At 55.6% G+C, this 135,781-nt stretch overlaps 8 protein-coding genes, 1 non-coding gene and 1 pseudogene across 41 annotated transcripts in view; 2 read left to right on the plus strand and 8 right to left on the minus strand.

The window, feature by feature from the left end:
• The first annotated feature begins 4,075 nt into the window (after nt 1-4,075).
• Selenoo (selenoprotein O) lies at nt 4,076-17,680 on the plus strand. Its single transcript, XM_076855520.2, has 9 exons — nt 4,076-4,656; nt 8,312-8,515; nt 9,896-10,082; nt 12,006-12,136; nt 12,613-12,893; nt 15,972-16,122; nt 16,676-16,861; nt 16,995-17,151; nt 17,229-17,680. Exons 1-9 carry the CDS (start codon nt 4,103-4,105, stop codon nt 17,382-17,384), a joined length of 2,007 nt encoding a protein of 668 aa, XP_076711635.2. The 5' UTR covers nt 4,076-4,102; the 3' UTR covers nt 17,385-17,680.
• On the minus strand, nt 16,497-40,136 carry Tubgcp6 (tubulin gamma complex component 6). Of its 3 annotated transcripts, none has more exons than XM_077109342.1 (25): nt 39,266-40,136; nt 37,813-37,976; nt 30,489-30,699; nt 28,129-28,302; nt 26,880-27,001; nt 25,897-25,975; nt 25,649-25,758; nt 25,324-25,415; nt 25,090-25,229; nt 24,517-24,666; nt 23,634-23,715; nt 23,461-23,549; nt 23,237-23,352; nt 21,851-21,989; nt 21,472-21,546; nt 20,122-21,361; nt 19,848-19,906; nt 19,594-19,732; nt 19,338-19,506; nt 19,113-19,254; nt 18,674-18,868; nt 18,465-18,597; nt 18,180-18,393; nt 17,909-18,108; nt 16,497-17,826 (listed from the first exon to the last, which is right to left on the minus strand). In XM_077109342.1, the coding sequence occupies exons 1-25, from the start codon at nt 40,004-40,006 to the stop codon at nt 17,735-17,737; spliced, it is 5,067 nt and encodes a 1,688-aa protein (XP_076965457.1). In that variant the 5' UTR covers nt 40,007-40,136; the 3' UTR covers nt 16,497-17,734. The 3 variants fall into 3 exon arrangements, with proteins under 3 accessions (XP_076965457.1, XP_076711636.2, XP_076965458.1); XM_076855521.2 differs by having other exon boundaries at nt 20,122-21,379; XM_077109343.1 differs by lacking the exons at nt 16,497-17,826; nt 17,909-18,108; nt 18,180-18,393 and having other exon boundaries at nt 18,471-18,597; nt 18,681-18,868; nt 20,122-21,379.
• Nucleotides 40,137-40,322: 186 nt separating this feature from the next.
• Nucleotides 40,323-45,974, minus strand: Hdac10 (histone deacetylase 10). Of its 3 annotated transcripts, none has more exons than XM_076853398.2 (19): nt 45,693-45,974; nt 45,489-45,623; nt 45,194-45,290; nt 44,900-44,997; nt 44,714-44,818; nt 44,511-44,579; nt 44,115-44,241; nt 43,868-43,933; nt 43,583-43,642; nt 43,452-43,505; nt 43,171-43,277; nt 43,035-43,102; nt 42,710-42,962; nt 42,528-42,612; nt 41,925-42,016; nt 41,757-41,813; nt 41,164-41,242; nt 40,810-40,992; nt 40,323-40,728 (listed from the first exon to the last, which is right to left on the minus strand). In XM_076853398.2, exons 1-19 carry the CDS (start codon nt 45,749-45,751, stop codon nt 40,465-40,467), a joined length of 2,058 nt encoding a protein of 685 aa, XP_076709513.2. In that variant the 5' UTR covers nt 45,752-45,974; the 3' UTR covers nt 40,323-40,464. The 3 variants fall into 3 exon arrangements, with proteins under 3 accessions (XP_076709513.2, XP_076709512.2, XP_076709514.2); XM_076853397.2 differs by having other exon boundaries at nt 43,416-43,505; XM_076853399.2 differs by lacking the exon at nt 45,489-45,623 and having other exon boundaries at nt 43,416-43,505.
• Nucleotides 45,975-47,667: 1,693 nt separating this feature from the next.
• Mapk12 (mitogen-activated protein kinase 12) lies at nt 47,668-56,059 on the minus strand. 10 transcript variants are annotated; one of them, XM_077109345.1, is made up of 13 exons: nt 55,750-56,059; nt 55,549-55,678; nt 53,174-53,232; nt 51,610-51,721; nt 51,490-51,520; nt 51,129-51,208; nt 50,630-50,744; nt 50,306-50,377; nt 50,132-50,211; nt 49,982-50,060; nt 49,732-49,905; nt 49,610-49,654; nt 47,668-48,369 (listed from the first exon to the last, which is right to left on the minus strand). In XM_077109345.1, the coding sequence occupies exons 1-13, from the start codon at nt 55,872-55,874 to the stop codon at nt 48,290-48,292; spliced, it is 1,182 nt and encodes a 393-aa protein (XP_076965460.1). In that variant the 5' UTR covers nt 55,875-56,059; the 3' UTR covers nt 47,668-48,289. The 10 variants fall into 10 exon arrangements, with proteins under 10 accessions (XP_076965460.1, XP_076711644.2, XP_076965462.1 ...); XM_077109344.1 differs by lacking the exon at nt 47,668-48,369 and adding an exon at nt 48,402-48,586; XM_076855524.2 differs by lacking the exon at nt 47,668-48,369 and adding an exon at nt 48,404-48,586 and having other exon boundaries at nt 51,129-51,176; nt 51,491-51,520.
• A 1,890-nt stretch (nt 56,060-57,949) lies between these two features.
• Nucleotides 57,950-64,167, minus strand: Mapk11 (mitogen-activated protein kinase 11). Its single transcript, XM_077109348.1, is given in 12 exon segments — nt 57,950-59,171; nt 59,525-59,698; nt 59,784-59,862; nt 60,220-60,299; nt 60,494-60,565; nt 60,875-60,989; nt 61,060-61,107; nt 61,177-61,208; nt 61,297-61,406; nt 61,493-61,551; nt 61,748-61,877; nt 64,015-64,167. Coding segments are annotated over 12 exon segments (1,095 nt in total). The 5' UTR covers nt 64,131-64,167; the 3' UTR covers nt 57,950-59,091.
• A 4,437-nt stretch (nt 64,168-68,604) lies between these two features.
• Nucleotides 68,605-95,170, minus strand: Plxnb2 (plexin B2). Of its 6 annotated transcripts, XM_077109349.1 has the most exons (39): nt 95,083-95,150; nt 88,685-88,900; nt 85,022-85,070; nt 84,680-84,732; nt 81,081-82,169; nt 80,644-80,826; nt 80,432-80,560; nt 79,766-79,866; nt 79,519-79,645; nt 79,148-79,301; nt 78,315-78,429; nt 78,083-78,191; nt 77,903-78,004; nt 77,554-77,646; nt 77,114-77,195; nt 76,881-77,041; nt 76,644-76,792; nt 76,401-76,509; nt 76,088-76,224; nt 75,756-75,926; nt 75,245-75,374; nt 74,907-75,134; nt 74,643-74,819; nt 74,405-74,544; nt 74,205-74,305; nt 73,888-74,117; nt 73,615-73,796; nt 73,288-73,354; nt 73,035-73,181; nt 72,449-72,605; nt 72,229-72,329; nt 72,056-72,140; nt 71,788-71,942; nt 71,547-71,707; nt 71,299-71,446; nt 70,229-70,293; nt 70,040-70,115; nt 69,521-69,595; nt 68,605-69,432 (listed from the first exon to the last, which is right to left on the minus strand). In XM_077109349.1, the coding sequence occupies exons 5-39, from the start codon at nt 82,155-82,157 to the stop codon at nt 69,328-69,330; spliced, it is 5,529 nt and encodes a 1,842-aa protein (XP_076965464.1). In that variant the 5' UTR covers nt 82,158-82,169; nt 84,680-84,732; nt 85,022-85,070; nt 88,685-88,900; nt 95,083-95,150; the 3' UTR covers nt 68,605-69,327. The 6 variants fall into 6 exon arrangements, with proteins under 6 accessions (XP_076965464.1, XP_076711651.1, XP_076965466.1 ...); XM_076855536.2 differs by lacking the exon at nt 88,685-88,900 and having other exon boundaries at nt 95,083-95,162; XM_077109351.1 differs by lacking the exon at nt 88,685-88,900 and having other exon boundaries at nt 85,010-85,070; nt 95,083-95,162.
• A 3,447-nt stretch (nt 95,171-98,617) lies between these two features.
• Nucleotides 98,618-107,322, minus strand: Dennd6b (DENN domain containing 6B). Of its 3 annotated transcripts, XM_076855538.2 has the most exons (20): nt 107,087-107,322; nt 104,338-104,376; nt 104,220-104,262; nt 103,553-103,665; nt 102,974-103,054; nt 102,323-102,428; nt 102,124-102,203; nt 101,981-102,043; nt 101,694-101,749; nt 100,947-101,069; nt 100,771-100,866; nt 100,574-100,668; nt 100,362-100,427; nt 100,070-100,134; nt 99,877-99,966; nt 99,754-99,807; nt 99,336-99,445; nt 99,147-99,249; nt 98,984-99,058; nt 98,618-98,900 (listed from the first exon to the last, which is right to left on the minus strand). In XM_076855538.2, exons 1-20 carry the CDS (start codon nt 107,261-107,263, stop codon nt 98,778-98,780), a joined length of 1,758 nt encoding a protein of 585 aa, XP_076711653.2. In that variant the 5' UTR covers nt 107,264-107,322; the 3' UTR covers nt 98,618-98,777. The 3 variants fall into 3 exon arrangements, with proteins under 3 accessions (XP_076711653.2, XP_076711652.2, XP_076711654.2); XM_076855537.2 differs by having other exon boundaries at nt 99,754-99,966; XM_076855539.2 differs by lacking the exon at nt 98,618-98,900 and having other exon boundaries at nt 98,981-99,058; nt 99,155-99,249; nt 99,754-99,966.
• A 3,132-nt stretch (nt 107,323-110,454) lies between these two features.
• LOC143398732 (U11 spliceosomal RNA) lies at nt 110,455-110,625 on the minus strand. Its single transcript, XR_013091330.1, has one exon. It is a non-coding gene; the product is annotated as a U11 spliceosomal RNA (small nuclear RNA).
• Nucleotides 110,626-113,572: 2,947 nt separating this feature from the next.
• Ppp6r2 (protein phosphatase 6 regulatory subunit 2) overlaps nt 113,573-135,781 on the plus strand; it is a 94,442-nt gene continuing 72,233 nt past the window's right edge. For 5 of the 13 annotated variants that reach the window (XM_077109354.1, XM_077109359.1, XM_077109362.1 and 2 more), the window contains exons 1-2: nt 113,573-113,774; nt 129,544-129,638. The gene's annotated coding sequence lies outside the window, so the exon portion shown is untranslated. Of the gene's footprint in view, nt 113,775-129,543; nt 129,639-132,635; nt 132,752-135,781 lie in introns of all 13 variants that reach the window. The other 8 variants (XM_077109361.1, XM_076855548.2, XM_076855549.2 and 5 more) reach the window with 4 other exon arrangements.
• On the minus strand, nt 120,382-132,770 carry LOC143398594 (small ribosomal subunit protein eS27 pseudogene; annotated as a pseudogene).

Consider the following 135,781-nt stretch of genomic DNA (forward strand, 5'->3'; position numbering starts at 1 on the left):
GGTCTTTCTAGCCTGCATGCACCCACTCAACCAGGTGGCTTCTGACCCATCACCCACACTCAGTGTCGAGACTGCTTCCTGCTTCCAGGACCTGCCTGGTTCCTGCCCAAGAATACTGGGGACAGGTCAGGACATCCACACAACAGGCTGCTTTAGGCTCAGGCAGGGGGGTCTGGTGTGCCAGGGTACTCCTGGACCACTGCCAGGCCAGGGCAAGGTAAACCCCCACAGGCAGCCGGTAGGGCTCATGTTGGGTGTCAGAGACAGGTGTCAATGCACAGTGGGAGGATTACAGGACTGAAGCCCTGGCCAGCTGCTTCAGACAGAGGAGGCAGCTATGGCCTCCAGTGGGAATGGTGGCTGACTGGTTGCTGGGACAAGGGTGAGGAAGTTTCTGCTGAGCCAGCTCAGCCCCATCCTGGGAGGAACTTCCCTCAGATCTGGGTGGATAACCCCAGGGCCTACAGTGGCAGGCACACCATCCAGCCCAAGAGGACCAGTGCCCCTTCCAGGTGAGCAGCCACCCACACACTGTACTACAGCCTGGGTAGGGACCCACCAGTGCTTTGAGCCCAAGGGTGAGATGCTAATACACATGGGTGGAAAGAGGCAGGGAAGGTGGGCTGTGCTTTACCAGTGGGGCTCCAGCCCACCCCCTGAAGGCACAGAGGTGTTCACTGAGTGCTGTTCACTCCATAGGTGCTGGGCAGAATGTAGGCTTGGCTTCTGAGTCCCTGGGTGGTAGAGACTCGGGTGCAACCTCAGAGCGCCATCAGTATACTGGGTAGCAGCTGCATCTGACAGACTGGATCTTCACCCTAATTTTTTAAATTGTTATTATTTTAGTCGTAGATAGACACGATACCTTTATTAATTTTACGTGGTGCCGAGAATGGAACCCAGGGCCTCACACATGCTGGGCAAGCAAGCGCTCCACCACTGAGCCATGACTGCAGCCCTCTTCATCCTGTTTTTGAAAATCCAGATTTCTATTACAATATGTGTTTATACTACATTGATAAGTGGGAAAACAACGGGGTATATGTTTTTCAGATAAATACCTGTGAATCCTAGTGACTTGGGCCAAGGCACGATTGAAAGTTCCAGGCCAGCATTCACAACTTAGTGAGATCCTGTCTCAAAACACAAAAAGGACTGGGGATGTGCTCACTGATGAAGTACCCCTGGGTTCAATCTCCAGTACCTAAATAAATACTGAGGGGAATGTGGCTGTCAGAGAGGGATAGGCTGCATGGGGCTGCTAAGGCTCCTGCCAGTGTCTCTGCAACACACGAGGGGGTGTCTAGATGGTGATTCAGAGTTGAGACCGGGGCAGAAAGAATCCCTGGACTCTGAAAGTTCCTGGCAGGAGTACAAACAGAGCTTCAGAGGGCAGGAGGATTGTACTGGCCATGGGCAAGGGCCTGAGTCTTGTCCAGGGACTGCAACTTGGATCTCCACAGGAACACAGGGAAGGGACGGGGGCGGGGGGGGCGGGGAGAGTGGAGTGGGCCTCTAGATTAGGTCAAGCAGAAACAAGATGTGGCTGGGAGCTGCCGACCTGAACCTTGGCACCCACTCCTCAGACCATCACTAGCTGGGGCTGAAGCATGTCTGAGCCCTGACCTCCAGCTGGGTTTGCAGGACATGGACAACCTCATACCTGGGCCCAGCCTACTATAACAGCTTCCATGCTGGCAAGGAGGGTCAGCTCCCCCAGCTAACCTTGGCCAGCACTCAAAGAACATTGCTGAGCACCTGGGACAGCAGGGGGCTCTCCAGTCCACCTCCCCTGCTCCCAGGAGGACTCTCCTGCTTTGCTGAGAAGCTCCTACAGGTTAGGAATGGGGGTTGGGGGGAGGGAGGTCCCCAGCCCAGAGGTCCCAGATTTCCCAGTACCTCTGCCCTGAGGACTTTGCCCTGGGGGTCCCATATAGTGAAGCAGCTCTGGGTACCTTGGGACTGGGAAGACCATGGAAACACACAGAGAGGGGCTGCTGAGCCCACTGCCCATACCATCCAGGGGATATGGTTCCAGGGCTGAGGACAGGCTGACAGCCAGGTGGGCAGCACCTTCAGCATACCAGATCAAGACCCTTCCAGAACAAAACTGGAGACTTCGCTAGCTACCGCCAAGATTAACCAGGCACAGGCCGGTAATAAAGCAAATGAGGCCAGGCAGGCCTCAACAGGCCATGGCCAGGGTCTCACCAGGCTGCCTCCAGCCTGTGCTGGACAGCAGGCAGTGACGGGGTGTAGGAGAGACGGGGTGGGCCCTGCACCCCAATCTGTTGTGTGCTTGCACAGTCCTATGAGATATCAGTGCCCCACTGGGCCTAGGCAGGTGGAGACTCATGCATTAAGTTCAAGCCCCTCTCTGCTGTGTCTTCTGTGCTGGTATGGGGTGAGGGGCAGCCAGCTCCTATCCTGCCCAGCCCCTTGGCCCCTGGACTGCTTGCACACACTCAGGAGGGCTTCTTGAAGAAGGCCATGCAGTTCAACGGTGTAGCCAGAGGCAAAGCCACCAAGGCTGAGAAGGGCCACAGCTCTTCTGGGCTGACCTGTTGAAACCCTTAGTACCTACCAGGTGTCCCTTTAGCAGGTCACACAGCCTAATATTTATGAACTCCCCAAGCCCAGTCCCAGCTGAATGTGGATGAGACAGGGAGCCAGGGCAGGATGGTTCAGTAGCACCCAGGGCCTGGGAAGAGGAAGGGGTGACACTAAGCTATGGCCCTGTCTCCTAGGGCAGTGACAAAGGATACTGGAAACTGGAGACAGTGGCTCCAATGGCAGGCCTGGTGGGAAGACTCCAGATAGGCCCTGCTGGGGTACTCAAAGATCAGGGCTACTGTCCAGTGCTGGAGAGGATGCCCATTCAGCACAAACTAACTACTTTGTCTCCTCATCCACATAACTCTCCACTCCATGCAGAAAGTAAGCGGGTCACTCATGGTCACCCAATCCCACAGGGGCAAGCTGGGGTCACATGGGGTCTCAGAAGCCCATGCTGTGGCTCCAAGAGAAACTTCCAGTTCCTTGAAGTGTAGAATGGGGTGGGGGACAGAAATGGAACAAAGACTGGTTGCAGCCAGGAGGGACCATGTACCTTTGTCTAGTGTCCCTGAACCCAGCTCAAGGTCTCAGATTTTCTTTGGGACCAGGTCAGGTAGGAGCTGAGAAAGGGGGACACCACAAGCTTGTCTGAACCTTCTGTCATCCTTTAGCACCTGCTCAGACTCCTCACCTGGAGAGCTATGCTTGACAGGAGGATCTGGACCTGTGGGTGTCACAGGTGGCTCCTCTGGGGCCCCAGCCCCATTCTGGGGGACCTGGCACCCCACCATCAGGATGCCTTCCCTCTCAGACGGCATGTGACGGAGGCACACATACAGACAGGGAGAGAAAGGGTGAGGCAAGGTGCACTGCGGGGAAGAGGGGCCAGCACACATGTACGTATGCGGACCCAGGCTCCCAGTGGGCCCAGTACCGGCGTGGCCCCTGGCCCTGGCCTTTGACGCTTCACTTTGGCCTTGCTCTCGCTGGCCCAGAATTGTTCCCATGCGAAGGTACAGGTGGCCTGCTCCCACCTGGGGCCCACGGAACACTTCCAGATGCGGCCTCAATGTCCAGCCATTCCTGCCACTTGAACCCCTGAAAAACGAGGGTCTCTGTCTCCTCTGTCTCTGTCACCTGTAGGTGAGCCCCGCAGCCCAGCGTGAGGCTGGGCTGATTTTGGCTTCGCCCCAACTTGGAAGTGCCCCTGTGGTCTTGGGGACGACACTCAGCATGTCAGCGCACTCGGAGCAGTCTGTTTTGTCATATGTCACCGGGTCGCAACTTCAGGGACCCACAAGTCGTGTACTTAGGGAGCCAGCCGCGGCCACTGCAGACTAGAGCTCGGCCCCGGCCCTCTAGGGCGATTGGCGACTGGCACCCCGCGGTGGCAGAAAGATGGACGAGCCAGCCAATCAGAGCCAATCCTAGGGTGCGGCCTGCGCAGGCGCGCCTGCGGACACCGCCCCCCAGTGAAAGGGCGTCACGCGGGGCGGGACTTCCTGCCGGGACAGTGGGGCTTCCGGCGGGCGGCGCGGCTCGGCGGATGGCCTCGCTCCGGGCTGCGCGTCTACCCTCGCTCGCAGTCGCCGGTGTCTGGTCGCTGCCTCTGGGCCGCCCGCCGCCCGCGCCCTGCTCTGCCTGGGCCGCCGCCATGGAGCCCGCGCCGCGCTGGCTGGCGGGGCTGCGCTTCGACAACCGTGCTCTGCGCCTGCTGCCGGTGGAGACGCCGCCGCCGGGCCCCGAGGGTGCCCCGTCTGCGCCGCGGCTCGTGCCCGGGGCCTGCTTCAGCCGCGCGCGCCCCGCTCCGCTGCAGCAGCCGCGCGTCGTGGCGCTGTCGAGGTCGGCGCTGGCGCTGCTGGGGCTGGAGGCCGCCGGGCGCGAGGCGGAGGCGGAGGCCGAGGCCGCGCTCTTCTTCAGCGGCAACGCGCTGCTGCCTGGCGCCGAGCCGGCCGCGCACTGCTACTGCGGGCACCAGTTCGGGCAGTTCGCGGGGCAGCTGGGCGACGGCGCCGCCATGTACCTGGGCGAGGTGTGCACGGCGGCCGGCGAGCGCTGGGAGCTGCAGCTCAAGGGCGCCGGCCCCACGCCCTTCTCCAGGTGCGCGGGGCCTCGGGGAGGCGGGTGACCCTCGGCCGCGCCCGCGCCCTTCAGTGAGGCGGCTGGGACGTGCTCTTGCCCAGTAGCGCTTTCCTCCTGAGTTGGGCCAGCCTTGATCTTGGAAGGGTGTCGTGGTGGGTAGCGTGTCCTGGCGAAGGGACCAGGGACAAACCGCCCCAGGCTCTGCCTGGGCTCCTGCTGACTGGCGGTGCGGGGCGGTCCCGCTGCCCCTTCTGTCGGATGAAGCATCTTTCCGTTAAGAACACAGCACTGATGGCCATCCACGCTGTCCTCATGACACGCAGAGGACTTTAGAGCTAGTTCCACGAATCACTGCCATGAGGCTCCTGTTTACCCGGGCTTCCCAGGCCCGGGCTCCTTCCTCCAGTGCCACCTGGGCGCCCTCCCTCCCCGCAGCATCTCAGCTGGTGTTCCTTCACAGAGGCCTGTGGGCTCACCCTACCCTCTGGGGGACAGAAGCTCTTCAGACCCACCTTCCCGGTGTGCATTCTCCTGGGCCAGCCCTTTCTGGTCACCCTGTGGAGGCACACAGGTGGTCGGAACCAGCCTATCCCAGTAGAGCTTGTCCCATGGCAGGCCTGCCTCCTAGACACCCACAGCACCTGTTCTGCTGTGCTGCTTTTCACTGCTTGTGAACCAGGGATTGAACCCAAGGGGCCTTGTTACTGAGCCACATCCTCAGCCATTTTTTATATTTTGTTTAGAGACCAGATTTCACTGAGTTGCCAAGGCTGGTCCTGAACTCTAAATCCTCCTGCCTCAGCCTCCTGAGCCACAGATTAGAGGTGTGTGCCACTGTGCCAGGCTGCCGTTCACATATTTGCTCATGCTCTGTGCTTGTTCAGTGACTTAAAAATAGATGTAACCTGCATTTTATGTTCAATGGTCAGATATTCCAAATCTGAGGCTTTCATCCCTTCTCTTTCTAGCCACTGACATGTCCACCAGCTCAAACCACCCTCCCTCTTCATCTCCCAGGCCAGACCCTCTGAATGACTGGCTCTTCCTCATCTCCCAGGTTGCAACCTTTTAGCTCTGTCTGACAAGTCCACTGAGCTGTGCGTGGTCCCCAGCAACCTGCTTACAGGCATCTTCTGGACAGTGTTCAGAGACCGTTTTCTGAGCATCTTTAAAGTTCATGCTTTCATCCTGATGATGCTTCATCTTTATCAGTTATAAAGACCAGCTTGTGAAATAAATCAGTTTTCTATTGGAGGATGCTTTTTCTTTTCTTTATTAGTGCTGCAGGTGAGATGTTCTCCCACCCTGCCTCAGAAAATGCTTTAAAATAGATAAATAGATAGATGTATCTTTATTTTTTATTTATTTATATGTGGTGCTGAGGATTGAACCTAGTGCCTCACACATGCTAGGCAAGTGCCCACCACTGAGCCCCAGCCCCAGAAAACGCTTTTTATGTTTAGAGACTTGGGGGGTTTTATTCAGTGTTTTAAAACCTGAGGTATGGTGAAATACTTTGGCTAAGTTGCCCAGGCTGGCCCCAAATTTGCCGTTGTCCTGCCTTGGCCTCCAAGTAACAGGGACCTGGGTGTGCGCTACCATAGCTTCTAAAACATTTCCCTTTAAGAGGAAGGGGGTCTTTGGACCCTTGCTCAAGCTCGGCCTACACTTCTGTGGCCTCAGCAGTTCTAGATGAGACTGAGGTGGTTGTGAGCCTCTAAGTGTGACTTTGAGGGGCAGGTGGGTTGTTCTCACCCTTGCCTACTGTGGCTGTTGGGGTTCCAGGACAGGCCTCTACCGGCCAGCTCAGGAAAGTCAATACCTGGGCTTCCGTCCCAAAGCAAGGCAGTGTGCCTACTTGCCCGGGACTAGGTTCACAAAGCAAAAGTCAGAACCACAGTATGAATATCCAACACAAGACTCACAGCAGCCCAAGCCACAGGGCTCACGGGACACCTGGCTGGTTTTATCAGATTCCAGGTGAGCTGGACTGTGCTGGCTTCTGGGCAACCTGGAGGCGTCTTGCTGGGCTAAGGAGCAACTCCCATAGCTAGGAGGGGTGGCGTGCCCTGGGAGATATAGGCCCTGGCATAGTTCCTCTGAGCCCAGGAGATGGCAAGTAAGGGGCAGATGAGACTGAGGCACCCGAGGTGGGCACCGTCACCCCTCAACCTGGTTCACTGCCTGGCCCCACTAGGTCTCCAGAAGTGTTAGTTGAGCCTCGATTGAGCCCTCCTCTGCCGCACGAGTCCAGGTCTGCCCAGCTGCCGGTTTTCTGTTCTCGCGACTAAAAGGCTCAGGGGTCACTCCAGTTGAACTGGCCTAACTGGGCTCACGAAATAACCACACAAGAGACACAAATACCTTTTTCTTTGGGGTCGCTGTGACGGCTCCTCTGACCTTAAGGGTCCGCAGAAAGAGAGAGCACGCGCTGACCCCTTTTATTGAGGAGAAGCTATTCAAATGAGGCCAGGGGTCAGGTTTCAGGGGGCTGAGTCTGTCTTCATGATGTCCACTGTCAGCAGGTTGACTGACACCTGGGTAGGCCACACCCAAGGGCAGGGTAAGAGAAGGGACACACACAAGGCACTCCCATGCAGGATTCTATCCTAAACAGCCCAAGGGGTTATATTACAAAGGAACAGGTGAGCCTAGCTTCACCCGTGGGGCTGTAGCAAGACACACCCATTTCTGTGACTGAGCGCCTCAGCACCCAGCTGGGGAGTGTAACTCAGTCACCCGTAAGGTTGGCTTCCCACACCCAGCACCTAAGGCCCTTGGCCCCTAGAACCAACCAGTCTAGGGCTGAGCCCAGCATCCAGTCTCATGCCTGTGGACAGCAGTCCCCCCTGTGGTACCCTCTCCCTCAGTATCCAGCTGAGGTGGAAGCCACACTCCTCACCTTCCCGGGTGGGCTTGCTCTTTGACATCTGCCTTTGCTGTGTTTCCAACTACACCCCACAGCCCTTCCCTGGGCATACTGTGGGTTTGAATGGGTTCTGGACAGGGCCCTTGGAGCTCAGCATGACCTAGACATGGCCCGTCCAAAAGAAACAGGCGCGGTGCAGAAGTTCAGGCCGTGCAAGGCGGACCAGAGCAGAGTGCAGTTCTGCTGCTGTGGCCTGTTCTCGGGCTGCTGGCTGATGGGCAGCACCTCCCTGGGCCTGTCACCGGGAGCAGATGCAGCCACCGTGTGCCCATGTGCTATTCTGCCCACTGGGTGCTTGGGGCCTGGCCTCCCTGCTGGTGGTGCTGGGGGCGGAGCTGTTGGGGTGCCCATCTCTGGCAGCTCACCCCACCCTGATGAGCAGGAGCCTCCAAGCTCACCTTCTCATGGGCTGATTCAGTTTTCTCTGTACTGCAAATAGTGCTGGTGTGTATCTGTGCATTGTAATAAGAACATTTCTGTGGATAAATCAATATATTTCTGTGAGTAAAGCCTGCAGGCTCGAGGGTGTGCTTGGGGCTAGTGGGGTCTTCTCTGTCCTCCACGGGGCTGGATTGTGTGGCTCTTATACCTGGGCACACAATGTCTGGAGTCGTCTGAGGTGGCCTTTGTTCACAGTGCTGTTGGAGCTGCACAAGAACCATTTGGCTGAGAGGGTTGTTTGGGTGTGTCTTTGCTCAAGTGGACACCTGTCTGACAGGCACTGGCCTCTGTGTTTGATTTCAGACAGGCCGATGGCCGCAAAGTCCTGCGGTCGAGCATCCGGGAATTTCTCTGCAGTGAGGCCATGTTCCACCTGGGGGTTCCCACCACACGGGCTGGGGCCTGCGTCACATCTGAGTCCACGGTGGTGCGTGACGTGTTCTATGATGGTAATCCAAAACACGAAAAGTGCACAGTTGTGTTGCGAATGGCTCCCACCTTCATCAGGTAATGCTGGTCCTCCGGGCCTGCCTGCACGCCTGCTTGTAGAGTCCTAGACTGCGCTTGTGCAGCCGGAAGGTCACGCAGAACAGAGGAGCCAGCAGACTGGTATTCCATGCCCCAGGAGAGACTCAGTGCAGGAGGTTGGTTGTCCCATCCTGGTAGACGGTGGGGCTGGCTGGGCAGAGGGACCCCTACAGGACCATGCCTGGGAGGAGGGGCTGTCCAAAAGGAGATTCCTAGGAGTGTAAGATAAGGAACTACCTAAAATTGACCAAGGAAGTGGGCTCAGTGTCATAAACAAACAGGCTGATAAAAAGCAGGTGTGCTGTAGTCCTTGTGGTCATCCTTACCTGTCCAGATGCAGTCCAGCTGCCCAGTGACCAGAGTCCTTTCTGGTGCTTTCCTACCCCAGGCCCTGGGCCACACATTCCTCAAGAAGCCACAGCACCAGGTGTGCTCACAGCTCTCAGGCCATCTCAGGACAGCTGGGAACAGCATGTAAACATCTTATTTATTGAAAACAATAATGAGTTCACCACAATCTCTCAAGTGCTGTGGAAGGTTGTTTTGCTTGGTACTGAGGATTGATTGAACCCAAAGGCACTCAACCACGGAGCCACATCCCAGCCCCTTTTTATATTTTATTTAGAAACAGGGTCTCATTAAGTTGCTTAGGGCCTTGTTCCTGCCTCAGTCTTGCAAGCCACTGGGGTTACAGCCATGGGCCAGCGCATCTGGCTGGTTTTCCCATATTTGTAAAGCTGTTTCTGACCATGAGAAACCTCAGCATTATCCTCATCTTATCTCTGCCATCACCTCACTGCCTGACTTCTAGCACCTTCAGAACTGATTCCCTGGACCAAGAGCTGGGCTCACCTTGTGGTTCTCCCATTTTGCCAGGTCCCCGACAGCCACCAGCTGCTCATGCCTGAGATAGACTGTGAGGGTGTCTGGCCTTTCTGACCAGAGGGGGAGTAGGAGGAACCAGGGCCCAGGTCTGCCTTGTGGTGGCTCTGATGATGCTTGCTGGAGGCTGTTTTGTCTCTGCAATACCCGCAGCCTCTCGGCCTCGGCCCACTAGTTGCCAGAAGCAATCCCAGTATGACAACAGACCGCCTGCAGCCCAGAGCCCACCCTGTCCTCCCTGCCAGGATGCTGGAGTAGGGCTGGAGAAGCTGTGGCCATCTCTGGGCCCCAGGCTGCCAGAATAGGAACTGTCTGCCTGAAAATGAGCCAGGATCCAGGTGCACCTGGGCCTTCAGAGCTGGTGGCCTGCTGCCTGACCAGGGTGCTTTCCTGCAGGGCCTCAGCTGGCTTCTTTTTTATTTTTCTAACAAGGTGCTGGGGGCTCTGAATTGTCAAACACCTGGGTCTTCCCTCCAGGTTTGGATCCTTTGAGATTTTCAAGCCTGCTGATGAGCATACGGGGCGTACTGGTCCCAGCGTGGGACGGAATGACATCAGAGTCCAGATGCTTGACTATGTGATTGGCTCTTTCTACCCTGAAATCCAGGCTGCCCACGCCCACTGCAGCGACCATGTGCAGAGGAACGTGGCCTTCTTCCGAGAGGTAGGTGGAGGCCAAGCACCCATGGGCCCCTATGCCCAGGAACTTGAGGCCTGTTTCAGTCAGTTTTTTTGCTGTTGTGACCAAAAGACCTGATTTTAGAGAAGGAAAAGTCTATTTGGGAGCTCATGATTTCAGAGGTCTCAGTCTAAGTCAGCTGGCTCCACTCCTCAGGGCCCCAGGTGAGGCAGGACATCATGGCAGAAAGGTGTGACGAGGGAGGAGCTCAGGACATGGCATCAGGAAGCAGAGAGCGAGAGAGCTCTGTTCACCAGGCACAAGATATACACCCCAAAGTCATACCCCAGTGGCCCCTCCTCCAGCCACACCCTGTGCCTTCAGTTACCACCAGCTAGTTCCCACAGGCCATCAATGCACTGATTGGGCCAGGGCTCTCCCAACCCAGTGACTTCACAGTAAGCCTTCCTGCAATGTCTGCACATAAACTTTTGGAGGACACTCCCATCTGAACCATAGCAGGGCCCAACCCACTGCTGAACACAGTCATTTCAGCCATGGACAAAGCTTGTACCCAGGAGCCATCCTCTCTCCTGCAGCCCTCTGGCTTGGGCAGCTGGCAAGCACACTAGTCAGGCTTTGAGCATTGCTGGGGCCTGGGGCACTATGGTACTTGAGCTTCCTTGAGGGTTCTGTGTGCTGGGTATATCTGCAGGAGCCAGCAAGGCCCTGGCCTGGGGAGCGCATTGGAGGGGAGGACTGGCCTGTTGTCATCTGGGGGAGACATGGATTGCCCAAGTTGGGTCTGGGCCCCTGCCCCTGCCACAGACAGCACACTCGTCTGCTCAGTCAGGTTACCACCTGGTCTGGCCCACAGCCTGCAGCCTCAGTGGGCAGAGGGAAAGAGGCAGGTCCAGGCCAGGTAAGGTACACAGGGGTCGTCTCCAAGGGCCAGACCACCATGGAGCCACTGCAGCCAGGGCAGGTTCAGGCCATCTGCCCAGTGGCAGTGCTGGGGCACCACAGGTCAGCAGCAGTGGCACTAAGCAGGTGTCGGTCCCTCCTCTGGCCAGCTCAGCCACATGGCACAGGTGGGGGTAGGTGGTCTGGTCAGCTTGCTCCATCCCTCTGAGCCTTGGTCTGACAGTGAAGCCGAAAGGACAGTGCTGCCCAGTTCTCAGGAGCACCTGTGCTCTGACACGAAGCAAGACACATGCAGGACCCTGCTGGGCCAGGGCATGGTAGCAGTGAGGGCCCTGGAGGCCGTCCTGCATCCTGAGACTCCTGTTCTCCAGCAGCACTAGTTGGGGGGCACCATGTGGTAGGAGTGCTGGGTGAGCAGCAGGGCTGGTGGGCACACCCCATCTTGTGGCACCCAGTGTGGATAGGCAGCAGCTTGCAGGGCACCTCAGCCTGGACCCAGCACATTGTGCCAGGTGGCATGTTCCTTACTGGTACCCATGGGGCCTTTATTTATTTATATATTTATTTTTGAGAGAGAACTTTTTAATATTTATTTTTTAGTTTTCGGTGGACACAACATCTTTATTTTTCATTTTTATGTGGTGCTGAGGATCGAACCCAGTGCCCCGCTCATGCCAGGCGAGCGTGTTACCGCTTGAGCCACATCCGCAGCCCCCCATGGGGCCTTTATAACGGGCCCAAGTCTGCCCAACCAAATCGGTTGCCTGATTTTTCTGGTTTGGTTAAAAACCAAAATGGTGAGCATATGAGGAACGGAAGGTGATGTAAGTGGCAGCTGAGGCTCCACGTGCCAGCTCACCCAGACACACCTCTCCTGCAACACTGAGCAGGGACTACAGGGGGCCTGGGTAGAGACCCCCAGACATTGTTGGAGAGCAGGAATCACTCAGAAACACTGCTGGCTTCGTGGGGTGGGTGGACAGTGAGTGTGGGTGGGGTGGGGCAGGACCAGGGAGGGAGCTGTCAGCACCTGTCCTTCCCCAGGTGATACGTCGCACAGCCCGCATGGTGGCCGAGTGGCAGTGTGTAGGCTTCTGCCATGGCGTGCTCAACACTGACAACATGAGCATCGTGGGGCTTACCATTGACTATGGGCCCTTTGGCTTCCTGGACAGGTGAGCCGTCCCTTGGGCTGTAAGTGGTGAGCTATAGGCAGCCTGCTGCCCACCTAGGAACTAACCCCTGAGGTGCAGACCCCAGCCGCAGTCACAGGGTGAGGGAAGGCAGGGAGCATCTGACCTGGGGCGAGGGGATTGTGTGCACCAGTCTTTTTTCAGTGTTTAATTCTTAACAACGCCTGACTGGCCATTCCTGGAAGCAGGAATCTCCCGGAGGGTCTTGAGCAAAAGCAGTGTGAGCTGTCTGTGCGTTTTAGAAAGGTTCCCTCCCCTGTGGGGTTGGGCACAGGTGCTGAGCAGGAAGTCAGGGCTGTCTGGCCCCTGGCGGGCTGAGGAGAGCCCAGCTCTCCTGCACTTGAGGTGTAGGCAGAAGAACCAGGGCCATCCAGGTCAGGGCAGGACGGGTGGTGGCCACACAGGGCCCGCCCTCTGGGTGTGTCCTTCACAGCACTGCAGTCTGGCCTGTGTGGCAGGTACGACCCTGACCACGTGTGCAATGCTTCGGACGACGCCGGGCGCTACTCGTACAGCAGGCAGCCCGAGGTGTGCAAGTGGAACCTACGGAAGCTGGCAGAGGCACTGGCGCCCGAGCTGCCCTGCGAACTTGCTGAAGCCGCCCTAGAGGAGGAGTTTGACTCCGAGTTCCAAAGGCACTACCTGCAGAAGATGCGCAGTAAGCTCGGCCTCATACGGGTGGCACAGGACGGGGATGGAGCACTGGTGGCCAGGCTCCTGGAGACCATGCACCAGACTGGTGAGTGGGCACACGTTGCAGCCAGTTCTGGGGGCAAATTCGCAATTTTCCCTTTTCACCTTTTTTTTTTGTGGGGGGGCAGGTACTGGGGTCGAACCCAGTGGTGCTTTACCACTGAGCTGCACCCTGAGTCCTTTTAGAGACAACGTCTTGTTAAGTCGCGGAGGCCTTGGACTTACGATCCTTCTGCCTCAGCAGCTGGGCCACCAGGCCTGACCCCTATTGACCATTTTAGAGATACATACTCAGTGACTTTGAGCACGTCTGAATGCCATGCAGCCACCACCACCATCCTGAACCCAAACTTGGCCTCCTTGAAACTCCAACCCTTAGAGCCCTCACAGCCCTGACACCCACCATTCCACTTTCCAAGTGTGACCATGACTGGCTCTTGTAGCATATGTCCAGATCTTATTATCATTATTATTATTTTTGGTACTGGGGATTGAACTTGGGGGCACTCGACCACTGAGCCCCATCCTCAGCCCTATTTTGTATTTTATTTAGAGACAGGGTCTCAATGAGTTGTTTAGTGCCTTGCTTTTGCTGAGGCTGGCTTTGCGATCCTCCCGAGCTGCTGGGATTACAGGTCACCTGGCCAGACCTGTTAAGGCCCAGTAACATCCCGTCCTGTGAGGGATGTTTGGCTTCACACAGGATGCTGATGCAGGCGAGGGTTACGTCCACTGTTGGCTATCGTGTGCACAGTGCTGCTTTGTAAATGAGCGTGCAGACACCAGTCTGGTCCCTGCTTCCATTTCTTTTGTAGGTAGTTGGCAGGATTGCCTGACTGTGTTTAATTTACCGAAGCTTCTGGCTCCATGTTGAACAGAAATGGTGACAGTGGGGCAGCCTCACTTTGTTCCTGGTCTTGGGGAAAACCTGCCCTTGTCCATCAAGCATGCCATCAGCTGTGGGCCTTTTGCATGTAGCTTTTGTCAATGAGCTCTTCTATTCCTGATTCACTGTTCTCACCAGGAAAGGCTGTTGGAGTTGTCCATCAAGATGATCATGTGGCTGTACTCCTCCAACCATATTTCCTTGCTGAATCCTGCTTGGTCGTGAAGTGCAGTCCTGTTAATACTCAGTACAGTTCCTGTATTTGGTGTGCTAATCTCTTGTTGAGGATTTTTGTCCCTGTGTTCCTGAGGGATATTGGCCTGTGGTCTCCTTGTAGTGCCTGGCATGGACATCCAGGCAGAAGCTGGCCTTTGAATTACAGGCTGCTTCCTTTCCCCCCACTGAAGTTTCAGAGGCATTGTTAGTCTTTTTGGTTTGGTTTGGGTTCTGTTGTTGGTTTTTGACACTGAGGATTGAACATAGTGGTGCAGTACCATTGAGCTCATTCCCGGCTCTTTTCCTCTGTGAGACAAGGTTCCAGTAAGCTGTTCAGATGGCGTTACAGGTGTGGCCACTGTGCCTGGCAGAACCTCCTGTCTGAAGGGGAGCTCCACCTCAGCCCCTGCAGGCCCCATTCCACAATGGGCACTTCACAAATGAGAGTGGGCAGTGTCCTCCATGAATTCCCCCTTCACTCATTTGCACATTTGATGCATCCCCTCCTCTTGTCTGATTTTTTTTTTTTTCCCGGAGGGGGTACTGGGGATTAAACTCAGACACTCGCCCACTGAGCCACATCCCAGCCCTGTTTTGTATTTTATTTAGAGACAGGGTCTCACTGAGTTGCTTAGTGCCTCACCATTGCTGAGCTGCTCAGATTACAAACGTGCGCCCAGCCAATTTTGTTGATCTTTTACTACAAGAACCAACTCCTACTTTCATTGTCTTTTTTACTTTTCCCACTGTTCATTTCCCCTCTGATCCTTATAAACAGATTTCTTTCGCTTTTGCTAATTTTGGTCTTTTATTTTACTCTTCTTTTTGGTTTTGTTTTGCTTTTATATAGTTGATTTTAGATTGTTTAAAATGTACATATTTACTGTTGTACACATCCCTCTGAGCACAGCTCTTGCTGCATGTTGCTCTAAGTACTTTATAATTTTGCTTGTGATCTCTTTTTTAACCTGTGGTAGATGAAGAGTATGGTGTCTAAGCTGAATGTGGCAGTGTACATCTGAAATCTCAGCCACTGGGAGGCTGAGGCAGGACGGATGGCAAGTTCCAGGTCAGACTGGGCACCTTAGCAAGACAATCTCAGAATTAAAAATAATCTTAAAAAGGTCTGTGGATGTAGCTTAACGGTAGAGCACCCCTGGGTTCAATCTCTGGTACCACCAAAAACTATAATTCACACTTTTCCTTCCTGTTAATGAAACTAACAGGACACAGAGCACTGAAGTGGTATCTCGCTTCATCCCATTGTGGCCTAGACAATGCCCGCGCCAGAAGCCCCTGTGCACTTCAGAGCTAGGGTATTCCCTGCTCCTGCCCAGATGGTCTGCGCATTACTGAGAGTGCCATATTCTTAGAAGCCAGCACCTGCTGTGGAGCCGCTGTTTCTCCTCCAGCTTCGTTAACTGTATGCTTGGTCACTTCCACATCTTCCCGATGGGGGGGGCTGTGCTGTCTCTATAATGGTTTGGGCCTAGCCTGTTTTGTCTGACTTCAGAGTGGCCTCAGCCCCTTGGGTCACATGGCTTAGGAGTCTCATCTTGTCTCAGGTGAGCCCCTAGCATGTTGTCACCTGTCTCTGGATCCATGAGTGCAGACAGTCACCAAGGGAAGCCCCTGGACTGTTCTGCTCTATGTTCTGTGTCTTGGAACTCTGTCCCTCGTTTCTCCATGACTGCTCTTGTTGATGACCTCCCTGCCCACCCCCGCCCGAGCATGCTGCTTTGGTCCCTTGTTTTCTTTAGTTTCCTTCTTAGGGGATGCCATGGTTCCTGTGCCCAGCCTTGACACAAGGCTGAGGGTGGCAATGGCTCCCATTGCAGGCAGGGACAGCTGTGTCTGTTGTTATCTGTTTCGGGGACAACCTGCAGAGTCACAGGAAACGGTAGCGATGGGTGGTAGCTGAGGAGTCAGGGCCCAGCACACACTGCAGAGGGGACGTGGGTTGGCCTCGAGGGAGTGTGGGGCTGGCGTCTACCAGCCTCCACCTGAGCAGCTTGTGTACAGGTGCTGACTTCACAAACACCTTCTCCTTGCTGAGCTCCTTCCCGCTCGAGCCACAGTCACCTGGCTTGGCTGAATTCCTGACCACCCTGACCTCGCAGTGCGCCTCCCTGGAGGAGCTGAGGCTTGCCTTCCGGCCCCAGATGGATCCCCGGTGGGTACTCGGGTCTTTCTACCATGGGGTTTGCTTTCAGAAGGGGAGGGGCATTCAGAAACAAAGATCTTGGGGATAGTCCTAAGGGACCCACACAAGCCTCCTCCTGGGAATGGGGGCAGTTAGGTCCCAACTGTGACTTGGGCCTGTTGGTCAGAGGAAAACCCAGGGATACGGATGTGGGTGGGGCACAGGTTGGATAGGGATAGTGGGCCTCCAGGACAGCTGTGGTATACCTGGCAAGAGCCTGCCGCACTCAGACCCCAGGCAGACCACACCTCCTGCCGTTTCCCAACAGAATGGGCATGCCGTGTGCAAAATGATGTTCGGACTCAGGACGAGGTGGTAGCTTCTGAATAAGAACCACAGGCTGGTCACACAGAAAGGAGTTTAGTGGGGAGTGACAGGCATTGTGCTCTGGGGCTGGTGATTATCCAGGAGGACACGCTTTGTTAGCATGTGGGCTGACACCCCAAGCAGCAGACCTGTAGCTGGTGCCCACCTGGGGCAAAGGATAGCGGCCCTGGCTGCAGGCTCATGCCTCCTCCCCCAGGCAGCTCTCCATGATGCTCATGCTGGCACAGTCGAACCCACAGCTCTTCGCACTCATTGGCACCCAGGCAAACCTGGCAAGGGAGCTGGACCGCGTGGAGCAGCAGTCACGGCTGGAGCAGCTGAGCCCCGAGGAGCTGCAGAGCAGGAACAGGGGCCGCTGGGCTGACTGGCTGCAGGAATACCGGTGAGCCCCGAACACAGGGTTGCAGGGTGCCTGCTGCTCTGTGCCGCGGCCACGGCTCAGGTGGTTGCAGATGATCCTGCATGGGCGCCCTGTGGCTGCTCCTGCTGAAAGAGCAGCTGGACTGTGATTCCAGGGTCCGTCTGGTGAGGGACATGGAGGGTGCCGGCGATGTGGCTGCCTGGCAGGCAGAGCGAGTGCGCGTGATGAAGGCCACCAACCCCAAGTACGTCCTGAGGAACTACATCGCACAGAGCGCCATCGAGGCCGCCGAGAAGGGGGACTTCTCAGAGGTAAGCATGCCCCTGTCCCCACTCTGTCCGTGGGAAGGTGGGCTGGCCAGCATCCCTCACCTGGACTCTCCTTCCAGGTACGGCGGGTGCTGAAGCTGCTGGAATCTCCTTACCACAGCGATGGGGAAGCGGCTGGAGGCTCTGAGGCTGCGGAGGCAGCCCCTGGGGGACAGTCCTACAGCAGCAAGCCCCCACTCTGGGCAGCAGAGCTGTGTGTGACATGATCCTCGTAGTGCCTGGGCCTCTGCCGAGGCGCTCAGTGCTGCTGAGCTGCTGAGATGTGCCAGCTGCCCCTGAGCTTCTCTCCATGACGGCAGAGACCTCCAGTCAGACCCTGACCAGTCTCTGTTGGAAGCCAGCTCAGCAGCACTGCCCGAGCCCAGCTCTCCGAGTGTGGGGACAAGGGCTCCACCTCCTTGCAGGAGATGCAGAGGGCGCCAGGCCTTGGGGTGGCAGTGGCAGCCCCCTGTCCACCTCATCCTCAAAGAAAGTCTGGGCCAGGTCCCTAAATAAAAACCAGCTTCCTCAGGCCTGTGGTGGCTCTGCCTCCTTCCTGGCCCAGCCCCTGCCCAGGAGAGGCTCCTCAGGTGTCCTGGTAGTAGCTGTTGAAGTTGATGCGCAGCAAGAAGTCCTCGAGGTGGGGCTGGTAGCCACGGTTCACCAATTTGGTCACCACTGTGGAGGCAGCGGGCTGCTCAGGCTTCTGCCCTGCCTGTGCCTGGCTGCCCCCACCCTGCCTGGCCAGGGGAAGGCTCACCTTTGAAGAGGAAGTGGGAGTAGTACTTGAATGTACTGTAGGACTGCTGCATGAGAGCAAAGTTGGGGTGCTCGGCACCCCGGGGGCCACTGGCTGGGCCCCAGGCCTGGGAGATGAGCTGGCTGCGGAACTTCAGCACCAGGCTGAAAATGCTATGGATGATGTTCATGACCGGTGCTGCCTTCTCCGTGAGCAGGCCCCTAGGGAAGGGCAGGGCTTCTGGTAGGCTGCTGGCCTTGCAGTGTCCCTCCCGTGGGTGTCTGGGCCTCACCTGAAGACAGCCTTGTGCAGGTACTCTGCATGGGCGCGCTGGATCTCCTCAAGGTTACCCACTGTGGCCAACCGGGCCCTGAACTCACACCAGCTGACGTGCAGGATCTGGTTGGCGATGTAGCCCTGGGTGACCTTCACAAAGTGCTGCATCTCGTGTTTGAACAGCTGCAGCTGGCGGAACTGCACCGAGCCAGCTGCGTGGCTCACCAGGGCTGGCAGAGGACAGAGGGTGAGCACAGCCTGGAGCCCCCACACAGGGTAGGTGGCTCCAGAAAGACCTCACCTGTACGCTTGAGGTGGAAACAGATGTCCTTGAGCGTCCACATCATGAGCTTCAGCTGCAGCAGGAAGGAGAAGATGCCGCTGTACTTGCTCAGGCAGTTCTCGGTGATGACGATGTTGAGGGGCCAGTCGACCTGCTCGGGAAGCCCTGGTCAGTGCTGGCCCCACAGGACAGGCCTCCCTGTGACGCCTGCCCACGGTGCTGCTGACCTTGTACCTGAGCTCCAGGCAGCTCAGCACATCCGGGGCATTGGGAGCAAACACTTCAGGCAGGTACTTGAGGGCGAAGGAGAGGTTGTCGGCATGTGGGGTGTCCCCGTGGAGGCTGTACTGGAGGGCCTTGCTCAGGATGCAGTTGAGGACCAGTGGGTTGAGCAGTTCCCCAGGTGTCTGCCCAGCCCCGAGCTGAGGCAGGAAAGGGACAGAGTCCCCAGGAGTGCCAAGTACAAGCCAGGCCACCTAGCTAGGCCTGGTGCCTGCCTGGTCACCAATCCCCAGGCTGTCCCACAGTCAGGCAGCCAAGCTCCAAGCTGCCAGGGGCTGTGGTGTCTGGAGGGCAACCAGGGTGGGCCCTGGGCCAGCACCAAACTCCCACTATTGTGGGGCTCCCCTCTGGCACAACTCCCCCCAACTCCACATCCAGGGTCACCTTCTCAAAGAGCAGGTCACTCAGGGACTGGGCAAACTCCCCATCCTCCATCAGCAGGAAGTGCCGCAAAGCCTCAAAGTGCGCCTCCAGATGCAGCTCCGCAAAGAAGTAGTCAACCGCAGCTTTGTTCACCAGGGAGACGCTGGGGCGGGGCGAGGGGGCGGGGTCATGGCGGGGCGAGGGGGCGGGCAATGGCGGGCAGGGCGAGGAGGGGCGCGCACTCACTGGGCAGCCAGCGGGGCAGTAAGGGAACGCTGCATGAGCACCGGCAGTGTCAGCAGCTCGGTCAGCTGCACAGTGGTCTCGTCCACAGCCGACTGCACCCGGGGGTCCACGGGGAAGGCGAAGGCCCGGGGAAGCACGTGGCGTACCAGGTGGGCAGCGGGGGCCTCTGCTGCAGAGAACAAGGCAGCTGTCATTGCAGCATGGAGGCGCACTGGCCTGGGGCTCCTGCCTTACCAGCGGGTGGACAGTGACTCACACATGGACTCGTAGCTGTCCGGGTACTGCTCCAGGCGGTACCGACTGGCCAGGCCTGCCACATAGGCCTGCTCCTTGCCCCAGCGCTGCGCCTCCACCTCAGCTGCTGCCTCGGGGCTGCTCGGGGCAGCTGTGCCTTCCTGAGAATCCAAACTCAAGGTGGGCACCCCACCCAGCAGCTGCTCCCAGGCCCCCTTGGGTTTGTGTTGGAAACTCAAACTGCATGCTCCCCTCCCCAGGCTGCGTCCTCCCAACCTGAGTGTTTGGAGGCCAGCTTGGAGAGAGGTCATCATTGTCACCATTCTTCCCTGCACCTGAGTGGACACAAATGAGTGGAAGGGACATCAGAGCTGAGCATCTGCCCAGGGTACACAGCATGGGTGGCCCAGGAGTCCCCAAACATGCCCACAATGCATTTGGTCCTGGTTAATAGACTTGGCACCTGGGGGCAACTTTCCACACTCCTATGCCCTCCCCAGTGTGTGGGCCCCAACGCCCCCAGCCTGACCACCAACTGTTCCACCCTGACCTGGCTCCTCAGAGACACTGTCTCCCACAGTGCTGGACTTGGACGCAGCAGAGGGCAAGGTCTGCAGGCTGCCCACATTGGGACAGCAGATGGAAGGCTCCGTGTCTGCAGGTAGCTGTGGCCCATGTTCCAGGGCAGGGTTCTGTACTTCCAGGCTTGAGCCTACCTGAGACACGTGGCTAGGGGGGCTCTGGTGGGGCCAGGGTGGGTTGGGCTCAGCTTCTGGTCTGTTCTCTCCCACCCTGATGCTGGCATCCGACACGTGCCCGTGGACGTTCCACCGTGGCCGGGAGGGAGCCACGTCTGGCATGTTCTCCCCCACCCTGATGCTGGCATCTGACACGTGCCCGTGGACGTTCCACCGTGGCCGGGAGGGAGCCACATCTGGCATGTTCTCCCCCACCCTGATGCTGGCATCTGACACGTGCCCGTGGACGTTCCACCGTGGCCGGGAGGGAGCCACGTCTGGCATGTTCTCCCCCACCCTGATGCTGGCATCTGACACGTGCCCGTGGACGTTCCACCGTGGCCGGGAGGGAGCCACGTCTGGCATGTTCTCCCCCACCCTGATGCTGGCATCCGACACGTGCCCGTGGACGTTCCACCGTGGCCGGGAGGGAGCCACGTCTGGCATGTTCTCCCCCACCCTGATGCTGGCATCTGACACGTGCCTATGGAGCTGCCCTGTGGGCCGGCTGCTTCCCTCCTCAGAGGTGACATGCCTGAGTGGGGGGGACAGAGCCATCTGTGTGCCCTCATGTGTGGCCTCCCATGGCACATGCTCCTCAGGGTCCAAGCTGCTCTCAACAGCCTGGAGGGGACCTGAGGAAGGTGAGGTGGCCGCGGCTGGCCTCAGGACGGTGCTGAAGTCGTACTCCTGTGGCTGGGCAGGCTGTGTACTAGCTGTGGCATGGGCCTCCCCAGGGGAAACAGCAGGCAGGTCTGAGCTGATGGTCTGCAGTGCCTCCTCCAGGGGAAGGGCCCTGTTGGTCTCAACAGGCTGCTCAGCGCTGGGACCCAAGGGCAGGAAGTCTGTGATGCTGAGGCCAGCAGAGAACGGCTCAGCCCCCTCTGCCAGCCTGGTCCCCGAGCCACCAGCCCCAACTGCTGGAGACTCAATGGTCTGCGTAGTGGGCACACTCGGCCTGCCTGGACAATCCCAGGCAGCCAAGTGCAGCTCTGTGGGTGCTGAATTACAGGTAGGACCTCTGTCTGGGTGCTCGGGGCCTGGAGACGTGACCTGCAACAGGGCATTGACCTAGCCTGGTCTCAGGTCTCCCAGAGCCATCTAACCCCACTCCCCACATTCAGCTCTCCCACTGGGGCCCTCAGTCCTGCTCTAGTCCTTACCTGGGAGCAGGTACCTGGGAGGTGACCCAGCAGCTCCTGGGGCTGGCAAGCCTCAGCCACGTTGTTCAGCATCTCCTGAAATTAAGCCAGTGGGACACAGGGAGCAGCATCTGTGCACCGACCAGCAGAGCTGGCACCTAGCCCAGCACTCTCCACAGGGCCTCCCTGGCCCATGGAAGCCACAGCCCTGCTGCCCACACACGCTGGTGATGGTGCTTATGCTGGATCAGCACATGCCTGGTCACCCCCTGCATCTGGCACGCAGAGACAGCACAGCGCCTGTGACAGGCTGAGGAGGGGTACAAGCCCTGTGCCATTTCAGAAGCTCAGACACACATGGCACCCTTCAAAGAGCTGCTACTTAATGTCACGACAATACCTGGACACGCTTTTCATCTTCTAGGAAAAAACGAAGCCGTGCACTCTCCAGTCGGTGCCTCTGGATTCTCCACAGTGCCCTCTGCTCCCGACGAGCTGCCTCTGCAGACAACTTGCTATAGTGGTCCACCAGTGCCTGCCTGAAGCCATACCCAGAGTGGACACAGTCACCAGTCACTGCACTGTCTGTGGGCACCCCCAGGCAAGGAGGAATGTTCCCATGGGCATGTTCCTGGGGCCCCTATCCTCCATCTTCCCCCAAGAACCCCTGGGGCTCCCTGGGTGGGCCAGTCTCGTAGGGGCCCCTAGCCGGCAGATGGCCAGTCAGGGCTAGACAAACGTCTCTGAACAATACCCAGAGAACCTACACGGCCTGAGGTAAGGAACTAAGCACAGAGCTGAGGCCCAGCCTGACGGGAGATGCAGCCGCACTCAGATGCAGTGAGCACTCTCCTGCTCTACAAGTTCAGACCCCACAGAACTGAAGACGGACACACAACAGCACCCAGAGCAAACCCACACAAACCCAGTGATTCTGAGCCTCCCACAAGCAGGCAGCTGGACCCAAACCTGGACTGGCTCGCCCTAGTTTGACCACCACAGGGTGGGGAAGGGGCCTCTGCCTGGTTCCCTGTGTGGGTAAGCAGAAGGCTACTCACATGGAGAGCCACACAGCCCAAGCCCAGCACACACAGGAGGCACACCCTCACCAGGTCCATGACAGTGTCAGAAGCAGGCACAGCAAGCGTCCTGTGACACCGCAGGGAAGTGGCCACCCCTCACAAAGGGATGAAAGTCTTCCACTGGAAGACTCAACTCCCAGTTCATGGGACAAACTAATGTACTGCAGGAGACAGACTTTCAGGAGCTACACCAGATGTGGGCTGTCCCTTTGGGCCAGTGACAGGGTTAAGATAAATAGGAGCTGTTTAAAAGTAAGACAGTGGGGTACAGCTCAGTGGTAGAGCACTTGCCTAGCATTCGTGAGACCCTGGGTTCATTCCCAGAACAATGGGAAAAGTTTATAAAGGTAAAACTAAGCTTTCTTTTTTCTTTTTTTGGTGGTACTGTGGATTGAACCCAGAGCCTTTGCATGCGAGGCAAGAACTCTACCAACTGAGCTATGTCCCAGCCCCAAAATAAATAATTTTAAGGTAAACAAATAGATAAAGAGCCTAGACACCAATCATGCCATGTGACATGCCAACCAGCAAAGGGCACTCTAGATAGCCGAGGGCACCCAGCTTGTCAGCGGCCCCAGCATGGAGCAGGGGCGTGGCTCAACGCACCAGCCTCTGCACCACACTGCATGGCTGCACTCCTTGAGATTAAACAGCCATCACTGACATTTAAGCCTGCACTGCGCCTGTGCCTGCGGCTGCCCCACCTGGCCTTCCTGTCCAGCTCTTCCTCCAGGGCTGTCAGCCGCTTCTCTCGGTCCCGGACCTCACGAGCATAGCTGAAGTCATCTTCTAGTTCTTCCTGTCGGGCCGCCAGGCGTCGCTACCCAACAAACAGCCCTGTTTGCTAAATGGGGCTTCAGCAGCCAGAACCCAGGGGGCTAGGCCCACCCACCTTCCGGTCCAGGACCTGCAGGCTGGGCCCACCCACCTCCTGGTCCTTCACAAACTGCTCCTTTAGACGCTGAAATTGCTCTCGTTTCCGGGCATCCAAGGCCATCTGCTCGGACATCTGCCGGTCTGTGTTGGAAGGCAAGAGGAAGTCATGAGGAGCCCCCACAGAGGACCCAGGCCACAGAGGGGAGGCTTTGGAGCCAAACTTACCGCTCAGCTCACTCAGGACCCTGGAGGCTGCTTCCCGGGCATGGACGATTAATTCTTGTTTTGCAATTTCCATACGTAGTTCCTAAAAAAGACAATAAACAAAGCACTCTCAGTTTTGGTCCCTTTCCTGAGATGGCCTAGGAGAGGGGCTGGCCATCAGAAATACCCGGCTTTTGCTGTTATCCACAGCCTCCCCTGCACCTGCATAGATCTGGGGCCAGCAGGCATGAGACTCCACCTGAGGCCAGAAGGCCACCCAGCAAGGTCAAGAACCTCTGATTTAGATCAATAACAAGGTATTCCAAGCTTTTGAGTGAGTTGACACACTCTCAGAGACACCTGGGCTCAACACCCAGGCTGTATGTCCCCTTAGAGGGGACCACGCAACTCAGAGGGGCTTCCCTGCTCAGCCTGCTGGGTTGGCCCTGCATGGGTCTCCCTGCTGCCCACCATGCTATGGGCCAGGAGGGTTTCTGGGAAATGGCATTGGCCACCATCAGCCCCTCCCAGGGAACACTGGGAACGTGGCCCTGCCAGACACATTAGTCCCCCAGCAAGAGGGGCTGCAGAGGCCCGTGTGTAGACACGTCCCTGCCGCCTGGAGCTCGCCCAGGACATCTACCCACAACGCAGGGAAGCCCCGCTGCTGCTGCCTGTGTCAGCAAAGCCCAGTGAAGGCTGGGCTACCCAGACCCAGGAAGAGGGAGGGCCCCTGCCTGGACACCGACTCCAGGACACGTATTCCACTATCGCACCCCAGACAGCACCAGGACAGAGAACACCAAAGGGGCTGCCCCATTGTGCATGTCTAGCCCCCAGCCCCTAGCCCCTCAGCCACCCTGGATAAGGGGCAAAGGAAGCCCCTGAGGCCCAAGGGAAGCACCTTCTCCTCCCTGCTGATGGCGCTGTGGCGGGCAACCCTCTCCATCCGCCCAACGTAGACAGCACAGTCCTTCTCTATCTCCTTCAACTCCTCCAGGGAGAAAATCACGGAAATGCGAGGCACAGGGACATCCGACCAACAGAGGTAGTGCTGCCAGAAGGGGGCTGCAGTGAGCACTGGCCCGCAGTGGGACAGGGCACCAGGACCCAGCTTTGCCTCTGGGTTTCCAGGGATGTGTGCGGACAACCAAATGCTCTTTCTCAGAAATGATTCTCTCCTATGTCCAGACAGCAGCCCTCAATGGCAACACACAGCCGGTCTTCTCAGACGTGAGGGTACCTCCCAGATGGACCCTCCCTCAGTCCCGGCTGCACAGGGGCTCCATCCAGAGCAACGCCACGTGTAGGGCCATGGGTGCCTACAGAAGTAACGGCAGGGTCCCACAGACACCCCTTCAAAGGAAGCTGAGAGAACCCTGACACCTACCACGTGTGGAGATGCGTCACTGAACACGACACCCGTGGACAGACTGGGCCCCACAGCTCCTCCCCCAGGTGCCCCGTCCCCGCTCACCCGGGGACAGCAGAGCTTCAGCAGGTTGATGGTCTTCCCACAGACGTACACGTCGTGGGCAATGTGCTTCAGGAACACAGGCACACAGTCCTCCACCTCTTTGGAGATGAGCACATAGCCATGGGTCCAGTAAAACTTGTCTAAACACGGAACAGAACACGGAGTGGCCTGCAGTCAGTGCTGTCCCTGTCCCACAGGTGTGGAGGCCCAACCCAAGAGCCTGTGGCCACCTACCTCTGAAGCCAAGGTACTCGTGGTTCACCTGGATCATGAACTCCCCGTACACGTCTCTGAAGACCCCGCTGTACACCCAGTCATGAATGAACCTGCCACAGCATCGGGTGCCAGGGGTGAGTGGACATGGCATAACATGGACAGGCCATGCCAGCGGTGGGCAGCTGTGGGGCGAGTGTGGCCTCCTCCCTAGTGCACCCACCACTTGAGTCACCCTCCTGCCTCACGTGTGGCCAAGAAAGCTCCCAAACACCACTTGATCTGAACACAGCCCTGCCCCACCTGCCCCAGAAGCCCAGGTCCACCTCCCACGCAGCACACCCACCGTGTATAGGGCTCACAGCTTGTCTTCAGCAGGGACAGCAGCACAGGGTAGTGCTCATTGCTGCAGTTGTCCAGGGCTTCCTGGTAGAGGTAGGACAGCAGCTTCACCCCCTGCACAAAGGAGCAGAGGCAGGCTCAGCAGCAGTGCCTGGAGCCCTGCCTAGGTGGGCAGCAGCACCAGGAGCCACTAGCCAGCCCCCACCCCCGGAACTGACCAGGCCCCCACAATCAGCAAGGGTGCAAACTCACGGTAGGGAATGCATCCCCGGGCGCTCCTCCGCTGGACCCAGGGAGCACAGTGCCAACACCACAAAGCTCAGCCAGGTACCTAGGCCCAGAGGCTAGATCAGACCAGGTGATAGGGCTTTGGTTCCCAGGCTAGGCTTAGACCAGGTGACAGTCTCAGGATCCCCAAGGCTAATACCAGAGCAGATGACAGGGCTGAGGTCCCTGAGGCCAGGGTCAGACTAGGTGAGTGAAATCCCTGCCCAACTTAGGCTCCCCTAAATGACTGGCCTGCCTAGGCTTTAAAAACCACTCATACCCCATCTACCTACAGCTGAGCTTCCCGCCAGACCAGTCCAGGAACCTATGCCTATGTGTCCACCCGCATCACTGCACACCCGTGCCTGGATGCAGCCACCTCCCCACTCCAACCCAAGCCCACGATTCCCTCAGTTCATGTCTATGATTGCCAAGACCCCCTCCTGCCTTCTCCCAGCCTGGCCCAGGTCACCACCCCCTGGGGCCTAATGACTGCTGAGACCCCCACAGGCCCTTCGCCCCCTCTGCCCAACTGCTGCTCTGCTCCACCTGACGTCCCCCAGGACCAGGCCCTGCCCTCCCCGCACACCCCCACTCCCTGCTGTCGGGAGGGTGCCTTTCTCCGTGAGGCCTCCACCCCTCTTCTTCAGATAGCACTAGCCACAGACACTTGACTGGTTTTTTACTAACAGGCTTGTGAGTCCCAGAGGCCATGTCCATGGACCCGTGTACTATTTAGGTGGGAACCCCCAAACCTAGGCAGGGTGGACGTGGGTGTGGTGGGTGGACGGCAGCACCCAGTGACACCTAGCACCAGTGGGCCAGGGACACTCGGTTACCTCCTGCGATTGCTCTTCTGGACCTTGCTGGGGGGAGCTCACTGTGCTCCCTAGCACAGATAGACAGCTAGCTCCCCGCAGCAAGTCCCATGCTACCCCCCAAGTCCCCAGCCATGTGCAGAGCTTCACCTGAGCTGCCGGCCCAACTTCTTAAAGAGAAAGCCAATGGTGAGGAGGCTGAGTGTGGGCGGGGTGGCGAGGACGCAGGCCCGGTAGTACTGCAGGTACCGCCTCAAGCCGCTGGTGAAGGCCTGCAGGGGAGGCTAGGAGGAAGGTCTGCACGCAGACTGAGCCACCACCCGGTTTGGAGAGCACACGGCTCTGCTTCCAGACCCATCCTGTGCCCACCTCCCAGGCAGTGCCACCTGTCAGCTCAACCCAGCTACAAGTAGGGACAATGCACAGGATGGCCCATCACATGCCTGGCCTCAGCCAGGCGCCACCACAGTCGCCAGCTCTGAGGCCCCAGCAGTGTGGCCCTGAGTCACCCAGACAGGACAACCTAGAACCACCACCCCAGGAGCCACCTGTCTTGTCCACACATGCCAGATGGTCAGGAGCCATAGCCACCCCCTCCTGCCCCTCAGAGGCCTGGGTGTCCACCATAACCCATTCTCTACACCCTGAAGCCCTGCATCCCCTCAAGTCCCATGCTCACTCCCTCCTACCTGGATGGACTTTCCCATGCAGCTCCCGTGCACTGCCTCCCAGCCTACAGTCGGAAAGCTGGCCTCAGTGTATCATCTGTCCCTCATCAGAGCTTGAAGGGGCCACGTGGCCCAGTCCTCCCAGGCTGGGCCCTGCCCCACCTCTTCCTGACACCTGCCCCTCATCTCTCCTAGTATCCAGCTCTTGTGTGCACCTGTGCTCACCCAGCTCAGGCCACACCTGTGGTCCGGTGGGATTCTACCAGGACCTGAGCTGGATGCAAGTCCTTCAGCAAAACAGCAACTCCCAGAAACAGACTTGGCTCAGGACCCAAGCACCTCGAATGTCAACTTCTCAAAACAGGAGAAGTGCCGCTGGTGCTGTACAACTGGGAACAGGTGACTCAGGCCCACTTAGTTGCTGCTGGTACCTGTCTGGCTTGCCCCACAGCACCTGGTGTTGCCCCCAGCCCCCAAACATTGGCCACACCTACCTCCGGCTAGCCTTTGGCCCGAACGCATCTGCCCCAGGGTTCCAGTGGAAGAATGGATAAGTGATACCTCACCCCAGTCACCCATTCCTGGGAAGGTCTGGACTCAGTGATCCTGGAGTAGGACCTGAGATTCTTTCCAGAATGCAGCTGGAGGATGCCTAGCATGATGAGGCCCTGGGTTCCATCCCCAACATGAAAACAGGACCCAGAATACAATGGTTCTCTTCAAGCCAATACCTGAAACACAAGGCCCCTGCTGCAGGAGGCGCCCAGCACGGGCTGCAGGGAGAAGTGGCTCAGGCGTGTGTAGCAGGTTCCATACTCAGCCACCTCTGACAGGATACTGCTGATGCTCTCGGGAGAAGCCCCTGACACGTGGACACCCCGCTCCACAACAAAGGCCTGAGAGAGCTACAGGATGAGAGGTGGAGTCAAACCAGGCATCTAGACCCCTAGCGTGGGCACCCAGCCACATACCACCCAGAGCCCCCCAGGACCAAGACACACAAGCAGAAGTTCCAAAAGTGAAAGGAAAATGGCCCAAATACACCCACTTGTGTGTATTTATTATAACCATAACAGCATATGGTCTTTCACTGACCACACTTAAAATTACATGTTCAAGGGGTTGGGGTTGTGGCTCAGCGGTAGAACGCTTGCCTAGCATGTGTGAGGCTCTGGGTTCGATCCTCAGCACCACATAAAATAAATAAATAAAATAAAGGTATTGTGTCCAACTACAACTAAAAAAAAAATGTTAAAAAAATACATGTTCGGTTTGGGGTTGTGGCTCAGTGGTCAAGTGCTCAACTGGCACGTGTGAGGCACTGGGTTCGATCCTCAGCAACACATAGATTTAAATAAATGAAATAAAGGTGTCGTGTCCATCTACAACTAAAAAAATAAAAATTAAATTAAAATAAAATTTATAAAACGTTCAAGGGCTGAGGCTGTGGCTCAGTGGTAGAGCACTTGTCTAGCATGTGTGGGGCACTGGGTTCAATTCTCAGCATTGCATATAAATAAAATGAATAAAATAAAGGTCATCAACAACCTAATACATTAAAAAAAAACCATCTTCACAGTTCCAGCTGCGGAAAGGGCGCAAACAGCCCCTCCACACAGTCCAGAAGCACACACAAGCCAAGGACGGCGGCGAGAGACCCTGCGCAGCGCTGGGAGGAGCGAGAGCCGCAGAGAGCCGCAGAGGCCCAGTCAGCCCAGGCCAGCCGGTGGCCACGAGGCACACCTAGGGAGGCTAGGCAGCAGGTGAGCAGAACCAGCAGGAGCAGAGACGACAAAGACAAAGGCAGAGATGAAACGGAGAAGAGAGCCAACCAAACCAAACGCTGGCTCTCTGAAGAGATCAACAAGCTGAGGAACCTTCACCTAGAGTGAGTGAGGGAAAAAGATGTTGGGGGGCTGGGTGCCGTGGCCACACCTATGATCCCAGAGACTCGGGAAGCTGAGACAGAAGGACTGCAAGTTCAAGGCCAGCTTCAGCAACTTAGCAAGGCCCTGTCTCAAAATAAAGATTAATAAATGAAATGAAATGAAAATAAAAAAAAGGACTGAGAATGTAACTCAATGGTGAATCACGCTTCAGTTCAACCCCAGTATAAAAGAAAAGGACAGCCTGGGCAACTTAGCAAGACCCTGGCTCAAAAATTACGAAGGGCTGGGCATGCAGCGCAGTGGTAGGGCTCCTACTGTTAGGATACGTGAGGCCCTGGGTTCAATCCCCAACACTGCAAACACATAAAAAAAATCAAAATAAAACAAAAGTTAACTCATTGTAGATGTGCAGAAACCTCAAGAATCCACAAAGAAGCATCCAAGGGAAAAAAACTCATAAACCGCAAACTCCAAACATTACTAAAACAAACTAAGAGCATAAATGGAAAGATATCCCAGGTGTTGCAGAAAGAGAAAAACCTATACAAAAATTCATCTGCAATCTTAAAGGACCCCAAATAGCCAAAATGGTCTTGAAAAATAACAAGCTGGGGGGCTGGGGATGCAGCTCCATAGTGGAGCACTTGAGAGGCCCTGGTTTCCATCCCCAGAACCACAGATGCACAAAACGCAAGCTGCCGGACTCACTTCCCAGTTCAAAAGCTCCAGTCAAGCTCAGCCCTTGACACAGCAGACACACTGCACTCCACCCTGCACACCACCCACACACACTGCACTCACCCTCACACCACCCACACACACTGCACTCACCCTCACACCACCCACACACACTGCACTCAGACATGGCGTGAAGATGGGCGTGTAAAATGGAGTTCGGAAAGCAAAGTTTGACTGACAAGGAGGTGCCAAGACCATTCAACAGGGATGAGACAGGCTTTTTGACAAGAAGATGCTGGACAACTGGATGTCCAAGGCAAAGAATGAAGCTGGCCTCCTGTCATGGGAATGGAGGAAAGGGGGTGAAGCATTTCTTCTGTCTCACTGAGAGTCTGCAGAGCTAACCTTCCCTGCCACCCACTGCACTGACCTACCCCACCCCTGGACATGCTCTAAGTGTGCCTGGTAGAGGGCAGGCTGCCAGCAAGCACCAACCTGGCCCCGTGACTGCTAGGCCTTCTTACCTGGCAGAGGGAGAACGTGGCGGACACCACCCCAAGCAGGACGTTCAGCGAGTCCTTTACCAGCTCTTGCTCCTTCACCAGCATGGGCCTTGGGGCCTGCAGGAGGCCCCCACTGAGCGCCTGAAGCTCACCTTGGCGGAGCCTGCAGAACCTGTCAAAGGCGTCCCTTCCCGCCTCAGTGAGGTAGGGCTCCTCTCTGTGGCCAGGGGGGCTGCAAGGGAAATAGAGGAAAAGATGCTGAACAAAAGGGCAGCAGGCATCTTAGTACCCTCCCACCAAGGAGCAGGTTCATCTGTCAAAGGGCCAGTGCGAAGGCCATCAACTACCAGCCTCCCCTCAGCCTCCACTTAGCTCTGAAGCTAAGATCCAGAGCGTCTCCCCAGCCTGTCCTGGGACAACAGCCAGGGCCACCAGAGCACCATGGTCCTCAGATGGCAACTCACTATGATGCGTTTTTTAAACCAATCACAAGGCTTATGCATCCATGTTGACTCCCAAAGCATCATCCACGACAGCCAAAGGCAGAAGCCACTTCTGCATTCAACCAAGACAGGGGAGAAACAAAGCCCAGCAAAGCACACAACGGAGCGTCCCTCACCCTGGCACGTCCCTCACCCAGAGCACACGGGGTGGAAGACACTGCTGAGGCAGCACAGGTCCCAGAGTCAAGTCCAGGAATCCCACTGACAAACCCCCACAGCAGTCAAGGCCTAGAGCCAGGGCAGTGGGAGTGGCCAGGCCTGGGAGCAGGAGTCAACGGGAGGAGTGTTTGCGTGTGCAAGATGGAAGTTGTGCTCACTGCACAATGGTGTATATACCTAGTACCACAGAACTGGACACTTAAAAAAGGTGAAGACACTTCTATGACCTGTTTTACCCTCTCTCCAAACACGCCACATGGGATGGAAACAGCAACAATCCCTCTAGTTGCTGAAACAGAAAAGGTAGGTGGAAATAGTGGGAGGAAGTGCACGGGAACAGCCGTTCTCAGTGGCACAGGGCAGCAAGATCCTGAGTTCAAAGCCAGCCTCAGCATTTTAGCCAGGCCCTAAGCAACTCAGTAGGACCCTGTCTTTAAATAAATTATACAAACGGGCTGAGATGAGGCTCAGTGGTTGAGCGCCACTGGTTCAATCCCCAGTACCAAACAACAAAACAAATGTGAGAAGGTAACTGCTGCCAGTTAAAAATAGGGTGCACACTGTCCTGTAAACCCTCACCTAATCCTCACCCTCTGAGAACACCAAGCACACACACACCTGCACTCCACCCTCACACACTGCCCTCCACCCTCACACACTGCACTCCACCCTCACACACTGCACTCCACCCTCACACCACACATACACACTGCACTCCACCCTCACACACTGCACTCCACCCTCACACACTGCCCTCCACCCTCACACACTGCACTCCACCCTCACACACACATATACAGTACACTCCACCCTCACACACTGCCCTCCACCCTCACACACTGCACTCCACCCTCACACACTGCACTCCACCCTCACACCACACATACACACTGCACTCCACCCTCACACACTGCCCTCCACCCTCACACACTGCACTCCACCCTCACACCACACATACACACTGCACTCCACCCTGCACTCCACCCTCACACACTGCCCTCCACCCTCACACACTGCACTCCACCCTCACACACTGCCCTCCACCCTCACACCACACATACACACTGCACTCCACCCTGCACACCACCCTCACACACTGCACTCCACCCTCACACCACACATACACACTGCAATCCACCCTCACACACTGCACTCCACCCTCACACCACACATACACACTGCACTCCACCCTGCACACCACCCTCACACACTGCACTCCACCCTCACACCACACATACACACTGCACTCCACCCTGCACTCCACCCTCACACACTGCCCTCCACCCTCACACACTGCACTCCACCCTCACACACTGCCCTCCACCCTCACACCACACATACACACTGCACTCCACCCTGCACACCACCCTCACACACTGCACTCCACCCTCACACCACACATACACACTGCAATCCACCCTCACACACTGCCCTCCACCCTCACACCACACATACACACTGCACTCCACCCTGCACTCTACCCTCACACACTGCCCTCCACCCTCACACACTGCACTCCACCCTCACACACTGCCCTCCACCCTCACACCACACATACACACTGCACTCCACCCTGCACACCACCCTCACACACTGCACTCCACCCTCACACCACACATACACACTGCAATCCACCCTCACACACTGCACTCCACCCTCACACCACACATACACACTGCACTCCACCCTGCACACCACCCTCACACACTGCCCTCCACCCTCACACACTGCACTCCACCCTCACACACTGCCCTCCACCCTCACACACTACACTCCACCCTCACACACTGCCCTCCACCCTCACACCACACATACACACTGCCCTCCACCCTCACACACTGCACTCCACCCTCACACCACACATACACACTGCACTCCACCCTGCACACCACCCTCACACACTGCACTCCACCCTCACACCACACATACACACTGCAATCCACCCTCACACACTGCACTCCACCCTCACACCACACATACACACTGCACTCCACCCTGCACACCACCCTCACACACTGCCCTCCACCCTCACACACTGCCCTCCACCCTCACACACTACACTCCACCCTCACACACTGCCCTCCACCCTCACACACTGCACTCCACCCTCACACCACACATACACACTGCACTCCACCCTGCACACCACCCTCACACACTGCACTCCACCCTCACACCACACATACACACTGCAATCCACCCTCACACACTGCACTCCACCCTCACACCACACATACACACTGCACTCCACCCTGCACACCACCCTCACACACTGCCCTCCACCCTCACACACTGCACTCCACCCTCACACACTGCCCTCCACCCTCACACACTACACTCCACCCTCACACACTGCACTCCACCCTCACACACTGCACTCCACCCTCACACACTACACTCCACCCTCACACACTGCCCTCCACCCTCACACACTACACTCCACCCTCACACCACACATATACACTGCACTCCACCCTCACACACTGCCCTCCACCCTCACACACTGCACTCCACCCTCACACACTACACTCCACCCTCACACACTGCCCTCCACCCTCACACACTACACTCCACCCTCACACCACACATATACACTGCACTCCACCCTCACACAATGCACTCCACCCTCACACACTGCACTCCACCCTCACACACTACACTCCACCCTCACACACTGCCCTCCACCCTCACACACTACACTCCACCCTCACACCACACATATACACTGCACTCCACCCTCACACACTGCCCTCCACCCTCACACACTGCCCTCCACCCTCACACACTGCCCTCCACCCTCACACACTGCCCTCCACCCTCACACCACACATACACACTGCCCTCCACCCTCACACACTGCCCTCCACCCTCACACCACACATACACACTACACTCCACCCTCACACACACATACACACTGCCCTCCACCCTCACACACTACACTCCACCCTCACACACTGCCCTCCACCCTCACACCACACATACACACTGCCCTCCACCCTCACACACTGCCCTCCACCCTCACACCACACATACACACTACACTCCACCCTCACACACACATACACACTGCCCTCCACCCTCACACACTGCCCTCCACCCTCACACCACACATACACACTGCCCTCCACCCTCACACACTGCCCTCCACCCTCACACACTGCCCTCCACCCTCACACACTGCCCTCCACCCTCACACTACACCCACACACTGCACTCCACCCTCACACACATACACACTGCACTCCACCCTGCACACCACCCTCACACACTGCCCTCCACCCTCACACACTGCCCTCCACCCTGCACACCACACATACACACTGCACTCCACCCTCACACTACACCCACACACTACACTCCACCCTGCACAACACACATACACACTGCACTCCACCCTGCACACCACACACCCACACCCTGCACTCCCTCCCTGCACACCACACCCACACTGCACTCTCCCTGCACACCACACCCACACACTGCACTCTCCCTGCACACCACACCCACACACTGCACTCCACTCTGCACACCACACCCACACACTGCACTCCCTCCCTGCACACCACACCCACACACTGCACTCCCTCCCTGCACACCACACCCACACACTGCACTCCACCCTGCACACCACACACCCACACTGAGCATCCTCCCTGCGTACCATACATATACCCTTACAATTAAAAGTGATCAAGGACACAGTTCGAGGATTGGGGAGGTGTTCAATGTAAAGCACTGCCAGGCACGCATGGAGCCTGGTTCCAGCCCAGCCGTGTGTGTGTGTGTGTGTGTTGTTTTCCTGTGGTGCTGGAATGGAACTTCCCAGGTATGTGATAAACACAGAGAAATTGGCTGTCCCAGACCCTGAGAAACCTCAGCCTCAGGGCCAGTCCTGTGGCCCAGCAGCAGGCCCCAGGCTGTAGACCAGTGCTGGCTTTCAGGGCAATCAGAAGGGGGAGCAGCCCTTTGTGGGGTCTCTCTGGGGCTTGAGCCCAGGGCCCTTTACCACTGAGCCATATCCCCAGTCCTTTTTATTTTTCATTTTGAGACAGAGTCTCACCAAATGGCTAAAGCTGGCCTCAAATTTGCAATCCTGCCTTAGCCTCCTGAATTGCTGGGATTACAGATGTGTGCCATTGTGCCTGGCTCTAGTGGTCTCAAGGCAAGGGCAGAGTGTTTTTGGGTGCTGGTGGAAGAGATCTCTCTCTGGCTCAGCAGCAGCTCCTTCAACCACCTGCTCAGAGCTCACAATAGGAATTTAAAACCAAACAAGAGGGGCTGGGGAGGTTGCTCAGTGGTAAAGCTCCATCTCGTCTCCTAGCAGTGAGAGGGCCCTGGTCCACCCCCAGCACCACAAAAAATAAATAAATAAATCTAAACAAGACAGATTTGCCACAAAGTTGAATCACAGACTGATTCATGGTCCCAACAGAGGCCATGCCAGTGGCTGTGCACTGGGACAACAGTGCCTTCGCCTCCCTGGGATCCCTTCAGAAGCTGCCCAGGCTACGTCAGCACTCTGTTAAGTACACCAACACTTCGGACAGTGAGCCTGCACAAGTCTACACTGCCTCAGCGTCCATGGGAATGCACCTTGGACGTCTTCACACCAGAAGCAGGGCTCAGCCCCTGACAGGTCCCTGTTCTGCACCTCCTCCCAGCTCTCCTGCGGCCCACCTAGATCTCTGCCTCATATGGCTGTCCCTGATGACCACCTCCCCATGGGTCAGCTAGATGAGGCCTGCTTGGGCTGCCCACACCTCACCCTCACACCTGCAAGGACTGTGTAGACCTGCTGCAGTGACCACCTCTCGCCTGCACGTGACTTCCTGGAACTCTGTGCTTGATCTGGACGCCCAGTTAAAACTGCCTGTGGGAAATCTGTTTGGATAACACTCTGGGCCCGATAGAGGCATGGGCCCACGCCCCCCCAAGTCCTGGACCTCCATGCTTGGCCGCCAGGTAGGCTGTGTACCTGGGGGCCTGTGTGTGATGAAATCTTTATTCCATCTCGTGTCTCCTAAGCACTGAGGTGGGCCTCTCCCATCGTCAGACCCTACATTAAAACAACTTAGAAACAGGTGACAGTGTGTCTGTCATCCAAGCTACTTGGGAAGCTGAGGGGGAGAATTGTGGGAGCCCAGGAGTTCTAGGCCAGCTGGGATAACAAAGCAAACCGTGTTTTACACACTACCACTAACCCTAATCACCTGAGGAACATCAGTTCTCCTCACTGGAAAGACCACCAGGGAGCCCCTCAGCACTGGAGCGCTGCAGGCACACAGACAGGACCAAGGGCATTCCTAACAGGGTGACGCACAAATCAGGACATGATCGTGCTTCCTAGACAGCAACCAGAACATTCCAGACAAAGTGCCACCATTCGCAGAAGGAGGCAATAACCATAGAACCAATTTTTAAACATGCAAGGGGCTGTCAGAGAGTGGGACCATCCGACTTGCTTTTTTTTTACTTTTTATTTATTTTTTTTAAAGAGAGAGTGGAGAGAGGGAGAGAGAGAGAGAGAGAGAGAGAGAGAGGGGGAGGGAGTTTTTTAATATTTATTTTTTTAATTTTTCGGCAGGCACAACATCTCTGTTTGTATGTGGTGCTGAGAATCGAACCCGGGCCGCACACATGCCAGGCGAGCGCGCTACCGCTTGAGCCACATCCCCAGCCCATCCGACTTGTTTTGCACATTCGAGGAGACAGGACTGGAAGCCTAGAGAGAAGTGACAGGACCTAGAAGCCCCTGAACAGCACTGTGCTGGGAAGCAAGGAGGACTCCTCCTGGCGCAGATGACCACGCTGGGAAAGTTCTCCCTTGGAGGCAGTGTCCTGGCACAGGGGCACTGAATGACGGCCCCCAGTGACATGCTCTGCTCCAGGAGAGCCTGCAGGGGCCCAGACTCTGTATCAGACAGCTCACATCTCCTCCAGCCCAGACTCTTCTGTTCAGTGCTCCCCAACTGGTCTCCCAGACTGACCCACAGACAGGGTGTGAAGAGGGATCGGCAACACACATTTGGGGAAAGCACACCCTCGACACCACCCTGGGGGTTTTCACAAGGTGCCATCAAGAACCGTGAGAGGACCTCACTGCAGAGGCTCTGGGCCCTGAGAAGCCCAGGGCGCAAGCTGCCAGCACCAGTCAGAACATCCAGCAGCACAGAGTACCCCTCCCAAGGCTTCCAAATGTGGATGAGGTTCCTTGTCTGTACCCCCTGCTCAGGGAGCATCTCCTCCCAGCACTTACCACACAGCCTGCCAGGTGGCCCCAGACCCCTGACGAGCAGCCCTGGTGGTAAGGAGGTGCTGCTGATCTGACTGGAAGGCGTGGTCTGCAGAGGTCACTGGCACAGTAGGAACCTCCCTTTCCCTCTGTCTCTCTCTCAGACACGTGTACATCAGTATTATAGAGACTTCCCACCTCCTAATCTCAGCCCTCTGGGGTCATTAGACCACAGCACACCCTGAGGCCAGGCTGATGTGGGGTGGGTAGGTCACGCATTTTTTAAAAAGAATATTTTTAGTTGTAGATGGACAGTTTTGTTTATTTCCTTTTATGTGGTGCTGGGGATCGAACCCAGGGCCTCACAGGTGATAGGCAAGTGCTCTAACACTGAGCTACAACCCCAGTCCTGGGTCATGCATTTAAAGGCAAAGAAAGCCTCACTTACCATCCCACTCGCTCCCAGCACCTCCGCTTGCTGGGCTCATACATGAGGGCAGCTTCCCACAGGTCCACATCTGGGGTCATGCTTGGTTCAGACTGAGAATCAGGAGTCAAATTGGATGCTGACTGGAACCCTTCATCTTCCCACTGATCCACACTTTGAGGGACCTGGAGATCACAGGACAAAGTCAACCATCCCTATTACTTTTTGTTGCATTCTCCAACTATGACAGAATTCTTGAAACTTTACCTACGTCTATTCACTCACTAGAAGGACAGACCTTGCAAAAGGTCTCTTGTATTTTTCTTTAGCATATTTTTATTACACAACACCCCCCACCCCATGAATTACCTAAAGAATTAAACAAAATCTGTTAAACTACCAATGTTGCTGGGCACAATGGAGCATGTCTGTAATCCCAGTGGTTTGGGAGGCTGAGGCAGGAGGATTACAAATTAAAAGCCAGCCTCAAGCAATTTAGCAAGGCCCTGAGCAACTTAGTGAGACTCTTGTCTCAAAAAAAAAAAAAAAAAAAAAAAAAAAAAAAAAACACCCAGGCTGAGGATGTGGTTCAATGGTTAAGTGCCCCTGGGTTCAATTCTTGATACAAAAAAAAAAAAAAAAAAAAAAAGCTACCAATTTCCATTTTCACATAGCACATAGTCTCAATATAATTTTCTGACCTGGAGATTCCATTTTGGAGAAGCCAGTAAAGAAAACCACAGTAGATGAAGTTACATACATCAAGATGTTTGCTGCAGCATTATTTATGTTTGGCAATAACCTCAACAATTTGCAGTAAGGGAATGATTGAAGAGTAACAGTGTATCCTTTACCAACACTTATCATAATACAATAAAAGCAAATGGCAATTTACTCAGTAATTGGAAAAAAAGTCCCCATGTTATAACACAGAAAGTATATCAAATAGCATGAATACCATAAACAAATATCTTTGCCACATGTAGCTGAATTCTTGAAATATGGTTTGTGAAACTCAACAGAAATTCTCCTACTTCATTTTCATTAATTTGAATTTAAACAGCAGGTCTTAAGGGCAGAAGAAACAACATACCCTGTTAGGTAAAAGAAGAACAGAAGGTTGCCCAGGAGGGTTGGTACCAGCAAGCCCTCTCCAGTAGTTCTGTCTCCCGACAGCTCAGCCAACCCATAACCTAGATTTGAGCTATCCCACCTTCACATGACGAAAGAGGTTAGAAACATTTTCTGTCTTTTTCTTTTTTGGCACAGGGGATTGACCCCAGGGGCACTTTACCATGAAGCCACATCCCCAGTCCTTTTTATCTTTTTATTTTGAGAGAGGGTCTGGCTAAAATGCTAAGGCTGGCCTTCCAACTTGCCATCCTCCTGCCTCAGCCTCCCCAGCTGACAGCAGCAACCAGCACAAAGGCAATTTCCAAGCCCTTGTAGAGGTTTAGGAGAAAAAACACACTACCTTAATGGCCAGTCCAGAGAGGTCGGCACTATCTGGCACAGGGGGCAGGTCTAGTCGCACATCCATGTCATAAGTGCGACTGTGCACAAGAGCACCGAAGATCGAGATGCGGGTTTCTCTCTCAAACCTGTCACCACAAGGGTCACCGAAGGAGAAGAGCCCTACGGTGGGCAGGCCAGTGCCTGGAGCAGCCTCCATCACTTGAAGCGTTTCCTGGACCATGCTGTGACAAGAGTACTCCTCGCTGGCGATCAGGGCCTGGACGTCCATCTCCAACAGCCGCAGGTCGCAGCAGTCGTAGCCGCCGTAGGGGACGTTGCGGCCCGCGTGCCTGTTGTGGCAGAAGTAGTCCCGTTTTCTCCGCAGGGTGCGTGGCGGGCCGCTCCCTGCCAGCTGAACCAGGAGGTCCAACGCAGACCCCAGCTCCACGAGTGGACAGCACGGGTCTGCCTCCAGCCCCTCCACCAGCTCCTCCAGTCGGTCAGCCTCGGGGCCCAGGCCGCCCACTCTCAGGTCGAAGGACAACATGAGGACCTTGTTTCTCACGGGGAGCTTCGGGAGGTCGGGCTGCGGCTGCTGAGTCTCCTCTTGGAACAGGCTCGTGAAAAGGGCATTGTAGGCCACCCGCTTGAGGGTCTGCTTCGCCCTGCTCCGGGTCACGCCGCGCTGGCCCGGGCGAGCCGGGGCCGCTGGCAGGAGGGCCTCGCACAGGTCATCGAACAGCTGGGTGATGCCGGCCATGTCCGCCCTGCCCAGCTCGGGCCCCGCGAACGAAAACGTCGCCAGCCGCGGGCGTCCCCTTCGCGGTCTGCACCGGAGCGGCCGCCCGGCCCGGCCCGGCCCGGCCCGCAGCGACTCGACTCCGCTCGCGCGCCCGCCGCTGCGACGTCACAGCCACGCGCCCGCCGCTGCGACGTCACAGCCACGCGCCGGCCGAGAGCGCGGGCGCGCCGGCTTGCGTCACGGGCGGCCCCCAGCCCCCCAGCCCGAGCCCGGTGTGCGGCCGTGTCGCGGGACAGACAGCGCCCGGGGATTCGATAAAGGAGCGGAGCCGGACTTCCTTTAACCGTTTACTAAGGGAGAGGGAGCGCGGGCGGCCGCACGAGACCTCAGGCCGGCCGTGGGGAACGCCAGCTTCCGGCTCTCGGGGCCGGCGCGCGCCGTGCTTCCCGGGTGACAGTGGCCCGCCTCGGCCGATTTCAAGCTACCCCGAAGGGCGGCCCAGATGGGGCGGCTGGGAAGGGGCGCGCCGTCGGCTGGCTCTGCGCAGCTGGTTCAGAGCCACCGCTGCCCAGGGCCTCACCGGCCACCTGCAGCATCTTCCACCGGGGCTCCAGCTGCGCTCTCAGGTGCAGCAGGGCCTGGATATCCTCTGGAGAGGCCATCAAGAAAGGGCCTAGGTTGGGAGGTGCCTCTCCGTGCAGCACGCGGGCCAGCGTGCTTGCCAGCTGGGGTGTGGATTCCTGGACCGGGCCAGATATGGGGCTGTGAGCCACTGCCTCCAGGCACCTTCTACCTCAGCGTTTCCACCAAGCCCAGCTTACCTCCCCAATGAGGGCCAGGACTCGGCCCCCTGCTGGCCCACGAAGCATTGCAGCCAGGAGAGCAGCATGGGCGTTCTGCAGGCCATGGGCACGCCCCAGTGCCACCAGCACCAGGTCAGGCTGAAAGCCATAGGCCAAGGGCAGCACCAGACCCAAGACGCAGCTCAGGAACCCTCCAGTTGTCTGTGGGGAAAGCAGCAAAACCCCAACCCCCATTCTAGGGGTCACTCCTGCTGGCTTCTGCCATCCCACCTCACAAACTCAGAGTCCCCAGAGTGTGAGTATGAAGCCAAGAAGGGCCAGGGGCCTGTTGGCTCTCCTGACAGGGCTGCCCACCACCACAGAACCACTTACCCTTGGCAGTGGTGTCGAGATGTGAAACATGGATGAGGCAACTGCCTCCTTGCCCCCAATGTTCAGCCACAGAATCCTCCTTCCAGAAAGAGCACCATGGACAGGTGCATATGTGTGAGACCCTGCTCAGCTCTCCTAAGCCCAGACAGCAGAGGGGAGCTCTGGGAGGAGTGGAGCAGGGGCACTGTAACTGCCAACTCTCCTGGCCTAGCATTGCCCCACAGACTTCCTTCCCAGACTAGCTGTGGAAGGCTCCATTCTTTCTGGGTTTTTGTTGTTGTTGTTGTTTGTTTGTTTTATAAGAAGGATTGAACTCAGGGGCACTCAACCACTGAGACACATCCCCAGTCCTACTTTGTATTTTATTTAGAGACAGGGTCTCACTGAGTTGCTTAGGGCCTCACTGAGTTGCTGAGGCTGGCTTTGAACTGCCTCCACCTCCCTAGCTGCTGGGATTGCAGGAATATGTACACTACCATACCTGGCTGGAAGGCCCCATTCTATACTGCATGGTACCCTGCCCACCAGTCACCCCAGGGGACCTAGTTGCATGCCTGCCACTTGACCATCCATATGTGCCATCTGGACCATACCCGTCATCAGCAAGGTCTGGAGGCCAATCCAGCTGTCCCAGGGCCACACAGAACAACCTGAGGAAAAATCCACCCAGCACAGGCTGTGCATATTGCCCAGTCTACTCCCAGAGCCCTCACCACATGGACCCTGTCCTTGGGGTATTAGCACAACCAAGTGAGGCTCACCTCTGGACTCTATGGCACAGAGCTCGCCTAATGGCCACATCCAAGGTGGCCTCTGCAGCAGAGGCAGGGGTGGCTGTGATGCCACTGCTCACCTGTGGGAAGAAAAAATAGGTAACAGTGATGGGTGCAGCCCCAGCCAACTCCCAAACTAGGTCCCTGCCTATACAGCTCTCATCAGTCCTCCTTCATATCAAATCTGTCCATTTCCATAAACAAGGTGCTTGAAACTACACTTTCAAGCCCAATAGTTGCAATGCCTATACTTTTAGCTACTCAAGAAAATGAGGCAGGAGGATCATCATAAGTTCAAGGTCAGCTGGACAACAGCAAAACCCTGTTTCAAAAATAAAAAGGGTGGGGGGGTGTAGCTCAAAGAGAGCGAGCTTATCTAGCAAGTATAAGGCCCTGGGTTCAATCCCAAAAGCTGGAAAAAATAAAAAGTCATCCACTTCCCCTCTCTGCCAAAAATATTTCCCCATCTCTGGGCTGTTCTGATAACAATCCCTACAAAGGGTAATGTGTCTGCACTGCCTCCTCTGGACAAGCCATGCCTCAGACCCAGGCCCCAGATCCAGGTACCCCCCAGCCTCTCAGCAACCCTACCTGCCCATCCAGGATCCTATCGAAAAGGTACAGGAGCTTCCCAAGTGCATCAAGGGCCTCATCCTGGGCTAAAGACTTGTGTAGTCTGTGATAGGCCAGAGGGACACATGGACACCAAGTGACAGTGCATCAGTCATGCACATGCATGTCCTCAGCCCTCTCCCTGGGCCCATCCTGCACACCTGGCCCAGGCTTCTGTCTCCTCCCTTGGTGCTGAGCCCTCCTGACAGAGCACACCAGGGGGCAGGGGCAAGGTGGCATCTGGCACAGTCAGGGCAACGGCCGTGCGGATAGGGGGTATGGGGCAGAGGCGCAGCGGGTCCAGAAAAGAGCTCAGTGTAGTTGCTGCTGCCTTGCATGTGGGTCCTCCAGGCAGCAGAGTTGCAGGTGTCCCGTCTGGGGAGTGGCTGCCAGGACTCAGCATGGTGGCCACATCTAGAGGAGGTTCAGAGTCATGGCCACTGCATAGGAGTGTGAGGTGAACCCACCAGCCCAGATCACACTGACCTTGCTCTTGAAGGCTCATCCAGTAGGGGGCCTGGGTCATCCGGACACTGTGGATGGACTCCAGCGCACTGTGGGGAGAAGCATGGTCATGGGCCTGACTCACACCTAGCCTCTCCCACCCTCCAGCCCTTCATACCTCCGACATGGCACCAGAGGCCCGGACAGCGGGGGTACAGGGTCACCCAGCAGTGCCTGTACCATCATGCACACTGACTTGGCCAGGGACTCCAGGTGGTAGCCACCCTGGGAGGGTGGAGACAGGATAGAGGAAGGGTGTCACTGGGGTGGGTAGCTCTCCCAGACAGGTGCCCCACAAGATTGTGTCTTGACCTGGTTCCCATACTCCTGAGTATTAGGCATCCTCTCAGCTGCCCCAGTTACCTCTAGTACAGCACAAACCCGGCCATTGGCCAGCACCTGCAGCAGCTGTGTGAGGTGGGCGAAACACTCTGGTGTGGCCTGCATCTGCCCCTGGAACCAGAGCCATGTATGATGGGGGCCTGAGTCCAGGACCCCAGAGGCCCTCCTCAGCCAGACCAGGCCCTCACCTCAGGGTCCCCAATGGCTGAGTCAAATCCTGCTGAGACCAGCACCAACTCAGGGTCAAACTGCAGGCAAAATCAGGTGAGGAAGAGAAAGAGAGCAGCTGGAGCCAGGGAAACCTCCATGAGCTGCCTGGCCCACTATTCATGTCAGCCCTCCTCAGAGACCCTCCCTACCCACCAGGGATCTGCTCCTACACAGGTGAAGTGGTTGACAACCCTCTTCCTCTGTGGTGGAACTATGAGCAGGCATGGGTCATCTGCCCTAGAGAGCCCCCACCGGAAAGTCACCTCGAAGGCCAGTGGGAGCAACGTGTGCAGGAAGGCAGCCAGGTAGTCAGCGTTTCCCATCCCAACCTGCCTCGGGTGCAGGGAAGAGGTGTCAGTGGGCAGCCCTGCCAATGGGGACTTCAGGGTCTCACCCGCTGGATCCCAGGCTGTAGAAAGTATGGCAAGACGGCCCAGAGCTGTGGGGCAGGGGAGAGGTGCAGTCTGGGAGGTGGGCTGGGAGCAAGTTCTGGGGGTCAAGGGCAGGTACCTGGTTCCAGGGAAGGTTGACAGTGAAGCCTCGCCCCTGCCCCCTCCCTACTGCATCTACGTTGGATTCTTGCAGAAAGGGCCAGAAGTGCCCATGTTCATAGCGGTGCCAGGAGAAGTAAAGGACACTGCAGACAGTGTGCAGGGTCAGAAGTCAGGACGCTTGGCAGCTCCACAGCTCCTTAAAGAACACTGACCCCTGCACACATGGCCAAGTCTCCCCCTTGGATTTTCCCAAGTCAGTCTGTGCACTCCCTCAAAAGTGGGGTTGCAGGCTGGGGTGTAGCTCAGCTGTAGAATGCTTAGCATGTGCAAGGCCCTGGGTTCCATCCCCAGTATTTAAATAAATACATAAATGGGGCTGCAAGAAAGTGTCACGTCCCCACCTACAGCTCACCTGGGATCATCTTCAAATATATACTGAATACCCTGGCCATGGTGGACATCCCAGTCAACAATGAGGATCCTGAAATCAGGCAATGCTGGGGTCACTACAGGGCAGGGCCTCCCATCTCCAGGCCAGAAGCCCAGCCAGGGTTGGGAAGGGAATGGGTAGGGACTTTCTGCCACCTGCTCCACCCTGCACAGCTCGGCACCCACCTGTGCAGCCCGTGTTTCCGCTTGGCATGTTCAGCTGCTATTGCCACATTGTTGAACACACAAAACCCATTGGCAGCTGCCCTTTGGCTATGGTGCCCAGGAGGCCTGGAGGGTGAGAGTGGGGTCATTCTGTCCTCTCAGGGAGCCAGCCAAAGGGAATAGCCAGGTGAGGGGAGCAGCTCTCACCTCACTAAGGCCAGCCCATTGTGTGCGGCTCCTGTCAGCACAGCGTCCACCAGCTGAAGGGCAGCCCCGGCAGCTAGCCGGGCACAGTGAAAGGTACTCTATGGGGGCAGGAATACAGATCAGCCCCCTGCCTTTGCAGAACATGCTGCTGAGCAGAAAGGACCACGCAGGCCCAGGGTGCCAGCAGTGAGCAGGAACAAGGGAATGCTGGCAGGTGGCAGCCACAGGTGTGAACACACATAGTCAGTGGGTGTGTTAGATCTGGGTGGGTGGGTGTTGTACAGGGGGACTCACCGGGTGGAAGTAGACGGCATCGTACTGTCCAGACAGTACCTGGAGCTCCTCCTTGCTCAGGGCCTGAGTCGTCTGCACCAGGGCCACATATTCAGGGCTGCAGATGGCCAGTCAGGGAGGCAGGTCACCAGCAGGGGAGTGGGGTGGGGCCACAGGGAGTCCCTCCCAAGCTCCTCAAGCCTTTGAGCAGCACCTCCACTGGAATGTGAAGGCGAGGCACATGGGGAACAGGCTCCCTCTGGGAGGCCCTGAAGGCTGGGGCTAGCCCAGCTCTCCTTGTGGGCCCTCCTCTGACCTGTGCACCAGGCCCAGCTCCTCCTCCGAGGCCTCGCGGGCTACTAAGCGCAGGCACCTCTGCTCCAGGCCGTACTGCCGAAGGCCGTCCAAGGCTGCGGCCAAGCGCTCCGGACACTCGATCCTGCACTCGGGGCTGAAGTACACTGGGAGCTCAGTGTCCAGAGTCCCCTCCCTGTACCCACCTCCGCCAGCTCACACTTACTCGTCCCAGAGCAGCCGGCTGACCATCATATCCTCATGGTACACGAGTGCGGTCCCCATGGCTAGACTGTAGTCACTTTGGACCACTCTGATGTGGCACGCCCTCCGCTGGCTGGTGACCGCACTGTAGGTCCCCAACTTGCAAACTGGGAACAGCCCAACGCCTGGAACCCTCCTGAGACCAAGTTCGGCAGCGGGCACCGAGTCTGGGCATAAACACACAGGCCAGGCAGGCACCGAGAACCCGGCGCACCGAGGGAGCGAGGCCAGGGTGCAGCGTGGACCCCGGGGCCTGACTTCCGGCTTCCGAGTCCCGGACCCGCCCCCGCAAGCTCCGCCCCAAAGGGACCGGGCGGCCTAGACTTCCCGGCCTCGGCCCGTGGCTCGGCCGCTCTCAGGCTCCAGAGCCACCGTCTCCCACGGCTGGGAGCCTGGGGATGGTCCCGCCCCCAAGCCCTTCTGGTGATGGGAGGGGTGTAGGGTGAGAGGAGAGTAGTCCCCAGACCCTCCTGAGGACTGTCATTGAAGCCCCGCCCATCGGTCTGTCTTCTGCCTCAAATGTCCCCGGAACCCACCCCGAGGGCGAAGGACACAGGGTCAGACGTGTTAGCGGTCCGCTGAGTCCAGTGCGGCTCCGGGCACCTGGCCAGGGCTCAGGGAAGAGTCGGTGTGGCCAAGGGTCCGTGGGCTCAAAGGGGGAGGACAAGGACCCGACTCAGCTGGTCCTGGGTGGCATCAACGCGCAGCCCCACTGCAAGCTTCAAGAAGGAACTGCCTGAATCTGACCTAGGCTTCAGGAAGACCCCGAGACCATGAGTGGAAAGTCGTAGGGTCTGGGCTGAGACCCAGAAAGGACTGGACAGGGGCTGCAGCAGTGTCGGGTCAGGCAGGACAAGAGGCTACAGGCGGGGAAGCAGGATGGGCAAGGATAAAAGGAGCCGCAGGTGCAGCCCCAGAGCAAGATGACCAAAAGGTGTGAGACAGAGCCACACGCAAAATCCAGGGGTCCTGGGGAAAGGGTCTAGGGGCAGTCAGAAGTGGGTGGTGCCAGGCCCACCCTGCCACACCTGGAGAGCTCATCCAGGCCCTGGGCCACCTAACTGCACCTCCAGCCCTCCCTAGGACCAGTGCCACAGCCAGAGGTGAACACCGGCTGGTCACCTGGGAACAGGTGCCTCCTGCAGGTCTCCGCAATGCAACAGCCACAGAGACTGACCAGGTTTGAACCAAAGGCATGAGAAGGCCCTGGGGCAGGACAGGCGGTGGCCTTGGTGGCAACTCATCTGACCCTATCTGCCAGAGCCAACTGTGCACCTGTCCACAGGAACTCCAGCAGTGGGAGAGGGACACTGGGCCCTCCACGGTCCACCCCACATACACCCTGGTTTGGATACATCTACAAGAGGGACAGTGTAGAGGAGCAAGAACAATCTAAGGAGCCCAGTGTGGCCTCTGATCTTGAGGCCTATCCTAGGAGAATGGCCCACAGAGGGCAGCATAAGCTCGGGGATCCCCCCCCCCCCCCCCCCCCCCCCCCCCCCCCCCCCGTGTGGGAGCAAGAGACTGTCAAAGGGAAAGGGACCACCTCAGAGATCAGAGGTACCTCAGTTGGCATGCACATCCCCTTCCTCCCCAGGAGCCTCAGAATTCAGCAGGGTCTGAGACCCTGGTGAGGTCCTAATATCCTTCCCATTGGCTGATCCTGCATCAGCCCTGCCCCCAACTGACTCAGCATTTAAGCCTGAATAAAGAGTAAGTTCACCCCACAAGAATGGAGGGGGCCAAGCCCTAATGTGGGGCTTTCCGGTTTTGATACAGGGCTAGGAAGGTCGACACCAGTGATGTAATCTGGTGGGGAGGCAGGGTGCTTGGACCCCCCCAGGCTGGAGGGTTGAGCTCAGGATGCCACCTTTCTGTATGCAGGGCAGGAGTTCCGAAGTCTGAGGATGGGCTCAGGCATCAGGCCACACAGAGTGGAAGGTCTACAAAAGGGTTTATTTCCTTCTGGCCAGATGGGCACACCAAATGTCTGGTTGACACTCCAGGTTGGGTTTGCAGGAAAATCCATGATGACCATGCCCGGAGAGATGATGTCCCTGAGTCAAAGCCCACTGCCCTTCCTCTCCTTTTCTTGAGAGCTGACCTCTGCACAGTCCAGAGCAGGCAGGGCTCAGAGGCCAGCACTTGACCCTGAGCCATAACATCTCTGAGCTTTCTGCTGCGCCCTGTTGGAAGGGACCACTGCTCCAGAGCCCAAGGCCCAAGGCCGGCTATAAAGCCGACTGTCCCAGGGAAACAGAGGTGATGGGAGTTCGTGTTCCATTCCAGGATAGGTAGAGGTACTGTGCAGACAGCGAAGATGCGCCAAGGTCACCTAAGGTCAAGATGCTCTGGGAGCACCTAAGAGCAGGAAGACAGACTTGGGAAAAGAGGGAGTCCCTCACGGAGGAGGTCTACTTGGCCTCTCCAAGCAGCTGCCCTGGGATATAAGTTCCAGGCAAGGCCACAGTGATAATCAGGATCCCTCCCAGTGAAGGGAGGCTAAGGCATGAGGCTCCCAGCCAGAGTTCTTAGCATATCCCTGTCACCCAGGGGTCTTCACAGGGCCGTCTCCTTGGGAACCCTAGCACCCAGCTGCCTGGGAGGCTTGAAGCTTAGCACTTCTTTATAAGTGACACCTGCAGAGGGACAAGAGACAGACCAGACAGTCAGCCTCTGCTCTCACTGGAGGACAGAGGCCAGTACCTCATGGGGCTTTCTTCTTATCCTAACTAGGCCAGCCCACCTAGGGAAAGTCTGCATGAAAACTGCTATAAAGCCGGCCGTCCCAGGGAAACAGGAGGTGATGGGAGTTCGTGTTCCATCCCAGGGGCTGGGCCACGTGTCCTCCGTGGCCTATTGTAAAAGCAAAAGCTCCTAGCCACAGTGTATGTGGGCGGAAACCACAGAGAGGATCCTGAGGTCTATGGTTTTCATGTTATCTTGTTTAGCACCAGAAACTTTTCATAAGCACATGAGAGCGGAAGGGTGGAGCTGCTGAGGCGCTGAGGAACACTGCATCCCTAAGGACTGTGATCCGGAAACCCCAGCCTGTCCAGCCCTCCACCCAGATTGCAGGACCAAAGCCCCAGGTCGAGGAGATCAATAGGACGAAGCTTGGCACTCAGTAGCACACCTTGGTGCTGGCATCAGACATTTCTGTCCCCCAGGCTGCATCTGCAGAACAGCCTTCCAGGGGCAGGCAGATGAAGGGGGCAGGCTGGGGCTGGGGCTCAGTGGTCTAGCACCTGCCTAGCATATATGAGGCACTGGGTTCAATTCTCAGCACCACATAAATAAATCAATAAATAATAAAATAAAGGCATTGTGTCATCTACAACTAAAAAAAAAAAAAAAAAGGAGGGCCCTCTGTGTAAGGGGACAGTCAGCACGTAGCTGCCGGTGCTGAGCACAGCCTTGGAGAGGTGTGAACTCCAGGAGAACTGCAGGGTGTGTGTGTGGGGGGGGGGGGGCGGGTTGGCCCCGGGGCCTGCATGGGGGTTGACTTTCCCTGTAGGCAGGATGTGAAAAGTGTGCAGTTGTCCAGGTGAGAGGGGACCTGAAACCAGCGAGAAGAGGAGAGAACCATTTCAAGAGTCATGAGCGCAGAGGCCTGAGGACAGCAGATGGATGTGGAGGGCTCCAATTGGCAGGATCTCTGGCCAGACTTGGGAGAGGCTAGGTAGCCCAATGAGGGAGGCTGAGCTAGCAGGCTTGGGGGCTGGGAGAGGCCAGTGGGCACTGCTGCCCTGAGCTCAGACCTGCTCTGCATAGCTCCTGGGATACATCCTGTGCCAATCTTTGTGTGGAGCCTCTGTCGGGAACACCCCTCCCCACGGCCTTCCGCCCTAGCCAGAGGTCACCCTGACCAAGTCCTACCGCCCCATGCTGCCCTCTGATCTCCTGTCCTCTTCCTCACTTGACCTGCAACCCAAGAACATAGGTTAGGGGCCCAGGGCACACAAGGCCCCAACATGGGCCCCATGGGGAACCCCACTCACGCTTCCACTCATCCAGGGTGCGGTCCACATCATCAAAGGAATCGTCATATTTCTGGGCCTTGGGTTCGTCCTCTGTGTCGTGCAGGGATTCAAAGTATGGGTGGGCCAGTGCCTCAGCCGCCGTCACCCGCTGCTCTGCATCCAGCACCAGCATCTTCTCCAGGAGATCCACAGCTGGGGGAGGAGGCATCAGGCCCACCGGGTTGCTTGGTGCCCCAGCACCCAGGACCCCCACCCGACTCAGACCTACCCAGAGGGCTTGCATCGGTCAGGACAGAGGCAAAATCCTTCTTCTCCAGCTCAGGGAGGCCCTTCATGTAGTTCTTAGCCTATACAGGAAGAATGATGAGGGGCCAGCTCCCAAGCCCAGGTCCAGCTGGCCTGCCCACTCCCTACCAACCTCAGCACTCTGTAGCTTCTGCACAAACTCAGCAGGAGGTGTTCCTGTCACCTTCATGATCTCCTTCAGCTGGTCCAGGTCTGCATGGAGGTCAGGAGCACAGCACAGGCCAGAGGGCAGGACCCATACAACCACCCACCTCCCCAACTTCATGATGCCCACTAGGGAGGATACGGTCATTGCCCTTAAACAGTATCTTCCCTGTAATCATCTCCGCCATGATGCAGCCCACCGACCAGATGTCCACTGAGACAGAAGCTCTGTCAGTGCCCCGAAGGCAGGGGGACGAACAGGCACACGAGGGGCAGGGGGCATAGGAACAAGACACAGGGGAAGGTAGGGGGACCCAGACGTGGAGCCAGGGAGGGCTGCACACTCAGGCCACGCAGGTTCACCCTGCCCACAGCCTCCCGGGGAGCGTGGCCATGGGGCTCCCCATGAAGAACCAGGTGGGAGGCAGAGGCAGCCTGGGTCTCCAGGCATGAGGGGGCCTCTCACCTGTCTGTGTGTAGCGCATCCAATTCAAGATGACCTCAGGTGCCCGGTACCACCGGGTCACCACGTACCCTGTCATCTCACTGTCTGCTTGCCTGGCCAGACCAAAGTCCAGGATCTGAGGAAGAATTGGGGTGGGGCTGAGGGAACCCCTGAGAAGTGGACAGGCCACTGTTGCCCCGGAGATCCTAAGGGAGCAGGACTCAAAGCCTCCATCCTGGGACTCTGCCACTTGGCCTTGGACCCCAAGGTGCCTCCTTGTGGCTAAGGCACCCAGCCCAACCCACCTCAGGAGCGGAGTCACCCTGTTGACCTGGGGGGGCCTTCACAGCCCTGCCCTGGGTCAGACATCAGACGGGGACACCTGCCCTTCACCTCAGTAAGGATGAAGCAGGCTCAGTGCCTCCCCACCCCACCCCCACTGCCGGGCTCCCGCCTAGGTCCGAGGGTCAGTAGGTGGCTGGGCAGATGGAGAAGGAGCCCTGCACCCTGCCCAGCCGACCTTTAGCTCACAGTCCTCGTTCACAGCCAGGTTGCCAGGCTTCAGGTCCTGGGGCGAGAAAAGGTGGCCACTGTGTCCTGCCCGCCAGAGCACGGACGATCCAAGGGCCTGGACAGCACCTCAACTAGGGCCACCAGGCGAGGCTGGGCCCCTTGCCCCCAAAGACCTTCAAGGAAGAGTAGAGGGACGGGGCCCCAGGGCAGACTTCTGACAGGCTGTGCCTGGGGTGTCGTGGGCACCTCCACATCAGACCGCACTGTACCCCCTTACAGGGAAGAACCGAGTCCGGGATAAAACCCCTCTGGTGCCCACACAACCAGGGAGGGGCAGTCAGGTGGCCTCCCACCCCTGCCAGGACTCACCCTGTGGATGACACCAGCAGCATGGATATACTGTGGGAAAGAGGGGGTCAGCTCACAGGCCCTCCGTGCCACCATGCCCTCTCCCACCCACCTCCCTGCGGCCACCCTGCAGGCCTCACCCTCAGCCCCTTCAGCATCTGATACACCAGGAACTGGACTCGGTCCTCACTCAGTGTCTCATGCTTCATGAGTTTGCCCAGGTCAGTGCCCATGAATGGCATCACAAGGTAGCTGCAGAAGGGACACCCCAGGACAGTCAGCAGGCAGGGCCGCCTCAGGATCTGGGCTGGGCCCAGGCTCAAACCCTAGAAGCCCTGCCCCAGCAGGTACTCCTCACTGGATCTCAGGGTCCTGCTGCCCTCCCAGTCCAGTCAATGCCCCTGCCATACCAAGCCCCATTCATCATTGGTTAGTGACCCCCACCAGCCAGTGAGCAATGGCCTCATCTTTTCCAGCACATCCCCACCCTCCCTCCCACCTATCCTGCCTGGAATGTCTGGTGGGGAAGGAACTGCACCTTGGGGTTTTTGGTTTTGTCGTTATTAAACCTGTGGCCTCACCCCTGCTAGACAAGGGCTCTGCTACTGAGCAGAAGTCCTGCTTTTTTTGTCTGTTCATTTCATTGGTACCAGGGATTGAATGCAGGGGTATTTAACCACTGAGCCACATCCCCAGGGGTATTTAACCACTGAGCCTGTTTAGTTTTTTTTTATTTTGAGACAAGAACTCATTAAGTTGCTTAGGGGTTTTGTTAAATTGCTGAGACTGGCTTTGAACTTGTGATCCTCCTGCCTCAGGCTCCTGAGTTGCTGGGATTATAGCATGCACCACCATGACTTGGCTGTTTTGTTTTTTTTGAGACAGGGTTTTGCTGTAATGCAAGGCTGGCCTCGAACTTATGATCCTTCTGTGTCAGCCTCTGGATAAACTGAGATCACAGGCTCATGTCACTGTACCCAGCTGTGATAGGGATTTTGGACTTCCATCTGAAGACTGCTGCATGCCAGGCAAGGGCTAGGGTTGGGCCTTGAAGGCCACTAGACACAAGGCTTCACAGGAGGGGAGGAGGGAGTCTGGGGCCGAGGTGGGGACCTCAGACATCTGGGCCAGAGAGATGAGCAGGCAGGTAGAGGAAACAGAGGACACTGGGCCAGTGTGGGCCTTGACCTCTGACAAGCAACCAGTAGGCTGCTGCCCTCTCCAGCCCTTCCCAGACCTACTGTGACCTCGGCCAACAGCAATGCAAGTGTGGGTTGGCCAGCTGCAGGCAAGCTCAGCAGGGCAGAGACAGGGTGGGTACTTTCGCCACCTCTGACCCATCTGCCAACAAAGGTCAGCAGCTCTGGTTTCGAGGCACACACCAAGTGCCAGAGTCTGAAGCACGGGACCTGCCTGTTCACAAACACTGGGTCCAGGGTTCACACCTCCAACGTGAAGGGCCCAGGCGCCAGGCTGGAGGGAAGAGGAAGCCCCAGCTCTTCCCAGGCATGCCAGTGTCCGTGGGTCCCAGGAACACGAGAAGGTGTGCAGTAGGCTGTGATGTGAGTCGGGGATGGGCTATGTGCCCCTGGACCCCCATTCATGCTATGGGGAGAAGGCCCCCAAGACCACCCAAAACATGAAGCCAGCACCCAGGAGCCGCCTGACCCCTCCCACCCTTGGCCAGCCCAGGTCAGCACTCACAAGTCTGTGAAGTCATCCAGGGTCTCATCAGGAGTGAACACATCCAGCAGCCCAATCACCTGAAGGGCAGAGGGCCAGGTGGTGTCAAGGAGAGGATGCAGGGTTTTAGGACACACCGCAGGTAGCACTGCACTAAGGCAGGAAGCCCCCCCTGCAGCTGTCCTTGTCTCCTTGTACTGTGCTCACTGGCAGTGTGGCCAAGCACTGGTATACTTGCCCACAGACACAGGCTATTTTTGGGTGGTGACAGCCGGGATTCTCTGGGAGAGAGGCAGTCCTAAGTCTGGGCTGGATCCAAGCAGTCCTAGGGCACCAGTTCTTGGCCCTCCCTCCCTGTCCCTCTCCCCAGCCAAGTAGACCCAGGACCAGGGTGGGGACATCAGGTAGCTCCTTCCTGGGTTCATGCCTCTGCTGTCGAGACTAAGTAGCAGGCCTAGTTCCTGCAGATAAACAGCAGACAGGCAACGTGACAATGGCAGTTCTAGCACTTGGGGGTAATGGGGTCTTCAGAGGCCCAGGAAGCCCCCCTGAAGGAGGACTGCATATGCCAGCAGCCTGAGGGGCAGGTGGATGTGCCAGTAGAGGCCAGCACATGGTGGCCGAGACAGGAGGGAGAACACCTCTAGGGTTTGAGTAACAGAGGGGGAGGCCAGGTGGCTGATGCCCAGGCCAGGGGAGAGTGGAGGAGAGGCCGGAGGAAGCCCAGCAGGACCTCACACACACACCAGAGGAAGGGTGGACGTGATCTCAAGAGCCACTTCAGAAGGGTTGAAACCCAGGTGTGCTGCTGAACATGACCTTCTGGCTGCAGTGTAGGACAGAGTGGAACACAGAAACAGTGGAACCAAAATGGAGAGGCAACTGGGTGACCACAGCACTTAAAGCCAGACCCGTGGGCAGAAACATGGATGGGTGAAGCCAAGGGCCTGGTGGGCAGATGGAGCAGCAGACATGACCTGAGAACTGGGGGCCAGGAGCACTGGAAGAGCTCTAGAAAGAAGAGGAACAGTGTCCATCTGACCTCTGTAGGGTGGACTATGGCCCAGAGCAAGGGGCCAGGGTTTGAGAAGAGAAAGCCTGAAATGGCTAAGGGGGAACAGGGGCAGCACTAGGGTCTGTGGCAGCTCCCTGTCCCACTGAGTGGAGCACCCAGCCTCTGTGAGCCTCAGTCTCCTCATGGGCAGAACCTCCCAGCTGTGGGCACTCAGGAGCATGGCAGAGTGACACCAGCACAGACTGGGTCAGAGGTGGGAGGTGACTGAGGAGGAGGCCCAGAGCCCTTGGTTAAACAGAGGACATGGATAGGCCCCTGGGTGGGGGTGGGTAGAAGTGGGAGGCTGGATGAAACTAAGGATGGAGGTGGCTGAACTCGTGGGGTGAGGCCCAAGTGTGACTGGGAGGTGGAAGGGTACCCCAAGTGGACCGAACACAGAAAGGGAGCCAACCAAGCTCAAGGCTGGAAAGGACACAGGGAGCCAGGAAAAATAAAAAACCCACCAGAGGGGTCAAGTGGCCAGGCATCAAGGGGTCAGTTTGATGGTGGACACAGGGACCTCATGTTCCCAGGGGGCTGGTGGCTCTGGTGACCCAGAAGGGGCCAGAACATCTGTCAAGAGCCAAGGTGTGGGTGTCCAGACTGGGGTGAAAGGGACAGAACTCAGAGGCTATACTCACAATGACCATGTGAGAGGCCCAGGGGCAAGACTGGAAATAAGATGGCTTTCTCCATTGGGGACCCAATTATACCCCCAACAAAACGTCAGCTCCCTAACCCTCATCCAGAGTCTGCACTGCTCGCAGGTGACAGCCACAGTGCCTGACCCCAGCACCCTGCCTGCCTTGCATTCCCGGCACCACCACCCCCGACGCCCCTGGAGTAGAAGGCTCCAAAGTGGACAGGAGAAGAGCTAGTGGCTGGGGAAGAGGGGAAGGGCCTTCTCCAGGAGAACCCTCCTCCCACCACCCTGCCTGGAGGTAGCTTTGTGGCCCCAGGACGAAGCTGAGGAGTTGAGGAGGGACGGGGCTTGGGGGAAGTCGTGACCCACAGAAAGTGGTGGGCTCTGTCCCCACTGCCCGGCTCCGACCGCCTGTCCTGGGTAAGAGGGTCTGGTCTTCCGGAGGGGACTGACGCTGGGGCAGGGCTGGCTGGAGGGCAGGGCTGGCTGGGGGGGCTGGCTGGGGGGGCAGGGCTGGCTGGGGGGGCAGGGCTGGCTGGGGGCGGGGGGCGGGGGGGGCAGGGCTGGCTGGGAGGGCAGGCTGGGGGGGCAGGGCAGGCTGGGGGGGCAGGGCAGGCTGGGGGGGCAGGGCAGGCTGGGGGGCAGGGCTGGCTGGGGGGGCAGGGCTGGCTGGGGGGGCAGGCCCCGCACGCGACTCACGTTCTCGTGGCGCATGTGCTTCAGCAGGCGCAGCTCGCGGTAGGCGCGCTTGGCGAAGAGCTCGGACTGGAAGGGCCGGTACAGCTTCTTGATGGCCACCTTGGTGCCCGTGCGACTGTCCACGGCCGCGCTGCGGGGCGGACGGCTTAGCGGGAGGGCCGGCCCCCGCGCCCCGCCGCCCCGCCGCCGCCCGGCGCTCACCACACGGCGCCGTAGGCCCCCGAGCCCACGGGCTGCAGGTCCTGGTACACGGCGCGCACCTCCCAGGCCGTCTGGGTCACCTCTTGGCGGTAGAAGCCCTTGCGGGCGGGCGGCGGCGAAGTCATCGCGGGCCGGGCGCCGCCCCGCCGCGGCCCCACGGGACCCGGGCTCTGCGGACGCCCCCGCAGTCGCCCCGAGCTACCGCGCGACCCGGCCGGCTCCGCGCTGCCCGCCGCTGGGGCTGCTCCGCGCGCGCTTCTCCAGAGGCCGTCGCCCGGGGCTCCCCCAGGCGCCGACCCCCGCCCGACCCCAGCCCCGCGGGCGCTCACGGCCCCTCCCCCGCCCACGGACCAACCGGCCCCGGGGCCCCGCGCACGTGACGCCCCCGCCCGCTCGCCGGCCCCTCCGGAAACCCGAGGCGGCCGCCGGGGGAGGGCCTGAGGCTGGGGGAAGGGGGAGGGGAGGCCGCCCCATGGCTGGGGCCGGACCTGACACCCTGGCCGGCCTCCGCCCCCCGCTGGACTTCCCAGCCCGGGTGTCTCAGCGGGAGTCTCTCTGGGCTCCAGGCCTTACTGTCCTCTTCCCAGGGCACTAAGCCCATCCTAGGCAGCCTGAGCCCACCTGGCTCCTAACCCCAACCCCGGATCACTCTCCGTCTGTCCATACTCCGCTCCTGCCCCACCCCTACCCAGCCCCCCATCCCTGAGGGCCCCGACCCTGGGTTCTCAGGGTCAGCTCCCTGCTGTGCCCCCAAGGATGCCTCATCCCAGAAGCTGACCCACCCATGCCCAGGAGTCTTGACCTGCAGTCATCCCTCCTTCCACAGGGAGGAGGATCCGTGCTGTCTGCCTTTCTCGGGTTGTATCCTCAACTCCTGGCCACCAGCCCCCAGCTTCCCCCTGCAGAGCCAGAGGGGCTGGTCCTATAGATCGCCCTTTTTCACCCCTAACTCCTCCTCTCCCCGCACCTACCCTATTGGTTATCTGCTCCAGGCATTTTCTAGGTTTGTGCCTTGTCTGTTCCATCCCCTGCCTAGCTTGTCCTTCAAAGGCAGTCTGAGCCTCAGTCACTAGTAAAGGTGTTCCCACATACAGGGTAAAGAAGGGACCTGCTTGGGCCTACAACCTACCCCTCCTTGTAGGTATCCTCTCTGGGTCTGGCCCAATGATGAACCAGATGCTTCTGGAGGACAAAGCCCCTACCCCTCCCACAGCTCAGTGACCCAGGTCTGAAGAGGGAATATGGGGTCCACCCCAGGAGCCCTTTGGACTGGTGGGTAACAGGATCCCCAGGGCCCCCTCTGCCCTCTGTGCCCCGCCTGCCTGTCATGAATCAGCAGCTCAGCAAGGCCAGGCCAGAGCAGCTTTACACCTGGGCTGCAGCCGGTGATCTGGCAAATTTGTGAGCTGGTGACAAGAGCAAGCAGGGGCAGCTTAGGGCCACTCAGACCACAACTGCCTATATCCTGTGTCCTTCCTGCCCTGGGCTGCCTCAGTCGAAACCCCCACCTACTTTAGGAAGGAATGCCTAAAGGGTCCAGGGGCAAACTAGGCTGTGGAGGTGGGGTCACGTACCCAGTTCTGCTCCCATTCTCCACCCTCAAACACTGGATTTGGAACAGCCTGGCCTCTGAGGTTCTCCCCAGGACATCCCTCACACTGACCAGGCCTCCAAGACCTAGACTGTCCCCACATGTGAGCTGCAATAACAGCAGCTATGGTGTGAGTCCCTAGGTTAAAGAGGCCTCTCTATCCCTAACCAGGAAGGAAAGGAAAGCCATTTCCTCTACCCCATTCAATACTGAGGAAGGGCAGGTCTTTGTTCCCAGAGACATCTAAATGACGCCTGTGTGGTCTCCTTGACCACTGAGTGAGGGAGGGTATGAGTGTGAGCCAGGAGCCACACCCACCTAAGGGATTCCCCCACAAAGCCGCTGGGGTCAGTGTATGAGTGGTCATCATACCTGTTCCCTTGGAGCTCCCTAGCCTCACCTTCCCTGGTCTCTTGGGTTTCAGACCCTTCAGGGAGCAGAGAGGATGCCAGATGTCTGACGGTCTCACTGGAGGACCAAGGGGGCTGGACAGTACAGAATTCTGGGGGGCAAGGCCAGTTGGAGATGTGTGAAGCATGGAGATCCAGCCACCCCCTCTAGGCAAAGGGATAGTAGGGGACAGAAGGTTTGGGGCCTGAACACAAACTGAGCAAGAGGAAACCCCTTTATTGTGCACCTCTGGGGGTGCAGGCACTTGACATCCCTCTCCTGGGAGGAGCCACACCCCCAGCAGATCTCCAAGCAGGACCCTGTCCCAGAGTTTACGTGGTCAGCTCCTTTCTGGGAGAAGGGAAGATGAGGACTGACCCACAGACCTGAGTACCCTGATCTCCTGCTGTAGGGCCACAACAGTGGGCAGAGGTAGAAGCAGGCAAAGGCTTGTCAGCTTTGGGCCAGGGTCCAGGGACAGGAGTGTCCAAATCGGCATCCGTGTGCTGTCTGCTTTAGCCTCCTCATGGCTAGACCTCCTGCTCATCAGCTTTCTAGCTGGCACTGTACCTGCAGGCCTCAGGAACTTGCTGAAGCCTCCCTCCCCGAGGAGAAAGCCCCAGCTTTTGCCCACAGGGGTGCCCTTGGGCCCCCAGAGCCCTAACATGGTACCTACCAAAGTCTCAACACCCCTTGGGAATCTGGAACTGGGGGAGGACAGTGACCACTGTGACTCCTCCAACTCACGCCTCTTGCCAGACACGGCTGCTAGGCCTTGGGTACCTACAGATTCACACACCAGCACACACTTGCACATGTCCCGACATGTGAACACAAGAGTGCGTACTCCTGCACACATGCCACAGGCAAACACAGGGCTGCAAGCAGCTGTGGACTGGACATCTGGTGGTGGTCTCCACCCTGCCACCCCCCAGCTAGACCCTGCCCATCCTGGTGGGGCACTGGCCCTGCCTCAGCTCAGCAATTCCTAGGGCAGTGCCCCACTTAGAGGTTGGGCAGCTTAACTACTGAAACTCTCCCTCTGAGTCTCCAGAGGCCCTGCCCATTCACCCTCATCCCATCGCAGACCCTGTGAGTCTGATCTGGAGAGATAGTTACACTCCTCAGGGGTCCCCAATGGCACCCAGATCCCACAGAGTGAGATCCTGAGGGAGCCTGATGGGTGGAAGAGGACGGGAGGACTAAGTAGGCCAGGGACACTTCTGCCCAGACTCTCTTGACACACGGCAGACACATGTGCCTACACTCCTGCATTCACGTGTGTATAGTTCCCCTTAAGGCAAAGGGTCCCAGGAGCAGGGTCAGGTCCATGTGTTGGAGCGTGGCTGCTGGGCAGCGCCTCATTGCTCACTCTCTAGGCTGCCACTCGGCTGCGGTGGCTCCGGGGGCTTGAAGCTGAGGACTTCCTGGTAAGTGAGCTCTGGAGGAGGCGAAAGAAAAGGGTGAATTTGTGCTTCCCTCGGCCCAGCCCCGCACCTGCTTGTCAACACCCACCGCCTGGTCTATGCCCACCACCTCTAAAAGCAGCTTCAACTCAGGTTGAGAACCAGAACCTGCTCTATGCTGCCCCCAACTCTGCTGGAGAGACACACACACACACACACACACACACACACACACACACTCATCTCCACTTGCTCCACTCTGGGTGGAGGACAGACCATGCTGGGAGAAACTGGAGAATTTCCTGCAGGAAACAGGCAAAACCCCGCTCTGGAGAACACAGTCCTCAGGCCCCTGAGCCCCCACTGCCCCTCCCATGCCCCTGCCCACCCTTCCACTCCTCCACCGTGCGCTCCGTGGCCTCAACGCTTTCATCATAGGGCTCAGCCTCTGGCTCATCATCTGGGTCGTGGTACTGGCTGAAATATGCATGGGCCAGTGCCTCAGCTGCACTGACCCTCTGGTCACTGTCCAGCACCAGCATCCTTCCAAGAAGGTCTACAGCTGCAGAAGGGGCAGTGGGGATGGGGGTGAGCTCCATGTCCAGGATCAGATGTGGAGCCCAGCCTAGCCCAGGGTCAGTCCTCACCCAGGGGGTTGGCTCCATGAAAGATGCTGCTGAGGTCCTTCTGGGGCATGGGGGGCAAGGACTGGATGTATGTCCGGGCCTGGGGGCACATGAGAAGAGCCTGAGAGGACTGTTCGTCTCCAGCTTCTAACCCAGGAGACCACAGACCTCTTCCCTCATGGGATCGGATGGCTCCAGCACCTGCAGGAGATAAGACCCAAGAGTTCCCTGCACCCCACTCCCCTCTACTGCCCATGGCCAGAACAGTTTGTTGTGTGCTGTGATTTTGTCCTCACTGAGCCTTGTGCCAGGAAATCCCTCCCCATTCTCCCATTCCCCCTGAAGGGGCTGGTGTCTAACCTGGGCTCTGTGCCACCCTGCCCATACTCTCCACACCACCCATTCCCCGAGGCTTGGTCAGCAGAGGAAGCTGGTGGCTGACTGGGCACTGACTCACATGCTCCGAGGATATCTTTGCCAGAACCTCAGGGCTGGGTGTGCCCACCACTTCCATGATGCGCTTCAGCTGGTCAATGTCTACCTGGCTCAGGAAACACCACATGGCAAGCTATGGACCTTTACCAGCCCCTACGCCCCAGAATTTGGATCCTGTTGTCCTGCAGCTGAGGGCAGTGAGCCCAAGGTTGTATGGCATAAAGCAGAGGAAGAGAGACTGCCGGAGAGGGCAAAAGCCCACCCCCACCCTGCTCCCCAGCCTGGACTAAGGATACAGTCATTCCCTGGGAAGAGGGCTTTTCCCTGGAGCAATTCAGCCATGATGCAACCCACAGACCAGATGTCCACTGTTGGGGGAGGAGGGGAGAGTCTGTCAGTATGCTCACACGAAGTCCTCCCAGTCACCCTCAAGTCACATGTAGGCCCAGAGACAGCAGGGTCCTTCCTTCTCTATACCCTGCCCTGAAAAGGGGAGAGGTTGGTCCCACGAGCCAGAGGATCCCCTCCACCATGGTCCAGGCTTCTGTGAAAGCAGCCCCCAGGTCTTGTCTGCCCCTCTTTGGCCGCATTCCCACCACTCTGCCGCCCTCCCCAGCGTGGGTGTGCTCTGCCGGCCCTTTCTGGTCAAGTGCCGCGCGGACAAGGGTGGACAGCACCTGTCTGATTGTAGTGCATCCAGTTGAGCATGATCTCCGGCGCGCGGTACCAGCGGGTGGCCACGTATCCCGTCATCTCCTCATCTGCCTGGCGTGCCAGCCCGAAGTCCAGGATCTGAAGCGACCACAGACATTCTCTAGGCCCCTCCATTGACCCCCATGGCCCACCCACCCACGGCCCTCACCCGGAGCTCGCAGTCCTCGTTCACCGCCACGTTGCTGGGCTTCAGGTCCTGCGGGGTGGGCGGGGCGTCAGCGGAGGCCGCGACCCTGCAGACGCACCCTCACCGCGCCGCACCTACCCGGTGGATGATCCCGGCCGAGTGTATGTACTAGGGCAGAGGAAAGGCCGTGGTGAGCCCAGGCCCCCTCTGCGTCTCGCAGGCCAGACCTCAGTCAGGGTAAGAGCCCAGCGCCTCACCTTCAGCCACGCAGCAGCTGGTAGACCAGGAACTGGACATGCTCATCGCTCAGCGCCTGGCACTTAACGATGTTGTTCAGGTCGGCGCCCATGAGGGTGGTCACCAAGTACCTGCAATGAGATCAGGGGTCGGGACGGAGCTTGCCCCGTTCCTGGACGAGCTCCCCAGCCACCACGGCGCCAGTCGGGCAGCTCACACTTCGCTGAAGTCCTCGATGGACGTGGCCGGTGTGAAGACGTCCAGAAGCCCGATGACCTAGGTGGGAGCGCAGGCAGGCTCAGGGTTCGGAGGCCGGGCAGAGGCCGGGCAGCGCCCGGAGGTGAGGACCAGCCGGGTCCTCGGTGGACCCTGCAGGGGAGTGCCTCCCATAGGCCCCGCCCCGGCGGACCCCCGAGAACCACGGGGCCCTCCCGGGTGCCCTCGCTCCCACCGCCCGGGGCTGGCGGCTCACGTTCTCGTGCTTCAGGTGTTTGAGCAGCCGCAGCTCCCGGTAGGTCCTCCGCGCATGGATCAGCGACTGGAAGGGGCGCGACAGCTTTTTCACTGCCACCTTCTGGCGCAGCCGTGAGTCGTAGGCTGAACTGCAAGGCGGGCAAGTGAGAGGGTGCAGCCGGGCCGCTGGGCCTTCCCGCGCTGGGCCCTGGGCAGAGGGCCGCAGGCGGTGCTCCGCAGGTGGGTCCGGCCTTAGAGGCACGGTCCGCGCCTGCTCCCCGCTCACCCTGATCCACACCCCTCACGCATGCTCCAGGAAGGAGTCTTCAGGTCACCACCAAACAGCGTTCTCCTGTGGGGCCTGGGTCTTCTCTTGTCCGGCGACTCTCGCCCCTAACCCAGACCCCGCTCACAGCGAGGCCTGGGCATGGAAAAATCCGCCAGGAAAGCAGCCACGGCCGCTCCCGCGGTACCCCACGGCCCCTGGCCCCTCACCCTTGAATCCCGTGAGCAGGGAGGTTCACTACAGAATTTAGAGCCAACTCTAAGCCAACTCATTTAAAAATTAGGTGCATCCTAATTTTTAAATGAGCAACTAGACTGTAGGAAATGTCCAGCTGAAGGGGACTAGGGGCCCACAGACCCACTCCCTAGAGTTCTGATCCTCCATCTCCGCACTGGGCTTCTCAGCCATCTACCCCTTCACTGGAGAGGATGCAATCATCATCATCATCCACAATCACAAATAGAGAGTCCCCCGTCCTCCGCTGGTCCCTCACGATAAGGGCTCAGCTATGAACCATCTGCATGAGTCTGTCAGCAAGGCCTCTGCACAGCCTGTTCCCCTGGCTGATGCTTGTCCCTTATCTCCCTTATCTCTCACACACCTCTATTCCTCTCAGGACTATCCCCCTCCAGAAAGTGGAGATAGCCCCCTGCCCCCCGGCCGCCCACCACACTGTAGGCAGGGCCTGCTGGGTCTGGGATGCTCATTTGCAGGGTGTTAGAAAGCCCCTATCAGGGGCAGGGGAAGATCCAAGTCACTCCTGGAGTCTGGATGAGGGCAGCGGTCCCTCATGCGGGGCTTCAGATCCTTTGGTCTGATTGCATCTGTGCAATCAAGAGGGAGAGAATTGGTACCTGGTCTCAGCCTCAGCAGTGGAACTGAGCAGACACAGGGCCAGAGAGGCAGCCTCACTGGGAGAATCCGACTCCTCCCAGGGGCTCCCAGATGCGAATCCTAAGGTGAGTCCAGTGAGGGAGAGTCCCTCTAGAACTACTTCCACATCTTCCCTACTCTTTCTGCCCTTGAGGTCTTAGAGATGAAGATAGAGCCCTGCCCTGGGATAGACAGGACTTGCTGGAGGCTTCTGATGGCAGGCAAGCAATAGCTGAAGATGTGAGCCTGCTGCCAGCTCCTGGGAACTGGCCGGAAGGGATGGGAGACACCACTTCTACCCTGCAGAGCCTGACAGCCCCTGCCTTCTTCCCCAACACCATCTACGGTGGACAGCAGCTACTTGACACTGGCCTCACAAGGATCCCGAGCACTTCTCAATGCCCATTGCTTTGATCGACCTCACTGTGGGCCTTGCAGCAGCAATTAGGGTTTCTCAGGCACCTTGCAGCAGGTGCCTACAGGAAAGGGGCACCTGGCCGCAGCACCCATCAGGTCTATCCTCTGGGCCTCAGACTCTAGCTGCTGGAACTGTAGGCCGTTTCCTCGGTGGGGACCAGATTGGGTGGGGTATAGACACCACCCAAAGATCATAGGAGGAATGGTAGCGTCTCTGCTCAAGCCTAAGCCCAGTAAGAAGCTGAAACACCCACAAAAGGGGGGGCATGACACACAGGGCTGCAGCCCTTCTAAGGGAGAGGTCTTGACCTCCCCCACTGGCCTCTCCCTTTTCAAATAGCGCCTGTCTGGGCGCGGGAAATCTGCGAGGCTCTGGGGGCGGCTGGCCTTTGCCCAAGAGAGTCCTGGAGGGCTGCTGGGACATTTAGGGCCACGGAAGACCGGCCCTCCCGTCAGCTGTGACGCCACAGGATTCCGCCCCCGTGGGGGACACTGAGACCTGCAGGGCCGTAGGGCGACCCCCGCCCCGCCGAGAGGCGCGTCTGGGAGGAAAGTTTCCTCCGCGCCCTCCCCCCCTTCACTCCTCCGGGGCGCGCCGGCCGGGGGCGGAGGCAGGGCGAGGCCCCTCCCCACCGGGCACCGGCGCGGCGCGGGGAGGGGGCGCGCGCTCGGTCCCGCCCCGGCCCCCACCTGCCCTGCCCCGCCCCTACCAGACGGAGCCGTAGGCGCCGGAGCCCACCGGGCGCAGACCCTGCAGCCGCTGCGGCACCTCCCACACCGTCTTGTTCAGCTCCTGCCGGTAGAAACCGGCGCGCGGGCCCGACATGTCCGGAGCCGAGGCTGGCGCGCGCGCAACCCAGCGCCTAGCCCGCGCCCAGCCCGCGCCCAGCCCGCGCCGCGCCGAGCGGGGGGCGGCGGCGGGGCGGGGCCAGGGCCGGGGCGGAGCCCGGCGGATTTCCCGGGCCGGGGGTTCCCGGAGGCCACGCGCTGCTTCCTGCCCGACGGGGACAGTCACAAAGCGGAAGCCGGCCCTCCCCGGGGCGGCGAGGAGCCCGCCGGTCGCCCCCGCGCCCACCGCCCTGGCCGCGTACTTGCCCTCGTTCTCACCGCAGCCTGGCCGCCGCCCCCCCCTCAGCCCGCGCAGCCTCCATCTCAGCCTCTTCCTCAGAGATGAGGGAGCCTCAAGGCGAGGCCTGGGCGGGTCCTGGGAAATGTTTTCACCAAGAAGAAAAATGTTTTCGCCAGTAAAAGCAGAACAGCCGCAGCAAGGCGCGTCAGAAACTCCCGCACCAGCCTCCCTTGGCCAGGCCCCTCTGCTGGGTCCCGGGCAGCGGAGGACGCCTGGCCTGGCGACGGGGGTTGGCCTCCTGGACACCTGCCTGAGTCTGACCTCCTCCGGGAAGCCTCTCCGCCGGGCTGGCCCCTGACCTTGGCCCCACCGCCTCCTGGGAGGGGTGAGTCCACGGGCCAGGCCAGTCAGCACCAGGGACAGCGGCGGCACCCGGGGTCCTCTGGGGTGTTGTGGCCACCAGGAACGGTCCTCAATGGGTCTTGTTTGGTGCCGGGAACCTGGCCCGCTCCTGAAACGGCCTCAGCTCTCCCGGGAAGCCCGCACAGACTAGGGGGCCGCCCCTCGGGCAGAGTGGCCAAGCAGCGCACCGCAGGGGCAGGCAGGGCCCTAGCGCGGCCAGAGGGCTGCTCCCCGCGTTCCAGCAGGGCCTGGTGGGAGCGTCCGCTCAGGACTACCTTTATCACGACTTGAAGATGACCGGAGTGGGAGGAGCACTGCCCCTTGAAGAAAGGGCTCCTGGCCCTAGGCCGTGGGGGAGCAGGGCGTCCAGGAGGAGGGGCTGTGTGCTGGGCGGCCCTCCCAAGAAACCAGGGAATCATACTCTGAGTGGCCCCAATTTATAGTTTAAAAACAAATTTCAATAGGGCTGGGGCTGTAGCTCAGTAGCAGAACGCTTCTCTAGCGTGCTTGAGGCCCTGGCTTTGATCCTCAGCACCACATAAAAAGAAACAAATGAGATAAAGGCATTCTTTTCATCTACAACTACAAAAAAAAATTGGAAAAATAATGAAAATAAAAATGAAATGTTTTAATGTGAAATCCGATTTTTAATTAAAAATTAGGACTGGAGTGTAGCTCAGTAGTAAGACATTTGCCCAGCAATGCATCAGGCCCTGAATTCGATACCCATGGCCGCAAAAAATAAAAAAATAATTTACCAAATAAACAATTGGCGCTGGTCGCGGTGGCTCACCCCTGCAATCCCAGCAGTTTGGGAGGCTGAGACAGGAAGATCGCAAGTTCGACGCCAGCCTCAGCAATTTAGCAAGGCCCTATGCAACTTAGTGAGACCCTGTCTCAAAAACAAAAAGCGGTGGGGATGTAGCTCAGTGTGTAAGTGCCTCTGGATTCAAATCCCGGTACCAAAAATAAATAAATGGAACCAATGAAAACAAGTGCACGCAGTAACAAGCCAAACACGCACATCTGCTCCAGATCCGCAATGTGGGGCGCCGCAAGTAGAAGGAAGCCTCAGCGTGCCCTTGGCCAAACCGAGCCCCGGCACCTGAAGAAGAGCCCGTGTCACTTCTGGAGCCTCCTGGCCCGCCCTGCTCCAGCAGGGGTCCCAGCAGCGCCTCTCTCTGGGGCGGGCCCAGGTTTTGTGCGGAGTAAAAGAGCTTCAGCCGAAGACGGTGGAGGCGGAGGCGGAGGCGGAGCCGAGCCCGGGCAGTGGGGACCCCAGCCGCGGGGGAAGGGAGCCGCCTTTGTCTGAGCCTCGCTGCGGAGGGGTGGGACACATTCCCAGGAGGGCGAGGACTGAAGGGACGGGGAGATGACTGCACACCAAGGAAGCCCCCTCCGTCCTCCCGGAACCCCCCGCCTCAGTCCTATAGGCAGAACTGAGCATGGAGCCACCGCCCTGCGGGGCCAGGTGCCCCCACCTTCTCCATGGTGTGCTGCGGGGGCGGGGGGGGGGATTCTCATCCCTTGGCAAACTTGCTGGGATCCCCTGTGCCGGCCAGCTCGTCGCCCAGTGCCTTCTGGGGCTGGCATGAGATCTACCACTGGGGGAAAGGACCACTGGAGTTTCAGGTGGTGGGTGCTGGAGAGCCCTGAGGTGAGAACAGGACAGAGGTCACACTTGGTATATCCAGGAAAGAAGGCAGAGTCCAGAAGGTGGGTCCAGGAGGGGGAACAGCCTCTGCAAGGGCAGAGGGCAGGCATAGGGGTCCACAGTGCAAAAAGCCCACCCAGGGTCCTCATCCTGATTCAATGTCACCCCAAACATCAACCCCCCTCTGTGGGAGACCAACCTGACACGTGACTGAGTCACACTCCCCGGCTGGGTGCTGGGACGCTCAGTCACAGAAATGTGGCAGAGCTTTCCCCACCCTTCTTGGGTTCGAGGGTCGGCGTCTCGTGCATGGGTGTGTCTTGCTACAGCCCCAGGGGTGAAGCTAGGCTCACCTGTTCCCTTGTAATATAACCCCTTGGGCTGTTTAGGATAGAATCCTGCATGGGAGTGCCTTGTGTGTGTCCCCTTCTCTTACCCTGCCCTTGGGTGTGGCCTACCCAGGTGTCAGTCAACCTGCTGACAGTGGACATCATGAAGACAGACTCAGCCCGCTGAAACCTGACCCCTGGCCTCATTTAAATAACTTCTCAATAAAAGGGGTCAGCGCCTGCTCTCTCTCTTTCTGCGGACCCTTAAGGTCAGAGGAGCCGTCACAGCGACCCCAAAGAAAAAGGTATTTGTGTCTCTTGTGTGGTTATTTCGTGAGCCCAGTTAGCCCAGTTCAACTGGAGTGACCCCTGAGCCTTTTAGTCGCGAGAGCAGAAACCCGGCACCCCTCCTTTTTCTCCACGTCTACTTTCCCCGCTGGTCCAGGACCCCTTCACTGTCAGCTGGGACAGCTTGATGGTCAGCTTGCCCCTCAGCGCTCCTGGGTGGGCTTCTGCCTGTGGTCAGGATGAATTTCCTAAAGACAAACCTGGCATGAGAGGCTGGTTTCAGGGACAACTCAGGTAAGGTCATTAAGGTTACCCATGACCTCTTCCCCGTGCCCACCTCTCCCCTTCCCACTACACTGGGAGGAAAATGGGAAAGGGACGCTACGACAGGTCACCCCTGGATCTGTTGGCATTCTGCCCACTCAAGTCTGGCCTACCCACCCCCACGAGCCCCCAAACCAATGCCTCTCTGGCCCCACCTAAGGACAGGCCCTGAATCTCTTAGTACAACCTACCTATCCTCCAAGAGGTGGGGGGTGGGGGTGAGGGTGGAATCCTGCCTGGGCCCTGCTGGACCCTGGAGCTGCAGTGTGTAGAGAGTCTCACCATCCAGTAAGTAGCAAGGAGCAAAGGCAGCTGGGCAGGGCCCAGATTGGAGGCTAGGCCTCCAGGTTCCTGGGCCTCTCCCTGGACACCCCCAGACCCCACCTTGTTCACCCCTGTTCTTAGCAGCATCTTGTTCTGATTTCCCTAATCAGTCCGGTCTCTGGGAAGCAGGGAGCCCTATTTTGGACCCTAGAAGTGTCATTTCAGGGGGCCCAGTGTCGGGATGTCAGTTCTTGGCCTTGTACCTTTCCTTGGGGGTTGACAGCTGCCCTGGCTCCATGTGGCTCAAATGGAGTCACCCAGATGCGGAGGGGTTTATGATCAATGGTGGCTCTCCATCAAGACTGCCCAGCCATAAGGATGTCCTCCAATTGGGGGGACACAGGGCCAGTGCTGCCCAGGGACAAACCAGCCCATGCTGAGGGGCAGTTCAGACAGATGGAACTCAAAAAGATCCAGCCAGAAGGAAGCCTGGCCACTTTGCTCCCTGTGGGGGTGTGCTGGGAGCAGGAGGAAGCTCCCCAAGGGCAGACGTGCCCTGCTTGCTGCTGGGTCCCAGGGTCTAGGACTGTGCCAGGCACAGAGTGGACCTCAGTAATAATGTGTGGAAGGAACAAGCCCAGGCCTCACAGGTGCCGTGTGCACACAACTTAACCAGCCCCCATCACACCTGCACTTGAGCACAGGTGAGAACAAGGCTCACATCCCACTGGCCACCCTCTGTGCAGTTCATTGCAGCCCAGCCCAAGACGAAGAGGCAGAGGCAGACAGCAAGGTGACCAGACAGTGCTGGAGCTGCTCCAATCCCTGTGTCCAGCAGGGCAGCCCTCGGGCCCGAGGTGGCCCATGTGCACAGGGAGAATCCGTGAGCAGTGCAGGCCCAGGGATGAGAGCAGCGAGGAGGAGAAGGGCAGTCCCAGAGGAGCCAGCAGACCAGCAGAGTGAGAAAGACAACTGTATTGGATTTACAATTCACAAGATTTACAAAAAGGGGTGGGTGGTCCTGGTGGAGCTGTTCCCTGACCCCTCAGATGTGGGTGGGCCTGCAGGGAGCCTGTCTGACAGGCCAAGACCGGGACCCCCAGTCTGCCGAGTCCCCTCTGGCCACCCGAGCCCTGACGTCTGACGTCCAGTTGACCTTTGAGGTGGGGCCCAGGGGCCCTTGAGTCCACCTGGAGTGCCTGTGCCCCGTTGGGAAGGCCAGGTGAGGTCAGGGGGCATCGTACCGCTTTTTCTCCTCCTTCCATCTGGCTGACAGACAGACACGCAGTCCAAGAACTTGCCCTGGGGACTGCAGGCACTCAGATGCCACCGGAGGCCAAACCCAGGGCATCTGAGAAGGCTGCCGGTGCACTGGGAGGGAGGCTGGGGCCCCGCTGCCCCAGTGGCCCAGGCAGCGTGGTAAGGCACGTTTGCGAACTGCTCCCCATGGAGAGCACCCGATGCTGGTGCGTGCAGGAGTTGGTGCTGGCCAGAGCGCCCAGCAGTATTGCTCAAGAGGTCGACACAGTATAGCAGGAGTGGGCCCGCCACCCTCCCCCCCAGGTGCCGGGGTACATCCTCTGCTGGGGAGAGAGATAGTCAGCCACTGCTAACTGGGCCTCATGCCACAGGGCCACCCAGCACCAGGCATGGGCACCTTGCACTGTGCCCCGGCTGCACTGATGGTCTGAGGTCAGAGGTCGGTGACTTTGTTCTCAAGAGCGGCGGCGATTTGCTGCAGGCGGAAGGCCAGCTGCATTTTCTGGGCAGCAGGGTCCTCTTCCAGGGCATTGATGATCTGGGCAGGTGGGAGAAGGGTGCTGGCATGAAGATCACAGTCTAGGGAGGAGTGTCCCATGAGTCCCACCCCAGGGACCAGACCCTACCTCGTCATAGTACTTCTGTGTGTACTGGTAGAGCTGATGCAGTGCCACAAGGGTGTTCAGGGAGTCTGTGTGTGCCTGGGGATGAGAGTGTCACCCAGTGAGCCCCAGGGCAGGCAGACTGTGTGGCACCCCAGAGGGAGACAGGGAGGCCAGCCCATGAAACGTCAGACTGCGCCGTGGTGGCTGTGTGGTAGTGTGTGCATGTGAGTGCACACACACACACAGTGCACACAGTGCACACACACACACACACACAAGCAGCCTCTCCTGCTCCAATGAGGAGCTCAGCCAGTCAGCCAGGCAGGCACAGCGGGTGGGGCAGGCTTCGCAGGCTCACTCCGCACATACCAGCAGCAATGCCCAGGGTGCGGTGCTTACCCGCTCCAGGGCAGTCACACGGGTCCAAGCAGCCTCACCAGCAAGCCCTCCCAGTCCCGCCCTCTTGCCATAACCTCACCCCTGGCTCAGCCGGGGGCAGCGGGAGGTAGGCTCCACTCTGCCAGGCCTGTTACCGCTCACCCGGGAAATCTCTGCCAAGTGTGTGTTCATGTCCTGGTCGCTGACCTGTACCATCTGCCGGATGCCCTTGTAGTAACTGCAGGGACGGTTGTAGGAGTCTGAGGCTGGGCCTCGGGGCCTCCCAGGGACCCACAGCAAGCCCACGCCCTCCTCCCGACCACAGGGGATCCAGGGCAAGGCAGCACTCACTCCTCCACCATCTTCTTGTAGGTGGAGATCTCCTTGGCATACAGCAGCTTGTTGCTGGGCGAGTCCTATGGGATGAAGCCCTGTCATACCAGCTCAGGATCCCCACCAAGAGGAACAGTGTCAGCCCTCCCCAGACTCCTGAAGCTTTCATTAAAAAAAAAAAAAAAATCATTTTTGTGGCACATGCCTGTAATCCCAGCTACTTGGGAGGCTGAAGTAAGAAAATTGCAAGTTCAAGGCCATCTGAGGCAACTTAGTGACACCCTGTCTTAAAATAAATCAAAAAGGGCCGGGTGCCAGATGGTGTACATCTGTAATCCCAGCAATGTGGGAGGCTGAAGCAGGAGGATCACAAGTTTTAAACTAGTCTCAGCAATTTAGCAAGACCCTGTCTCAAAATAAAAAATGAAAAGGGTTGGGGTGTGGCTCAGTGGTTAAGCACCCCTGAGTTTAGTCCCCAGTACAAAAACAAAACAAAACAACAGAGGTCTGGGTGGTAGACTGCTTGCCTAGCATGCTAGCAGAAGGTTCCATCCCCAATGCTACAAAAAAAGGGGTAAAAATAAATAACTAAAACTGTATTTTTGTACTTTGTAGCAAAACTATTTCTGCTTATGCAAGGAGCAGGAACTCGGGGCTGGGGAGTATGGCTCAGTTGGTAGAGTGCGTGCCTCCCATGCGGGAGGCCCTGGGTTCAATCCCTAGGACCACAAAAAAAGGAGGGGGGCTAGAGAGAGGAGGCCTTCTAGGGAGAGAAGGTGGGAGATCCCAAGGAAGAGGAGAGTGGGGACCCCAGAAAGAGGACGGCGAGGGTCCCTGCCAGGAGAGAGCAGAACGTCCCAGGGGTCTTTTCAGAGGCAGCCCCATAGTTCTGGCCACCTTCTTCCTGGCTTTGTCCTAAGCTTTGACCCCAAAATGTGCAGATTCACACCGGACTGCTTTGGGGACCTCCCGAACTCACTCCCGTCTCAGTCACTCACCCTGCACGGGCCCTGTCCAGCAGGTGCTCCCGGGGAGCAGAGGCAGCTCCTCCCCAATGCGACCCCCCCCCCCCCCCCCGCAGCACTCACGCGGCTCAGCTTGTGCTCCGTGCGCGTGCAGGCGTCCATGAAGGTCTGCGCGATGACCGACAGGGAGGCGTCCACCACCTCGTGGACATGCACGTCAAAGATGAAGTGCGGGTTCTTGAGGATGTTCACCCAGAACCGGAGCGGTAAACTGCGGGACCCACACGGAGACAGGGAGTGAGAGGCGGCGGAGGGCGGAGGGCGGAGGGCGGAGGGCGGAGGCCGGGGCGGGGCGGGCGGGGCGGCCCCACCTGTTGGTCTTCCAGATGTGGATGGTGTCCTCGTCCTTGATGTCGTGCTTCTCTGCCTGCTCGTCTAGGAAGTCGAAGAAGTACTTGACGGCCGGTGGCACCGCGTGACCAGGGGCCAGCACGCTCTGGAAGAAGTTGTCCACGAACTGCTGCAGTGTTCCCTGTAGGGAGGGGCTCGGCGTGACCCTCGGGTGGCCGCCCTAGGGTGCATGTGCGCATGCGCAACTTGCCCACCTCCCACCTTGACCGAGAGCAGCCGCGTCAGGTAGATCTCGGTGATGGCCTTGGTTCGCTCTTTCTCCTTCATGCTGCCTCGCTTGGACTTGCCCTCATCCACCTCGTCTGTCGGCCGCACCAGGTGCCACACCCGGTTCTCCTCCTCCAGGAGGGCATGGCCTGTAAGGAGTGGGGAGCTGAGGACTGACCAGTCCCCTGTGCACCTAGCAGCTCCCCGGGCGGCCACACAGGGAGGACACGGGACATGGGGTGGGCAGGAGGCACACACTCACGTTCCCCAGGTAGGTCTTGCTGGCTGTCCTCTGGCTGCTGGGAGACCCCCACCTTAGACAGGATGAGGGTGGCTCCATCCCGCACCTGAGGACAGAGTCCTGAGGTGGGCCGCCAGTCCCTGGCACGGGGACCCCAGCCCACTCCAGTGCGTGGGCTCGCTGCCCAAACTCACGTTGTAGTGCATCAGGGTGTTGATGCGTTTCCACCGGCCATCCCGCTGGGAGGTCAGGTCCAGGTCAGACAAGATCTGGGCTGTAGACCCAGGGCGCCACTCTGTGGGGGGACATGGTCCAGCTGACTGCCTATCCCCAACTCAGAAGCCCCCAGCAAGATCCCTTCTGGGGACACAGAGCAAGCCCAGGGCTTTGTGCCCTTGGCCCCAGGGTGCTCACCCAGGACCACACTGTCCGGCTTGGGCCAGCAGGAGCAGGGCTGGGTGCGGTGCACCTGGTCGATGATCTTCTCCTTGACCTGAGAGATGGTGTCGCAGTTGAGGACCTTGACCGGGACAGCGTCCACCCCTTCATCCTGCACAATCACGCTGACCGTCTGCAGAGGGACGCAGGGCAAAGAGAGGTGGGGATGAGACCCTCTGACCACCTCTGCCTGGGCACCTGGGAGGACTCCGCTCTGCCCTTCCCCTGGCTTAGCAGGCAGTCTGGGGTGAGCTCAGGGGCAGCCCCTCTCACCTCGCCACTCGACCTCACAGGAGTTCAGGCACCCACTTTCCATCCCTTGTGCCCTGTTGTGGGCTGGGGTGCTGAAGCACCTGGCCTGGGGTCAGGACATGCCCACCACAGACAATGTGCCACATGGACGCAGACCCAGGGAAGGCTGTGGTCTTGGTGCTGGCCTGGGAACCCCTGGCTCCCCTGGCTCCCCTGGCCCTCAAGGCTCCTGTTTGCAGCAGGGTGGGGTCCACACTCCTTTGCCCAGCCTCCAAGGGTCCCCGCAGCCCGCTGGCCCCCGGCGGCTCACCAGGGGTGCATACTCCACGTCGTCCCCGAGCAGCCCGGTGTCATTGAGGGTGTACTTGGCCTTCTTCTGCACGGCGTCCACTGGCCCCTTTTCCACCTGATGTTTGATGGCCTTGAAGAGCTTATACAGGGGCTCGCCAGCACTGTCCTGGAGTAAGACAGGTGGCTGTATGAGCAGGAGGGGTGCGACTGACCACAGCTGCTGGGCACCGAGAGGGGTGGCACCACTTCACTCCACTTCCTGGGGGACCCACCTTGAGGTACTGGTACAGGCAGATGGACATCCAGTTGGACAGCATCCTCTCCACCACGGTCTCAGACCTGAGGATGCAGAGTAGGCTTGCACCCCGCTAAGGCCCAGATGGCTTTTCCAGCCCTGCCAACTCTCACACCAGCCTGGCCTCCCCATCCAGGCCCTGAGTCCCCACAACACAGGCCACCCCGCCACCGTCCTCACTGCCCCGACCCGAGGCTGAGATCGGAGCAGCAAGGGGTTGAGGCTAGCTGTGTCTGTCCCCTGGGCCACAGTTCCAGCCCGGGGCCATCCTCCACGGCCCAGCCCCCTGCTCACACCCACACACCTGCGCAACATCAGCTTGGGGTTCTTGGCCACCACGTACTGCTCCATGAGCTCCAGGAAGAGCGTGCGCATGATGTCTGTGTAGTACTCCAGCTTCCCATGCAGTGCCACCGTCAGCAGGGATGCAAAGTAGACCTTGGCACGGGCGGAGAACTCACGCTGGCTCTCCAGGGTGTGGATGAACTGTGGGGCAGCCGTCAGAGCCCACTTGGCACCTCTGTCTGGCACCCGGTCCCACCTAGCCCTCCATCCACCCCGGCCCAATCCTGCTCACGTTGATGAGGAAGGACTTGCTGTTGAGCAGGTTGGAGAACTGGTACAGGGCCTGCTCCACAACAGGCCGCCGCGACTCAGGGATGTCCAGCTTGCCCGTGATCATGACATCCTTGTCGCCGTCCTTGGAGGGCAGGAAGAAGACGCGGTCTGTGTAGGTCTTGTAGTCCAGCGTGGGGATGCCCGCCTCATGCACATCATTCGTCTGGTCCTCCATTTCGATCATCAGGTCTGGGGGACAGGAGGGTGGGGTGAGGCAGGCCTGGCCACACAGCCCTGGCCCTGCGCGCTGGCTGCCCACCCTGAGAGGCAGCGCACCTGTGAACTCCTTCTTGCAGCGGTCCCGCACACTCTCCTCCAGACCCTCCAGCTGGGATTTGATCTTCTCGTACTCCCGCTCAGCCTGCTGGCTCTTCCTCCTGCGGGGCACAGAGGGTCCTCGGCCACTTAGGTGCCTGTGACCCCTCCGGAGGCTGTGTGTGGAACATGAGGGTGCTACAGTCTGCCCAGGGGCTTACCAGTAGCAGTAGACAGACACAGCAATGACAACCACCATGGGCACAATGACCAGCGGCAGGATGAGGCTGAGTGGCACATCACTCACACGCGTGTCGTACTCCACACGGCCCAGCACCCACTCGCGGGAGCCGAACTTCACCTGCAAGGGAGGAAGGCTCAGTGCGGGAAGGCGAGGCCTCCATGGTCGCCCTGGACCAGCCCAGGGAGGCACCCTCTCGACCTCCCAGCCTCACGCACAATGAACTCGGGCAGGTTGTGTGTGGTGTCCCGCTTCTGCCGCCGCTTGGGCGGGGGCTGCACCTCTGGGGGCTCGCAGTACAGGTCCGTCTCAGTGAGTGTCTTCATGATGCAGCGCTCAGCACCCACAAAAGCCTCGGCCTCCTGCAGCGTCATCGCCTTGTTCAGATTGGTGCCCTGAGAGGGCAGCAGAGGTCAGCATGGCCGAGAGGGAGCACTCAGCCCAGACCATACCCCAGGGCCCCAGAGCTGTGCCATCGTCACCTGGGCGTGGATGAGCTTGTTGACCTGCTTCTTGACGCCACCTGTGAAGTTCTCAAAGGTGGGGTCTGCCACATACTCGAAGGCACTGGCCTCGGTCCTGAGCAGGGCACGGTGCCCATCCATCTGTATCAGTGCTGTGAGGTTGTAGGCCTCCGGCTCCTCGGGGACAGCCGGGGACAAGAAGACGACTCTGGTGTCGTTGTAGAACACATACTCAGTGCCTGTGACCTGTAGAAAAGGGACAGGCCATCAGGCCACTAGATGCAGACCTGCCCCTCACAGGCACATCCCCATTAGTCAACACGGGCAATGAGCCCCTGGACCACACCAGGACTGACCGTTGTGGGCTGTAGGGGTCCAGCCTCCCGCCGACGCCGCCAGGACTGTAGGGGCTCAGCAATGACCACCATGGCAAACTTCTGGATGAGGCTGAAGCCCTGACCAGTGACACTGATACTCCGGCCACCACTAGGGGACGGGGACGGGGGGGTGCCTTCAGCAGGAGGCGCCTGGCAGCTGGGGAGGGTGCCCTGCAGCTATCCCACCACCTCCCATGTGTCCCCACCACAGGTCGGCATGGGCACAGATCAGGGGAGGCATGCAGCCGTGTCACAGGCAGGGCAGGGGCACTTGCGGCCTGAGAGCACCGTGCCCAAGCGGGCCTAGGAGGAAGCCCATCTGGGTGCAGTGGGGTTTTCCAGAGGACTCCTGCTGCCCAGCCCTGTCCCGCCCTGCCCCACCCTGCCACATTCCTTTGAGCTAGGTCAGTAGAGGGCACCAAGGAGGTAGCGGGACACTATATTGGTGGGGGAAAGGAGGGGCACTGGCCAGTGTGGGGAAGGGCTGCACCTGACAAAGCTTCGAAGCGGCTCAAAGGCCCGCAGCACTGGGTTCTCCCGGAAGGTGAAGGAGACTCCAGGGCTGGACACGCGGGAGCCCCCGTAGGAGATCTCCAGGGCCACCTCTCCCAGAGTGGACTGGGGTCCTGTGACGCACTGCAGCTGTACCCCAAACTTGGTCCTGGTGTGGGAGGTGCCAGTCAGCATCAACCAGCCCTGGGCCAGCACACTGGGCTGGTTCCACTGCGCACTCCAGGGCAGACTCATGGTCATGGTGGGAATACCCCTATCCTGTCCCCAGGGCCAGGGTCAACCAGACTGGGCAGCTGTGGCGACACCCACACTTCACAAGGGATGCCACTGAGGGTCACCCGCACGTCCTCCTTAGAGCCTGTGTCCAGATGGGTGCCACTGATGGTCAGCGTGGTCCCGCCTGCTTGTGGCCCCTGCCTTGGTTCCACACTCAGGGGCTGGGGCTCCTGAAAGAGTGGCAGGCGTGTGGGGTTAGTACAGGGGCAGGGGGACACAGCGCCCAGGCTTGGACCTCCACCACACAGTAGCTGTTGCTAGACTGCAGGACAGAGCCCAGGTTTAGCAGCCCCCAACCTTCCCAGCGAGTAAGTGGAGTCCAGCACTCAGAGGCCCAGGTGCTTACTTGGTAGGTAAACTGGACACTGGGTGGTGAGTGGCCAAGCTTCCCGTTGACATCCACCTCGACGCCCCCGGTGGAGGACATCGCTGCAGCCTCGGTCACACACACGATCCTGGCGGAACAGAACCCACGGGCTCCTGCACACCTGTGAGTGCGTCCCACCTGCTCTAGGTCCCTCACCGTCCTCAGGTCTCCACCTGCCCAGCCATGGGTCCTGGGGCCTCAGTCTGAGGGCGACCCACTTACCGGGTGGACACAGAGTAACGTTCGGGCTCAAAGGCACAGTTCTGTCCTGCCACAGTGATCCTCCTGACATCATCTGCTTTGACGCCCAAATTGGACCCAAGGACGGTGACGCGGATGCCCCCACCCAGGGGACCAGTCTCAGGCTGGATCTGAAATTGGCAGAGCACAGTGACCTGGTGGCTCTGGCAGGCTGGGGATGTGAGGACAGGGCCCAGGCCAGGCTGGAACAAAACTCACCCTAGTGATCACTGGTGGCGGGCACTCAGACGTGGCATTGCTGCACAGAGCCCCGTACACACACCGGCTCTGCCCACGGCACCACACGCACCTATAGGCAGGGTCAGCAGCCAGGCACAGGCTGCAGTCACTGCGGCCAAAGGAGCAGTTGTAGAGGGTCACTGTGGAGGAAAGTGCAGTGGTCAGCTGGACCACCTGACTGCCCACTCCCACCCTCGCCTGGACCCACCCACCTTGCAGCTTGCTGTCGATGTTCTTGCCGTAGGACTTGACGTACAGGTGCAGGGACAGAGTCTCATTGGCATCGTGGGATAGCTGAGGGGACACATGGGAATACACTGCACTTTCTGGCCCCATGGGTCACCAGGATGATCACACAATAGCCACATGGTCCCCTCACTTCTGAGGCCAGAAGTAGGAGGACGTCAGACACAAAGTGCATACGCGCGTGCACGCGCGCACACACACACACACACACACACACACAGTGTGCTGGGTGTACCCGGGAGGGGAAAGGGATGTGTCCTCTGGTGACAAGGAGACGGACACATGCTACAGGGTGGGGTGGCGAGCCCCTGGCCAGGTCCAGGCCCCTCCCCTTACCATCCCGGAAGGAATGCTTCCCAGGGACCCTCAGGTCAGGGAGCCGGGCCTACCTGTTCTAGAACCGTACCTTTGGGGTGCGAAAGAAGAAGGTCCCAGGCTCCTGCACAGTCACTGGCTCCTCGAACTTGAGCAGGTCGCTGCCCACATACAGGGAGGACCCCTACAGACAGCCTAGTCAGGATGCTCTGGACCAGCCAGCCCACCTGCCCTGGCCTTCCTCCTGGGAACCCCAAGCCTCAGTGCTCCTGGGTTGGTGACCAACCCTCTCCCAACATGACCCACTGGGCCCCGAGACTACTCAAGTCCTACCCATGTGGGCAGAAGCCTCTGAGCATCCCTGTGATCTCCTGGAGCCCTAGCCCCAGGGGGGACGCGAGCCCCCTGACCCCCCACCTGCCTGGCCCAGGTCTCCCCACCTTGACCGTGTCCAGATTCTGGCCCTGGAAAGTCACATCTGTCTCGTGGTTCATAGGGATGACCAGAGGGCTGGGGTTCAGGAACTGCGGGCAGTTGTCCTCCTACAAGAGACTAATGCTGGTCAGGTGCTGCCCAGCCACAGCCAAGCAGCCAGGCCCGCACAGCCCCAGGGCCCTCACCATGTGGGCGCGAATGATACCCTCCTCAGGGTGGGGCGAGGCCTCCCGACACTCATGGTACCGTAGGTCCCACTGGCAGGTCCAGCGGTTGCTGGCGCAGGAAATGCACCTGGGGAGAGGGGCAGGAAGGCTGTGAGAGGAGTCCAGGTCTGGGGGAGGCACTCTACGGGCAGCAGAAGGCCATGAGAGGCGTCCAGGTCTGGGGGAGGCGCTCTCGGGGCAGCAGACTCACGGCAGGTTTTCCACGAGCCTCATGGCCTCTCGGCAGTCATAGAAGGGGTACTGGTGGGAGGTGAGGAAGACGTCATCCTGTCTGAAGAGGAGCTGGATGCTCACAGCCACATGGTCTGCAGACAGCAGGGGGGACCATGTCAGGGGAGGCCACAGACTGGAGGGGCTAGGGGCAGGAGTTGGGAAGGACCTGGAGTCGGGGCTCCCCTGTCAGAGCCAGGAACACAGGGCATGGCTAGGCCTTCCACTGCCCTCAGACCTCAGTCAGGTCAGTCCCAGGCTGGAGCTCGCATTTCTCCCCTGGGCCTGGCTGCCCCCTCTCGCTGAGGGCAGTGGCTCCTTGGAGTCTGGGCGGGAGCGTCTGCCAGGTCCCTACCCACGTCACTGCTCCCAAAACTCAAAGGACAGGGGCACAGTGCCCTGCCTGGCCTACTGATGAGTTCCCTTGCCTTTTGGGACAGAACTGCCTATCTCAGGCTGTACAGGGCTGGGAGTGGACAAGGAGCATCTGCATAGACCTTGGTGCCTGGAACCTGGCCCAGGTGCTGCTGGTAAGGGGAGCCTTCCTGGCTCCTCTTGCTCTGGGGAGAAACAAGGCTGGCGAGCTCCTGCTTAGGTGGGGCCCACTGCAGACAGCACAGGTACCTGGGGCCACCTGCTCAGGGGCCGTCTGCACCCCACCTCCCAGCACCATCCTACCCCAGGCTCTGGACGTGCACCCCGGAAGCCTGCCCAGCACGGGCTCCTGTGAGCTCAATGAAGGACGTGAGTGGATCAGAGCACAGCATGCACAGGGGAGGAGATCTGCTCCCAGGAGCTGTGGCGGGGCCTCACCCTGACCAGTTGGTGTGCTGGGGATGCTGCTTGGGGAGTTGCAGATGACGGCGTTGCCCTCCACACGGGCAGGGTGTGGTGGTGATTCACCAAAGAGACACAGCACCTCATCCTTCTCGGTCAGGGCTGGGAGAGGGCTGACGGTCAGCTGCACCTGAACGGGACAGTAGCTCACACCAGGAGCCCTCACCCCCCGCTCTGTGCTCTGCCTGCCCATTCTCTGGCAGCTGCCAGGTGGGGCCTGGGTCTGCTCTGGGTACACAGGATCTCGCCCTACCCAGCCCCAAAGGATCCCCTGACTGTTCAACAGTTCTAGGCCCTGCCTCTGCCCTATACCTGACCACCAGTGACGCCCGTCCTCTGCTACGCACCTCCCCCTGAGCCCGGCGGCTCATGTTCTGAGGCTGGGCATCAGTGACGGTTACACAGCACTTGTTCCGGCTCCACAGCCAGTGGTTGGTCTCCTCAGCCCGCGGGCATTCAGCCCTTCTGGTGCATCTGTGAGGACAAGGGGTGGCTTCAGCCCTATCACCCTCGGGCCCCCATGTAGGTCTTGTCCTTGCCAGGACAGGGCTGTCCCCAGCTCACAGCCCTCCAGGGCAAGGCCAAGGTGCTCACCGTCCCTCGACAACACACCAGCCACAGTAGGGGTCCTGGGAGTCACGGCACTGTGCGCAGGTTGGGTAGCTCAGACACTCCTGTACTGGTAGCCGGAACACCTAGAGGTGGCAGGGCCATGGGGACACGGCTGCAGACACAGGGCCTTTCTCAGCCCCTGGTCTCCTGGGACTACCAACCTGTCCCCACCTTCACCTCTGGGCCTTGAAAACCCAGCTCCAACTCAGGTTGTAGGTGTTAGGAGCAGCTGCAGACTAGGCTCCCGATGATCCTGGCTGGTGGCCATGGGGTCCAGGATCCAGACGGGACAGGTCTTGGCTACACTGCTTCCCTCAGCTCAGGTCCTCTGAGCCTCCTCCCTCGGGGGGGGCACCTGAGCATCTCGGGAACTCCTAGGGCTGGCTGAAGGGGCTCCTTGTCTCCCTCCCTACCTCAGACACTGAACCAGGTCCCCTCTGCTAAGATGGGGTGGGGAAGGACCAGAGAGGAGTTGCAGTTGAGGCACAGGACAGATGGCCATGGTGACAGGGATTGAATTAATGGTGTCTGGGGCTGCAGCACTGTCTGGGACACAACCTGGCTGCCCTGTGTCTGAGAACTCAAGCACCCTAGGCCTGTCCCAGTGGCCTGGGCCCCACAGCCTCCTGGGGCTACACCTAGGCTGACCTTGTCCTGGGTCATGGCGTACAGACTGGACAGATCTCCAGAGAGCACCAGGTCCTGCTTGATCCTCTTGTTGATCTCCACGAGGATGGCGCTGTACTCCTCTGAGGTGCCATCGGGGGCCAGGTACACCTGGGCACGAGGGCAGCTGTGAGGGTCAGGCCCTGGCCCACAGACAGCCCGACAGGACCTTCCTTGCCGGCCCAGGGCCTCACCTTGAGGATCCGGCCGTCAGAAGTGCCCAGGAAAGCAACAGTATGGCCATTCTCAGCGGTCACCGTCACAGCTGTCAGATTGAGGCCTCCACGCTGCAGCACAGCCGTGGCCGTGAGTCCATCACGGCTGCCGAGGGGATAGGGCAGGTGCTCTGAACCACACGGGAAGCTCTTGCTGGCGCCCTGCAGACATAGTGTCATCAGCAGGCGCCGGCCCTCCTGCCCTTAAGGACCTTCTCCACTGGAGATCCAAGCTAACCTTCCGCCCGTGTCCTATGCTCACTCCACGTGTGGCACTGGGGTGCTAAACGGACACACTGAGATGCAGCACCCATAGGCACCATGTCAGGCCGACCTGAACCCCAGCTACAATGCACTCACACCCCTTCCAAGCAGGAGGGGATGTGGAAATCCCTGAAGATACCAAAGAAACGCACCAGCAAGTGGCCCCCACACTGGATGTCGCCGTGGAAGGGCTTATAGAAGGTGTCCCGGCTCGCCTCCCGGCTGCCCGTGTAGCAGGCGTTGCGGTTGGCCTCCATCTTGGCATGGACTTCCTCTAGTGGGAATAGGCAGAGGCCCGCCCCAAGCCCCCCATTGCTCCGGCCGTCCCTACTGAAGACAGCGTAGAGGACCCTGCCGGTGGCACCTGGTGTGGCTACAGAGGCTGCCAGGCAGGCCCCGAAGGCAGGGCCCTGGGGGTCGCTGGGGTCCCTGCACTGCAGGTCCATCTCCACGTAGGAGTAGTAGGAGGGGTCATCTCTGCACATGCGTGCCAGGAGTGTGCGGTTTCGGGCTGGGTGCTTGTCCTGCTGGTTGAAGACAAAGAAGACATACGGGCCATCCTCAAAGGCCGCCACGAACTGCTGTGTGTTGGTGGACAGGTAGCCAGCCTTGAAGGTGGTGTGGTCTGAGTAAGCTTCGAAGGCTTCCCTGCCCTCGGCCCGGTCCAGTAGGCGGGTGCTCACGATGATGCCATTGTCGTGCGGCCCGTTGCCTTTGCCCACAAACAGCACCCGTTCCCCATCAGGGCGCGTAGAGCTGACCAGTCCCACGGTGGCCACACTCTCGTCGTTGCTGGCCACAAAGGACTTCTCGCCGCTGCCGTCCTCGTAGAAGAGAAGCCTGGAGATGTTGCTGAGGGCACGCAGGGCACAGATGCCCTTGAAGAGGCTGCCGCACTCCACCAGGCGCTTCCCGGGCAGGTCCAGCAGCAGCAGCTGGTTGGCATTGTCTGTGGGCACTGCCTCGTGGCACTGGCTGGCCTCGATGGGCGGTGTGCATTTCTTGTTGTCCAGGGCGGGGCCTGTGACGGCCTGCTGCTGGAGGTGCAGGTCCGCACTCAGCTGGAAGAGCATGTTCACTGCCCCCACGTACACCACACCTGAGGCCTTGTCCACCACCAGGTGGTTCAGCTCCACCTCGCTGCAGAAGACGTTCAGCTTGCGGGGCCGCAGGCCCACACTCGGGCCCACCAGCCCCAGGAAGGTCAGGGCCCACAGTGGCAGTGCCATCTCCCAGGGTCCCTATGGGGAGAGAGAAGGGTCAGAGAAGCCTCGGATCCTTCCCCCTGCTTCCTGCCCCCAAGGACCAGAACAGAGGCCAGAAGGGTTGGGAACTCGAATGAGTGGGGGAACAGAGGCTGAAGGAAAGCATTCCCCAGCCTTCTCAGGAGACTCTGCCATAGTCTAACCTACAAGTGGGGCTAAGGCCTGGCCACTGCACACAGGAGCCGGGTCCTGGCCTCCACCTCCCAGTACTCAGCGTCCTGCAGGCTGGTCCCCAAGGCAATGTCCCCCAGAACATTCACACACATGCCTCTACCCCAAGAAACTACAGATGGTCACAGGGCATGGGCCCCAGGCTGACTGACAGACCCTGACACGTGAGCAGGTGGACCACACCCCGCTCTCCACGTGATGCAGCTGAAAGGGAACTGGGCTGCTGTGCCTGGTTCAGCTGCCCCACGCGCCCACCAGGCCTTCTGACCCAGCCTGGCCCACCTCCCCGGAGCCACCCAGGAAAGTTACTGATCTGCCTCTGACCATTGCACACCCGCCCTTAGGCACCACAGTCGGTGTCCATCCTCAGGAGAGCAGGAAGGTGTCTGATCTGGTCATGGCCTGGAGGCCTTGGGTGCAACTGGGCTGACTGGAATGCGGTGGTTTGTTCTCATGGACCCTTCCTCTCTTCTATCAAGCCTTTGCTCAGGTCTCCAGGGTTATGGCCAGGCCACAGGCAGCCCAGGCCATCACCCTTCTGTTTCCATTCTGCATCTCTCTGTTCCAATTGGCCATAAGCCTTCTCAAACCTCCTGAGAAAGTAACCAAATGAAGAAGAAGCAACCCCCTACTGACAGAGCCCTCCCCACCCAGGATCACAGGGGTGGTGGGGGAGAGAGCTGACCTTGGCCAGCCTCCCATCCCTGAAGAGGCCTCCTGGCCAGGCAGCTCCTGTCTCTCACAGAACCCTGACCCTGCACCCAGGGTCCCCAAACATCTATATAAGCCCAGAGGCCTCGAGAAATGGGGATCACCAGCAGGCTACTTAAGATTCCCTGGAGGATATCCAGAGGTGGGCAGGCCAGGCTGCTTGGAGATGGCAGGGAGGCTGAAAAGTGCTAGAGGCCAGGTGAAGGTGCTCCACAGCAGCTGTGGGGGGAGCAGGGGGACCCAGGCTTCACCAAGACAGGACCCCAGGGCAGGAAAAGCGTTCCAATCCAGGCAGGGCCCGGGTCTATGGGCCTCTCTGGCCTGGCTGCTGGTCCAGGGAGAGGAGGGAAAAGCAGGAGAGGACTGCCACAACCCCAGGCCTCCATGGCCAGCCAGCACCTCACTGTGCCAGGAAAGGCGCACAGCACTGGGCAGTACTCCTCAACCCCAGAGGCCAGAGGCCAGAGGCCCAAGTGCTGGCTGCTCCTGCTCCCGGGCTGGGGCCAGGCCAGAGGCAGCCCAGTCTGGAATGAATGGAATGTTGGGGGGAGGCACAGTGAGCCACCACACAGGGATGCAGCCTGGACCCTGCCAGCGCCAAGTGAGGGCTTCAACCTGGAGCTGACTCAGTGGGGGCCGCCAAGGGTCAGGAAAGTTCTTGCCCTGGCCCCACTCTGCCAGCACTCTGGGCACTGGTGGAGGGGTCCCTCCCTGACCTGCTGACTCACAAGAGCCCAGGGCAATAGAGGTGGCTCTTGCCCTCTGGTTAACGCCAACCTGGGCTGGCATACCTGGGGGGCCCATTGAAGCCCAGTAGACCCTGATGCTGTAGCCCCAGCCCGGATACCCTGTGGCTGCCTGGCATACTGCCTGGAGGCCAGTGTCTGCACCAGCACCCCTTGAGACAGTGGGCGGAGCACAGCTCAAACCTCAGGACTTATAGGGTGGTAGGAGGGGCTGGGATCACACTCCCCAGCTCTTGTACTTCCTGGACAAACAAGACCTCAGGCGACCTGTCCCGCAGGCCCAGGAGCAAAGGGCGCCCACCTGACCACCACAGAGCTGAGGCCACAGGCGGCGCCAGGCACAGCTGGCTGGCTTCCTGCGGCTGGTTCCTGGAATGAGGGGGCGGCAGCGGGCGCTTCCTGTTTTGAACTCAGTCTGGGACCCCCACTTACAGGGCTGGTGGGGATTTCCCCAGCGGCACCAGCCTTCTTCCCAACTGAAGTTCAGAGGTGCACTTCCAAGAAGCCACTTAAATTCCAGGCTACTGCAGGCTGGGAAGTGTCTGGGCCACCCCCAGCCCAAACTTTCAGGCCTGTGTTCCCAGAACCCAGGGCCCAGCCCCCCTGGGCAAGACATGCGCAAGACCTGGGGAACTCAGGGAAGCACTCCCTCCCAGGGTCGACGGAGCCTAAACACTGCACCCCTGACCTCTGAGCTCCTGTCTCTAGGTCCGACCACTGATCTGTCCAACCAGGACAGGCTGTGGGAAGGGCTAGAGAGATGTGCATGGACATATCCTGCCCAGACAGCATCAGGACACGTGGAGGGTTGGGTCCCAGCGCTCTAGCCAGTCTGCACAGCCCCAGCCACCCACTCACCGAGGCTCAGGGGCTCCAGATCAGTCTCCACTCCAGGCAGGCATTGAGACTCTCTAGGAGGAAAGGAGAGAGTCACACTGGGAGGCTGGCTCACCCCAACCCATCTCTGCTCCATATGGCGGGGGGGAGGAAGAGACAGGACCTCATCCTAGCACCACCCCTCCCTCAGACACCTCTACCTTCATTTGGTCTTTCCAGAACATGGCTTGGCTGTGCCCTTTTCTCTGCTCACAGGCAGGGGCAGTGTTTTAGCCTTTTTAAACTAGGCATGTATTATTGCTTTGATTACAACATCTATTTTCTGAAAAACATGCATCTCCATGAACTCACATTTCTACTTACTAGCTGTGTAATCTTGGGCAAGTTACTTCTCTGTGCCTCATTTCCCCATCTGTGAAATGGAGACAGTAACAGTGAGCTACCCCAGGAGTTTATAAGGTCTAAGTGAATTCATTCATGAAAAGTCCCTGAGACGTCACACTGTAGCCCCTCGGAAACACCTGCTATTGTTTCCTCTCAGTCTGGATGCATAGCTACTTACTCTCTGTCGGGAGGCATTGCACAATACCTCGCAGTATGGCTGGCTTGCTGTAGGGAAAAACCAGTAAGCACAGTATCCCACCAGAGACCAGAGGCACCCTGGAAAACTGCGTGGCAAATGAAGGTGGTGGTCTGTGCTGACCCAGCAGAGCCCAGACCTGTCCTGGAGGGAAGGCTGTGGAACAGGGTCCCACCCACCTGTCTTCACCAGTGTTAAGTGCTGGAAAGACTTAGAAGCCCTCATCCAACTTGAAAACAGTGGGAAATCTTGGGGTAAGGGAGGAGGGGGCTAGGACAGCAAGTAACTTTGTCATTTTTTGGAAAAAAAAAATAAGACCATATTTAAATATTACTTGTCTAAATAAACAGAGATGCACCTGATAATCACCCAAGGTGATTCCTCAGCCCCCCCCCCACCCCCAAGCTTCTCCCCATGGCAGACCTCATGCTCTCTACAGGGGTCTGTTACAGTTAAGGTCAAGGGAGGCTGGCCTCTCCTGAGGGAATACTCTCATCTTGAGTCCACACCCCAGAAGGGTCTGACCCAAGGAATACACTGACCAGGCAGGCCCACCACACAGCGCCTGAAGCAGGCCAGTCTCCCTAGGCAATGAAACCAGGATCCCTTCAGCCCTCTAGGTCACTAAGCCCTCTGGGGCCCTGGACAGCCAGACTCAGGCTTGCAACTCCCCGCTGCCATCCTGCCCCAAGCACCAGACCGCACCTTCTCTCAGGATGTCCTTCCCATAGCCCAGATGACCACTTTCCTAGGTGCTCCCAGGCCAGGCCAGCAGGCCAGGGCCCCAGCTCCAGGGCCTCGCCAAGGAGGCTGCGGTCCCACCTCAAGTGCTGCTGCACAAGGGCCAGCTCTGCAGCCAGGACATGGGGTTCCATACCAGCTCTACCATTTTCTAGCTGAATTATGTGGACTACTTACAAACCTGCTCTGGGCCTTAGTGTCCCCATGTGTTTGCTGGGGCTAATAACAGTTTCCACCTCCAAGGGCTGCAGAACTCCTACCCATCCTTCAGAACCCTGAGACGCCCTCCCAGACGGGCCCTGCAGGACTGTCACTCACCCTCTATGGTCTTCACTGAGGGGCCCTATGGGTGGGTGTAGAGCAAAGGGGAATGAGAGCACTCGGATCCCCTGCTCCAGCCCCCAAAGCATCTTGGCCTCTCTGAAGCCCTTGCTGTGTGGGACCAGCTAGAGCCCCTTACTAGGGACCTGGGGTGCCTGGCTTTCTTCCACAGGTCCCTCTCTGTCCCCCAGGCCCCGCACACAGGCTAGCTCTATCCACCCATAACCCCAGGGGAAGGAGAGCAAGAGGGACCTGAAGAAGAGCAGTTTCCTTCAGATAGGCCCCAGGGCTGGGGTGATCTGTCCTGTTCCCCTCCCCAGTCCTGCTGGGCAGTGCTAGTTTGAGTACCCCAGGTTGCAGGACTCAGCCTACCCACAGGGCTCTAGAGTGGGGTAGAGTGTGGGGGGGATCTTTCCATGTCAGCATCTTTTTTTTTTCTTTCTAGTTGTAGATGGGCACAATACCTTTATTTTGTTTATTTTTATGTGGTGCTGAGGGTCAAACCAGGGCCTCACATATGCTGAGCCAGCGCTCTGCCACTGAGCTACACAGCCCTATCCCTGATATTAGCATCTTCAAACAAACTTAAATTGAGCACCCCCCCACCCCCAGTACTGGGATTTATACCCAGGGGTGCTCTACCTGAGCCTGTACCCCCCCACACACACACCCTTATTTTTTATTGTGAAACGGGATCTTGCAGAGTTGCCCAGGCTGTTCTGGAACTTGTGATCCTTCTGCCTGCGCTTCCCCATTAGTTGGGGTTACAGGCACGCACTACAGTACCCCTGTCAGATTGAGCAATTTCTTAACACTAAAATAAAATCAGGGGCTGGGGATGTGGCTCCAGCGGTAGCGCGCTCGCCTGGCATGCGTGCGGCCGGGGTTCGATCCTCGGAACCACATACAAACAGAGATGTTGTGTCCGCCGATAACTAAAAAATAAATATTAAAATTCTCTCTCTCTCTCTCTTACTCTCTCTTTAAAAAAAAAAATAAAAAATAAAAAAATAAAAATAAAATAAAATCAGTGCGAAGCTGTCAAGCCCAGCAGGAGGAGGGCCCCCTCTTGGCCAAACCAGCAGGCTGTGGGCTCAGAAGGGAAGCCAGGCCAGGTCGGAGACCCACACGAGGCTCAGACCCAGGCCTAAGTGCACAAAGGGCAGACTCCTCCCGCAGTCCAGGCTCAGACCCAGGTGGAGACGGTACAACCCTCCAGCGGCCTTAAGCCCTGCGGTGGTCCAGCGGTCGGTGGACCAGTGACCCCAGGCCGGCGCCAGGGGACCGCTGAGGGGCCGGACGGGGGCTCTAACGGGGAGGCAGGTCCGGCCGCGCGCCGCCTCCCCTCCCCCGCGGGCAGCTGGCTGCCGGGAGGCGTGACTCCGCTTCAGCGACGACGACGCAAATCTGCAATTAGCCGGGAGCGTTAAACAAATCAGAAGAAACAAAACAGGCCGCGGAGCCGCCAGATCCGAGCCTCCGCTGTTTTCAAAACAAGCCCGAGGGAGGGGCCGGCGGCGGGTCCCGCAGGATAAGCCCTCGGGCCAGCCCCTGGGAATCCACAGGTCACCCCGCGCGCCCAGCCCCATCCGACCGTCCGTCCGAGTGCAGCCCGGGGGCGGGTCAGCCCCTCTCCTGCCGCACGACGGAGGCCCGGGCCCCACACCCAGCCCGGGGCCGGCGTCCCAGACAGCCCCCGTGGCAGGACCGCTCCCCGGCGCCGCCGGCCTCTCCGAGGAGCGCGGCAGGTTACCCGGGAACCGCGCAGAGGGGCCCCGCCGGGCGCTCCTGGGCGCCGCCCGCCCGCCCCCTCCGGTGTTTCCCCGCACCTCAGGGCACGCCGGGGAGCAGACGTGGACCCCTGCTCTCAGCGTGAGCTTCTTCAGGCCCGGGGACCCCACGGAGCCAGACACGACAGCCATGGAAACGGTCACGTGGCCCTGCTAGACGTCCCCGGGGCGCTGACCTGGCGTCAGGCACAGCTGAGCGTAGACCGGCTAGTACCTACCCAGGTCGGCCCGGCCTGAGAAGGGGCCGCAGTGGACGGTTCCGCCCACGGCTGGTGGCTCCGCCCCTGCCCAGGGTCGATCCCTGGGCTCCTTCCCCAACTCCGCCAACCACAGGACACCACTCCCAGCAGCCTCCGGTAGGACCCCGAACCTGGGGTTGGCGTCGTGTGACAGTCTCCCCAGGTGAAGACCGAACTCTTCCGGGCAACCTGACCTAGGAGCGGGGTGGGGCTCCAGGGACAGACTGACGTCCTAGCCTGAGTCTTGCGTCAGCGACCAGAGCCTCCCACAGGACTCAGGGCAAGGTCCCCTCCCAGGTGGAGGGTGCCTACCTCTTTCCCACAGACCAGGCTATTGGTTCTCGCTTCCACCTACCTCCACAAGTCTGGGCTATAGGTCCAGCTAGAAAAGGCACACCTGGCTTCCTCAAAACGCTTTCCTCCGGGGTGAGTCAGCCTGAGTTCCAGCTTGTCCACTTTCCATGCTCCCTACCCTGGGATGCATCCAGGCCACCTCAATCTCTGAGGCCTAAGGTCATCTAGTGCCCACGGTCTTGCATCAGGCCCCTGGTCCTTAGTGCCCAAGGTTCACCTGGAAAAACCCCAAGATGCCTGCCCTAGTCCCTCCTTCCATGCCAAACTGCAGCCTCTGAACACTGTGGGGGTCCTTAGACCAGCCATTGAGCTCCCCACCCCCACCACTTCTGAAACAATGGTGTGTGGCCTCCTCAGCCTCCCTCCCCCCTCCCCCCCCACAACCCACCTGCTACACAAAAAGCACAGGTCCTCTCAGGCCCTGGGAGCCAAAGGTGGCCCCTTGCCCCTATATACCAGGCCTGCAGAACCACTTCCTGCCCACTAACAGCCCCTTTTTGTGCTCCAGCTACCACACCTTTCTCCCCACTTCTGTCCCTACCACACCACAGACCTTCAAACTTAGCCCCCCACAGCATATCACCCTTCATCAACTTGTGGTGCTCCCAGAGGACCCCAAACTCAGCCAGCTGAGAGGACACAATGGGTCCTGTCACTCCAGCCAGTAGAAAGCTGGCTAGCTGGTTCAGCAAATCAAGAGTGCAGATAGCAGTCTGGCCACAGAAGGGCTCTTTTGGGACCCAGAGGACCCTGGGCTGCTGGCTATTTGCCTTCCCACCCCTCTTGTGTGCCCCCACCTCATCTCCCCTTTCCCAGGCTCACTCCCAGTGGTGGGTGGTGAGAGATTAGGTCCTGGCTGGATAAGCTCATGCAGGATGCAGCTGGCCCAGAACCAGCTCTGCCTAGAGCCCCCTCCAGGGACATGGTGAGCAGGAGGTGGGGAAATATGGGGGCGGACGGGTGAGGGCCCCAGTGAGCAGGAGGAACCAGCAAGGCCTGTAATCTCCCTGTCAGCCTGTCAGCACAGCGCCTCGGCGGCGGTCACCCCAGCCCCACCTCCCCATCACGGCAGAACCCTACAATTAGCTTGGGGCACCTCGCCAAACCTGGGTGCCAGCTACCACTCACATGTGACCACACATGTGCAGGCACACATGTCTGTGACTGATGGAAGCACCCTGCCAAAAGGGGTCTGGCATCAGTACCCAGATTTGTCCCCAGGAAAAGAAGCTGGAGGGAGACACCCACACCCAGTACTTGGGATCTCCCCAGGTCCCAGCACAGTCAGTCCAGGGCTGTGAGGCTCTCAGAGGTGGACAGGTAGGAGCTGGCCTCCAGGGAGGGGCTGTGTGGGAAAGGTGGGCAGGCCATGTCAGCCAAGGGAATGGGCTACCTGATGAGTCTCCTGTCCAGCCTGGGCTAGGGGGCTGGCAGGCACACGGTGCTACTAGGAGTGCTGGGCAGAACTGGAATCCAGCCTGGGGCTGAACCAGTGAGAACAGAACTGGGATTTCCCAGGGGAGATATGCCCAGCTCAGAGTGGGAGCCTGGCCTCCCTGCAACACACCCAGGGAGGAGCCCCCATTTCTCTCTTGGAGGGCAGGCCCACCTGCTCAGTTTAGCAAGGGGCTTGGACTCAGGAGGGTCTGGCTAGGGGCCGTGGACCTCAGGTCTAGATGTTGAACCCAGGGAGGCCAGGAGTGGTTCCACAGGAGACACTACTGGACAAGGGGCCACCTGGGTCTCCCCACATTTTCTCCCATCCTGACATCCTCTTCTGGGTCCTAAGGATACTCAGGGTGGTCCTCAAAATCAGGCCTGTTGCCAAGGTGGAGGTAGGGAAGCCAAACTGGAGGATTACCTCTGAGGCTACCAGGGAGGGGTGGGTCATGCTGGAGCCCCTCCTACCACCGGCACTTTATCTCTGCCAGCTTGCCCAGCTCAACTTAAAATAGCTTCTCCCACTTGCTTGATTGACAGAAGAAATGGTCCCAGTGTCAAGTGGGCGAGGTCACTGGGCAGGAGGCAGGCCCAACCAGGGTTCCTCTTCTCTCCTTGCCCCAGGGCAGTTGCTATCTTCCAGGCAAAGAACACAGGGCTGGGCTCAGTGTTTCCTGGACCCTCACTCTCCTCCATAGCAGGCCCTAGCTCTGAAAACACTAGGGAGGGGAGCCAGGATGACAGCGTCCCCGCTTCCTATTGGTTCTTGAACCTCCTTTCCAGTCTAGGTCCCTGCAAGGCTCAGGTTATTCCCAAGCCCCAACTTCCTGTCAAGCTGTGCCCTCTGTATCACACACTGCAAGCTCTCCATTCCTCCAAGGCAGATTCACACTGGTGGGCTGGCATTGTCCTCAGACCCCAGCTTAGGTCCTGGGAAGGGCCCAGGAGAACATGTGCAGAACAGCACACCCTCTTACCTGCTGCCTTCATTTCAGCACCCTGCTGGGGCTGACAAGCCTTTACAGTTGCCTATCCCCCAGATATATCCCCACAACTGGCACCAATGAGACAGGCAGGCCCATACAGCCCCACACAGGTGGCATGATGGCTCAGGGGCCAGAGGCAGAACAGAAAGCTACCTGGTAAGAGAGACCCCACCCTGCACAGGGCCAGCTGGCTGGAGCCGTTCCCGCCAGGGAGCAGATGCCCCTGAAAGGCAGACAAGGCTTTTTCCTCCTCCTTCCTCTTGCTGAGGAGAATGCCCAGCTGGGGCAGCCTCAGGCACAGAGCTCTGAGCTGGTCCTACATGAGGACTGCTGGTCAGCTGTACCAGAGGGGCCAGGCACTTGGGACCCAGATGCGATGGGAGAACTTGGGTTAGAACCACGGCTACACCACAGAGCCTGCCTTTCTCTTCTCAAGGCCCTGAGCCAGGTCTCAGCTGGCACTAAAATGGGGAACTGCCAGGGTTTCAGAACCCCAGGGATCTCCGAGGCTGAGGAGGAGAGGATGTGGGCACTCAGCCCAGCCCTGCCCCAGGAGCCCTGAACCCAGGCCAGGGTGAGCCCCTCCTATGTCTAGCCCATGGGATGCCCCCCAGGGAGGCTACCAGCCATAGGAGGGCCTGGGGGTGTGTGTGTGAAGGGGGCTAGGCAGCAGAGGCAGGACCAGAGACCACAAAGGACAGGAAACAACCAGCTCCAGGTCTGGACCAGTGTGGGACCTCCCCAGTGACACGTCTTCATCAAGGGTACTGCAGGTCTCTAGTATCCTGTAAGCAGCCTGCTACACGGTTCCTGGCCACACAGACTCCACCTTGGGCCTGAATCCCGCCGCAGAGCAGAGTCACAAAGACTTCCCAGAGTGGGTGATAGTGTTGGGAGTTGGACAGGCAAGGCCTAGGCTGGCCCTTCAAATGCTCTCACCCAGACAAAGCAGAAGGGCCAGGCAGGCTTCTGTGCCAGGGATTGGCCTGGGGCCCCGACTGTCAATTGGGGAACCCACGTCAATGTAGGGTTCTTTGTCGGGGGCCAGAGAGGCTGTGGAACCCACCCCACCCCAAGATATAGGAAGTATGAGCCTGTGTCACAGGGTGTAAAATCCCAAAGGGGAAGAAGGCAGAGGAACTATATGTGACTTGGAAAGGCTAAGTAAGCTAGGGGGTCGCTGCCTCCAAGCTGCCTACCCACCTGTGGCCCCCAACTCAATCACATGCACTGCCCTGCCCTTCCCAGCCCATAATTAGTCAGAGCCCAGCCCTATCCCAGAGGCAGCCCCACCCTTAACGTAAACAGCCATTACTCTCTGAGAGCCTCCACCCCATCCAATCACCGACTCCAAGAACCTGAATCTACCTCAAGGAAAGGAGGTCAGGCTGGGGGGCCACCTTGGCCCTTCCACAGGTGGACCGAGCCCTCGCTGACCAGTTCATTCCTCCAGGCAGACTGGGCACAGGAAACCTTCAACAGGGAAGACTACTCCCCACACCTGCATGGCAAGGCAGGAGGCAGGCTGCAGCAGGAGGGACTGGGGAGTGGCATAAGAAAGCCTGCTCACAGGAAGACAGCCCTCCAGGCCAGGGGCCTGGCATCCCATGTGGTCTTGCCTATCTCAGAGGGGGGTGATGTCAAGGGAGGGTGCTGGAAGCTCTTTCCTCCTGTGTCCCCTGTCCAGGCCCAGCATTCAGAGGGCCATCAGCACTAACCCTCAGTTTGTGGGTACCAGGTAGAGGATGAGGCAGGGTAATGTTCCCAGAATGGCTGATGTCCTGGTGGCGATGGGGTGTGTGCCATATGGACGCCTCCCCAGGCTGCCAGCCCACCCAGAGCCTTCCAATTCAGTCTCTTCTGCTCCACTTGCCTGGGCCATGGCCAAGCCTCTGGGCTTCCTGCCTTGGGCCTCGGCTGCCCTCTGTCTCCCCAACGTGGCTGCTGGGCACACAGCCTCCTAGGGAGCACAGCAGCCTCCAGTCCCAGGCAGCCACCCCAGCAGCATCCCAGATGGCTCCTCGGGGACCATCTCTGGCCTCAGTGTCCCACCTGTGAGATGTCCTGAGGACCACCACATTCTCCTGGGGGGGGGGGTGCTAGGTGAGGGCTGGGCTGCCCCTCAATGATGGCAAGAGGATGTGAGGTTCAGCTGGCAGGAGACCCCAGGGATCTGCCTACCAGCTGATCAACACTCCTGCTGCGGCCCTGAACCTGGATCTGGATCTGGAGGGTGGCCTCAGAGGCCCTGGTGTGGGTTATGGGATGAAGGAGGTCCCCCAGCTGTGCCCAGAATGCCTCCTCCCCCATGGCCTCCCTTAGGGGGGCTTGAGCCCGCGGCAGACTGGCTAGGGTTGACCTTGGGGCCTTCTCAAGCTCAAAGGTGACACATCCCCTCCCTGACCGGTCTGAGCAGCCTCCTCAGGAGGTGGTGGAGCTGCCCGGACTTGCCAGTCCCTCCCTCTTGGGGCTCTCAACCCCCGGCCCGGAAGTGCATCCCTCTCTCACGGCTGCCTCCCACTTTGAGTGGCTGGACATGGCTGGATAATCCAAAATAATTCCTTCTTGGCAGGCGGCCGGCGGGGGAGGGGGGACTCACATTCCAAACCCTGTTTTTCTCAGTAACTTCCCTCTGCTCTTGGGGCTAGGAGCCCCTGGCCAAACATCAGGCCTCCCTGACCTTGCGGTGGGGTTTGAGAGGTGGGGGTGGCTCAGAGCTGCCAGCCCACCTGCTTGTTCCTGTCTGGTCTGGTCATTTCTGTGCAACTTGCTAGAGCTGACCACCACCTTCCTGGGAATCTTCTCCTCTGGACCAGGGAAGGAGGACTCCTGTCACCACAGTCTGCCTTTCCAGTTGGTTCTCCCTAGGTGCCAGGGTGCTATCTGGGGGTGCGGTCAGCTGAGAGCCCCCACCTCTGGGCAGACCCAGTCTTCCACTCCTACAGTAGGTTGTGTGTGTATGGGGGGGGGGATTTCTCAGCTTTAAAGCCCTCAGCACACCAGCTGGGCTGAAGTTGGAAATCAAGAGACTTCCCCAGGGCAAGTTGAGAGCCCAGAGAATCCCCCTGGCCCACAAGTTCCACCAGCTTTGGGGCCTAGCCTCATCCTCAGTCCCCAGTCCTGCCACTACCAGGGTGGCCACAGACAGAACCCTTCCTTCCTTCTCCCAGGAGCTGGAAGAGGAGCCAAGTGACGTGGCAGGAAGCTCCAGGGCTCTTGAGCTCAGAGACCCCAGAGAAAGGACACAGGACCCCCCAAATTTGCCAAACAGCCTGACCACGAAGGAGGGAGGGACGGCCCATCCAGAAGGGTCCCCTTCAGGAGAAGGGCCAACAGTGGGGCAAGGCCTGAGTGCTGAACACCCTCCCCAAGTTCTAAGACTTCTTGGTCCCTGGTGTCCACCCAGACACCACGCCAGGAGGGGCGGAGGAGACCCTACTAGGAGGCGTGGGGCCTCGCGAAGTGCAGGATGTTGGTTCCTCCGCCACGGGTCCCCTCCACCCTGGAGCCCCGTCCCTGGGGGCTGGAGGCCTTGCAGAGGCCTGACCGTGGGTCCAGCTCCTGAGGAAAGCCCGGCAGAGCCAGGTGTCCGCGCAGGTTTAGCGGGGGCTGGGGCCGCGGAGGTTTCGCGCTACAGACACGATCTGCGACTGAGCGGGGGCCTGGGCAGAGGGTGGGGGTCGGAGACTAGATCGGGTCAGACGCGGCTCCGGAGACTGCGGAGCCCCCGCCCGGCCAGGCCAGTCTCCCAGCGCCCGTCGCCGCAGGCCTCGTCCGCCGCCCGGAGGCGCGTGGGGCGGGGCAGCCGGCCCCGGCCCGACCGGCCGCGGCGCAGGCCCGCGGCGCCCTCCTCTGAGCGGCGGTGCCTGGGATCCCCGAGCCCGGGCGCGGCAGGCCACAGCAGGACAGCGCTGACGCGAAGCCCGGGCCCCAGTGCTACTCCCCACACAGGCCCTGTCCCCAGACACGGTACCTGCACGTCCGCCGACGAGGCTCGATGGCGCCCGGGCCGCGCTCTGCGCAGCGCTCCGGACCGCGCGGCTGCCATGGAGACGGGCCTTTGTGTGGCCGAGGAGGGGCCGGAGCGCGGGAGCCGCGGGCCCCGCCCCCGCCGGGGAGAAGAGAGGGAGGACCCGGAGAGGGGGAGGGGTGGGGGAGGGACGGGGCGGTTGGTGGGAGGGAGGGGAGGGGAGGGAGGGGAGGGAGGGGAGGGGAGGGGAGGGAGGGGAGGGGAGGGGAGGGGGGCGGGGCGGGGCGGGGCTGGCCGGCTCTCTCCGTGCGCCCCCGGTGCGCCCCCGGCCTCCGGGCCCAGCGGCTACTCGCGCAGGACGAGTTCGTGTGGGGTTTGCGCCGGGCAGCACCCTGCCTGCCCTGCCGCCGTCCCAGGACTACTGGCTCCCGTAGAGTCTCCTGGGCCAGGGCACCTTCTCCGGAACGCCCAGGTCCACTGGTGGTAAGCCTGTGGCTTAGCACTAAGGGGGTACCCCGTGCATGCCAGAGGTCCCCAAGCATTCTGAGATGAGCAGGCAGCAGCAGCCCCATCCCCAAAGGGAACAGGCCGGTTCCATCCTGCCGTTTTGGGTGAGGGCTGCCTGACCTTGACCCTGTACCGGGACCCACAGCAGCCCAACCTCCTAGGGAGAGAGGGCACTTGGGAAAGTCTCAAAACGCACTCAGGGCCCTTCATCTGCCTCTTTTCCAGGACAGTAAGAGGGACAGAAACTCTTCCTGAGGGTCCCATTTTGGGGATGGAGCTGGCCCCAATTCCAGCCTCTTGAGGGCCCCATGCCCTAGTCCCAACGCTCCTGGGATTCTCTAGATTTAAAAGGTGGAGATCTAATTTGGACCCTCCAGTTGCAGATAGGATTTGGGGCCTAAACCTCCTCTGGCTCCACTCTGTGACATCCTTTCTCTGAGGACTTCTCAACCTTGCAGATGATTTACTTCCTCTTCTCTCTTCCTCAGGCATATCCTCCTCCAGTGCTCCCCCACCCTGGCACCTGCCCCAGTACTCAGCCTCCCCCAGCTAGATAAAACCATTGCAGATCTGATTGGGCACCTGTCAATCATTAGTTCTTTCAGTTTGTCTGTCTTCCCTCAGTCCCAAGCAGCCAGGCCCTGACCTTGTCCAGCACACTCCTTCTCTAACTGGGTCCTGAACAACAGCAGCTGTCACAACAGCCAAACACCCCCCACCAGAGTACTCCAAAATTACCAGGGTCTAATAGGGCTGCAAACTTTTTATTTAAAAAAAAAAAAAAAAAAAAAAAAAGATAAGCACTATCACATTTTAATCCCAAAGATGTAGGAAGGCTACTATCCCAGATTAAAGGAGTCTTGAAATAGAATACAGGAAGCTGGAGGGTAAAAAGCCACCCTTCCTGTCTGCCCCTGGAGCAGCTCTGCAGCATGACTTCCCTCAGCCCTCCCTGACCCCCACAGGCCTGCTCAGAGCCCTCTCCAGCTTTGGGGGCTGGAACCCCTACCTCTCTATAGAACTTCCTCTACCTCCAGGCTATACCTTTGGCCTGGCTTGGAGGCAGGGCAGGTCCAGGACACTGCTTGGGACAGAGGCCAAGCCATTTAGAGCTCAGCCATCCTGGGAGAGCAGGAGGCAGCAACAGGATGGAGCTGGCAGAAGGACCCAGCTGAAGCCACAGTTTTAGGTTGTATGTGTGGGATACTGGGGATGAAGCCAGGCCATCATGCTGCTAGGAAAGTGCTCTACCACTGAATTACATTCTGAGCTCATTTTTAAAAAAATTTATTTTCAGACAGGGTCTAAGTTGCTGGGGCTGGCCTCCAACTTGGGATCCTCCTGCCTCAGCTTCCTGAGTAGCTGGAATGAAAGGCATGTGCCACTGCACCTGGCTTTGCAGTGGGCCCTACAACAGAACCTCTATCGTCTGCTCAGCTCCGTCTTGTGGAGGTCAGCGTTGCAGCTGGCCACATAGGAAGGCACCACAGCACCTCGGAAAAACCCTAGAGACCAGGCTTTCAGTAGGGAGCTGGCATACCCAAGCCAGATAGTTGGGGGTACTGCCTGGGGCTGCACTAGGAGTTGGTGTCACCCTCTTCACTCTGGGGTCTTCACCTCCACACACCCAAACTCTTGTTGCCAACATTCATCTCCTCTGACCCTGCACTGGAGTGACCTAGCTCACCTGCCCATCATCACCCATCATCACCCCTCCTGTGTTTCAGTTTTCTCATCTGTAAAATGGGCACAGCAGCTGTGGTCGGGGATGGATGTCTGTGCCAATACTGCTGGCATTCATGGACACTGGACCAGCACCTTGGCATGTGGGGACTTGGCTAAGGCCAGCATGGAAAGCTAGGCAGCACTCCACCTACCCTGGCTTCATAGGAGGATGTGAGCCAGGATTCCTTACAGTTGAGTTGCCTGGGGCTTCAGAAGAGAAGCAAAATCCCCTCCCCCAGCCCTACACCTACCTGCCTGTTCCACCAGTGCCCCTTTCAGGCCTCCCAGGGCAGAGCCCAGTCTCTGTGGACAGGGCCTCCCAGCAGCTGCCCTGTGAGGCATCTACATAGTCTAGTTTCAGTGTCTTCAGATAAGGACACTGCAGTTCTGAGTGGTCAGGAGACCCACCCATAGGCTCCCAGTAGGTGATTCTCAACTGAGACTTGGCTGCAGTTCTGGGTCCACACCTCAGTGCATGTCCTCCCATGGTCCCTGATGGTGCTGCTACCCTGTGCTGAGTGGTGAGACCACTGTTCCTCACTGGACCCAGGTCTGGTGGTGGTGAATGAAGGGAACACCAACACCCAAAGGTGGCACCTCAGAAATGGTACCCTCACTCCTGCCAGAGATCAGCTGTACCCCAAGGCTGTGGGAGCTGGTCAGAATGCTCCATGGCAGGGGTGGACACAAGGGGACAGCCAGGCAGGCCACTGGCAGGTGCCTGTATGGAGAGCATGGAACTGATACTCACTGGGATAGGTTTTGTTTCTTGCCTTTAGGTGCTGGGGATAGAACCCAGGGCTCACGCGTGTTAGGCAGGTGCTCTTACTGAACTACTGCCCAGCCCCCGTGGGGTGCTTCAAGAGAGGGAGCCAGGGCCATGCCAGGAGAGCCTTTCCTAGCAGCCCTGCTGGGCCCTCACACTTCCCTCCATTCCGCCACCCCAATAAACCACAGCCCCAGGCAGGCAGGGGACAGGTCCTCACGTGGTAAAGTAACCTCTGCCCTCAAGAGCCTGACTGTGGACAAGGTGCCCTTCTTGTCCCCAGACAAGGCAGGGGTGAGCAGATGGTGAGGGGAGAGGCCTACCCCCTTCCTAGGCAGGGCAGCCTGCTGAGGCTAAAGGACACCTCAAACATGGAGTGTGGGCAGATGGGCGCCAGGAGGGGTGGGCAGTGGGTGTGCCCAAAGCTCAGTCCCCTCCCACTTCCCTCTGGCTGCAGCCCATGGAGGGCAGGTGGGGCCCAGGAGGGGGACAAGGTTTTGCCAGCACATAATCCCCCAACAGTCAGGGACCAGGCTGTGGTTCCAAATGTCACGTTTACTGCTGGGACAAAGGTGATGAAAGTAGGGGGGCCACAGCCGGGGAAGGGGGCAAAGGCTGGGAGCTCAGGCTTGGCTGAAGGTCACCCCAGGGTGGAGGGGCTTGGCAGACAGGTTCCAGGGACTGCACACCTTGCCCCACCCTAGGGAGGGCACAGGACAGCCTGCAGATCCTTGGGCAGGGAGCCGATGACCGTCTCAATGTACAGTTGTGCCCGCTGCAATGTCACCTCCTTCACTGGCAGCTGGTGGCTTTGTGCCCGCACCTGCAAGGGCAATGGTTGTCAGGTGCAGATGTAACCCTCCTGCTGGACAGGTGGTGGCTGGGCAGGACAGGATGACGTCTCACCAGCTTCTCCCGGAGTTTCAGGACCAGGTCTACCACTTCTACCTCCGACTTGTCCTGCATCCAGGTCTCGATGCTCTGACAGGGGCATTTTGGGTTCTCTGTCACTGAGGCCCCCTCCCTGTCTGGGACTGGGCCCACCCTCTCACCCCTGGTCCTCCCTCACCGCCTCACAGATCGCCTCCAGGTGCAGTGCTTCCAATCTCTGGGCCATCTCTTTGTGCCGCTGCCGGTACCAGCCGTCAAAATGGGGTGACTTAAAAAATCGCCTGTGGGTGGCAAGTAGCAGCAGCTGTGGGGTTGTTCTAGTGTGCCAAGGGTGGCCATGGGCAGCCTGTGTCCACCATCTACCAACCTGTAGAGGCCCAGCCAGTCGCCCTTGAGAATGCAGGTGAGCTGGGGTCCTGCATGCTCCAGGCTCTGCAGGAAGTCCTCCTGATGGAAGGGGCGGATCTGGGGAGGGGTCTGAGACGGGGGCCAGGTGAGCTCGGTGCTTGGGGAGCACAGCCCCACAGGTCCTGCGTGTTGGGGGCTGGGAACCTCCTCACAGGACTTGTCAGATCCCTGGATGGCCCTTCCCAGGTAGAAGCCCCTCCAGGGCTTGTCAGACCCCTTTCCTGTGGCCTCCCCTTTTCTCTGCCCTGTGAGGGACCCCTGGTGACTTGTGCACTACCTCCCTCCCCACCTCTGCTCCATGTAGACGTCTACCCCACCCCTTCACTTCTCTGAGATGGGGACAAAATCCACCATTCCCAGAGCCCTCTGGACCCCACCTTCCAGGGTGTGATGCTCTTCTGCAGTGGCATGAGGCTGGCCATGTAATGCTCCTGTGGGTGGGAGGGGAGTGAGCCTGGGTCATAGCCCTCTGCCGCCCTCCCCTCCTGCCCAGGCCTCACCAGGGGGATGATGAAGCTCTGTGTGAGCTCCAGGAGGTGCCGCCTCAGCAGGGCACTCTGCATGTCCCACGGCCGCTTCTTTTGCACACCCTGCAGGAAGGAGTCCGGGGCTGAGCCCCAAAGCAACCTGAGCCCACAGGGCCCTCCATAGCAGACCAGTACCCTGCATCCAGTGCCTCCCAGCAACCCGCACCTTGAGCAGCCGTTTGAGCAGTGCCTTGTCCCGGTGCAGGTGGGCTGTGTAGGAGGTGTAGAGGCCTGGTAGGAGGAGAGAGCTGGGCTGTCCTTCTGTCCTTCAGGGACCCCCCCCCCACTCCTGCAGCCCCTGCACATCCCACCCCAGCCCATCCCAGACACTACACGGTCACAGAGGAGAACATTCTCCCACCTCACCCCGTGAAGCCTCTGATGGAAGGAGAGGGGGGAGACCCGCCAAGGGCAAAACAGGACCCTCAGCAGCAGAGGGACCCCAGCCGCGCACAGACCTGGCTTAGTGTCAACAGTCTTCAGTCTGGAGGGCTTCTTCAGCTTGACCTGCTTAGGAAGGTCCCCTGCGAGACATGTGCAGTGGCCAGGCCTCAGGGCCCAGAGCTCTGGCTATTCACAGGCCTAGAGGTCATAGGGCTCAGACCCCTGCAAGTCCCAACCTGGGTGAGGCTTCTGAGTTCCCTACCTGGACCTCCCCAGGACCCCTCACCTGACATCTTGGGCTCCCCGATTCGAAGTACATGGGGCCAGTGCTGGAGTGTTTTGATAAAGAAAGGGTTTGTGACTCCCAGGACCACGTTTGGTCTAGAGAGAGAAAGAGAGAGAGAGAGGGAGAGAGGGAGAGAGAAGAGGCAGAGAAAGGTCCAGGGACGGTGGCCAGGGCAGGTGGGGAGGACGCGCACTTACGGGGCCTGGGTGCGTGTGGTGAGCTCCTTGAACTCACTGTCATGGATAGTGAAGTAGGGGCGGAAGTCACAGCAGAACTTGAGGGGCTGCAGGCAGCTACAGGACAGGGACAGCAGGAATCAAGTGAGGGGGACAGCCTGGCCCAGCTGGGATGGTCCAGTGCATGAGGTTCATACCTGGTCAGAGCCAGCACCATCTCTGAGGACACGTCAGGTGACGGCGCCAGGACCACCAGGGGCTCCCCAAGAAGCATGAGCTCCCACAGCATCTGCACATGGGTCAGCACGGGCTGAAAGCACCTGGTGCCAGGCAGCAACAGTTGGGGAGGTCAGGCAGAGGGCCGAGGTTCCCTGACCCTGCTCCCCTGCCATTTCCCCTGCGGGCTGGGTAGCTCTCTGTTGCACACCATGAGCTGAACTCAAGCTCTGGTGAACATAAGGCCCTACCCCAGTGGCAAGATGGTGGGTAGGGACATGTGAAGATATAACAGTGTGTTTTGGGCTAGCATGGCCACCCCCTGTTCCAACATACCAAACTAAGTCTGGCTCTGGGAATGGGGAACTCAACCTAGACTCTGTCTGAGGGGCCGGCAATCCTGGAGCAGCCCTGAAACCCAAGTACGGGCTACCCACCCAGATTCTGCAGCCCCGATTCCTGCTGGGCCAACTATGGGGCAGGACAGTCTCAAAACCCAGATCTACACTTGCTTAGAGGCAGAGAGGGGTTTCCTCAGGCAGCAAATGTCTCCCAAAAGCCTCTCTGGGCACCTGCCTTCTAGAACCTTCCTGTCTACCATGCCCATTTCCTATGGGCACAGGTTTCCTCTTCTGCACAAGTCTTCTCTTGCAGAACTGTCCAAAGGGTCACTCAAGATGGGCAGTCCTCACCTTAGGCAGCAGCACGTAGCATCCCACAGGGCTCACCTGAACAGGTCTAATTCATGGACACTGGAAAGGATCACTGGGGCTGGCAGCAGGTTCTAAGAAGTGGAGGGAAGGGTGGTCAAGGCTGAGGTCGAACCTTACACTGGAGGAGAGCTCTCAGCCCCCGCCCTGTGACTGTGGCCTCTGTGGGGACAAGAGCAGGAAAAACATCTGCTCCACCTTTTGCCTGGGGTTGGCCACCCTCAAGGTGGGCTGGGAGGTTACAATATCACCTGGTCTGGGAGCAGGGTTCAACAAAGCCCAGGTCCCCCAGACCCAGCCCCCACCTCTTGGTCACACGGCTTTGGAGGCTTGGACTCCAGCTTGTCCACCCGGGATGGGATGTGCACCTAGGGAGGAAGGGAGAGGCTGCCTGAGTGAGCAAGCTAATCCATGCACCTCTGGCGCTCACTCTTCAACTGATCCTCACCTGGATGACGACTCCCATGACAGGTAGGTTCAGGGTCTGCCCAGGCACGGGGGCTGGCCATTGGTCAATCTCATTACAAACTGTGGACATAGGTGACCAATGTCAGGAGCTCTCCCCAAGGAGAAGCTGTGTGCTAAGGCTCACCAGGGGCTGCAGTTGGGATGAGGAGACTGTGTTGATGTGCCTGATGGTCACTCACCTGCTTCCAGGCAGGGTGCCAATTTGTCAAAATATTCAGGGGCAATTAGGCTCAGCAGCGACTGGAACAGCCGGACAAAAGGCAGGCGGGACACCAGTACCAAAGACTGTAGTGACATAGGGTATCAGACGATACCCCTCTCCAGACACCACCCCAGCCACTTAGGGCCCTATGGGACCCTAAAGCCAGGCTTACCCAGAGTTGGCCCAGGGTAGCCCATCCCAATTCATAGGACAGCTGCCCTGGAATGGCCAGATTCAGACCCCAGGATTATTAGGGAAAACCCAATGCCTCCCAAATAGGGTGGAGAAACCCCCAGACGACAGCTGGGTGGGGCAGGAGTCCAGCCCTTCAGAGGGAAATGAGAAGTGACCAAGAGTTCAGGAATGACCTCCCCAGAGGCCAAGCAGCTTTTGCCTCAGTGCAAAAGCTTAAGACAGAACTGAAGCTGTCTTAACCCTGAGAGTGTGATGGGCCAGTGGACGATGAGGAACAGGGATGTCCTGGGCCTGGAGACAGATGGCAAGGAAGGGGCTACAGAGGAATGCAGCCTCCCAGAGGACTGGGACTCCTATTCCACGCCATAGCCTTTCCTGCTGCTTTCCAGTCTCCCCTCTCCATGGCACCACCCCAGAGTGGCCGGCAGCTCACCTTCTGGAAGTAGCCCCTCTTCACAGAGCTGTCCTTCACCTGCCTGAAGTACACGTAGCCCAGGTAGTGTGCTGGCTCCCTCTGGAAGGAGCATGGTGTGAGCCAGGCCCCACCCAGGCCAGCTGTCTAGGCCAGGGACAAGGATAGCAAGAAACAGGGCAGGGAGGCAGGGAGGAAGGGAGCTGAGGATTCAGGGGCTCCTGCAGGGACTGTCCCTGTACTCTGGGGCCGGCTACCAAAGTGGAAGCCTTCCAGGGCCAGGGCTGGGGTTCCTTGGGTCCAAAGTAGACAACACCACTCCAGGGAACATATCAGCTGACACAGAAGCTCAGGGGCCTGCACACCTCTGCTCACTGAGTCATGCACTGTTCAACCCCAGCCCTGCCCGCCCCCCGTATGCAAAGAAGGCGCTCCAGAGTCCCCAGAAGAGCTGGCCCACCCCCAGTGGAGGCTGGGACCTGGGCTTGCAGAATAAGCAGAGCTTGTAGCAGTTAATGACCCGGCAGAAGGGCCTGCTTGGGTCAGCTAGGGTCCCCTGGAAAGGAAGGGAGGAGCAGACTAGAGGCAGCCCCTGCTCACCTGCAGTGCCACGGGGGCCCCGCCATTGTAGGGTCTGTCGTCTGCATGCCAGGGGCTCCTCTGCCCTCCACACTGGCGCATCCGGAAGCTGAACTGAGTGTCCCCAAGGCAGCCTGCGAAGGGGCAGCCCACCCACGCAGGTCAGGGTTGGAGCCTCTCCTACTATCTCACAGGGGTGGGGACCAGGGACCAGAGCCCTGCATGGTGGAGCCAGGCCCGACCTAGGCCAGCTGCCCTCTGTTGGCACAAATGCCCTGGAGGGGAAGCTCAGCTCGAGGGATCTGTTTCCCAGATTCCTGCACACCCCTCACCTAGAGGTCCTGCGACCGACTTAGTACAGAGAAGAACCTTCAGTTTCCTGGGGGAGGCTGGTTCGGCCTGCAACACACCAGGCACCAGACAAGGGCCTCAGGTGGAGAGCAGAGCGCTGGTGCCTCTGCCCAGACCCATCTTTCTATGAGAATGTGAAGAAGCTGGCTCCTGGCTCAGCATGGGCTCTGGATGTCTCCACTGGGTGGGGATCACGGGGTGTGACCCATCACTGCAGCACCCCATGTTCTACTGGCAGCCTTGATGCCTCTGGCCTGGGCCCCCTCAGCCCCCTTCTTGCCCATCTCTTCCCCTTTCCAGAGCTAGGGTCCAACCCAGGAAGGATGGGGCCACCTACCTGAGTGGGAGTCAGGAAAGGACAGGTAGCAGATGCTGCTTTTCTGAAACACAGAGTCTGGTGAGTGAGAGGTGGCTCATTCCTGGGGATGTCCACTCCCAAGACGGCCAGGACCTACCTCCTTGTCTGTGAGCTGGAAGTCACTGGGATACACCAGCTGCAGGGGAAGACAGAGCACGGTGTGGCACCACTGACAGCAGCTGAAGTGGTGTGGCCAGCTCTTCTTCCGGATCTCTTCTGCCTTCCAGCGCCCCTCTCCCTCTCCGTGCACTGTCTTCTCTGACCGAGACCCTCCCAGTTCCTTGCTGTTCCTCAACCCCTCCCTGACCTCCAGGTTCAGCACACTCCCCTGTCCGCTCAGGCTTCTCACTGTCTACTTCCTGGGCCTCTTAGCACAAGGCCAGAACAACTGGATTGACTTTCTTACTCCTTTGCCCATGGCCACCTGGCCAAGCCTCACCACCTCCTGTTCAGACTGTGGTGGGGCCTCTCTGCCTCTTCCAGCCTGCACAGCTGGCTTTCCATAGCATCAAGAGGGCAGCTAACTTGCTAGGCTTCCACTCCCTCACCACTGCCCCAAGCCACGGCCCGCCACCTCCTCTTGGGTTGCTCAGACGTCGCCTGATGCAGCAGGAACCCACTCCTGATGGCAGCTCCCTGCTAGGCATTCTCTACCCATCCAACTGTCTTCACTGGCTCTCCCCAACCTGGGCCTGTGCCCCACCTATAAGTGATCATCTGGACAAGCCTTATCCTCAGAGAATGGATGGGCTAAATAAGCTTTGAATGTTCTAGAGACAGGGTGTGCCCTGGAGGCAGCTGGCTGTGCAGGTATAGTCAGGAGCCAGGTCCAGCAGCTGAGGCACTGGCAAGGGTCAGAGTAAGGGTTAGGGTCAGGGTCAGCTGCTGTCAGTGGTGCCACACAGTGCTCTGTCTTCCCCTGCAGTAAGTTTAAGCATCCCGTAGGATTCTTAAAAGGTAGGGGCCCTAACTGGGTTCAGTAGTACATCCCTGTAATACCAGCTCCTCAGGAGGCTGAGACAGGAGGATCAGAGGCCAGGCTGGGCATCTTAGTGAGACTTTGTCTTAAAAAAATAAAAAGGGAGGGCTGGGTTGTGGCTCAGAGGTAGAGCACTCGCCTAATAAGTGCGGGGCCCTGGGTTCAATTCTCAGAATCACAATAAAAATAAATAAATAAAAGTATTTAAAAAAATAAAATAAAATAAAAAGGGGGCTGGAGTTGTAGTTCAGTGGTAGAGCTCTTGCCTAGCAGGTGTGAAGTACTGGGTCTGATTCTCAGCACCCATATAAATAAATAAAATAAAGGTTCATCAACACCTAAACCACACATATATATATTTATCTTTTTCTTTTTTTTTTAAGGGTTGGAAATGTAGTTCAGTGGTAGAGTAGCCCTGGGTTTCTTCCTTAGTACCAAGGGGAGTGGGTTTAAAAAAAAAAGGAGACCTTGTGGTATCTCTTGGTCTGGCTCTCCCAGAAAGCAGCTGTTCCTAGAGCCTGCTGGGTCTTTGTCCACGGGCTCCCTTCTCACTGATGACACCATGACTATCCCCGTGAGTCACTCAGGCTGGACAGGGCTGCTCTATGCTGGGGTGTGCAGGGGTATGCTGAACTCAGAAAGGCGAGCTGCTGTGCCCGCACTGGGGGTCTGGTCTGGGTTTGCTGCTAGATCCATCTTGTGTCTTTAGCTGCATGCTGATTCTCTTGAAGGCAGGCTCTTGTCCCTGATGCTTCTGCCTTCCTTATCTGTCAGGGAACAGACCCTCCCCACTGTGATGTTTGTGGAATGTGTGAAAGCAAATCAGTGAAGCCGAGACAGGTAGGTATGATGGTCAATGTCAAGTGTCGATTAAATTGCATCAAGGAAAAGAGAAAAGTGGTAAAACATGCTTTTGTGTGGTGTCTCCAGAGGAGTAGACTAAGTGGGGAAGGTCTGCTTTCAATGTAGGTAGGCACATCAGTGAGGTGGAGGCTCAGACCAAAAAAGTAGAAGAAAGGCAATTTCCTGACTCTCCTGGAGCTAGAGCTCTTTTTCTCCTGGCTTTGGATCAGGACTCCAAGTTCTGCAGCCTCTAGACTTTATCAGGACTTGCTCAGAATTAGCTTTCTGAGTGGCTGCATCTTAGGAAACTAGATGTGAGAATGCTTTAAGAAAAGTCCTCACTTGGGAAACAATTTGGGCAACAGAAGGTGGGCTCTGCAGCCCAGAGTAAATCATCACACCTCTTTGTACTCTGGCTCTTTCCTCAGGCGGTGCCATTAGGGGAGGGAGGAAGGGGAGAAGTGAGACTGTATCCACTCTGGGTTTGCAAAGTCAGGTTCTACCTCCCACTTACCTTCCTTTTCCTGGGGAGCCTTCTAGAGCCCCGAGGAAGGGAGGAGGTTAACAGGCTGGGTGGGGGGAGGAGCAAGAGGAGTTAGGAGAGGGAGGAGGATGCTATATTCTTTGGAAGGAGTAGGAGAAGAAGTCAGCCTAAAAATGTGCGCAAAGGGGATCCAAAGAGGGTACTGGCCCTAGCCAGGTGAGACCTGCCTGCGGGGGCGGGGCTCGGCCCAGAGGATGGAGGGGAGTGGCGTGGCGTGGCGCCGAGGGGCGTGGCCCGAGGGAGAGGGCGGGGCGAAATGGGAGAGAGGTGCGGGGAGTGGGGGAAGGACAGGGAGGGAGGAAGGAGCGGGGCTGGGCAGAGGCGCGGCGAGAAGGCGAGGCGAGTTCGGGGGAACCAGGGGCGGAGCGGGAGGGAGGGGACGCGGCGGGATGGGGGGAGGGGAAGGAAGGGGCTGGGACGGGGCAGGGGGCAGGGACGAGGACGGGGAGGGAGGAGTGGTGCCCGCCCGCGTCCGCTCACCTCCAGCGCCTGGCCCAGCTCCAAGTCGAAGGTGACCACGCACACGCACTCCAGCCAGGCGGAGAAACGCGCCCAGGGCGCCGCCGGGGTCCTCGTTGCGCGGTTCGCGGACGAGGGCCCGGCCGCACCGAGCACGCCGCCAGCCCGCCGAGGCCCGGCACCCGCCCGCGCCTCCATGGTGGCGGGTCTTCCAGCCGCGCGTTGCGGAGGAACGCGGGCGCTTGCCCAGCCCGCTTCGGAGCAGTCGAGCGGCCTTCGCAGACCAGAGCGGCCCGTGGCGGCCGTGTGCGCCCCCTGGCGCTTGAGGCTCGCCCCAGCAAGAAGGGCCCGCGCAGGCCGGAGCGTCTGGAGCCCGCAGGCCGACTTCGCGGAGCCTGCCCCAGCGCCCTAACCCTGCACGCCTCTCCGGCCGCCACGCTGAGCCTCCGCTAGCTGGTTCGCGGGGACGCGGGACTCGGCAGCGCCGGCCGGGCTGCAGGAGCAGCCCCACGTCTGTAATGGCTCCTTCACGCAGCGGGCACCGTGGGAACGTCAGGTGGCGTTCAGTCTCCGGAACACATGCCAAGGGAAAAGACATTAATGGCCCACTCTTATTTTTTCCTTTTTCCGTCCTCTGGCTTTTACTTGCTTTGACCTACAAGTGATGCACATACAGTTCGTAGCCACATGGCCTCCACTAGGGAAATGTGGGCATATGGCCATTGGTGAGTCGGAAAATTGTCCCTTATTACCCTATTTCATTTAACTCGGGATGCCATTATTTTGTAAATAAGAAAACTGCTAGCAACTACATGGCTATGGTTAACGAACCACACTCATTTGCCCACCTGCCGTGTGCCAATCGCACAAAGGACAGGTTTTGCAAGTTTTTTCAGAATATCGCCAAATGTGGAGATGGGAGAGCAAGCCTCGGATCCTGCCTTGTCCAGGATAGAGTTTGGGGTGGGGGTGGCTCACGGACTGAAACGGTGGAGAAGAGATTGGACATTAAGAAATAATCAGTAATTTGTATGTGATCAAACTTGGTCTTACCATCGACCACATGTCAGAGGTGTTATTTGTACCTCTAAAATTGGTGTTTTGTTTCCCTTGTTGGCAGTATCGGAGATTAAACCCAGGGGCCTTGCACGTGCTAGGCACTGAACCACTAAGCGGCACCCCCAGCCCTTTTTGAGACAAGTGCTCAGTAAGTTGCCTAGGTTGGCCTGGAATTTGGTATGATCCTGCCTCAGCCTTCTGAGTAGCTGGGATTACAGACATGAGCCACCAGATACCCACCTTTAAGTTGGTGATTTTTGTAGTTGCTTAAAAGCAAGGTAAAGGAACTAAGAAGGTGAAGAGACTTAGGATGTAGCTCAGTGGAAGATGGCTCGCCTAGCATTTGTGTACACCCAGTGTTCATCCCCAGCACCGGAAAAAGGGAAAAAAAAAAAAAGAAAATCAAGTGGGTTAAGTCTAGAGAGTTATCAGGTTTCCCCTTGGCATTATGATGAGCTATCCAATGTTTTCACATGTTCTTACAGAAAAGATGACCATGAATGTTCAATGACTGTCAATTTACTGCACAAAATCTACATCTGTAATTAATGTTATATCCTTACTATTCTGTACATTTATCCATGCCTCTATCCATCAGTCCATCTTGTTTTCAGATGACTTTCAATCAAGACAATTGCAGCATTCATACATGCACCCCTAATGTTTAGTAGAGTTTCTTCCACTTAGTAGAAGCTTAATCTTTGATAAAGGGATAATTAGATATTTGTCAAATCTAATGTATTTATCATTAGCTAGTATTTTTTTCTTCTAGGTAAAATGCATGATGGGGGTGGGTACTGGGGATTGAATCCAAGGGTGCCTTACCACTGAGCTTCATCTCTAGTCCTTTTTATTTTATTTTGAAACAAAATCTGACTAAATTGCTCAACATTTCAATCCCCCTGCTTCAGCCTCCTGAGTCACTGGAATTATATGCATGGGCCAGCATACCTGACACAATGCATGAATCTTAAATAGACCATTCATTGAGTTTTGACAAATGAACACATGTGTAACCCAAAACTCTAGCAAGATACAGAACACCGTGCGGGGTGTGGCGGCACATGGCTCTAATCCCAGTGACTAGGGAGGCAGAGGCAGGATCAAAAGTTCAGGGCTGTCCTCAGCAATTTATTGAGGTCCCCAGCAAGTCAGTGAGACACTCTCTTAAAATAAAAACAAAGATACAGAACATTATCATCACTCTTTCTAGTACCTCTTTCTAGTCTCTACACGCAGACCCCATCATTCTGATTTTTGCACTATAGATTATTTTACCATCTACTAGAACTTAGAAGATGGAATTATACAAACTGAAATCAAATCCCATGCATGTGTGAGTTTGAATGAACCCAACTACTATATGTATAACTTAAAAGTTATGATTTTAATGGAGCCATATAGCAGGTAATCTTTGGTGTCCGACTTCTTTTACTCAGAGTCTTTTCAGATTTGTCCCTTTTTGGTGCATTTCATTTTTTGGGGGGGCAGCCGGGGCACTATTTATTAAACTCAGGGGCACTTAACCACTGAGTCACATCCCCAGCCCTGATTTATATTTTATCTAGAGACAGGATCTCTCTAAGTTGCTGTAGGGCCTCAATAAGTTGCTAAGGCTGGCTTTGAACTCCTCGTGATCCTCCTGCCTCAGTCTCCTGAGCCACTGGGATTAAAGTCATGTGCCTCTGTGCCTGGCTCTAAACCAATTTTGAATTCCTGAAATAAACCCACTAGTCTTTAGTAGATAATCCTTATGATATGTTGCTGAATTCTGTTCTAGAGCTCTTTGTTCATTCTTGTGGATTTGAGTGAATTCTGGTGTCATTTCCTTTTAGCTTGAAGAACTTTCTTTAGAATTTCTAGTAGGGCGAGAATTTGTTCATTTCCAGGACTATTTATTTATTGGTTTTGGGGATCTAATCTAGGGCCACTTTACCACTGAGCTACATCCCGGTCCTTTTTTATACTTTATTTTGAGACAGGGGCTCACTAAGTTGCTGAGGCTGGCCTCAACTTGCGATCATCCTGTGTCAGCCTCCCAAGTTGCTGGGATTACAAGTGTGTACCACCATGTCAACTTGCCAGGGCTTTTTTTTAAGAGTAAATTTCATTAATTAATTAATTTGTTGGTTGAACCCAGGGCCTTGTACATGCGAGGCAAGCATTCTACCAATGAAGCACATCCCCAGACCTATCCAGGGCTTTTTATTTATTTATTTTAAAATATTTTTTTTAGTTGTAGATGGACACAATATCTTTATTTATTTATTTTATGTGGTGCTGAGGATTGAACCTAATGCCTCACACATGCAAGGCAAGTCCTCTCCCACAGAGACACAACCACAGCCTGCCAGGGTTTTTTAATTAATTATTTATCTATTTTTAATGTAGGATACTGCCCAACTGCCAAAAACTCAACCTTCTAAAATCTGTTGATGTCAATTCACATGAAGAGTAACCAAGTTGCCCTACATGTGCCACTCACTACAAAAGCCCTTTTTGTTTTCTTTTTTCTTTCTATCCTAGGGACTGAACCCAGGGCCACACCATCATTGACAGGCTTTACTTTTCCTTCAGCATTCTGAACATTATATTACTACCCTTATGGCCTCCATTGCCTCTTGTGAGAACTCAGGAGTTAATTGTACTGTATTCCCCTTTATGTGATGAGTCATTTCTTTCCTGCCACTTTAATGATATTCTTTGACATGTGGCAATCTGATTGTGGTGTATGTAGGTGTGACTCTCCTGTGTTCATTCTCTGTGGGGTTTTGGTGCCTGGGCCTGTGTCTAGTTGTATTGTGTGGCTCTTGAGGAAGGACAAGACAGATCACAGCTAGTCCTACTCTGGTGGTGCTCCAGAGGCAGCATAAATCTTATATCACAGCTTTGCCTTTTCAGTTTATTGGTGAATAATTTGGTATTTGATATTCTTAGTGATAGAGTTCCTTTTCTTTGATCCTTCTGTGTCAGAAATAGCTGGCTTTGTTCTAGCCATTCTGTGTATGCTGCAAGGTGGTTAAAGAACCATACATACAAACTATGTCTGGCAACCAGTTATAGAAACAAGGAATGTATTAGTTTTGCATATTTTCTCAATCCTTGTTATATTATATATTTTCACATACTAATCACTTTTTTCCTTTTCATTTTAAAAAATATATGTGTTTCTAGAGGTTAACTTCACTATTTAAGTGTTAACATAAGAGACTTCTCAGTGGGACAGCAACAGCATTTTAGGAGTATTCAAAACAGCTAGTGATAGATATACTGCCTATTGTGAATGTGCATATCTTCCTATTAGGGGAAGAATGAGGATTTTCTTCACTTGCAATAAAATAAAAGTATCTGGTCAGATGAAAATACAGAGTTGTTTACTTGCTGCATGGAAGTACAGACGTATGAAAAGATGCATACGGAGCTGACTAAACCAGTTTTCCATCTGCTCTCCTCACCTCCATGATGTGAATTTTTGCCAGTAGAGGTTTGGAGAATCCCTGCAGGAGGAACAGAGTTCTTGGTTCCCATGTGCATTCTTTCTCTTCTTGATCCTATTGTGTGACCACCAGTGGCATATGGGCCCATCCACTTGCACTTACCTGCATCAAGTTTTGGTGCCACACTGTGGATAGCTGGCCACAGAGCTTCAGTGGCATCCCAAGTGGATTCCCAGGGAGTCGCAGGCATCTCAGTGATAGGTTTCCAGCTTGGCCCCCCTGTGCCTTGGAAGGTGTACTCCTGCCCACCAAGCTCTGCTCTGCAGCTACATATAACTCTACCCCAGGGCAACGAAGGGAATGTCAGATGGGCTGCATTCACACTTCTCTAACAAGGAGTGACCTCCCATTTTGCGGAAGAGATCCTCTTCCAAGTTTTCTCTTTCTTGAATATAGTTGTTTTTATTCACTTATAATCTCATTATTGATAATAATATTTATGTCAAGCTTTCTCTGTTGAAATCATTGTGTGGTTTCTGTCTCCTTAGGGATTCTGATGCTGATACCATTGCAGAGGAGGAAAGAACAAGCAGGAATAGGGGATTTGAAGAGTGTGTGTGGTGCAGGCTTGAGGTTTGAAATAGGATGGCCAGGGAAGTGAGGGGCAATGGATGCAAGTCAGCAAACATACCAATAACTAGGGGAAGAGCATGCAAAGATACAGGGACAGTGAAAGCAAATGGCCTGTGCAGGAGGTTATTATGATAAGCCAAATGAAAAAGGGAATAGTAGGGGAGATAAAATCACAGAAGGGCAACAATGAGGGCTCTGACTTTCATCCTGTGTGAGGCAGGAGCCCCTGGGGGCAGAGGTGTGAACTGACCTATTTTAACGGGATCCCTTTGGGTGCTGTGCTGTGCTGACTTGACCTACTGCAGGTACTCCAGGACAGAAGTAGGGAGTCTCTGGGAAGGCTGTTGTGAGTCAGGTGAGGGAAACTGATCTTGTAACAGCACGTTCTTAGTAGAGCGCTGGCTACAGGTTTGCTGATTAATCTAGTGTGGGTGTGAATGGAGGTGGACTCCTGCCCACCCAGGGACTCTGAGCACAGGAAGAGTATCAAAGGCAGGCAGACAGTTGCACATTTATGGCTATGGGACATCTGCATCTGTTGCCCTGTCCCAAGACCCCATTTGGCAGCTCGGCCCAGCAGCACCTCCAATTTATGCAGGGAGGGGCCGGTGAGCAAGGGCAATTCACAGCAAGACAGCGTCAGACAACCGGGGCGTCCTCTTCCCGGTCCACAGGCTGACGCGTTTTAACCTCCATTTCTTGGAAGCTAACTCCAGGGAACTCCGCTGCTCGTTCCGGGTCAGGCTGTTTCAGACCTCACGTCCAAGGAGTTGCGGTCAAAGTGCCCCAACGTGAGTGGCCATGAGAAGAGACCCCAGGCCACTTGTGGGTTATGGTGCTGCTCCTCTTGCATTAGAAAGTGCAGTATCCCAGGCTGGGGTTGTGGCTCAGCGGTAGAGCGCTTGCCTAGCATGCATGAGGCACTGGGTTCGATCCCCGGATCCACATAAAAATAAATAAAATAAAGGCATTGTGTCCATCTACAATTTTAAAAAAGAAAAGAAAAGGGGGCTGGGGTTGTGGCCCAGTGGTAGAGCGCTCGCCTGGCACCTAGCACGTGCAAGGCGCTGAGTTCGATCCTCAGCACCACATAAAAATAAATGAAATAAAGGTATTGTGTTTAACTACAACTAAAAAATAAATATTAAAAAAAAGAAGTGCAGTATCCCAAGCAAAAGTTAATTAAGCTTGAGAAAGGCGCGCCCCGCAGAAACCCGCGAAGCGGGAGCTCTTAGCCCAGCGGGTCCGCGCCTCCGGGCCGCCAGGAACCACGCCCCATATCCCCGCCTACCCAGGCCCCGCCCCGCGCGGCTCCGCCCAGCAGTGCGCGCGCCCGAGCGAGGCCCCGCCCCGGAGCGCGCTCGTGGCCGCCATTTTGGAGCGACCGGAGCGGCGCCCGCGGCCCCGAGGCGGCCCCGAGCCGGTCCCGAGCCGCTGCGGCCGCGCCAGTGTCCCGAGGCGCCGCGCTCCGAGCCGGGCTCATGTGCGTGCGGCCCGCCTCAGGCCGCCCGGGCTTCGCCTCCGCCCGCGCCCCGCCCGGGCCTCCGAGGAGCCGCCGCCACCCCCGGCCCGCGGGGCAGGTGAGTGCGGCCGCGCGCGCTGAGGCCCGGCGTGGAGGGACCCGGCCGGCGGCGCCCGGGCAGTTGCCCCCTCGGGTCGGCCCGCGGGCCGCTGCCGGCAGTACCCCGTCAGCCAGCCCGCCGCTAGTGTCGTCCCCTCTCCGCCGGTCGGCGCCCCGCTTGTCAGAGATGACCGTCCCCTCCACCTGGCAAGGCCCCCTCTGCCCCTTGCCCGTGTGGCCCCACCGCGCCAGGCCCTCCGCAGCTGGCGCAGCTGGCGGTGACCCCTGTTGTCAGCAGGGCCAGACCTGTCACGACACCCCGTGCAGTCGGTGTCTTTGCCTCTGTGCCTTTCGCAGCCTGTCAGTGGCCTCCTTGTCTCCCCTTCCTGCCTACCCCGTCCCTTCCCTCTGCGCCAGGTGGGTGGGCCCCTGATGGCAGCGCTCCCGCACCCTTCGTGTTTTACACTCTTCCCACCAGTGCCCTGCCTGCTGCTCGAGACCCACCCGTCAGTGCCCCCCATCATCACTCCTCTTTCCCAGCATCCCCCTATTAGGGGTCTAGATATCACCCACCGGTCGCTTCTGTTCTGTCATCTTCTCTGGCCTATCTCCCTACCCCTAACTGCCCCATTCTTTTCTCAATCCCCATCATCTTTTCCTTCATACCTGTCACCTTCCTCTATGCTTCTTACTGGGCTCCCCCTGCCTTTTTTTTTTTTTTTTTTTTAAGGTACTCAGGATTGAACCCAGGTGTGCTGTACGACTGAATTACATCCCAGTCCTTTTTATTTTGAGATAGGGTCTTGCAAAGTTGCTGAGGCTCGCCTCAAATTTGCAGTCCCCCTGCCTCAGCCTTCCAAGTTGCTGGGATTCACAGGCCTGCCCCATTGTGCCCAGAGCTGAGCTCCCTTTGTGGTCCACCCCCTACTTCCCCACCTGCTACTTTGTATCTGTAGCTTACCATTCACTTGTTACCGACTGCTCCCAGTTGCTATTGATCCCTTGCCCTGTCACCACCAGCCCTCCAAGTCCATCACTTCCACTTTGGTCCCTGTCTCTCATTGCAAATCCCCCCCCCATTCTGACCCTGTACCCTTCTCCTTTCTGGGACTTGCCCCCCCCCCATCACCATCCCTGGTAACTGCTTCTTGACATGGTCTTTCAGTGCATCACCCATTGCTAATACTCTGCCATCATCTTTTCTCGATACCCTTTCCTTTCTGTCTTCCCTTTTGACTTCCCCAGTTCTCATGTCATCCAACCCTGGAGGCCAGAAGAATCTAGCAATGAGAACAGTGGGAAGATAGAGCCTTCCAGGATGAGAGGACAGCAGGTGTAAAAACTGAGACAGGAAAGGGCTGAATCCCCTCCAGGAATCAGGATAAGATTAATGTAGGTAGGGTAGGGGTGAGACAGGAGCCTGGGTGGAAGAGTTGGTCTTCTACTCAAATTATTTCCTTCAGGCATTAGTGAGGTGTTAGACTGAGTCCGAGTTATGGGGAACCCTAGTTGTAGATTGAGTTGAGGAATGCCACAATCATATGGATATGGCATATGAATAGGAGGAGAGTATAGTTGTGGTGTGGTGGTGACTTAGACCTCAGTAGTTATCTTAGGGAGATATTTTGGGAATTGAGCTGTTGGAACTTGATAGATTAGAAGAGAGGTGTAAGGCCAAATGCTGTGGCATATACTTGTATTGCAGGGCACAGTGGTGCACACCTGTAATCCCAGTGATTTTAGAGGCTGAGACAGGGCAATCATAAGTTCAAGGCCAGCCTTGGCAACCGTGTCTTGAAATAAAGAATAAAATGGTAAGTAATAAAATGGTCTGGAGGTGTAGCTCAGTGGTACATTGTCTCTAGTTCAGTCCTTAGTATGGAAAGGAAAAAAGAAAGAAAAGAGGTGTGAGAGAATGAGAGGACTGAGCATGATTTCTAGGATTCCTGATGGAACAAATGGATAGATAGTGTCACTGATTCCTGAAAGGAGGAAGTTAGATTGGGGTAATGATAGGCATCGGGAGCTATTATATGTTGGAGTAGTGAGAGAAGTTCAAGGGCCATTAGGGAGAAAGCATCTTGCGGAAGAATCTGGAACTCAAAGATAAGACCAGGCTGCAAGTATACAACTTTAAGCAGGAGGCTAATGTTTAAAGCCTTGGAAATGACTGGTTACTTAAAATCTCTCTCACACACACAGCAGAATTATTGAGCATTATTATATGCCATTGCATTAAATGCTATATGTGAATCATTTCATTTAATTCTTAGAGTAACCCTAGGACATAGAAAGTGTAATTTCCCTGTTTCATAGATGAAGAGACTGAAATATACAACAAATAAGTGATAGAGCCAGGATCTGTATCCCAAGCAGTTTGACTGAAAATCTCCCCTGCCTTTTTTATAGGTTAAAGGCTAACTTTTAGAATATTTTGTTTTTAAGATGTTTGAATAAAAATAACAATGGCTGATTATGTACCGGGCACTCTGTGAATTTGTGTGAATATGTATGTATGCTCTAGTAAATATTTGTAAAAACAGGCCCAGGCACATTTTAAAGTACATTATCCATATCTCTTGTACTCTTTAAAACAATTTAGCAATATAGTTACTCTTGATATTCTTAATAATATTCATGTAAGAATACTGAGGCACAATAAAATAAGTAAAATGTCTGAGGTCAAAATAAACCAGAGAGCCAGTACTCAACTCAGATGGTCAGTCTCCACAGCCTGAGCCCTTTCACTGTTGCCTCCTGTGAGTAGCTCACATGGTCATCTCAACTAGAATTTAAAAGGTACCAAAGTGAACACATGAAAGCAGTTCTCTCACCTGGTCCCTCAGCTATCCTCTTCCTTTTCTCCAGGCATCAGATGTTGCTGTTTTCCTTTTTATACTTCTAAAGATAGCTTATTAATAGACAGTCCTGTGCATATGTGTGTGAGAAAGATATACACATTTTATAGAAATGAGTAGCATGTGTTTTTCACCCACTATAAATATGCCCCTGTCTTCTGAGTGGTCAGGGTCTTGGCTCCTCTTGCTCTCTCCTGCCTGAGAGTCCCTCCCCACATACTCCACTGCTGAGCTACTTATGCTCCTGGTCTGGCCTGGATGCCACAGGAAGCCTCCACTTCACCCCTAGGGCACAGGGTGTTTTATTTGTTCCATTGCTCTTGCTTAGCTCTCCCTTGTAGGCTCGTGAATGTTTCTGAGTTCCAGGATGCATCGTATGCCCAGGAGAATTAGGTGTTATGCCCCTGAATATACAAGACCAAATATTTTATACAATATTCTGTACTCACTTTATATATAATACTTCTTACCTACTTTTGTGTACATGCTGTGTGACAGTTGCATGGACCTGTGATTACCAGTCTGAGGCCAACAAATCTCAGTTTGATGTATAGGTTAAACAAAGATTTAAAATTATTTTTACACACATTATAAGGGTTTAACTAGGTCATCTCATGCTCATTAGGAGGCCTGGTTGGCAGCTTTATATAGTTTTAAAATTAAAATCCAAAATAAACTAAATATGGTCAGTCTTTCGATAATAAAATTGTTTTTGATGAAAAGATTAAAAACTGTTGTTCTATTTGGTCCTTAGTGAAAATATTTTTAATTAGTGTTTATACAAGTTATTGTCATTAATTTAGAAGTTATCTATTAAATAACAAATTTTCAATATTGTCAAAAAAATGAGTAGTGTATTCCATACATTCTTCAGTATCTCACTTTTTTGTGCGTATGGTTCTGAAGATAAATTTAGGGCCTTATAAATGTTAGACAAATGCTCTACCACTAAGCTATATTCCTAGTCCAGTATCTTACTTTTTTAAAAGTCATGTTGGAAATCATGTGATATCTGCATATAGCGAGCAGCTCTCATTTGTTTCTGTGTTTTTGCAGAACTGAGAATGCAACCTAGGACTTTCCTTGCACAGGCGAAGCAAGTGCTCCACTGCTGAGCTGCTTTCCCAGCCCAGCTCTCATTTTTTTTTTTTTTTTTTTTTTTTGGTACTGGGGATTGAATTTAGGGGCACTCAAACACTGAGCCACATCCCCAGCCCTATTTTGTATTTTTATTTAGAGACAGGGTCTCACTGAGTTGCTTAGTGCCTTGCTAAATTGCCGAAGCTGGCTTTGAACTTACAATCCTCCTTGCTTCAGCCTCCTGCCTCAGCCCCAACACGCTGGGATTACAGGCATGCACTACCACACTTGGCATTTTCATGTTTTTATTGTTGTTGTTACTGAGAATTGAACTCAGGGGCACTCAACCACTGAGCTACATCCACAGTCCTATTTTGTATTTTTATTTAGAGGCAGGGTCTCATTGAGTTGCTGAGGGCCTCACTAAGTTGCTGAGGCTGTCTTTGAACTCACGATCCTCCTGCCTCAGCTTCCTGAGCCACTGGGATTATGGGCTTGTGCTACTGCGTCTGGCTTTTCATACGATCTTTTTTGCAGAGATTGAACCCAAGGGTGCTTTACCATTGAGCTACATACCTAACCCTTTTTATTTATTTTTTTTAATTTAGAGACAGAGTCTCACTATGTTGCTTAGGACCTCACTAAGTTACTGAGGCTGGCTTTGAACTCGTGATCCTGCCTCAGCCTCCCCACCACTGGGATTTAGGTGTATGCAACCACAACCGTTATTTTTTATTTTGAGACAGGGTCTCACTAAGTTGCTTAGAGCCTCACTCTAAATTGCTGAAACTGTTTGTGAACTTGCAATCCTCCCGTCTCAGCCTCCTGAGCTGCTGGGTGTATAATATTTTATTTTGTTTAAAATATTGCATTTAGTGGCTGGGGTTGTAGCTTAGTGGTAGAGTGCCTACCATATGTGAGGCACTGGGTTCCATTTTCAGCACTGTATATAAATAAATAAAATAAAGGTCCATCAACAATTTAAAAAATTTAAAAAATGTTGCATTTAAAAATTATCCAAGAATATTTGACATGCAGTAAAAGAGCAGATCTTTATTTTTTATTTTTATTTTTTTTAAGGTACCAGGAATTGAACTCGGGCTCTTGACCACTGAGCCACATCCTTAGCCGTATTTTGTATTTTATTTAGAGACAGGGTCTCACTGAGTTTCTAAGCACTTTGCAGTTGCTGAGGATGGCTTTGAACTTGTGATTCTCCTGCCTCAGCCTCCTGAGCTGCTGGGATTACAGGCATGGGCTACCACGCCTGGCAAAAGAGCAGATCTTAAATGTCTAAATTGGATGTGTTTTAACAAGTGTATACACACTTATGTGTCTGCCCCTCATATTGAGATATAAAACATTTCCATCAACCCTGAAGGTTTTCTTGTCTCCTTTAAGTAATTTAAAACCATTTCCCCAAATCTTTAGGTAACCGTTGTTATGATTTTTGTCACTATAGATTAGTTTTGCTGGTTTTTGAGCTTTAGGTAAATGAAATCATCCCGTTTTGTGTTTGTCTTTTGCTCAATTTAATATTTTTGAGATTTGTTGATTTTTGAGGCGTGTACCTTTAGTTTGTTTCTTTTTATTTGGGTATTATTGTATGAAAATAGCGTGAGTTGTTTATCTGTTTTTTTCATTGATGAACATTGGGTTATTTTTATGTTTTTTCTGTTATTTCTAAAGTCACTATAAAGATTCTTATACAGTTTTTTTTGTGGACATACATTATTTCTTTTGTAGGAATATCTAGGAATAAAATTGTTGTATCTGTTATTATAGTTATACAGATGTATGTTTTAGTTTTTAAGAAATTTTAAGAGTTTTCCAAACTGATACCATTTTACACTCCCACCAGTAATGTATAAGTTTGTACAGTAATGTATAAGTTTGTTTTTTGTTAGTACTTGGTATTTTCAGTCTTACTAACTTCCCCCCGGTGAGGGGGATCAAACACAGGGTCTCAAGCATGCTAGTAAGAACTGAATTACTGAGCTGCACATTCTCAGCCTCAGTCTTATCAGTTTTAGCTTCACAGATGGCAGTTGTTTCTTATTCAGTTTTAATTTGCATTTCTCTAATGAATGAGGGGTGAGCAGCTTTCCATGTGCTTAGTGGACGTTTGTATATCTTTGTGGAGTATCTATCTAAGTCTTTTGCCCATGATTTATTGGATTGTCTGTCTTTTTATTGTTTATTTTAAGGAGTTAAAAGTTGGTTCTGGTTACAAGTCCTTTGTAATGTGTAGAAAGTTGTGCATGTATGGATATTCATACATGGTGAGGGCGTGGGAGAAGGGGACGGATGTTGGTTTTCCTGTTCTATGATTCTTCCCTTCCTGTCTCCCTCTCTTTCTTTTATACTGAGCATTGAACATAGAAATGCTTTCCACTGAGCTATATTTATCTCCAGACCTTTTATTTTTTATTTTGAGACAGGTTTTTTTGCAGAGTTGCTTAGGGCCTCACTAAGTTGGTAAGACTGGCTTTAAATTTGTGTTCCCTCCTTCCTCAGCTTCCAGAGCTGCTGAGATTACAGGGATGGGCCACCGTGCTGGCTCTTTTCTTTCTTAGGGGCACTTTACCACTGACCTACATCCCCAGGCCTTTTTATTTTATTTATTTAATCTATATTCAAAATGTGTTAATTGGGATGGGTTCCCACTTATCTTGATTCAGGTTGCTTTTAGTGCTGCTCTCTCCTATAGGAATTTTCTTCTGTAAGCCTTGCTTTTCCTCTTGAAGGCTGCAGAGGACAGGGGAGTAGCCAACACACAGAACTACTGTTGGCATATGGCTGAAGGCTGTGGTGATTTTTATAGCATCTTGGGCATTTCACATCTGTGAAGTGGGAATGAGGGCTCTGCACCAGGTGTTGCTTCCTGCATTCCCTCTTCTCTTCTGGAGAGGGATGTAGGAGATCTTTGAAAGAAAGGAGAGCTTAACCCTTGCTGCACCTGGTCTGTGCAGCTGGGCTGCCATCTTACCTTCTCTCTGCTCCTGTCTATGAGAACAGTTATTATCTAAGCAGTATGGAGGGTGAATGGGACCCTCTATGATCCAAAATCAGTGTGAGGGAAGCGTGTAGAAAGGAGCGAGATCTCCACAGAAACCTAGGCTAAAGAGCTCTTAGGTATGTTTTCATGGGGAGATTATCGTTGCTGGAAAACTTTATTTTTTATTTTGAGACAGGGTCTTTTTTGTTAAGTTGTCCAGGCTGGCCTTGAACTTGGGATCCTCCTGCCTTAACCTCTTAAGGTACTTGGATCATAGGTGTATGCAACGTGCCCAGCACATGGCTAATATTTTTTTTCCCCAGTGCTGGGGATTGCACCCAGGCAAGCACTCTACTACTGAGCTATATCTCCAGCCCTGTCTAGTAATTTTTCATTGTATAATGGACATTGTATATGGTCCCTTCTATAGACTCAGGTTTATGTTGTTTCCTCTTATAGAGTGTTGAGTTTTGTTGGGTGCCATGGCGTATGCTTATAATCCCAGCTAGTGGGAGGCTGAGGCAGGAAGATCACAATTTCCAGGTAGCCTGGTAAATTTACAAGACTGTGTCTCATAACAACGGGGTGTAGGGATATAGCTCAGTGGTGGAACTCTTGTGTGAGGCCTTGGTTCAATCTCCAGTACTAAAAAAAAAAAAAAAAAGTTGAGTTTTGCTGGACCTGGGTTGGCACATGCTATCCAGGAGGCTGAGGCAAGAGGATGACTTGAACCCAGCAGTCCAGACCAGCTTGGGAAACATAGCAAGACCCTGTCTTAACATGCATGAGCACCCACACAGAGAAAGAGCATTGAGTTTATTACTCATGCTGAGGATTGAACCCAGGGCCTGTGCGTGCTCTTTATCACTAAGCTGTGCCCCAGCAAGAGTGTTGAGTTTTGTTAGGGCAGGCTGTTGTTGCTGGAGATCATCTTGTGATTTGCAGCCTTTATTCCAGGCTTTGCTAGAGTAGGTGTGTTTTTGGTTTGTCCTAAGTTTTAGGGCATAACCATGAGTTCTAGAACATGGTCCTTCCTCCTAAGATGTGGTCCTTCTGGGTTATAATAGAAAACCCTTCTGATTTGGCAGAACTTGAACTCTAAATGTGCTGTTTTCCCATTTCAGGACAGCTGCTGTGATGTTTGTGGCTCTCTCAGCTTCTAACAGCTGCTTTCTGCTTCTTTCTTGGAGTCTCATCCACCAATGCAGTTTCTGAGTCAGCCAAGGATTAGAGAGGAGTTTAATGCAGATTTGGGGGATCCCCTTTTTATTGTAATTTTTCTCTCAGTTTTCATTCTCCAGTCCTGAACTGAACATTTTCCTCATTTTAGTAAGGCTGCTGATTTTACTTAAGCACTATCTCTTGTGTTTTATGAGAACAGAGGTATGCTCACAGATCAAAGCTGTTCAGTATAGCGCTCATCTACTCAATTTTTCTTTCAGTAATTGTGCCCCTCTAGTTTCTACACATTCCTTGCCATCAGATAGCTGGTTTTTATATCTGTCCAGTGTTCAGAGTTTGTGTGTGTGTACAGGATCTTGCCATGTTTCTCAGGCTGACCCTGAACACCTAGGCTCAAGTGATTGTGCTGCCTCAGTCTTCCCAATTGCTGGGACTAGAGACTTGCCTTCTTAAACCCATGATGCACACCCAACATAGGGAGAGAAGAGAGACTAGGATGAATAGAGGCCGACAAGGACTGGCGTTGGGATTGGAAGAACATAGGATGTGTTGTCAAACAAGGCACTGCTGGATGTGGGGGCCATGCTGTGATCCCAGTGACTGAGGAGGCTGAGGCAAGTTCAAGGCCAGCCTGGGTGACTTAGTAAGACTCTGTCTCAAGATAAAAATAAAAATAAAAAGGATCCTGGCGTGGTAGCCTAGGTCTGTAATCCCAGCAGCTCAGGAGGCTAAGGCAGGAGGATAGTGAGTTCAGAGCCAGCCTCAGCAATAGTGAGGCCCTAAGCAACTCACTGAGAGCCTGTCTCTAAATTAAATACAAAATATGGCTGGGAATGTGGCTTAGTGGTTGAGTGCCCCTGAGTTCAATCCCTGGTACTCCACAGAAATAAAAAATAAAATAAGAGCTGGGAATTGTGGCTCAGCAGTAAAGCACTTGCCTAGCACATGCGAGGCCCTGAGTTCGATCCTCAGCACCACATAAAAATAAATAAATAAAATAAAGATAATGTGTCCAACTACAACTAAAAAATAAATATTAAAAAAGTAAAATAAAAAGGGCTAGGGATATAGCTCAGTGCTAGAGTGGTCCAGTGCTGAAAGAAAGAAGTAAAATAGTTGTGTTACATAACAAGCCACCTGGCAATTAATGGCTTTAAACAGTGGTCTTTTTTTGGTCATGAATCTGGGTTGGTAGTTTGGGCTGGGCATAGCAGAGGGGGATGCTCCTTTCTGCTCCCCAGGTTGTAACTTGGCTAGCACACAGGAATGGGCTTCAGCTAGATGCTCAGGCCTCTTCCAGGGTTCTGCCCTCATCAGGGAGGTTGGACTGTGTGTGTTCACACACTGCTCATGGGATTCCAAGATGGCAAAAGTGGAAGCTTTGAGGCCTCTTGAAGCTGAGGCTTACAATTGACACCTTTTTTTGGTTATGGCAGGTCACAAAGCCAGCCTAGAGTCAAGAGATAGTCAAATAGACTTCTTTTTTTCTTTTTTTTTTCTCTTTCTCCATTTTTATTAGTGCACTGTAATTATACATTCTTTGACTTCCTTCTTCAGATGAAGAGCTATGTAAAAATGTGTGTCCGTTTTAAATTTGTCACAGTTGTCTTAGGAGAGGAAAACCAGCTTTCTGGTGAGATAAGGCAGAACTGCTAGGCTATATTTAATGTTTACATGTGGTTTGTGGTCACTAATGTAAAATGAGTAAAACCCAAGCTGGTCTACTCGTAGGTGCCTTCTCTTAACACTCCACACCGTCCCACCCCTTGCTCCTGACTGATGATAATAGTTACTGACATTTACTAGGTACTTGCTGTTTGCCAGGCATGAGTTGAACATTTAGACAGGTTATCTTGTTTGGTATTTGCACTATCCTTTGAGCTATACACTGTCACCATCTACACTGTACATGTAGATGAAACTGAGGCACAGAGCGTACGTTGAAGACTTGAACTCAGGTTTGACTGATAGCACAATTCATGTTCTCATTCTCAGTCCCCACGTGATAACCAGCATCTAGCTGAGTTAGTAGATGGTACTGACCATCAAAGGAGGTATGAAGGGAATGACAAAGATTGATGGTGTGGGGCTGGAGATGTGGCTCAAGCGGTAGCACGCTTGCCTGGCATGCGTGCGGCCTGGGTTCCATCCTCAGCACCACATACAAACAAAGATGTTGTGTCTGCCGAAAACTAAAAAATAAATATTAAACTTCTCTCTCTCTCTCTCTCTCTCTCTCTCTCTCTCTCTCTCCCTCCCTCTCTCACTCTCTCTTTAAAAAAAAAAAAAAAAAAAAAAAAGATTGATGGTGACCTTGCTCTGGTTATATAATTATTAAGTCCTCTGCTTTTTTTTTTTAATTTTAATTTTTACTTTTATTTTGAGACAGCATCTTGCCAAGTTTCTAGGGCTGTCCTTGAACTTGCCATCTTCCTTCCTGAGCTGGGATTACAGGTCAGCTCCACAATGTCTGGCTCAGCTTCCCTCTACTTTCTGTAAACTGTGGTTACAGCAGACAGCCTGCGACACTGAGTTGTGCTGAGCTTTGGATGGCCAGGCTTGTGCAGTGCCTGCCCATAGTAAGGTTTCTGCAAAAACCAATTGTGGTTACTACTTCTTTCTTGGGACTGTATACTCCTAAAGTCAGAGCTCCTTGGCTCTTTTTGTTTATCTTGTTTAGACTTCAGTTTTGCTCATTGCCCATTTCCTCCCTGGTGCTTTTCAATGCTGCTTTCTGATTGGTAAAGCTTTTCATCCAGCTTGTCTCCAGTCATTTTTCCTTCGGGAGTCTCAGCTGAATAGATCTTGTTCCTGCCATCCCTTGACAAAGGAGTCCCATTCTGGATCTGGTGTTTTCAGGAGTGTAGTATTGAGAATTGTGTTTGTGAGCCCTCTGTTATATGTGGGGTGCTATGATGTATCTTTGATTTGTTGTGGTTGATTTCTTTTCTTTCTGGGCCCTGAAGAGTCATCTGTTGGTGGCAATTGTGCTAGGTCTCTAGTGGCAGTCATGAAGCCGTCTATCATGGAGTCACATGTTTACCTGCATGACATGTGTAGTGGTCACTTGCCCAAATTTGCCAAACTTGGCGGTGATGGAATGGGCCCTTACATTTGGGCCTTTGTGACCATGGTCAGGCCTGTCTGCCTCCAGGGCTTCTCTGTCAGCTTCAGGGTCTGTGTTTGGCTCTAGGACTAAAGAGTAGGGGTGAGGGCCTTAGGACCAGTGATAAGAGTGCGTCCTCACAATGCTTACCAGCTCTGTTCTGAGAGCTGCCACAGTTCTTAGGGATGAGTAGATGGTGGATTTTCACTTTTCTCTTGCATCCTCGTTGTATCTAACAGCTAGGGTCATATGCTTATGAAAAACAGGAGGTGTGGAAGGCCTGGTTTAGGCCTGAAAGTGCCCTTGCTCAGGATGTCTGGTGGAGCTGTGTATTAAAGTCACCTTTCTGAGAATTTGCTGGGGTGAAAATTGATACTGCAGAAGTTTGAAGATCCAGCAGTGTGACCATGAAAGCAAGCTGTACTCAGCATAGCACTTGAGCCAGCTGCCAATGCTGAGTCCTCACTGTGTACCCATTGCAGGGCGGGTGCTCCATGGGGTGGGATGGGGCCATGAAGCAGGTAAGGTGCTGTGGACTGAGTTGTGTTCCCCCACAAAGTCATATGTTGGAATCCTGACTCCCAGTATGATTGCATTTGGAGGTAGGACTTTTAGATGATTAGGTTAGATGAAGTCACAAGGGTGGGGCCCTCAAGATGCAATTAGTGTGCTTTATGTGAAGAGCCATATTAGTGTGCTTTATGTGAAACGCTGGCATGCTCTCTTCCTGCTGTGAGGACATGGCAAGAAGGCAGCTGCCTGCCAGCTGTCTGCAAGCCAGGAAGACAGGTCTTATCAGCAACAGCATTGGCCAGTACGTTGATTTTGGACCTCCAGGCTGCAAAACTATGAAGAAATAAATGTCTGTTGTTTATAAACAACCTATCCTGTGGTATTCTGTGTGGCATCCTGAGCTATCTTACAAAGGCTGTCTGGGAGTGAGGGGTGGGCAGGAAGGCAGGCTGGCCCCAGCTGCTGCTGGTCTGAGGATGCATTTTGCTTATGTTGCATAGTAGTGACCCACATAATGTTAAAAAATTAAACTTATTGTCATTTGAAGATTTTTTGAGATTTAAAAAATCATGTGTCTGCCTTTCTTATGGAAACTGGCAGATGTCTCTCCCTGGCCTGGGTTCTTGCATGCCTGCAGCTGACTGGAGAGGGCCTGTCCCGCTCCTTAGGTGAGCATGTGCTCTCTTGTGTTCAGTCTTTACACTGTGTGTGTCTTCTCCTTCCCTCCACTAGTGCCCTGCCTTGTGCTGGCCTTTGGGTTTCAACCCCTGCTTTAGGCTAGGGTAGGAGAATCAGCAATCTGGTGGCCGGGCACCATTGCCATACTAGAGGTTTTTACTGCCGAGCATAGTGCTTTAGGGTGTTTACTTCTAAGTGGAGTCAGAGTCTCCCTTTTCCCTGTCTTACCTTTTTGGTGTTTGGAGGCTAATTTATGTTCTTCTGGCCCCTGACCTCAACACACATACAAGGTTTGTTCCCCAGACAGATTATCTCCTTCTCTCCTGTGCTTCTTGTCCCTTCCTATGGGAATATGCTAGAGTCAGGAGCTGATAGCCGGTAGGGAGGAGACGCAGAGCCAGCTGCCAGCCCTCACTGCTCATCAGCCTGCTCCCTGCTTTTGCGATGGACCTGGGGTTCTACCTGGCCCTGGCTAGGGGAAGGAGTCTAACCTCACAGCATTCACCACTGGCACCTGTTCTGGGACCAGTCTCCACTGTTTCTTCAGTTCCCTGTCTTTGTTTTGTTAGAAAATGTTATCTTCCAGAATTGCAGCTTTGTTTCCATGTATTCATGTATATATTATTCTCTTACAGAGATTTTTTTAAGTATTTTTTTAGTTGTCAATGGACCTTTATTTTGTTTATTTATTTATGTTGGTGAGAATTGAACCCAATGCCTCACACATGCTAGGCAAGCCCTGTGCCACTGAGCCACAACCCCATCCCTAAAAACCGAATCTTTAACAAAGTAATATAAGGCTTCTAATTAAAAAAAAAAAAAAAAAAAAAAATTTGTGGGGCTGGGAGTGTGGCTTAATGGCAGAGTGCTTGCTTAGTATGTGTGAGGCACTGGGTTTGATTCTCAGCACTGCATTTAAATAAATAAAATAGAGGTCTATTGACAATTTAAAAAATTTTTAAAAAATTGTAGTTATAGATGGACAGCATGCCTTTATTTTATTTGTTTATTTTTATGTGATGCTAAGGATCAAATCCAGTGCCTCACCTGTGCTAGGCAAGCGCTCTGCCACTGAGCTACAGCCCCAGCCCAAGACTTCTGATTTTAAAATATGCCCTTACATGTAGCTCTCTCCATCCCCTAGTCCTATTCTATAGGAGCAACTACTTTTAAACTCTTATAGCTACTTAGTTCTATTTATTTATGGGCCCTGGAGATTGAACTAACGGGTGCTCGACCACTGAGCCACATTCCTAACCCTTTTTATTTCTTATTTTGAGATAGGGTCTTGCTAAATTGCTTAGGACCTCAGCCCCCTGAGTCCTGGGATTACACAGTGCCTGTCTATTTGTTCATTTATTTATTTATCAGTATTGGGGATTGAAACCAGGGCCTCATGCATGCTAGGCAAATGTTCTACCACTGAGCTATACCCCAGCTAAAATTTACCACTTCCCATCTTTCACAGTGCTTTTGACCACTTGCATCTATCACATCCATCACCACCATCTGGCACATTCATCACCACCATCTGGCACATCCATCACTGCCTCTCTCCTCCTCTGTTTTTTTTTTTCCTCATTCTGGGAATGTGTGGATTTAACCCAGGACCTCACACATGGTAGGTGAGCCTTCTGCCACTGAGCTTCAGTCCCAGCTCATCTTCTTAAACTGAAACTCTGTACCCATTACAACCCTAAACTCCCATTCACCCTCCCCCAGCCTCTGGTAACTGCCATTCTACTTTCTGTCTGAATTTGAGTAATCTGGGTTCCTAATATAAGTAGAATTATATAGTAAGTGGCTTATTTCATTTAGTAGAATGTTCTAAAGTTTCGTCCATGTTGTATCATATGTTGGAATTTCCTTCATTTTTAAGCTTGAATTTTCCATTGCATGTCTATACCTTTCTGTCCCCCCACCCCACCTTGTTCTGGGGATGGAACCTAGGTCCTTGAACATGCTAAGCATGTGCTTTGTCACTGAGCCATACCCTGAACCTCTGTGTGACATTTTGTATATCCACCCATCTGTCATTGGACACATGAGTTGTTCCTGCTTTTTTGGCTCTTGTCCCTACTCTCTTAGTATGTTCTAAAGAAGACACTCTTGGCCAGGCATGGTAGTGCACACCTGTAATCCCAGAGGCTTGGGAGGCTGAGGTAGGAGGATCACAAGGTCAAAGCCAGCCTCAGCAACTTAGTGAGGCTCTTAACAACTCAGCAAGACCCTGTCTCTAAATGAAATATTTAAAAAGGGCTGGGAATGTGGGCTGGGGTCGTGGCTCAGTGGTAGAGTGCTTGCCTAGCATGTGTGAGGCACTGGGTTCAATCCTCAGCACCATACATAAATAAGTGAACATAATGAAGATATCATGTCCAACTACAACTAAAAATATATTTAAAAAAAAAAAAAAAAAAAGGCTGGGAATGTGGCTCAGTGATTAAATGCCCCTGGGTTCAATCCCTGGTACAAAAAAAAAAAAAAAAAAGATACTCTTGGAGGCTATTGAGTAAGAATCAAGGAAGATGGGTCTGGGGCTATAGTTCAGTGGCAGAGCATTTGCCTAGCACATATGAGGCGCAGTATTTGACCCTCAGCACCTTGAGTAATACTATAAAACATCCTTGAAAGACCCAAGTCAAACTTTAGGAGACAAAGTTCTTAGGTAGAAAGACAATTACATAAAATGTCAATCCTCCTAACAGTGTGTGTGTGTGTGTGTGTGTGTGTGTGTGAGAGAGAGAGAGGGGGGGGGTCTTACTAATGTGTCTCTGTGTGTGTGTGTGTGTGTGTGTGTGAGAGAGAGAGAGAGAGAGAGAGGGTCTTATTAATATGCATGGTCTCAGTGTTGTGTGTGTGTGTGTGTGTGTGTGTGTGTGAGAGAGAGAGAGAGAGAGAGAGAGATAGGGTCTTATTAATGTGTGTGTGTGTGTGTGTGTGAGTGAGTGAGTGAGATAGAGAAAGAGGGTCTTACTAATGTGTCTGTGTGTGTGTGTGTGAGAGAGAGAGAAAGAGAGAGAGAGATAGGGTCTTATTAATGTGTGTGTGTGTGTATGTTTGTGTGTGTGTGTGTGTGTGTGAGAGAGAGAGAGAGAGAGAGAGAGATAGGGTCTTATTAATGTGTGTGTGTGTGTGTGTGTGAGTGAGTGAGTGAGAGAGATAGAGAAAGAGGGTCTTACTAATGTGTCTGTGTGTGTGTGTGTGTGTGAGAGAGAGAGAGAGAGAGAGAGAGAGAGAGAGAGAGAGAGATAGGGTCTTATTAATGTGTGTGTGTGTGTGTATGTTTGTGTGTGTGTGAGAGAGAGGGGGGGGGGTCTTACTAATATGCATGGTCTCAAATGCCTGGGCTCAAGTGATTCTCCTGCTTTAGCCTCCTGCAGGCCACTGTGCTGACTTTGAAGAGGGCTTGCCGTTCCTTCCTTCCTTCCTTCCTTTTCCATGCTGGGGATGAACCCAGGGCGCTAGGTAAGCCTCCACCATTGAGCCACACTACCCAACCCTTTGTTTTACCCAAGATATTCATGTTGTATATCTTGGTCCTTTTTGGTTTCTCACAGACTTAATTTAAGGTAGGTACTTTAAATTATTCTTATTTTAACTCTTGCATGTTCTTATTGAAATCCCTTTTAACTAATTTGTGGAAATCCTTAAGCGGGGGAGGGAAAGGAAATGGGGGAATGAAGGAAGTAGCTAATTCTACCTGCTCTTTAAGTATCTTTAAAGTCTTCATAATTAAAATGTTGTGTTGTTAGAATTTACCTAGCACAAGGTCAAAGTGTTACATTTGTGTGCAGCTTCTGGATTTGGCAGGTGGGATCCATCAGATAGAAATAAAGACACTCCATGCAAGATACTGTTTGTTTTAGTAATAAGAAGAAAGCACGAGCAAAAGCAAATGTGAAAAGAGAGAGAAAAAGAAAAAAAAATATGTCACCAGACAGGGGAAAAGCCAACACCTGAAGTTATGCCTCACCAATTTGCTGAGGCTGGCTTTGAATTCATGATCCTCCTGTCAGCCTCCTGAGCTGCTGGGATGACAGGCACACCGCCCCCCCCGCCCCCCTCCCCGCCACTCCCCCCGCCCCTCCCCCCCAACTGTGCTGGGCAAAGTAGCTCTTTTTATTTATTTATTTTTTAATATTTTATTTATTTAGTTGTAGTTGGACACAATACCTTTATTTTATTTTTATGTGGTGCTAAGGATTGAACCCAGGGCTTTGAAAGTGCTAGACAAGCGCTCTAGTACTGAGCCACAACCCCAGCCCAAAGCAGTTCTTTTTAAAGATAGAAATAAAATAACCTGATAGGGGGAAAAAAAAAAGCAGGGGGAGTGGGGCGCGGGGGTTTGCAAAAGGAAGGAATTGTTTATGGAAAAAATGGAAATGGCTCTTAGATAATTGAAAATATGCTTGCATTTCTTATAATAAAAAATTATAATTAAAATATTGTTTTTTACTTATTAGGCTGGTAGGGTGACCAACTGCCCTGATTTGCCCAGGATTTTTCTAATTTTAGCACTGAAGTTCTTGTGTCCCAGGAAACCTCTCAGTGTTTGGCAAACTGGGATAGCTACATGTTGGCCAAAATCCAAAAGTTTAACCATATTTTGTGTTCACAGGGCTGTGGGGAAAGAAGAGCTGTCTTTTTGCCAGCAGGAATGCAAAATGCTGCAATTCCAATGGGGGAGGAATTGTTTATGTCTTGCAAATTTATATATGCACCTGTCCTTTGCCTCAGAACCCTACATCTAGGTATCTGTCTCAAAGATTTGCTGCCAAAAATAGAAAACAGCTTTTGTAAAAGGCTATTCACTGTAGAATTATTTATCAGGAAAATGCTAGTAAAAACCCATGCTATATGTCTTCACTATGGAAGTGGTAAATAAAACCATGGGGAAAGCATACACTGGGTAATAGCAGTGCAAAGGTAACATGAGCCTTTTTTTTTTTTTTTAATATATTTTTAGATGTTGGTGAACATTTGTTTTATTCATTTATTTATATGCTGTTCTGAGAATCGAACCCAGTGCCTTACACATGCTAGGCAAGTGCTCTGCCACTGAGCCACAACCCCAGCCCAATGTAAGGCTTTTTGATAGGGGGAGGAAATTGTTACCACCTTTAGAGAGTATGAGAGGCACTTCTAGGTGCTGCTGAAATTCTGTTCCTGAACTGGATGGCAGTTTCATGGAAGGGTTATTTTGTGTGTACTTTCCTTTAGTATATTTAAAATCAGTGAAAATGTTACTTCAAGAAGGAAAAAGTTACTACAAGAAGGGAAAGGAGGATGTCTGAAAAAAGCAAGATACCAGAATATAATTTGTGGTGTGCTCTTTTGTGAAACAAAGGTTGGAAACAATATGAAAATGCATATTACTTTTAGTTTAAAAAGATTTCAGGTGGTTTGGGGCATGCCTGTAATCCCAGCTACTCAAGAGACGGGAGGATCACAAGTTTGAGGCCAGCCTTAGTACTTTAGTTAAGACCCTGTCTCAAATAAAAACCAAAAAGTGAAGCACCCTCATGAGTTCAATCACCAGTATGGGGGGAAATGTAGTTACAGGAAGGCTCTGAAATATGAAACTGTGTGTGTGTGTGTACACATGTGCAAAACTGTTGTATTTATAAAAATGGCAAAAAAAAAAATCAACTCAGCAGTCAGTGCACATTGCATACCTCACATCTTCAATAATAAAAGGTACAAGTCTTTTAGAGCTCCATCTATTTGTGTTTGAATTATGTGACCTTTCTTCCAGTTTCTGATCTTAAATTTCTGGTTTACGAAATCCAAAAGGAAAATACGGAATAAATTAATACAACATTAAATAAGAGTAATCACAATTAAGATGAAGTAAGGAAGGCCAAAACATTAAAGTTGTAAAATTGGCTTGTTACTAGTTGGGACCAGTTCCATACCAGGAGTTAGGGGGAGTACATACAAATATTTTTAAATAGATTCCTTATGTTGCTCTGACATGTTCTCTTCATTAGCACACTGTTAAACCAATCAGAACCTCTGTAATCTTCCTTCCTTCCTTCCTTCCCTCCCTCCCTCCCTCCCTCCCTCCCTGGGAGATTGAACCCAGGACCTTGTGTATACTAGGCAAGCACTCCATCCACTGAGCTATATCCCCAGCCCAGAACCCCTATGTAGGTATATTCCTTTACATTAATAGTACACACTGTCACTCCCTGAAAAGCTGTCAGTCTCAAATGACTTAGTGAATGGAAGGAAATAAAAAAGAGGATAAGTGATATTAAGGAGAAATAATAGGGGCTGGGGATGTGGCTCAAGCGGTAGCGCGCTCGCCTGGCATGCGTGCGGCCCGGGTTCGATCCTCAGCACCACATACAAACAAAGATGTTGTATATCTGCCGATAACTAAAAAATAAATATTAAAAACTCTCTCTCTCTCTCTCTCTCCTCTCTCACTCTCTCTTTAAAAAAAAAAAAAAAAAAAAGGAGAAATAATAGAATTAGAAAATTCATGCTGGTCAGCTTGTTAGCAACAAGGGATGGTTTCCTGTTGATAAAGTTCCTGTGGAGTGGGAATGATGTCTTACCTGGGGCTGCAGTAGGTAATTGCATGTTCTTCATCTTTGCTCTAACCCCCCAAATCAAAATAGTTTTGCCCTTTATGCAGTAATCTCCTTTAAAAATATGAAAATTCAGACTTTTTTGTTAAAGTTAAAGTTTAACCTTAACCTTGCTTTTAACTTTTTCCCTTTATCTTCTCTGGACTGGTCACTTTATCTTCCATTTCTTCTTGCTCCTCCCCCTTGGAGACTTCTGCAGACCTACATAGCGTTTTCTCTAACCATACTTCTCTGATTCTAAGACCCTGAAATCTTTTTGAGTGTTTCAGAATTGGAGTATTTTGGATTACAGATTTTCATATTAGGGGTGTTTAACCAGTAAAGTCTATGCAAATGTTACAAAATCTGAAAAATTCTGAAATCTGAAACAATTCTGGTCCCAAGCCTATTTTAAATAAAGGGTACTTAATCTGAATCTGTGCTGAGAGGAAGGAAGCAGGGTCTACTGAGAGAGGTGGCGTGAGATTTCTGTGTTCAGGTTTCTTTCACGAAATGTGGCTGAAGAGAACACTCTTCATGCTGTGTTCTCTCTCATCCTCCTGGTTTTTCAGTTGTGGGTTTGGAAACTACTTCATGTTGTCCCACAGTCACCCAGGCTCTGCTCTTTTTTTTTTTTTTTAAACTGGGGCTTGAACGCAGGGACCTTCACCACTGAACAACATGCCCAACCCTTTTTATTTTTCATTTTGAGATAGGGTCTCACTAAGTTTCTGAGGCTGGCCTTGAACTTGTGATACCCCTACCTCAGCCTTCCAAGTGGCTGGGATTGCAGATGTACACCACCATGCCTGGCTCTGCTCAGTTTTTAAAAGCCTCTGCCACTTAGCCATACCCCTAACCCTTTTTATTGTAGACAGGGTCTCGTCTCACTAAATTGCCCAGACTGATGTTGAGTTTGTGATCATTCTGCCTCAGCCTCCCAAGGCAGCCATCATGCTTGGCTTAATATCCATATTTTGATAGAGTCTATCTAGTATATATTTTGATTTCAGCTACTATACTGTTTAGTTTTACAATAGCATTTTTTTTCTTTAGTAGTTCTGTTTCTCTGGTGAGATTCTCTATCTTTTCACTCATTCTGGCCATCTTTTCCTTTAAATTTTTGATTTTATAGTTGCTTTAAAACCCATTTCTAAGTTGCATGGGGTTGCACAAACCTATAATTCTAGTGACTTGGGAGGCTGAAGCAGGAGGATCACAAGACCAAAGAAAGGCAGCCTCAGCAATTTAGTGAGACCCTGCTTCAAAATAAATAAATAAATAAAAATGTAGGAAATGCAGCTCAGTAGTGAAGTGACCTCCCTCAGTTCAATCTCCAGTACAAAGGAAAAAAAAATCCATTTTTAGGGGGTGTAACTTAGTGGTAGAGTGCTTGCATTGTGTGTGCAAGGCTCTGGGTTTGATTCCAGCACTGCAAAAAAAAAAGTCACAAAATCCATTTCTGTTAATTCTACCATCCTGAGATGTCTTAAGCTCTGGGTTTCCTTCCTTCCTTCCTTCCTTCCCTCCTTCCCTCCTTCCCTCCTTCCCTCCCTCCCCCAGGGGTGTTCTTCAACTAAACTACACCCCAGCCTTTGTTTGTTTTTTGTTTTTGTGTTTTATGTATTTATTTATTTATTTGGTCTTTATTTTATTTATTTCTATGTGGTGCTGAGGGCCTCATATGTGCTAGAGGAGCACTCTACCTCTGAGCCACAACCCCAGCCCTTGTATTTTATTTTGAAACAAGATCTTGCTAAGTTGCCCAAGTTGGCCTTGAACTTTCAGGCTTTCTGCCTCAGCCTTTCCCCTAGCTGAAATTACAGGTGTGCAGCACTGCCCCCAGCAGTATCTTGTCTTGAGTTCCATTCTGGTGAACAAATAAATTATTGGAATATCTTTTTTGTCCTTTCAGGCTTAGATTTATTCCTTGTTTGGGTGAATCTGTGTTGGTTTTGGACTGAGCCATAGCCCATGCCTTTGTTCTTGGTAGTTGTAGCAACCATGCTCTGTCATTAACGTAGACCAAACACGTTTGTGTTTTTCCACAATGTAGAATTTATTAAATAACAATTCATAGACTGCACCAGTTTTATCAGTGGCAGTTCAACGAGTACTTGTGAATCACCAGACAATCACAGGTTCTTTTATTCCGATCTTTTTTTTTTTTTTTTTTTGAGAGAGAGAGAATTTTAATATTTATTTTTTAGTTTTCGGCGGACACAATATTTTTGTATGTGGTACTGAGGAGCAAACCTGGGCCACACGCATGCCAGGCGAGCGCGCTACCGCTTGAGCCACATCCCCAGCCCCAATTCCAATCTTAATTTCTAGTATCAACAACATTTAAATCACATACCATCCTTCACACAATTATATACACAGGTTACAGAAAATCTAGGGAACCGTTTAGGTAGCCACAGGGGTTCAGAAGGCTGAACTGGGAGCAAGGGCAGAGAGCATATATGGGCCAAAGAGTGACCATAGGTGGTCAGATAAGATTAAGAACCAGCCATGGGCTGTGGATGTGGCTCAAGCGGTAACACGCTCGCATGGCATGCGCGGGGCACTGGGTTCGATCCTCAGCACCACATAAAAATAAAATAAAGATGTTGTGTCCACCGAAAACTGAAAAATAAAAAAAATTAAAAGATAAAATAAAAAACAGCCAAAGAACTTGTCAGTGTACAGAGCTGTCAGAGTGCAGGAACTTATTCTAGACCAGGGTCCAGAGGATGGCAGCTTTAGTGTCAGCTTGCGGAGGGCTGTTTGTGGTCTCATCGTCAGGAGGAACTGCACTCTGCTAAAACCTGAGGACAGAAATTCAGAAGTTCCTGGGGTTGGGGTTGTGGCTCAATGGTAGAGCGCTCGCCTAGCACGCACGAGGCACTGAGTTCTATCCTCAGCACCACATAAATGCAAAATAAAGATATTGTGTCCACCTAAAACTTAAGAATAAATATTAAAAAAAAAAAAAAAAGAAATTCAGAAGTTCATCCTTGTGATGATTTTCCTGGGCAAGGCTTGTGAGGA

The sequence above is a fragment of the Callospermophilus lateralis genome, chromosome 4 (assembly GCF_048772815.1).
Source record: "Callospermophilus lateralis isolate mCalLat2 chromosome 4, mCalLat2.hap1, whole genome shotgun sequence".
Lineage (NCBI taxonomy): Eukaryota > Metazoa > Chordata > Mammalia > Rodentia > Sciuridae > Callospermophilus > Callospermophilus lateralis.

What these genes read in the sequence shown, in the direction of transcription:
- Plxnb2 (XM_077109352.1), bottom strand. Translation starts at nt 82,157, where the DNA reads ATGGCACTGCCACTGTGGGCCCTGACCTTCCTGGGGCTGGTGGGCCCG. An exon ending in CTGACGGCCGGATCCTCAAG is followed by an intron (nt 80,561 to 80,643) that starts GTGAGGCCCTGG and finishes CCTCGTGCCCAG; the next exon opens with GTGTACCTGGCCCCCGATGG. An exon ending in ACTTGGCAGAGATTTCCCGG is followed by an intron (nt 69,596 to 70,039) that starts GTGAGCGGTAAC and finishes TCTCATCCCCAG; the next exon opens with GCACACACAGACTCCCTGAA.
- Dennd6b (XM_076855537.2), bottom strand. Translation starts at nt 107,263, where the DNA reads ATGGAGGCGCGGGCGGGTGCCGGGCCTCGGCGGGCTGGCGGCGTGCTC. An exon ending in CTTTCCTGACTCCCACTCAG is followed by an intron (nt 103,666 to 104,219) that starts GTAGGTGGCCCC and finishes GCCCCTTCGCAG; the next exon opens with GCTGCCTTGGGGACACTCAG. An exon ending in ATGGTGCTGGCTCTGACCAG is followed by an intron (nt 100,867 to 100,946) that starts GTATGAACCTCA and finishes CCTGTCCTGTAG; the next exon opens with CTGCCTGCAGCCCCTCAAGT.
- Tubgcp6 (XM_076855521.2), bottom strand. Translation starts at nt 40,006, where the DNA reads ATGGCCGGCATCACCCAGCTGTTCGATGACCTGTGCGAGGCCCTCCTG. An exon ending in TCTCTGGACTGGCCATTAAG is followed by an intron (nt 37,977 to 39,265) that starts GTAGTGTGTTTT and finishes TGTGATCTCCAG; the next exon opens with GTCCCTCAAAGTGTGGATCA. An exon ending in CCACGTTCTCCCTCTGCCAG is followed by an intron (nt 28,303 to 30,488) that starts GTAAGAAGGCCT and finishes CTCATCCTGTAG; the next exon opens with CTCTCTCAGGCCTTTGTTGT.
- Hdac10 (XM_076853397.2), bottom strand. Translation starts at nt 45,751, where the DNA reads ATGGGGACCGCACTCGTGTACCATGAGGATATGATGGTCAGCCGGCTG. An exon ending in ATGCCGTCTACTTCCACCCG is followed by an intron (nt 44,998 to 45,193) that starts GTGAGTCCCCCT and finishes CTGCCCCCATAG; the next exon opens with AGTACCTTTCACTGTGCCCG. An exon ending in AATGGGCTGGCCTTAGTGAG is followed by an intron (nt 44,819 to 44,899) that starts GTGAGAGCTGCT and finishes CTCACCCTCCAG; the next exon opens with GCCTCCTGGGCACCATAGCC.
- Mapk12 (XM_077109344.1), bottom strand. Translation starts at nt 55,874, where the DNA reads ATGACTTCGCCGCCGCCCGCCCGCAAGGGCTTCTACCGCCAAGAGGTG. An exon ending in ACGAGGACTGTGAGCTAAAG is followed by an intron (nt 50,745 to 51,128) that starts GTCGGCTGGGCA and finishes ATTCTTCCTCAG; the next exon opens with ATCCTGGACTTTGGTCTGGC. An exon ending in CACCCTGGATGAGTGGAAGC is followed by an intron (nt 49,655 to 49,731) that starts GTGAGTGGGGTT and finishes CTTGGGTTGCAG; the next exon opens with GTCAAGTGAGGAAGAGGACA.